The 144,179-nt window shown below is 38.0% G+C and overlaps 1 protein-coding gene and 3 long non-coding RNA genes across 11 annotated transcripts; 2 read left to right on the top strand and 2 right to left on the bottom strand.

Annotated features, from left to right (window-relative positions):
• Positions 1 to 22,919: 22,919 nt before the first annotated feature.
• On the bottom strand, positions 22,920 to 35,518 carry LOC128906408 (uncharacterized). Its single transcript, XR_008465159.1, has 4 exons — positions 34,294 to 35,518; positions 33,210 to 33,360; positions 31,551 to 31,653; positions 22,920 to 30,705 (listed from the first exon to the last, which is right to left on the bottom strand). It is a non-coding gene; the product is annotated as an uncharacterized LOC128906408 (long non-coding RNA).
• Positions 35,519 to 39,205: 3,687 nt separating this feature from the next.
• On the bottom strand, positions 39,206 to 47,129 carry LOC128906391 (uncharacterized). Of its 6 annotated transcripts, none has more exons than XR_008465153.1 (5): positions 47,000 to 47,092; positions 46,447 to 46,651; positions 45,534 to 46,031; positions 43,164 to 43,857; positions 39,206 to 41,026 (listed from the first exon to the last, which is right to left on the bottom strand). It is a non-coding gene; the product is annotated as an uncharacterized LOC128906391 (long non-coding RNA). The 6 variants fall into 6 exon arrangements; XR_008465151.1 differs by having other exon boundaries at positions 43,196 to 43,857; positions 47,000 to 47,090; XR_008465152.1 differs by having other exon boundaries at positions 40,940 to 42,279.
• On the top strand, positions 45,881 to 99,463 carry MDFIC (MyoD family inhibitor domain containing). Of its 3 annotated transcripts, none has more exons than XM_054193577.1 (5): positions 45,881 to 45,970; positions 48,139 to 48,295; positions 59,841 to 59,972; positions 82,716 to 82,991; positions 95,867 to 99,463. In XM_054193577.1, the coding sequence occupies exons 2-5, from the start codon at positions 48,205 to 48,207 to the stop codon at positions 96,112 to 96,114; spliced, it is 747 nt and encodes a 248-aa protein (XP_054049552.1). In that variant the 5' UTR covers positions 45,881 to 45,970; positions 48,139 to 48,204; the 3' UTR covers positions 96,115 to 99,463. The 3 variants fall into 3 exon arrangements, with proteins under 3 accessions (XP_054049552.1, XP_054049544.1, XP_054049563.1); XM_054193569.1 differs by lacking the exon at positions 45,881 to 45,970 and adding an exon at positions 46,730 to 47,275; XM_054193588.1 differs by lacking the exon at positions 45,881 to 45,970 and adding an exon at positions 47,524 to 47,655.
• A 4,638-nt stretch (positions 99,464 to 104,101) lies between these two features.
• On the top strand, positions 104,102 to 127,729 carry LOC128906403 (uncharacterized). The gene is made up of 6 exons (XR_008465158.1): positions 104,102 to 106,345; positions 109,594 to 109,781; positions 111,028 to 111,102; positions 118,358 to 118,432; positions 118,856 to 124,330; positions 124,951 to 127,729. It is a non-coding gene; the product is annotated as an uncharacterized LOC128906403 (long non-coding RNA).
• The last annotated feature ends 16,450 nt before the right edge of the window (positions 127,730 to 144,179 follow it).

A 144,179-nucleotide genomic window follows, 5' to 3' on the forward strand; every position in this document is an offset into this window, starting at 1 on the left:
TTAGATCTCCGTAAACAAAGTGCGAGGATTATAGCTAAAATGATGTGAAAGCCGGTAAAGCATGAGGTGCTCTTACACCAATTAGACTCATTCAGACCTGTGGAGAAAATAGGTAAAAATAGAAGGAGAATAAGGCAGTGCTACGTATACACAACGGTGGTATGAAGGTGTAAAAATGTGAGCTTTAGAGACAAGAATCTTTGGGTATTTTTACCTAAGACATTTGCACATGTTGGATATTTTCTGCTGGAATAAATTGCATCTTTTGCAGTGTCAGTAATTTTGGAAGCAGTCGTGTGAATTTTTGTACCATCTTGGGAAACACTGGATAGTTGTAGTACACAGAAATGTAGAGTGGAAGTTTTGTGGATTAATCAGCCACTATGTGATTTCCTGGGATCATCTGTGTGTGTTTACAGACAGAAAGGTAGGGACTGGGCTGATCTCAGTGACTTTGGGACATAAATTGGCCGTGAAACTGCCATGTCCTTTAAAAAGTTTTATTGTATTAAAATGTAATCTTTAAAGGGAAATAGCTAAACAGAAAAAAAAAGATAAATCAGTGTAATGTCATCTAATATGAATCACCACAGAGCTAGCTCTGAATAGGACCCAGAGTTTATAGACATTCAACAATGTTTGCGGACAAACCAAAGTGATCCTCAAAAAATGGCAAGTGTCCTATAATCTGATCCTGTTTTACTTACAGCTAAAAGGTCAGGTTTTTTTCTGTTTGGTGGTGCACAATAGTTACTCAAATATTTTTACTAGCTCTGAAACCTTTTGAGGAGAAAAATACAAACCCAACCATACTGAAAAGCATTTAAAAGTGTTCAAATATTGTTACTTATAAAATACAGTAGCCAAAACAGTTTTAAATTTTCTGCCATATTTCATAGCTTAATCAATGCTTTTATTGCTTAATAGAGCACTTTAAAAAAAAAAACAAACCACAACCAATCAAAAAATCCAGCCGACCAACAATAACATTACGGTAATAAAGACAAACCTTTGTGACATTATGTTAAATCCTAGAAATCTGAGGTTGGATCCAACCTTAAGTCACGGTATAAAAAAATCTGAAGATCCTGTACAAATCAACCACAACAGCAGACTGTAAAAATCACCGCTAAATCTGACGCAGTATGACAGCACTAGTGGTCTCGCTCACACTTCTGGTGCTTCACTTCTTCCTATGTGCTGCACCTGTGTTAGCAAGGAGGTTCTTTATGTAATCACATGAACACAGCTGGTGAATAGGACTGAGTTTGTTAACATCTGATTTAAAGTTAAGCCAGCTGCCTTTTCTCAGTTCCTCAGTCATCAGTGGAAAGGCCGGTAGAAAGGTGGGCTGACAGCAGCTTCCCCCGTTTAGGTGAGAGGAAACAGGTTAGGAGCGATTGTTGTCTTACCCTACAAGAAATACTGCCTGATAATCTCCAGGTGAGTTTACTGATGAGTCGTGTCTCAGTTAAAGTTTGTGATTTGTCATTTGCCTACGTGCTTTGAACATTGACATGAATGCTGCAAACAGAGTGGCAGAATACAAGCCAAATCCTCTGCAGCTCAAAGTAGTTGCTGTGATGTCCTACTGCTAATAACCATTAATTTTCTGACTCTACAGAGCTCGCACATGCGGAAATCCTCTAGATTTTCCTGACCCCTGGGACACTTAAGAACAGCAGCATTTTACTTAAATCTGTAACTGTTTGTGGTATATTGGCTTTAAGCACGGCAAGGACCGAGGTGATACTGCACATTCAAGAATAGAAATAGTCCAGATACAGAATTTGCCAGGCAGCCTCCTAGTTGCTCGCAGATGCAGCTGGTTTGGGTTGGAGGCTGCAGCTGAAAATGAAGTGTGGCTGGATGCAGCTTCTAAATATTGGGCCAGAACCCCAGCTGATGTATCCTGGCACAGCTCCGCTGAAGTAGTTGTGGAAGTTTATGCCAGTTAGGCTCTTGCTCAAGAGCTTTTCTGATGTGCTAACTTGGTGCTGTTGGCATTTGTCTTTATTGCTCTTCTGATCTAGATAAGATAACCCTGATTTCTTAAAAAGGCAACATTAGCCTTCCCAATGCAAGGGCTGTTTCTACGTGTGACAACATCAAAGTAAAAAAAAAAAAGTTGACAAAACAAAAATGCTACTTCAGTGTAGGAGAAATCTCTCACCGTCACTTTATGTTGAATTATCCATCTGTGTTGCAAAAAAAATAGTAGTGTTTGGATTAAGTAAAGTGTCATTTGTAGGGTGTATTTTGAAATACGGTGTATTTTGAAAGTGATGGACATCAACATTTCATCAGCTTTATATTACTGAAATATTTGGGGATTTCCTAATGACTGTTAATAGCCAATGAGTATAGATTCTTCACTACCTGCTGGTCAGTAGACTATTATGGAAATATGCTTCCATCTATTTTGGGAATATAGATCAAGTCAAAACTCTATTTCCTTGGTTACTCAGTATCAGGTATTTCTGATGAACAACTACTCAGGCTTCCTGATTCTAATAGTGCTTTGAAATGTGAAGATTTAATAATGCTTGTATATTATGCAGTATGCAAACTTCAATGTTATAAATTAAAAATTGAAACCATTTACATGTCTGCATGCTAACTGCTTGCCTTCTGTTCTATATTGCGTAAAACGTATCTTCTCAACACCTATTTCAGGTTGTTGGTATGAAAAGATTTAAAAACATTTTTTACTATGAAAACTAAAACACAGAGTGAAAATATTTGTTCTGAAGAACTGGAAATATCTGACAATTTGAATTCTATTTGGAATGACAGAGATTCAGCACTACGAAATAATCGTAGGATTAGTATTTGGCCTGTGACTATTCAGGCTATTGCTCAGACAAAATGCCAAAAACAAATGTGAAAGTTCTATGAAAAAACATGCAAGGCTGTGAAAGTCTAAGTACAGGGGACATATTCTTTAGTATCTATTCCCCATCTTTCTATGGTTTAATCAAATACCGTGGTAATAACTCTGATACTGTAAGACCTTTTACTAGCTTGCTCTGATGTTTTTCTGTCAAGGGCTAACTAATAGTTTTAGCTCTCCAAAGAACAACATAACAAAGATAAGGCAAATGCCAGGAAATGTATTCATTAAATAGTCAAGAGAATGCCAAGGACAAGCTCACTGTATAATGTGTTAGGAGAACATCAATATTTGAGAAAAGGAAGATGCTGCTTTGGTATAACATATTTGTGAAAACTGGAATAAGCATGTTTTAAGCAGGGCTTCTCTTTAATTATTGTCTGAGTTTCACATAAAGTCTGCTTCATCAACTGGATAAATATTTGACTGCTGTTCAGTAAATTGCATTAGTTTACTTTAACTGTATGCTCAGCCTTATTCAGGCATCCTACATTAGGCAATGTAGTGTGTAATGCATCTCTGCAGGTGACCAGAGCTATTCTCTGTATGAGGTAAATTAAAACTCATATTTTAAAAATTAAACATTCTTGCACTTCATGATTTCAATATTTAATTATAACCTGTGTCAGGGCCTAATCTCTGACTGAGTCAGGCATGAAATTAATCAAAAGCGAGGCAAAAGCTTAGCAGTTCTACTGCACTGTAAAAATAATTTTTTTCAGCAATTCTGTGATTCTTACAGAAGTTTTATGAGAGAGATGCTCGTGAGCATGTAGTTAGGGCAACAGTTAAAAGGTTAGTAAGTAGCCAAAATAATGATGATTTTTGCTGGTTGCCTTGAAAAAAAACCCGGCAGAACAGTTTACGCCTGAGATGTGAGCGCACTGAGGATGTTGTAACACTACAGATGTGATGAGGAAAGAAATCTTTGACTCTTTCTAAATCTATTTCAGGAAGAAAGCCCAACTACATTAACAAAGCACAGCTCTGTCACTCTCATGGAAGTCGCATCAGGCTGCTAATACAGGACTAGATTTTATGTGAAGTTAAGAATACTGCAGCTATAGAGAATACAACTATATTTTACTTTGCAAAGTCCTTGTGCAAATTAATTTGCTGTAAATGAACTATTTCTGGTTATACTTTTTTGACTGATGGAAAAAGCTGGTGCAGAGCAGTGAGTTTCTTTTTCACCGTGCATAATAACTTTATCTTTCCCCCCTTTTAATCCGCTCTTTTAAACTTCACAAGCTCAGCGCCAAACTTTGTAGCTGAGGAACAAAGGAAATGGTGAGGTGCTGAAAAAGGTTGAAAATAATTCCTGAAATTTCACAGAGTTCAGGCTTTTTCTGCAAGCTCATGAGATTGTGCTTCGGTTTTACATGAAAAACACAGATTCGGCTGAGTTTGGTTTATTTTGATGAATTTGTGTGTTTTTTGTGGCCTCAGCACTTCCTGAAACGAATCATCCATAAAAACAGGAAGTGCAGATGTGGCCCACAATAGTGGAAAAATTCCCAAACGGGCTTCTAAAAGCTGACTGAATTACTTTTAGGCATAACAATATGAAGTATATAAATATGTTTGAACATACAGCGTAACCGGTAACTTTCTCCCATCCTGGCACAAAGCTGACTGTCTTCTGAAGGCAGTCAGGTAGCAGGACCGGCAATTTTATTTAGCTCAGCTCTATATTCTGCTCAGACACAGGCTGCCTTTGTGGTTTTAGGCTAATCATGTGTAACCTCCCTAGTTTTACCTGTTTAAAACACCTCACATTGCTAACGATTTGTCTGAGAATTAGGAAGGTGTTTGGCATATGAAAAATTTCTTATTATTCCTGGAAGAAAGATTTGGAAGGCGGTAGCTGAGCACGAACTTAGCTGCTGGTTTGTTTATTTGGGAGAAGGAGCCATTCTAGCAGGCACAAGTCTTGAAGTGCCGCATTTTAAAAAGAAAAAAGTTTTTTGCAGAGTTTATTCCTATGAGCCAGCTGCCCAAGATGGCCAAGACCGAGTCTAGCCCTTGGTGATAATTCAAGAACCACCAACTTACACCCACTGTGTTCTTCTGTTAAGATTATCCCTTAGCCCTGGATTCACACTGAATCGCATCGCTGAGAATATTTTACACCCACTAAAGTACCTTGGCTGGTCGCAACTAGAAATCTACCTGGCTTCACCTAGCCAAGCTGGTGTTCTCAGGGAAACCTCTTGCTCCCCACACATACACGGTATGAGACAGCTGGAGTTGGTATTGTGCCACTATCATTGCTTTAAATGCAGGTAGGATCACTGCTTTCTTTCCCCCTTAAAATAAAGTAAGTAATTGCAGACTAAATCATTCCCTCCTCTATTCAATCCAGCTGTCCTTGGGAAGCCGAATCTTGTGGGGGCTGTGATGACTTACCAGGTGGGACTTCCCAGGCCGAGCTCTGCCTTGTTACCCGGGCTTAACTGAACCACACCACTTAAACAGAATTTGCGGTCATTAACATACCTTCTGGTGAATCTACCAATTATTTTAATGCCACGTACCCATCCTTTATAAGTAATTTAACTTTATGATAACATTTCAAAAATATACAGAAATACTGCATGAAAAACAATCTATGTGATCTAATGCACTGATAAAATAAATTATTACAAAGTATATTTGTTTTTAATAATGTTGGACAGCTTCCATTATGTGACTCAAATATTACATTTGGTCATTGAGTTGAGTCTGTTAAGAAAGGTTTAGCAGACTTTCTGACTATTTTTAGTAGACTGGAGTACAGTACAGAAATTCAGAAGCTTGTTTTTCAGTTGATTTAAGAACATTTTGGTCATGTTAATATACTTTTCTGATTTCCTTCAGGCTTTTTGGGGTTCTCTGAGATCTGGAGTTCCTTTTGTACTTTTCGGTTACAGGATAAAATCGGGTTTTTTTATAGGTTTCTAATGTGCAGTGAATGCAAATTATTTAAAGCAGTTTGGTAGGATTATATTAGCCAGCGTAACTGTTGCTGTCACTCAAGCCTCCCCAGGCTTCCCTCAGAGATGTCTCAGCTGTTGAACAAGCAGAGCCCACAAAAATTCTTCAAAATCAGAACAATGCATCTCATGCATGCTGCTCCCTTTTCCACGTAGGGGAGAAAGATTTACACCCAGGTCTCACCTCAGAGAAAAGATATTTCTCCAACACATTGAATAAAAAAGTCAGTTTAGAACAGGTCCAACTTTTAAGTGAACTCAAATAATTTATTCTTTTTAAAATAATGGATGTTATCATTTGTCTTTAACTTTTTTAGAGTTGAGTTGATATGCTGAAGAGTTATTGCAGAGTATGTGTGATTGCATTTTGTAAGCATTACACAATTAGATTTGTTAAAACATTTTTTCTCATTTAAAGTGATGTAGAATGCACTGTAATCAGAATGATAGCTGCTTTGCCTATAAAACAAGATTAATGACAACGAGGATATTTTTATACTTATGGTTATGCGGTAGTGGAAGCTAGATAAAAAAGTAACCATTGTCTTTTTTGTCCAATTCTAAAAGGATTTTCTTAGCAGCCTGAGGGTTATTTGGTGTAACACCCTATTTACTGAGAAACGTCAATAATTTCCCAATATTTTCCTTTCTAATAATGGCGTAAAACAATTACAGTTTTAGGAGTTCAATAGCCGTCACTGCTCTAGAGGTTTTCTAAATATTTTCATTATCTGATAGAAAATGGCTTTCTGCTCAGTATACCATACAAATCTGACCATGAAGTTACTTACTAGGGTAAGTGAAAGGTGTTGGTCTGTGCTTTTATTGCCCTATTTATGGAGTGATTGCTAAACCCAACAGTACCTTATAACCTCATGAATAAATCATGGAATCAGTCACTGTATTTATAAAAATGTCTGATACTTCTTTCCAGTTTCCAGCATTTGAACATCTTTGGGTGACTGAAATATATAATTACTAAATGGCGAGCAAATAAAGTTATCAGAGCTGGCTTTTGTGGCTCAAAATGCTTCTAAGTAAGGGCTCCCCTGAATTAAGGAACTTTAAATGGCAAAGCTAATCCATCGTGTCTACACGCAAAAACACACATTCATATTTTTGTGCCTGGAGTTTATGGAGAGGCAAAAATCTCACATTTGAAGGCAGCTGTGTCACAGCGCCGTGCCTCCTACCTAACCCTGCCCTTCCTGCACAGTCTTCTGGACCGGAGGACACGAAGCTCATAGCCATGAGCAGAGCCAGCAGGTCCCTAGGCCGACTGCTGGAGCAGCAAAGCGGTTCCACCATGGGACAGTGACAGCACTGCTGACTGCACTCCTGGTCCTGCTGCCGTCCCCCAGCTCCATCCCGCCCCGTGGAGTCAGGGGATGGGCGCCAGCAGGGACAGCAGTACGGCTGCGCTGAGTTCACGTTCCTCTTGCCCCGTTGAACCCTGGCTCCATCTGAGAGAGCAGTGAGTTCTTCTTGCTAACACATAAAGGCAGAATCAGAACCACGGCATAGGGGCTGGGAAATCTAATGGTGCTGCCAGATCCTGAAAGTTTTATCATGCTTCCCTCGACGCTTACCTGGATATTGCCAGCTATTTCCCACCGCATGGCTGAGTACTGCAAGAAAATGACTACAGCCACAGATCTCGTTAGATGCCATACAAACACAAAGCTGCATTAATGTCTCGTAGACCCACACGCTTGCTCTAAGCTGTTTTGTGCCTTTTATTTAGAACTCCATCATCCCTTTTTATGACTTTACTAATGTGCTCCAGACAACTGTCACAATGATTGACAATGTCTCAATTTTAAACAAACTGGCAGTACTCCCCGGGCTTCCCGTGTTACCTCTTCCAAAAAGACAGCCCCTGAACACCCAGTGGTCCTGGGGGTCTCACTGAGCCTGGGCTCGCTAGTGAGTCCTGCAGGCGGTTGGAAAGATGCTGGGAGCAGTGTCATTGGTACTCGCCCTTAGGCACTAATCAAATAACCGGTGGATCCTGTAGTAGGTACCACAAAGCCATGACCGAGGCTGTTCCTCTCCTTCACAGATTGCATACATGAGACACTGGGAGCCACCACTTATGCTGACTCTTTGACACCACAATGCAGAAATGTTGCTCCTGATTCAGCTCCTTCACACAGCTGGGCCAAAACCCTGTTAACTCTCTCGGGCCTAGTGGTAAGACCATAGTTTTGAATGCTGGTTTCATTTATTGAAAGCAAGTAAAAAAATCTTGTAACAGGGACTATGTCTCCATATTGCTTTTATTGCAAAAGATTCTAGCTGGTTAAATCTTTGTTATACCCGTGTGTGGTACATATTTGGCTGTAAATAGTCCAATAATGTAAATAGGGAAATGATAAATTAGTTTTCATTTCAATGCACCAAAAAGTAAGTTTAGATGATTTACCTTGAAGGAAGCGTAAACATTTCCATGCAAATTGGGTCAACCTGGGACTCATTTGAAAAGGATATCAGAACATTTATTTCTTTAAATGTCGAAGATATCTAACCTAACACAACGTAGATTCAGTGCTTCAGACAAGCACAGAGTGTTCCTTGGAGATCTTGTGAACAATTTCTCTCTATGTCTGATTTACCAAGTATAATTTCTTATCTATCTATCTCCAGCACTAGCTGCATTCTTTCACTCCTTGTGAAACACTTGCTCGGATCCTATTTTGAATTGTTTTACGTCTTCCATGCTATTTTGTTGTATATTTCAGGTGCCTGAAAGTAAATCACATCTTTTAATATATGAAAGGATGTGTCAATATAATTTTATATATATATAAAGTGCTAAAATTAGATACACAGATAGGTAACTGAAACGTGGACTTTCACATCATGATGTTTTTTGTGCACTGCTGGCGCATTTTCAGTCCTTTTCAGAAATGACCTTCTGCCTTTGGATACACTAGAGCAAAGTAAACCAGGTAGTAATTCAGTGAAAAGACCGTATTTTTAATCTTTTTCACCCTTCTACATTCTAGTATTAAATCTGTACACTCTAATATTAAATCTAATGACTGATTGTTTTTGGAAGCATTGGCAGCATTCATCTTCTACCTGCTGGTACCCTTTCAGTGACAATTTCTGTGCTGTGAGCATTTTTAAATAGTTCCTGATGCATGAGAACAGAACGGACTCAAAATGTGGACAGTTTAAAATGCATGACAAGGGAGTTGTCTTCATATGTAACATACACTTATCAAAACATCAGGAACATATAAAAGCCAATTCTTAAGTAACTGTAGTAATATATATAGATAAAAGTAAAATTTTCCGTGTAAATGAGGAAAACAAACCTACTGGTAGTCTCAAGTTTATTGTCAGATAACTGGAAATCCATTTTCATTTAGATTATTTCAATTACTTGTTAATATTCCATTAACATTTGGAGGGTAGAACCAGTATGAGGGGCAAATACATTTTTGCCAGGGTTCTTCATTATTACTGTCTTTCATCTCATGTAAAATATCTATTGACAAAGGGAAAGGCTGATTCAGAAACAGAGAATGGTTTGGACTGCATTTATCTTAAAAGACAGAGCCATTGGGTGACTATATCAAGCGAATATCAATCTTTGTTAGTAGTTTCATCCTATGGTAGTCTCCACATCATGTGGACAACCTATTACTGCTTTTTTTTGATTGCCACCTATATCGTCAGTGTCAGTGGAAAGATATTAAAATTAACTTAGGGACTAAACAATTTTGTCTCCAGTTTGTCTCCAGTTCAGATTTAAGGCATATTGGCAAGGTAAGGTGGGTGAACTCCCAGAGGCCAATAGACAGTATGTCTGTCACGTGGGGAAAAAAACCCTGGAAGATCTGGGTTTCAGAGCAGCATTTAAGCCAGTTTGGGGAAAGTTATGCATAGGATTGCAGTCTTTCTATTTCCATGAAAATACAGATCCATGATGAGGTTATTTTTCCTTCAGTGACACACTGACTTATTCTCATCTGTATGTCGATGTAGAGCTATGTGATTGCATTAGGCTATTAGGATTCCCCAAGACCTCCAAACCTTTCTGATGTTTCCAGACTTCTGGAATCTTGGATGAAGTAGGATGAATCCTGCCCAAGCAGAACTTATAGTGGGAAAATCATCAAGACCAGGGAAACTCAGACATACAGTAGCTTTATTAAAGGTGTTGGTTTTTCTTCAGAATGTTTCTGGTGAGAAACTCTGGTAAGAAAAAATGTAATATGTGATATTATGTCTGTGGAGAGCTCACATTGTTTCAAACCTGTATTATTTTAAAAAACAAATACCTCTCTATATCAAGTTAACCTGTGTTGCTTGTCTTTTAAACTTCTCTGTATTAGTCATAATTGAAAAATTGCTGTCTCTGAGTTTAACTTTTTTCATATTTATGGTCAATAGAAAGCCAAAAGCGTAGTTATTTTCCTAGTATGTCTTGTTACTCTACTCTGCTGTCAAGATTTATAATTCATATTCATTTTAAATAGCAAAAAATAAAGAATTATGCATTCATGTGACTGAAAGAACATTAAAACTTCCATTACCCGTGATTTCCAGCTAGGAGAGATGGCAATCTACAAAACAAAGTTACCATGATGTGGGACTTCATTTCACATATCTAGAACATTTAATGAATAGCTTAGTAGAGAAGTAGTTTTACATCTCTTTAGCTATGTCCTTTTGCAATGAATTTTGATTGATGTTTCTTTGGTGACTACAACAATAAAGTTTGAAAAAATTATTCTAAGGAATAGCCTGTAGTGTATATTTGGCTATGTTAATGCAGTGGCACTACAATAAACGAGAAGAATCAGGCTGCAAAACGTAAGTTAGCATGAAACAGTATTTAGAGTGTGCAGTGGTCAATCATACTTGCTTCAATATAACTTATATTTGGCCCATATTTATTTCACAATCTCTGTGAGTAACTTGCTTGTCATCTGCAAGTGGTGTCTGGGTTAGGGCAGTGATCCGCTGCTGATGGACCAGGCACGGCAGCTGCTGGGGTTGGTGTTGAAGCTGGAGCTGGTGGGTGCTGCCATGGTGGGGCAGCTGGGGTTGGTGTTGAAGCTGGAGCTGGTGGGTGCTGCCACCCCTCGGCACCGCGGGGCTCATGGATGCAACTGCAGCCACTCACTTACCATGGCAGCAGCTGCCTCCCTCTGCTGCATCATTGCTGGCAGTATTTTATGCCTTTTATTTTAGTCTAGCAAGTCAACAAAGACAGGCTTAGAGACTGGACAAAACCTGACTCTACACATAAGACATGTAAAGCAGAATTAGGCAGTCCTGTCGGTGGGCTCTGATTGGCTCCATCTATCAGCCAAATAGTAAGCAAGTAACATGCCGTGGGCAACGTTTTGCTGTTGGCTTTGGTTTTAGCTTTTTAATATATACTGGCATGAAGCACGCCAGAAGACCTTACAGGCTGCCAGACTGGGAGTTACTGATCTAATGGTTATAGCAGAAACTGCAGAAACAGGACATCTGGTGCTTCTTCCTACTATTTTCACTGGCTTTCTCTATGACCTTAAGTAGATCATTTCCCTCCTCTCTGTCTTAATTAACTCACCATCTATATTATAAAGGTATTAATTCCTACCCATCTTGGACTAAATATCAATTATTAGTATGCTCTGGCTTCATATGAATATGCATTTTATAAGTAAGGGATATTTCACAAATAAAATTACTTGAATGCCTTTCTTTTGTTTTGTGCTATGTCAGTTAGATGCTCTCTTCAAATCTGAACATGGTTGATTGTCTCCTATATCTTAAACGATTCTTCTGTCTGACTTAATCAAAAAGAGTTGTTTCAATGATGATTAGAACTCCTTCATTTGTCTCTAATACGGCTGTTTTTAAGATTGGAAAAGCTGTTAGTCCCTCTTCCGTGCAATCAAACAACCTTTATCTGCCATTTGGTATCACAAGTAGGAGTTTTCTTTATGCCCAGAATGCACCCAGATACTTTTGGTACACGAAAGGATATTTTATCCGTTTCCTCCATTTTCTCTGCTTCATTTTCACTGAATGAATGGGTGGGATATGCCCTTGTTCTCACAGAATGGGATGTTATAATGCCTGAACTTTATCCCTTGTATTTCCAAGTGATTGGATCATTTCTTCCGTTCTAGTAAAATTGGACAGTGTACTCAGGTTTTTGTAATACCATGTTGTAGACTGGCAAATAAACCACAGGATGCCGCCTTTTTTTTTTTTTTTTCCTATTTCAAAGTGACAAGATCATCAGAAACTCAGTAAAGAGACTTTGCAAGGGGGTTAAGAACATTTTTCAGACTGTTTCTTCAGGAAGATAAAAGTAACACCCATTTTTTTTCATTTGGCTGTGGGTGGCCAATTATGAAGACCTGTCTTTGGATGAAAGAAATAGGGAGCGTGAGGCACCTGCCTACTTGAATCCACTTCATACAGAAATATTTTGCGTTGTGTGGATCCTCAGCCAGCTAGCTGTTCGCTAGCTGTGCAAGTGTCCGAGTGTCCGCCAGTGAGCAGAGTGGGGTGCTGATGCTCCTGAGGCCAGGCATTTACCACCTGCCTAAATACCAATAAGATTCTCTAGCTCGAGTCCAAGACACAGGTTCAAACCTCAGAAGTGTTCTCAGACCTTACAGGAATTGGACACCATAGCAGAAAATAGCTGGAAAGAGACACTGGCTTGGCATGTGTCTCTATATACAGGGCAGGAGCTCCTTAAGATGCTGCAATTAGTGTAATTCGAAACAGGAATCTGAAGCCAAATCCCCCACATCTGATGTGGGAACGTCCTAATCACCACTGTTCTTGAAAAGGAGTTAGAGCTTCCTCAGTATTTCCCGTTAAGGCTATTAAATGCTGTATTAAATAACTAAATGTGAATTAGGAGAAAGGTTAAGGGGGGAGGAATCCCTGGGCACAGGGAACTTACATTCACATACCTGTTCCAAAGAATGCTTAATTATTTACATGAAATGCTGGTCACTTGGTAGAGAGAGTTTCACCTAATAACTGTCAGATAAACATACTGAAAGTAGGAAGACTGAGCAGGAGACAAATACATTACTGTTGTCCCTTCAGCCCCTGTGATATCGCATCTGCTTTTTCGGTAAGTAATTTCCTTTTGATAAAATAAATGGTGAAAAATAAGTCTTTTCATATTACCCATTTAAGCTGGAAATGATTTCTCCCCACCCCCTTTTTGAAACAAAGTAGAATGTCGTCCTGGTATTGCGTGGAGGGGCAGCAGGAGCTGTGATCTGGTAAACTAATTTCATTCCTGTAATTTAGATCTAGTTGCAACCCCTTATTGCGGAACCGGCACTCCCAGTGAGTAATCAGGGAAAGATGGTTTACCTTTGAGTTTATACCAGTACGGCTTAGGCTGAGTAAATGCTAGGTGTGCAGAGTATCATCTAATTGTCTAGTTTTCCCTACAGGGGTCTATCCCTGTTAGGCAAACGCTGTGCCAGCCCAGCAATGGCTTGAACCTAACCTGGGTAATAAGTGCACATGAAATTTAGTAGCTCAGCAGAACCCAAAGCTTTTGACAATCAAATGGTTAACCCTTTCACAGATCTGTTTCTTGGGAATTGAATAAATGAGGGTATTGTAATGTAAAGAACATTTGTTGGCTGAAGGCCACCATGAGGGAGATTAGTGGGGGGTATTAAAGATGAAATTATAAAGTCTCAGTGAAAGAGATTCAGTTGAATTCAATGATAAATGACAGTGAAAGGAAGAGAGGGATATTTCTGAGATGAGCTGTATTTCCCTAAAGAAAAATACTTGTGAGATCAGATTTTTAAAGAAGGAGTATTCTTTTTTTATTATTGAAAAGGTTAGATTATATCATTTTTGAGAGCTCTGTTCTACTGAATGTAATAAAAATTGACATGAAGTGTTTTAAGTTTGTTGATAATTCCATACTATTCTGACCCACTTTATCTGAATATCTTAAAATTCAATTTCACTTGTAGAAGGTATTCTCATATTATCCTGCTATATAGGCTACAAAAGGCTGGTAAATCCATAGATGTTCACGACCACTCATGCAGAAATGAAATATTTAACTACAAGGGTATCTTGTATTTCAGAAGTTATTTGCTGACACTTCATTCTCTGATCCTTGTAGTCCATACAAAATGATTTGCACATAGGAAATACAAGTAAATGCTTTACAAATTGACTTTTTGAATATTTTGTTACTACTGCTAATAGATTTTATTAAGTGCTTTCTGCTCAGAAATGTTTCAAATGTTGTGGTTTTTTATCATTTAAAAGCACATTGCATGTATTAATCCTCTTAAAGGATTCCTCGGTTTTCCTCAACAAAAACAATAAGAGGATAGGGGTGTACATTCTCATAACAAGACATATGAAAGCTGATGTGTATTAATTATGCTTATTAATTTAACTTTTGTTAAAAGAAAGATTAATTATAATGCTTTTATTACAGGAAAAAATCCTTACATGTTTTACCTAAGTCTAAACAGGTAGAAGTCACTGGGTTTTTTGCTTAGTTTGAGTGGTTATTAATATAGAAATCTAACTAATCTTCCTCCTTTAACATTTAGAACAAATTACAGTGCACATTTCATCGAGTAAAAATGCAGCCTCATGTCATTCTAAATCACATTAAGAATCAGTTGAAGTTGGGGAGGTGGATGTCGAACTGTCAGATTTTAGAAAGAGTGGAAAAACTTGAGATCAGATTTTCAGCCTACAAATTCAGATGGAAGAATTTAATCAGCCACTTTCCGTGTGCTTCACTGACTATCAGAAGTTCTGTCTGTCACATACAGATGTGGATGCGAATGTCTGATGTGTGTTTCCCAGCTCTACCTAATTGGATAACTACAGAACTGGTATTAGAATAGACAGTTAGTAGTCAGACTTGTAAACTGGACAACAGCCAAATTTGGAACAGGAAGCTATATATTTTCAGTGTACCTTCTCTGTCGATAAACAGGTAAAAAAATATTAGCACTGAATCAGCCTTTTCATGTTGGTTTTTGGGATACGGTTTCTATTATAGAGAATAGGTTTCTGTTGTTTGTTTGAAAGCATAACTCTTCAATTTCCATGTGTATTAAATAGCCCTTATTTTTAGCTCATGCACCCTGGAACGGAAGGAGAATAGAACGACCCTTTGCAAATGCTAAGAAATGCCTATGAAACATCTCGCCCCAAAGATTTCCATTCTTAGTCACATGCCCTGGTAACCCAAAGGGAATCCCAAAGTGTTACTAGCCACTGTCATGGATGGAAATGAGAACATTACAAATTTTACCATTGTAAAACATGTTCTGAACCTGCTTCTTATGCTATGCAAAGGCTGTTACTCCATCCAACTCAGCAAACAGACTGTCCTTTATTATGTGTGCAATAGCATTAGCATCACAGACAGTGTTCATTTTCTTGCCGTTCCCCACTACAGGACATGTAGAAAAAAGATTCATGATCGGAGCAGACACTGTTCAGCGGGATTCGAGCATTGACAGAGCAGGTTGAATAGTAACATACATTTCAAACATTATATTGTAAAATTCCTGTAACACATCTGGTCAGTGCTGTTGCTAGAAGTCGTAGCCTGACTCCACTGGGCACACCGTTTTGCCTCAGTTCAGTTACTTGCATTTAAATACAGCCTAGGCAGAATGGAAAGGCAATGAGATTTTTGAATAATTTGCTGGAGGGCTTAAAATATCTTAGTAGAACAAGATGACTATCTTAAAAAAAAAAAAATTCTCCTGGGTGGCACATTCATGGCTTCATGACTAATTTGAGATGGCATAATTTTAGAGATACTAAGAAATCCTATGACGAGGACAGAGCTGCCACATCCTAAGATTTCAACCTACTGTCGTAATGTGAGGGTATAAGGACTCTAGAAGGGGCACAATACTTGTCAATTAAATTAAAAGTGCCAGGATGGTTGTCCATGTTGTTGAGTTTCTGAAAGGGCAACGTGTCTTGTTTTGTTTCAGATGTTACCAAAATCCATACTTTCATCAACTAAGCTATGGAGTGTTTCAAATTCTCCATGGGGAGATACACTCTAAATCAAATTGTTAAGTAAAGCAGGAGATTAATTGGTTTCTGGTTCCTATTTGATTTTGGGTAGAATTCAAAGTTTTGGGTAGAATTTAAAGTTTTGGGTTATGTAACCTTAAACAGTTTGAAAACAAATTATTTGTGAGGATTTTATCTCTCTCAAGATGCGGTGCCAAAACTGCAATTGGAAGGATGTTTAAAGTAAAGTTTATTCATATGAGCAGGGGATCTGGTACTTGGTGTTCTCTGAAGTAGTTCTTCAAACTGGCTTGTTGCCTTCGTTTGAAATAGTCCAAACAGACCAGTTTACAGGAAACGGAGGAAGATCTTATTTAGGTTCCGAGGAAGGCAAACTGTAATGTGGAACAGCACTTTAAGGTATGATAGAAAACTGGTAGGATTTTTTTTGTTGTTTTATCTTTTTTTTTTTTTTAAGTATAGTATCACTCGTTGACCTCCTTATCTCTGTTTTGGAGGAAGTGCCTAAAGAATTTTTCTTTCAAGATCAAAAAAAAAAAAGATAGAGATGTCTAAGTTAGGTGAGGCCCTCAAGTTAATATACTTAAAGTGAATTTATTAAGGGTGGAGGGAGTAAGGGGGTTGTAGGCCCTCTCCCCACATTTAGTGCTCTTAGGTATGATGCGTACAGTGTGACGGCTGCTTTTCTGTGACGTCCCAGCACATTCCCTCCATCCACATACTCCTCCCTGTCAAGCACACTCTGCCTGCATCTTGAACATATTCACGCTTTACTAGTTATAAAACTAAATGAACAAAGAACGAGGCTTTTTAGGAATTTCCTGGAAATCCAAAGTGTTCTGGATTCTTAACTGTAATATCATTTGAGAGTAGGATGTGCCTTATTAAACTAATGATACTACAAAGCGTGTCTGAAATCTCGATATTGAGGCCTTCCAAGACGCAGCTATATTTATACTGCATAATAATAATGATTTAAAAAGAATATTCACCAGCATTGAAATGCTCCTTCTCTGGCAAACAAATCCCAGGTTTCTGATGGATTATTACTGCTGTTCTAGGGGCAAAACGGGTTGAATGTATTGAATGTATTCTTTTACTGTCTTACCAACCACCAGGACACAGCAATGCCAGATGGTTGGAGTTTATAGCCAGCACTTTATGTACATTAAAAAATATTTAATGACACTCTAATCAGGCTCAAGAGTAGCTTGGATTTAGAAATAATGTCTCAGCCACCAATCACCTGCAAACAATGAATAACCCCTGAGAGACTGCCAGAAAAAACAAGAGATTGTGTATACCTTCCTGGAATTATGAACAGATTTCTGACTTGATGGAAATTCAAGTAGTGTCGAAAGTTGTGGAGAGGAAAGGTGTAGAAGGGCCATATACATAATAACCCAGAAAGACAGCTATAATATTAGGACAGAAATGTTTAAGTTTAGCATGACAAGAAGTGTGAAGAAATCGAGTTGAAGTGTAGCTAGATATGCAGATAGTATCTCGTTGAAAATTTTCACCTTGTGCCTGGAAAAGGTCTTTAAAAAGTTTAAATAACAAGAAAATGACACAAATATTACAGTACTTGAGTCACGCCAGACTTGAAGATGACATTTTCATGTCTTCTGAAACCGTTAGAGATTTTGAAATTATAAGTAAAGAGCTGAGTGCAGAAAAATAAAGACAGTAGACTAAGGATAAGTATGTGGGATGTAAAAAATTAGGCAAAGTCAATTATTTTTAAAAAGTTGTTCATGTAAAACCTGTTTACACTCTAATAGAGAGAGCTCATCAATCATTAAAACTGCTTCACGCTTCCCAAAATAAGAGCCTGTTTTCATTACTTGTAATTTTGCCAAGCCTGAAACATCTGTTCTAAAATTTCCCATACAGACTGAATTTTTGGAAAATTTCAATCCCGATAGATAAGTTTCTTCCAAGAACAAGATTAGACTGAAAAATGTGATGACTCATCCAGGGCCACAATGGAAAATTGAAAGAGATGAACTAACCCTGCACCTTAGAAATTGTAGCATAGTGTCTCAGTCACGAGGTAGCTCTTCTTTACAAATCAACATGATATGTATGTTTCAAAATTCAATGTGATTTACTAAATATGTGTCCCTAGAGAGAAGTACTTGGCAAGGTTATTTTTTTATATTAACCCCTCCACACTTTCAACACGATAGTCACATAAAATTGCAAGAGCATAACTAAGTTGTTCTGGTATCTCTTGGCTGCAATGTGTTGCTAGTTATCAGGATGTGATAATGTGGATGCTAGAAAGGAGATAAGTGATCTTGAAGATTTTTTTCTTCACGTGTATCTCATTATTATTAATTACCATAAATGATACAAATGCATTTTTAGTTGTACAGTGTTGGGAAAACAGAAACTGTGTCAGAACATGATAGAGCTGCAGAATTACTATCAGGGAAGGTTTTATTTTTTCTCAAAGGAAAGTTAGTTACACCAAGAGATTTCAGTTCGGTTGTCAAAAGAGCCATCTACAGTTCTTTGTTAATAGAATTGGAGAGGAGCCTTATGTAAAACCCAAATTTAGCCCTCTCTATTAGGAGGAAACCTGGATCATGAGCCCGGCTTCACACTTTGGGCCCATTTCCATAAAATTCAGAGGGGTTTAGTTCAACACGTACTGTTTAAGATGCATGTAATTCAAATAGCCTTCTGTAGAGAATCTTCAGTGCATTCATCCTTCCACAAAGAAGTTCTCCATAAAAGCCCTTTCTTTCAAGCCTGATAGCTCCTGCACATGAATAACTTTCACCATAGGAACTCACTGAGGCAGCAAACCCTGAACTTAGTGTCTTTTCAGAAATAACAGGCTCCTGGAACAATATTCGCTTAGCTCCCTTCAGAAGCAATTAACTGCTTCAAGTACACCTGGAGCTTATTAAGTCTGGGAGAGGCCTTAAAGCTACAGTTCACATTTCACTTCAGTCTGGTAAGAAATCAAATAAAAGGGTGATTTTAAGAAGCTGGGTAATGCTTATTCCATACTTCTGGAAAGCAAAATATTCTATAGAAGGTGCTTGCTTCCTTTGGCAAGCCAAACCCTATTTCCAGCCTAGGAAGCTTCATATCGTATGAATATTTCATTTCCTTTCACTTTAACTGGAGAAAATGTACAGTAGGACATTTTAAAGGCTTTTCTCAGTTTCCAGCTGTGTGATCTACACGGCCATATAAAGATCTATGGCATCTGCTAAGACTGCCTGCTTTCAGAAGTGACATAGGTGTAGCTATAGTCACCAGCATGTCGGGACTCTGAGATGGTTGGTTACGGGACCACGGTATCAAGCCATTAAGTGATAATGGTACTTGATGACATACATTAATTGAAACCACCAAAGTAACGATGGCTGCGTTACTCTAAATATTCCCCTTTTGGCTTTGAGTCTATTCTCAGCACAAGGACGACTTGGAGAAAAATCAAATAAAATTATGTAGTAGCCTCTGTTTGGACAGTGCGTGTATACTCTCTGCTGTCCCTCAGCAATTTGTGTCCCTCAGACTATAACAGTTCACAAAGGGTGGTATTACCTGGATGTGAATTTCCTCTTCCCTTAGAAAGTGAATCAAACCAGAAAATTGGAGAAATGAAAAGCAATTAAAGAACATCTAGGGCTCTAGCTTTCTTTTAAAACTAGGATACGTTTTTGGCATGGTCCAAAGTCCTGGTGGTCAAAGAGGACAAGAAATGGCAGGACTAAGTACATCTGAGTATCTGGCATTGAACAGAAAGATTTCATACTCTGACCACATCATTGACATCCCTGTCACATTTGATCATGCTCTATGTAAAATGACAAAGATGTGGATGAGATAACCCTGAAATAAACTTTTTGCTCTCGTAAAACTGCATGGATCTGAGACAGCCAGAGTCAATGTAATTGGGATCTAGCAGAAAGGGTAAAATACTGATTTCTAATATGAAAGAACCAAGACTTAAACGTAAGCATAATGCATTTCAGAATGAATGTGCCAAATCAATGTGGTTGGATTTATTAGCTAATAGAAGCTGCAGACAGCAGATCAGCCCCTTCCTGGAAGATGGATGAGAACTGACCTGCATTTCACTCGTTTCATGGCTTGCCTTGCTACTGGCAAGGAGAGTTTATACCTGTTTAAAGGCTAGTGATTTTTTTGTTGGTGGTCTAAAGGCTCCACATAAGGTCCAGATGATGTTCTGGGAAGTGGAAAATAATGCAGGATTGAGGAGCCAAGGACACACAGACAAATATGAAATTTGGGTAGATAGTCTTTCATCTGGCATTCCCTAATATGCGAATCCTATCTAAAACACTGCCTATTCAACTTTAATGTTCTTCGAACATATTTTAAATAGGCACAGTATAAATGATATTCCCTTAAATTGGCACTTCTCCTGGGACTTGCATGCCTTAGAGCATTTTTAATAACTTACAGACATTATATGAATGCAATGGAAAACTGTCTATTGTTCTTCCTCTGGCCGAGGCGTGTTTACCTTAATAAGAGTACCAGGAAGTTTTGTGACTCTCTCTCCAAAAAGCAGCTCCATCAGGCTGAGAGCAGAAAGAAAGACTAGGCTGACCATGGCCTTTAATCCTAGGTAATCCATCAGTCTGGGCAAAGACATCACAATATACACATAAGTGTAGACTAAATGAAAATATCAACCTAACTCAAAGTGAGACATTCACCTGTGTTCCTATTATCAGTAACTCTTCCAAGGTTGGCGAGGGATTGTTCCATATGATTTCAGCACACTCAGGAGGAAACACAGAGTCAGTTTGGGAACACTGATGAGAGTGAGGACATGGGTCTTGAAGAAACCAATGTTAAAGTTGGGAGGTTATTCTCAGAGCATGACTGGTAGCTTGAAGAGTAGCATCAGTCTTGTATTTAAATGTTTTCTGTTCTCATCTGTTTATCTGGTGTTTTGAGAAGTAGCTGAGCACTGTCATACTGAAAGTGTCCTGCAAGCAATACTAAGATGACTCTTCAATTCACATCTTCTTATTACCTCAAAATGCCTATTGCATCCTGAATTTAGAAAGGATTTTTTTAGTTAACTTTTTTTAGGATTTAGTGGTGGTGGGTGTTGATTGCATTGATCCTTGTTACTATTTTTTCTTATTTCAGTTGAATCGGTTGTGGCATTATTGGTGGGCAACAGTCTGAGTGTTTTTTGTTTGGCTGTATAGCAGAGCACCAATTATAATTAGGTAAATCAAACCAAGTTAATAATAAAAAAAATAAAAATGGATAAGATTTTCAAGGTTTGTTTTTTTGTTTCTGATTTATTGGGTAGGTAGTTTTTGAGACTTACTGTAGTCTTTTAAAACTTCATTGTTACAACATACCAGGAATACAGTACAATACTTAAAAGTAGGATTGGAAAAGAAAAGCTATAAAAGAAAAACAATGCTATGTGAATAGCACAAGGGAAATAAGAGAAACTAGAAGAAAAATGTTTGAGAGGCCTGCAAATTCATTTCACTACAGCTTTGGGAAAAGTGAGATTCATGGGATTGGGATTTCGTATTTTACAATTGAGACAGAAAGTGAGATCCTACATATTTGACAGTTAACTTTATCAATTGTATTTATTTGCATTTATAACTTTGAATTGAACTTTTCCTTTTGGAAGTGTTCAACTACAGTAATTCCTAGAAAGAAGTTATGAAAGATCTTTATGTTCAGCTTTACCAATAAGTTTACATTTTCCACATAATATGTTTCTTTCTTTTTGTATTAGGTTTGCTGGAGTCCTTCTTCCCCACAGATTAGTTTATTTCTGTTTTTTAAAGAGACTTTAGCCGAAGAGAGGAAAGCAGTTTAGATCCAGTCTGTGCAAAAGCGGTTTCAGTAAGAAGCTATCTTCTTCTAGTTTGCATTTTTGTACTTATGCCAGAAGAAAAAGGATGTGGTGTTAGGCTTTGAAGATTATTACTTTCATTTTGTCTGCTTCGTGCAATGTTTTGTAGCTATCTTGAAAAATCATATACAAAATAAAATTGTTTTAGCACTTATTCTGGGTGTTGATTTTATATCTAAGAGTGTCTAGAAGACAGTCTTTCAGTACCAATGGATTTTTCACCAGTCTTAAGCTTTAATGCTTCCAGAAGATGCTCTCCAGATAAGTCTTCAGGCCCTCCTTCTGCAATTAAATCCACTTGGGCGAAATCATGCGAAGACACATTCACTTCAAATAACTTGCAGGTGACTAATGTTTTCAGGTCAAAATTTAGATCTTCAAAGCCATTTCTCTACTGCTGTTTTATGGGTCCAAGATGCTGTCTTGCTATACTTGACATGTTTCTGGATATCACAATCACAGTCCTGGTGGTGCCAAACAGGCCAATGGTTAAATACCTGAAGATTTCACAAATCTTTTTGCCTTTTACATCTAATCATGTAGATATCTTTAAATCATACTTACTGTATAATTCCTTGCATGAAAGGGACCTACAAAGAGTTTGGTTTTACTCCCCAGTTGCTCTAAGCACTGCACCACGGGGAATTTTCAACAACGACCTGAGAGACTGAGTCAGCCAGAGTTGGGACTTGAGCGTGGGTCTCCTGCAGTCCCAGTGAATGTTCCAGTTGGGTCTACTGGATGTAATACCTACACTCTCTATATTGTGTCGTGGTGAGTAACCTGTGTTAAGCTCCTGAAATCAGAAGAGAGTTCACATCTGAGAACCTCAGCAGGGGAAAGAGTCAATCAGTGCCCAGCCAGGAGACGAGTGACTGCCTGCCGGGGGGTGCTGATAGATATCCTTATTCGCATTTCCTACTTTGTGTCATTTCCCTGCCTTTGGTGGATGTTATTCTCCCAAGCCTATTTCTTCAGGAGCTTCAAGGCAGCGGAAGCCCATGTGCCTGTCGCAGGGTTACAGATTCCACCAAGCATCAGGGTAATTAGGTTCAACATTGCAACAATTTACTTTGAAGTCCATTACGTGGACGTAGGCTTGTTAGTTTATCTCTGAAGGCTGGAGAATGGAATACAGGGATAATTATCAAGAACGGTAAAAAAGACAGCCCCAACAAATAATGTCAGGAAAATTAGGAGGTCTCAAAATAAAAGAACTGACCTCGTAGTATATAAATAATGACAAACAGTGGGACAAAGGTTGCGCTTTTATTTTGAGAAATGAGACAAAGGACCTGACAATACCCACAGATAAATAGAAGCATAACATCCACAGCAACCCCAACTGTCAGAGGTCATTCTGGAGTCACATTTTACAAGTCACAGGCTTCAAGACTTCTTTGGTAATATTTCAGCAAATAAAACAAAACTGAACTTCCAAGATTTCTCACTAACCGTAGCAGCTATTCATCATTCTAAATCTCTACCGGCATTTTCAGAGCTTTTCTGTCACAGCCACCGGAGTGGCAGGAAATTCCTGTACGGAGCTTGTCTTTTCACCCAGCAGTTCCAATTACTTCGGTCCTTGACTGTCGCTTTGACAGCATCACTTCTGAGCCATCCAGCAGTGTGATAAAAATTAGGAAACAACAAAAACAATGCGTGGCTTTTGAATAGGCTATTTCCTAAAAAGTGTTTGAATACGTGTCAGTTAATTACCATGCTCCATGGTCATAAACCAGAGCGGATTTCACCATTTGTATTTCTTTCATCTGTAGTCAAGCGTTTCTTCTCTGAGACCTGTCACAATAACTGATACAGTTTCCCCGTGTCTTCATTGTGAGGCAGAGTTGGGTTTTTTAACTATTATTGGAATTATCCTATACTTTATAACGAGTATAAGTGGATTTTTTAAAATAACCAAGTGTGGTCAGAAATTCCTTGAGGTTTTCATAGACAACACTTTTGCATTTTAAACATGAAAAACTTGAGGTACATGCACAGAACTATTTTAAATTTATTAAAAAATTGAAGTAGAAAATAGTATCATTTTAATCAGAAAAATACTGTTGCTGTTTCAGCACACACTTGTCATTAATTAATAGTCAGTGCTTTGAGTATAGTCATAGCCTTGCTATTTGAAACAATTCCTTGGGAACAGGTTTTACAATAGTAAAATTTATTAACGTATTTGTGTCCACTGGGCTTGTAAAGACCAATTTCTGGGAGACTCTGAATAAAACCATGACAGTCCTGCTGAATTCTGTGAAGCCTTAAGACTGAGTTTCCCTTAGTTAAAAATCAAAATGTGTCAGAAATCTACTGACTCAGAATAAAATTGCAGGTTACATTTTCACCCTTGGGCTTAATCAAACATGTGGTGTAATATCAAATTTATTGTGTACTTTTGCTTTGAGCTTTGCTGACATTTCAATGCCATCAGCTGTAGAAATGTCGAAAAATGTGATTGTCTTTTTCTACATTTGGATATGGTGCCATAGTTCACCTGGGCTTTAACAAGTTTCAAGATATTGTCCATTTTTTAAGCTGATAGAAGCCATTTTAAAGATCATATTTGTGTATATAAAGAATCTCATATCGCTAAGGTTGTTATCATGAAAAACTACTGTACTACTTTTCACATGCTACTACATTATTGTTTTTAAAGGCCACAGTTATCGATTACCGTATTTGTGAATGCAAAGATTATGTGATGGAATATGATAAATATAAAAATATATAATAATTTTTGTGCTTTTTTCCCTTTCAGATATTCATAATTGTTATATTTTAGACACCAAAGTATATTTTTTACCTTAATAAAACAAATAAATAAACCTGCAAAAAATATATGCATTCAGTATCATATTGCAATTACACTTTGTTTTTCAAGCAAATAAAAAGCTGTCATGCAGCTAGGACACATGCATTATGCCCACGCATGTGTATAATGTATATTTTTTTCCTGTATTAGTTATGTTGTGAAAAATACTGTTCATCTATATTTGGAATGAGTGTTGAGTTTTCTGCTATTCATTTCTTATTTTATTCGATTTTGCGAAAAAAATCTCGAGTGCTTAGAAAAATATCTCCTTTCTTGCATTTGATACAAAAATAAAAAAGTAATTATTACTCCACAACATCCTTTCTTCAAGTATCTCAAAGCAACTCATATACGCTAGAAATGAATGTTTGCACACCCTGGTGAAGTAGGTATTATTACCGTATTTTGAAAGCACGAAAGGTGGGACATGGGAGGACTATATGGTTAGACCCACAGATCTAGGTGCCTAACTGCACCTGTATGCTGAAAGCCCTCTCAGCATGCTCACGTATGGAGCTTGTGGCAATAGCAGCTCTCCTATGTATGGCAAACCCTGCTTGTCCCAGCTGCCACTGGAATAGGGGACATAGGGATGGCAACTGCCTACCTTGGTGGCGTCTCTGGAGACCATTTGTCATGAAACCATTCCCTCATCTGCCACCTAATCAGGATGGTGGTTACAGTCTTTTTACTAGAAGTTTCCACCAGCTGAGTTACCTAGGCACCTGTTTTCAAGTATGTCCAGACGTGCTTGCCTCAATACCACTGACCTAGTAGACACCCATGTGCTGCAATATCACAACTGAAAAGATACGTTCAAGCACAACATTAATAAAGAACTGATGCCAAATTTGCTTAAGCTTGCACAGGATCTTATGCCGTAACTGAGAAAATGCAGCCCTACTGAAAGCTAGTGCTAAAACTTTAAAGCTGTGTTTTCTTCATGTTTTGTGGCTGATGCCCTTTAGGAAATCAAATTCTTTATTTCCTTTCCGTAACTATGAAGTCCATATGAATTGCTACTTATTCAGTGCCGTGTGAATATCAGTGATTACCTTTTAACATAAGTGCAGCTCAAAAGATTATTACACTCTGATTAGTGCTTGTTATTATTGTTTGTTTCTAGGCTCCTGTTTTTCTGTAGACCCTCATCTGCTGCCTATGGAGAATGCTAGATAGCATATGAAACAGAAATGAGCTTTAAGTGACATTCACACCTCCTAATCTGAGCTATTTGCAATTATTTTATAATCTTACAAGAGAAACATTAACAGCTGATTGAGAGTACAAATGCTGCAGGTAACAGCCACAAGGATAAGTCATGGAGAGCCTACTGTTGCAGGTCTGGCTGGGATCCTACAAATTATAAGCCAAATGTTAAACATGCTCCATGACTGACTACATTCTGAACTGCTCTTTGGCAATCCTAAATACAGAGTGACTTTGTAGCAGTGAGTATTGAAAGCTATCACATCATCCAAACTTCTGTGTTTGTGCTGCTTTTGGCTGGGATAGTTTTCTTCATAGTGACTAGTATGGGGCTACGTTTTGGATTTGTGCTGAAAGTAGTGTTGATAATACAGGGTTTTAGTTACTACTGAGCAGGGCTTACACACAGTCAAGGCCTTTTCTGCTCCTCACACCACCCCACCAGCGAGTAGGCTGGGGGTGCACAAGAAGCTTGGAGGGGGTACTTCTGGGACAGCTGATCCCAACTGACCAAAGGGATATTCCATACCATGGGACAGCATCCTCAGCATATAAAGTTGGGGAAAGAAGAAGGAAGGGGGAGACGTTCGGAGTTACAGTGTTTGTCTCCCCAAGTAATTGTTACACATGATGGAGCCCTGCTTTCCTGGAGATGGCTGAACATCTGCCTGACGATGGGAGGCAGTGAATGAATTCCATGTTTTGCTTTGCTTGCACTTGTGGCTTTTGCTTTACCTATGAAACTGTCTTTATCTCAACCCACGGGTTTTCTCACTTTTACTTTTACTCTTCTGATTCTCTCCCCCATCCCACCGGCAGGGAGTGAGCGAGCATCTGAGTGGTGCTTAGTTGCCAGCTGGGGTTAAACTATGATAATGTTCAAATTTTGTCTTACCTATTAGGCGAATGAAATTTACCACCCTGTGAAGTAGTGACCGTACTGAAACATCGCTTACTTTTCTGTGTAAAAATCAATTGCCATCTCTGTCACATTTAATGTCATTTTTGCCAGGATTATCCCAATTTTCTCTTGCTATTCAGTGTCGCCTGTCATATTTGATTTAATATTTTGGGCTTTTCCACATAGTCTAGTCTGTGGGAGTCAGTCCTAGTCCCATCTGTGGGGGTCAGAGGTCACTATACAGACTGTTCTAGGTTGGAGGATCATCTTGACATCTGGACTGCAGGTTGGCTGCCATCAGGTGCTCATGGAAGGCCCAATACAATAGTTGCCTCCCTAACATGCTGCCCTTTATTTCTTTTTAATAGCCATCTATTCTGCACCGTGGATGACCCATCACCTCAGCAGGTAGCTCTATGCAGGGGCCCTACCTGTCACTGCTCTTCACCACCACAATGACCTGACTGCCTGAGTATACTGTGGCAAGACAATGCAAATCAGAGAAAGGTGTCAAAAAGAAGTGAAGCTCTGTGAAAGAGAGGAATGTGTTGTCACGTGAGGCAACATCCCCATGCTTGCTGTGGGAGCAATCATCTGTTCTGCCTGGGACGGAGAACTGCACACTGGTGCTGACAATGGTCCTGAGCACAGCAACATGCATGGGACATTGTCCACCTGCCACTGGCTGGAGCTGATGTGAAGGTCAGTTGCACTGGGTCATGCTGGCTTTTGGCTATTGACATTCCCTATCTTTGGGTTGACCAAGACCAATGTTAAATTCCAGGATACTACCCTAATAGCCTTGTACTACAATCTACCACTATTTCTTTACTAGGAGCCTTTTCTAGATACATCAGGAGTTCATTTCATCTCCTCTTCATTAAAATAAAAGATGTCAATGTAAATGTTATTGCAAGCAGACCTATAGCAGTTTTCAGTTTTTTAATCTTGGTTTGCAATCAACACAAGAACCTTAGAATAACTGAGTGGCCATAATGTACTTAATTTCAAAATCATTGCCAGAAAAACACAGCCAAAAACCCCATTAATTTTGAAAAAAGGAACTACATCAGAATGAAGACACTTCTTAAAGAAGAAACTGAAAAGGACAGCCAAGAGGAGAAAATATGAATTAAGGAAAAACTTGCAAAATACATACAGAGAGATTTTTTTTTTTTTCAAACACGTGAAGAACAAAATGCTTACATGAAGGAAACAAGAGTTTGTAGAGACATCAGATAACCCAGGTATGCAAAAAAGATTTAGGGAAGATAAAGCTGAAACTACAAGTATTTTTTCTGTATCTGTGCTAACTGTGAAGAAACTTGGGTCCCATATAAGAAGCCCTTGAAAAACAGGTTCTGACATCAAAGCATCTGTTTCAACAAAAGAATTCATGGAAAGAAGTTACAAAATTAAAAGATAATTTAGCGTGTATGAAATAAAAAACTTTAGAGTAATTTAAGGTAGGAGGATGTGAGATTATTTACTACAGCATATAACCTTTTGCTTTAAACTGCTTTGATACCTAAGGACTGGTATGTAATGCTGATTTAAAAAAAAGAATTCCAAGGAAGATCAAGGAAATTATTTGTTCCCACTTGAACTGGGAAAATACAAACAGAAGAGAAGAATAGAATTGGTAGACATGTGAATAAATATAAGATACTTCGTGAGGGGAAGCCCTGTGGCTTTTGTAAAGCAAAGACACATCTAAAAAAATTGAGTGTTGCTCACTGGACGAGTCAGCAATCACATAGACAAGAGCAATCCAGCTGCCAAAGTTGTCATGCAATTCCAAAAGGCATTTTACAATGTTCCTTATGAGGGATTTGTAAAACGGACTACACTGCCATTAAGTGAGAGGGAATGTTTTTGAATGGATTAACAGCTGCTCAAAATGTAGAGAAAGAATAAGTTTATATAGCCAATTTTCTCAGTCAAGGGAGGCTACTAGAAGAGCCCAAAATTCTGTGCTAGACCTGTGCTCTTCAACATAGTAGAAAATGAGGTGGCAAGGTGGGTGAAAAGTGAGATGATAAAGTTTTGCTGGTATTACAAAGTTATATAGGACAAGGATGAGGACCAACTGAGAAAAGTTGTAGAACATAATACTTGGTAATAAAAAAGCAAGTGAAATGAAATGTAAATAAATGTTAAGTGACGTCCATGGGGAAAAATAACCTCAGCTTTAATTATATATAAATCTATGTTAACATACACAACCTGTCACTCAGGAATGAGATCTTCAAGTTATAAATAGTGGATAACTGTAGAGAAACAGTTCTATGAAAATGTCAGCTCAAAACAGAAGATACCATTTAGCCTCTCTGTAACTCCACGGTGTGCCCTCATCTCAAACACTGCATGTACATCTGGTTCACTCCTAACCACTTCTTCCCCAAGTCAGAAAGATACAGAAAGGTAACAAGGATGATCAAAAGTATGAAACAGTTTCAACATGATTTTTTTGTTAAACATATTAAGCCTCTTCATGCTAGGAAAAAAGACAAGTGAAGAGGGATGTAACAGCAGTTTATAAAATCATTGAGGTTATAGAAGGGTTAAAAAGGGAATGATTGTGCACTGTCACTTCTAGAGAGAAAAGGTAGCTATCAGATGAATTTACAATGTGGCATGTTCAAAACAAACGAAAAAAGAAATAACTCTTCATGTAATTAAGTTGCTACAGGAAATTTGTGGTCTTAAAAGTTGATAGAGGCTTGAAAAAGAATTGGGAAAAAAAAGCCATGAACTCCTCAAAAAGGCTACTGAATAAGAAGAATTACCTAGTTTAGCTAGTTCTCAACTGCAAATATGTCCTGGAAAAGTAGACTCAGGAAATATAATTGTTCTTGCATAGGCATGTGCTGCTGGCTAGCAGTCAGAGACAAGATAATGAGCTACTTTGAACTTGGTCTTACCTAGTACAGAGATGAGTGGTATATTCTCTACTTTTTTAAATTTCATTGAACAAACATTCTTTTTCTTGTATATCCCTATGAATAGAATTAACAAGCGCTTAATTCTTCTTCATGTTGTATTTGGTACGGTTTTCTTTGTAGACAAGTTTATTTAAGTTATTGCGATATGCAAATATACCTCAATTTTCATTCTATGGATGGAGCACAGGACACTGCTGCTGTAGCCACAAAAAATAGTGACATTTTGGTTTTGAGGGATGCATTATAAAAATACTATATTGCTACTAATAATTACCTTTTGTTGTGCTAAGTTCTTGCTTAAGAGTGCTCACATTTGAGGAAGCAGGGAATTCTAATCCTTTCTGGGTTTTAAGGACTCCACTAGCCCCACAAACTGGAATTCAACAATCAAGTGGAACATGATATATAGGTTGCACCTATGCAGCCAAGCTGATCATCCTTTGTTTTGCTTGAGTCAAGTTTGTCCGATTATCAGCTCTCCATATATGTTAATCTCCAACCTCAGCTACAAGCATTTTTTGGCAGAGAAGGCCAGGCGTCAACGAGAGAGAAGTTTATGCAAAGCTCAAGACCTGACCTGCCGTAAGGACATGGAAGCAGCCTGCACCGGCTTGGGCTGAGGGCCACAGAACATTTTCCACTGTGGATTGAAAAGACGAGCCAGTCCCTGAGACCCCTTCCTTTCTGCCCTGGTGTGGTCTCTGAGGAGGGAGTGACAGAGCAAGGAGGTTAAAGTCAACAGAGCCAAGCGGGCGCTTTCTCCTGAGCAGCGTGCTAACGGCGCCGTAACTGCCCTTTGCACTTGCACTGCTAAGATCTGTTTCCCAGCATATTTCCTATTTCACATGGCACGCAAATGAGTTAATCTTCACAGTGTTCCTATGCAGTAGGTAAATGTTGCCCTTAAATAAAAAAAACACCAACTTGTCAGGAGTGACAGGAAGGCTTCTGAAATTACCCTGCGGCTGGGCTCAGAACTCAGGAATTCTTTTCATTCCTGGTATTGCGTTGAGGTCATCTTGCTCTTTGATGTAGCCTAGAAATGAAATGAGCTATTAAATTCTGGATACACTTCCCCATTAAATTAGAAACATTTATAAGTCCAGCATTGCACATAAAACTTAGATAGCATTTCTCGTGATAAAAACATAACTAGATTTTGTTTCTCGTACATTCTGGATTGTGTGACCTGTGGTCTCTCTTTCTCTATTTGGCTTGTGGTTTGCTTCATTACGTAATTGTTAGATCTATTTAAAGGTCAGCCAAAGTAAAATTATATTTTGTTGGAGGTGAGATGTAAACAAGTGTTTCATCTTGCCCTGCCATTTTTCTTAGGCCTTCTGCAGAGCTGGGTTACAATCTGCCAGTATTCATAAAAGGAGACTATATTTTAGAATCTGTATTGTATTATTCATAAATATTTCAAGGTACCTGCAAACCTAGGTTAAGAGTTATCATGTCTCAGGAAGCTAAAAAGGGAGCTATTGTGCATTCATTGTATTCTCTACAACAAAACTCTGTTTGTGCTCAACTGGACACATATGAATATGTATTTACAAAGCTCACTTTCACCACTGCTTCTCCGTCTTAGCTTGAAAGTAACCAACTAAACTAAGAAAAGAAAGCAAGGAATGCTTGCAAACCAGGTTGCTCTATATCTAAAATCAAACCCCCAAATATAAATTATTGAATACTTTGTTTTAAGAACTTAAGCATTTGCTCACTGCATTTTTTACTTTAAACAGATGCTGTAGATACAGATGTAGTCTTTGTGCATTTACATAGGGCTGGTATTATTAAGAATATCCACATGAGAAAAGGTTATAAAGATGATCCCTGTAAGAAGGTGAATCAGATAGCATATATTGTAATATAGAGTACCTTTCGCTGTAGCTGACTGACACGTTTAGAAAAGCTGATACTTTGATGAGAAGATCAACTGCACAATATTCTCCCAGCATCTTCTCCAGAGTCTCAATGCAAACTAACATGAGGATGCAATGTATGTGTCAAGAGAAATAAACACACATTAAACCAGACATTCATTTTCCTCAAACTAAGCTCTGAAAGCATATGCAACAAAATACTGAGTAAAGGTAGAAATGCCAACTTTACGGCAACAGTCACATTTCAGATAAAGAAACGCTTTTATATGAAGTTGTATCCACAGTCCCTAGCATAAAATATTAATAGTTCCAGCTATACCACTTCATAACCGAGGAGGAAGTGTTCCTAGGAGAGAATAGCTTGATTTAAGAAAATCCTGCTGTTCAACAAGTATATAATGTTTGTAATTAAAAAGGTTTATCTGTTGGCTAATACATAAGAACATTGGTGATGTAAGTCTGATGATTTTATTCAGGTGTCGTGTGATCAGAGTTTAACATACAGCCTCATATAAAATTGCAAAGGACTACTGTTGAGCTCATATATTGAGGCATTAAATGACCTTATTTTTAATAACTTGATTAACCTAAAATGATCTTCCTGTTTTTCGTGTGAGGAGAACTCTAGTTAAATGTTGTATTCATTTGTCCTCTTTTCTTAAAATAGCCTGGGAGGAACTGAACGGCATTGTACTTCCTCTGTCTGTATGCTGGAGGTCAGGGGTTTTTGTTTCGCGGGGGGCACCTCTGCTTTACTCTGCCTCACCCCCCTATAACGTCCAGAAGAGGTGGCAAGCTGCTTCTGACAACGTGAGCCTCGCTACAGTCAATGTGAAAAGGGAGCTGGTTGTGGTCAGATGTGGGCAGCAAGTTGTCATTTAGAAAATAGTTCCCAACTAATGGATAAAGTATTTTTAAGCATGCTGGAATGGTTCCACAGCCAAGCTGTTATAAATGAATAGGTCTTTTGTTGTGAGCCTTGATCTCTTCCCTCCTTCCTCCCTTTCTCCCTCCCCCCCCCTTTGTCAGGATGAGTCAATATCTTTCTAATTGGGTGTCCTTTCTGGACTTTTTCTCCAGGTTTTAGGCATTAAGAAAGTTCAAATCCTTAAACACATAGCCCTGGTGCCCAGAAACCATTTTTCCCTTTAACGGATTTATTGCTTCAAGAGGTATTCATTTCAGAAGGCTCAACAGTATTGTTATGGGTTTTTTTGCCGCACACAGAAAATGTAAAAGGAACTCAGTTGTACTTCAGTGAAACGGCATTATCATCCCAAGAATGAACAAACTGATTTGTTATGTCCTTAACAAGAAGCCAGTCAACTTCTAAACAGTGTTGTGAGATTGTTCTGAAACCACGGCCCAGCGTGCTTTGAGAGATAACTACCCTGCTGTCTCGGTGGTAGCTCTTATTTTGTCATCACATCCTTTCTGCCTGCCTGAGGAAAGCGCAAGGGGGTAAAGCTGTCTCTGTCAATAATACCACAGGTGACACAGGCCAAACTTAATGCTGATAGTGGGGCAGGTAATGGTGCCTCCTAATGGAGCCTCCTGACACGGCCCTGTGGAAGATGATTGACAGGTGTATTTCCTGATATCCCAAATTCTTGAGATTTTTAACAAATAATTGTTGCTTGGGATTCATTGTTACCTGCTGTCCCAGGATCTCAGGTGAATATAACCTTCCCGGGAAGCAAATACTGCCATCCTTATTTCATAGTTAATAAAAAGAAGGCATGCAAAGATTGTTTTGCTTGTAGACACAGTGAAAGCTTGTGGTTTTAGTAGAGAGCTGAGGTTTCCTGATTAAAAAAAAAAAAAAAAAAAAAAGCAGTGGTAGATGCAGAAGAAACTCTGTGTAAAGAAACGCTGCTGGGACTCAGAATTCAGATGCACTGAGACCATGTGCAGTTTGACGCTTGAGTGATTTTTAGAGAAAAAAATGGAATCCCTCATCACATTAGAGTGAGATTTTATACATTTCTTTGTGAAGAACAGAATGTAATGATTGAACTGTATAAACCATTTATGCACAGGGACAGTCTCTTTTATGGACAAAGTCTGATAATCTGAGGTAAAGAAAAAGCAGCTCTTTGCAAGTTAGTATAAGACCTCATCACCTGTAGTTGTGAAGGAACTATTCCACACGTTTATTACTGACTTCTTGCATTTTTCCCTGAAATACCTGGTGTTGCCTGCTCTCTGAGACAGACTGCACTGGGAGAGTCTCTGGAGTGGCTCAACAGGGCAGTACCTCGGTTCTGCCCTCCCACTGCGTGAGACCATGTGTGTAAGGGAGTTACAGAGCATCTGTGAGCAAAGGGGAGCGAAAATCAGTGTCCCCCTGCAATGCTGCGTTCCCCTGCCTTCCTACCTCCTTCTGAAATTACCTAGGGTGAAGAAACTAGACATTGAAATTAGAAATCTAGCAATTGTAAATAAAAGTACTCATGGATTTTACAGTGCAGTAATAGTCCATTTCCAGTCCTTGCTAGGATGCTTTTAAAAAAGACTATTAGGTACCTTCAGAAATCTGGCTTTCATCCCTTTTATCTCTGTGAATCATTTTTACTGGATATGAAGTGAGAAAGTCAGAAAACTGAAGACTGAAAACTGTAGGGGCAAATGAGGCCTTCCTTTTCTCCATAACAGTCAGTGAGAAGGACAAACACTTTATGTTTCTTTTCCGACTAACAGTTAGGGAAGTGCCAGCTTGCCACTGCAAGGACTGGTACCTGCTTTCTGTGTAGTCTACTTGGACAGACTCTCCAAACCTGCCTGCCCGACTTTCCAGCATCTTCCTTCCACTTTTGTTCTTCATTTCCACTAAATAACAAGAGGGTTGAATTTTATACCACTTTAGACTGACGCATACGAGTCCAGAGGAATAAGACAAAGGAGAATGATGACCAGAAATGTCACTGGCTCTGCACAGATTGGCTGCCCCAGTACTGGAAGTCACCAGATTACAGCTTAATGTTCTTGCATTTAGTAGTTCAGCTGCAGAAGATGTTACCTTGTTTTTACATGAGGACTAGTGATGCCTTCTTTGTAAAAAAATAAAATAACAAACATTGCTATTTTGTGTATAGCAGACTACTGTATAGGATCTCTGGATGATTTGAGTCTCTTGGTATTCACTGTCTAAATAAATATGGAGTAAAAGGCCTGCATTGGCCTTTTACTTGTGACTCACTGCATTAACTAAAAACAAAAGTCAAAAAAATCCCCCAAATTCTCAACTACAGCTTCCTCTCCAAGCTCTTATGAGGGTTTTCCATTAAAGCCTCCCCCTTCTTAATTCTGTAGTGGCCTCTTCCTAAGGCGTCATTCCTTACTTCATTCATATTTTTGGAGGTATATATGAAACATGCCTGTTCCCATGAGACCTGAGGATTGCAGTCGCTTTGGACTTGTTTCCAACATGTGCTAACAGGCCAGTTTGGCAGATGATAATTGTTACTCATTTACAGTAGCAATATGAAAATGGGTCATAAATCCTAACTCAAATCATGTACGTTCGCACTTCAGCCTCAGCCCTCAGTTTCTACACAGGTAACTCCCTCATGCAATTATTTGTCCTTTACCCTGCTTTTAGGGAGAGGAACATATTCTTTCTGTATTCTATATATGCTTTACCTATAACTGCCCTTCATGGGACACGAGTCAGAGTTCTCAACTGCAGTTAAATCATAGAATTTCATACCTTCATTTACCTAGAAAAATCTGTCTTCTTAATGTTGTTTGTTAAATGTGCTTCTCTTACTGGCTGATGGGAAAAATGTTCATGTGTCTGGAATATTCCAGCAATAAATAGCTCTTGTGATTATCAAATGCCTTGGCTCCATTTCAGCATTTAATCACCCTCAAAAGCCATAAATTGCCTCATATACTCCTCCACTAAGAACATTGTCTCTTAATCAAACTGGATTAATAAGTTTAAGAGACATTACCCATTTATATGTGAATTTTGGTAGGTCATGAGAATAATGAGCCAGATGTACAAGAGATGTAAAGAGCAATATAAGTTGCAAGTCCATAACTTAAACCTTATACAACATGCAAAGAGCAGAAATATGTGATATTAGCAGAGAAAGCTACCCACAGGTTCATGGTCATTTACACTTGACATAATATACTTATTTACATTCAACATGAAGATGATGACCTGTTGGACATGGACCTGTTGGAGTGAGTTCAGAGGAGGGTCACAAAGATGATCAGGGGCCTGGAGTGCCTCTCCTTTGAATACAGGCTGGGAGAATTTGGGGTGTTCAGCCTGGAGAAGAGAAGGCTCCAGGGAGACCTTATAGCGGCCTTCCAGTACCTAAAGGGGACCTACAGGAGAGATGGAGTAGGACTCTTTGTCAGGGGGTGTAGTGATAGGATGAGGGATAACCGCTTTAAACTGCAAGAGGATAGATTTAGATTAGATATTAGGAAGAAATTTTTCACTGTGAGGGTGGTGAGACACTGGCACAGGTTGTCCAGGAGAGTTGTGGATGCCCATCCCTGGAAGTGTTCAAGGCCAGGCCGGATGGGGCTTTGAGCAACCTGATCTAGTGGGAGGTGTCCCTGCCCATGGCAGGGGGGTGGGAACTAGATGATCTTTAAGGTCCCTTCCAACCCGAACTGTTCTATGATTCTATGTTCACATTATTTGTCCCTAATAGGGTCAAAGACATGCTTAGACCTGTTGACGGGGGTAGTTTTTAGTACTGCCCGATACTCGGCACTGCCTGAATTTTAACTTGGAAAGGGTTTTTGTATCCCGATCCAGAGTGAAAGGTTTGCTCCAGAAACACTGCATGTATTGATTTTACGGTACTGTGAAAGAGACTGCTTAAATGGTTTCATTATTGCCATTTTTGAAGTTTAAATTTACATATCAATTACTGTATATATGCTATTTAACCATACTTAAAGAAAATAGCACAAATATGTGCTTATTCTAGGTGCTGCAAGAATCCTTGCTGATAGCTGTCCATAAACTTCTAGTGTACAACACACCTTACGGCTGCTCATTAACTGAACTAGAAATTAAAATTTTTAAATGCTTGCCTATCCCACAGTACTAAAACTCAACTACGTGGGCTAACACAAAGTACAACATGAGCAAACCCTGTCTGTGCATGGCAGCGAGGAGTGTGTGTGTGTTTGTGTTTTGAATCATAAAGTTGCAATGAAAATATTTTATAGCAGGATCCTCTCAGCCCCAGTTCAGGAGCTTCAGATCTGTAACACTGTGATGCAGGCTGTGCTAATCTAAATATAACACCGACTTGGTACAGTAGCGTGTGTCCACAATTGCAAACAAAAAAGTTAGGTTTTGCTAGGGGATTGCAGACGTAGCCTGTAGTTTGTAAAGATAAGTGAGATAGCATAAATTGAACAAATTTAAATCTTCTCATTTTGCGCAGAGTACAGCACAGGTGACAACAGTACAACTTTTCCAGTCTTAATAGAGTCACGTCCACTTTAATTGATCTACTTATATTATCAGTCTCCCAAATTGCACGCGGCAAGCAGGAAACTGATTCTTTCCCAACAGTGATATTTTATGAGATTGCCTGCAGACTTATAAATAGCCAGAATGTTTTAAAATGAAACCAAAATCCAAAGACCAAAAGGAAGACTTAAGTGGAAAGAACCTAGTCATAAATTGATGGAATTAAACATTCTTCATACATTAAAAAAGAAAATTGTAGTATTGATTAATGCGGTGAGCAGCACAACTCCATCCCATTGCTACCACATTATTGTCACTTCAACCTGAACTTGCAATTTTTACAAGTTTCAGCATTTATCTTTGGAATTGTCACCTGTCATGCTTAATGAAACTAAGTGACAACTGTATTTCTTTTAGTACATTAATATAATCAGGGTTTTTTAAAACCCTCTTCAGGGTTAAAATAAATCATAGAACTTCATTAACTATTGCAAGATAAGAAATCCAGCTTGCTGCTTTTTTTTCAAAAGTACTGTAGGTTTGCCTTACTGTTACTTTGTCTCCTTTAATAAATATTGATTAGGATTAAATACTTCGTAATATATCTTTTTCCATTCATGAGTTCTAGGCATCCACCTTCACAAATGAGGATAAATGTATAATCTCATGGTCTACTGTAGCATATCCTTTACGCATGCACATTGTGAGTGTAGTTAACTACGGGTGTCTAGACAGATACTTAGACAAACATTAATGTGTACGTACAGAAATCGGTTGTGTATTTCTAAAACCTTCACTTTATTTTACCGAATTCCCAGATTGTGTATTTCCCTGTAAACTGCAGACCAAATTAATGCAGTATTTTAGATTGCTATATCCATGGGTCAAGATTCTGATGCTGTTTGCAGCAATGTGAGGCCAAAGTCACTCCATTGTTCCGAAGTTCACTCATTTATGTTGAGAAAATGAGATCAAGTATCTTCTGCTTTATTTTAAAACGTATTATACTCTCTCCTTTGTCATGGGAGTTTGTTGGTACTATTCACCACTTCTCATTCCATAACAAATCCCATAAAGGAGAATTTAAAGTGTGACAAGATATTAGAGGCTGTGGATGTCATAAGAGAGTGTTCTTTTTTTGGTATTATAAAGGAAAAAATAGCACACCTTTGTATTTCTGCTTACCCTCGTGTTTTGTTTTTTCCCAGCTACAGTTTTATAAAAAGAAATTCAATGGCTGATAACTTACATGCTCCTCAAGATTTAGGGTTTCTTGTACTAATTCTTCATGTAAGGCACCAAGTTTTTACAGTATGACTTGCATAATTTTCACATTCTCACAGATTATCTAATGTCTTTTTTTTTAATTCTTAGCATATTTGATCCCATTACAATGGCAGACAGAAGGAGATACTTATTGAATACAGGCCTTCAGAGCTCCTTCACATAAATTTCCAGAAGTAAATTGTCTTTTTTTCCTCAAGAAAATAAGACATTGGTGATGCTATGGTGTTTTGAGAGAGCACCTCACTAACGCTTTTCTAAATTTCATATGATTCTTTTTCAGAATCACCCAAAAATGGTAACACAAGGAGGCAAGATACAATTCTGGTGAGAAGTACTTATTCTTTTGGGTGAAAAGTGTGGGGTGACCATAGGAGGAGCACTCCTAATCCCAGCCTCAGAACAGACTGATGCTGAGGTGGGGGAAAATGGAGTGGGCTGGAATGTCTCGTGTCCCCGCTGCAGTTTACAAATGCCTGAAAATAAAACGGCAGTAGCATTTGTGATACTCCTTTAATTTACTCCTTAATTATATTTATGGTGTAAACTAATTAAAAGTATACCTTTTACCCTAAAAACCAGGAGTCAAATCTTGAAGCCCACAATAAAATTGCGCTTGAAAGTTTAACTAGATTCTGGAGAGTATCGGATCAAGCTCAGGATTAGTTTACCACTATTACATCAAAAATCCGACTTTAAAAAAAAAAAAGTTATTTTACTAACATAACAAAATTAGGCAAAAATCAGGGAACTGGTCGGAAATCCAGGACTGGACTGCAACTGGACTGGAACACCGGACTGGAACACCAGAGATTCTACAGTGAAAACTCCAATGCCACAATTGCTTAAATTTTACTTGGCCGTAGGTCATGTTTATCAGAACTTTACTTTTATTATAATAAAGTACATTAAGCTGAAAATCCAAATAGTTTATTGAGTAGATGTAAAGCTCACTTTGGAAAATCACAGAAAAGTGTTTAACTTGGTTTTGTTGATCACTGATGATCAAGGTGATTGATTTACGGACAGCTGGCATTTATATCTTGAAACAATCTCTGACAGAGAGCGGCTAGTATGTTATAGTCATAAAATAATTGAGTACAAACTATCTTACTTTTATTTACAATCATAAAATAAAAGAAAACAGCTCAGACCTCAAAATAACTGCTTGTATAAGTTTACAGGAGCCTGTTTATAGCTCTTATAATGTAAAACAATGTTAAATAAATTTATACTTTAACATTATGACTTTTACAGCATTTTCATTAATACTTTAAAATGTTTGAAATAAACCACAGAAAAAGGAAAAGAGAAACGAAGGAATTTGTACAGTGTAATAGGCTTCCTCACTAAACTAAAATGTAACCATTTCTTTTAAAGGGAAAACACTAAAAATCCAGTGACTTTATGTCCACATACACACACACACACACTCTCTCTCTCTGATATGTGGCAGATATTACACACCGTAATGGGGAATATAATCGTGTCCATCATTCAGTGGGCAGGACTGCATCCCCCTGTATGTGATCCAAAAGTAGCTGCTATATGGGGGATCTTTTGAACCTAATTTTTGTGTTCTGATTTAATATTTTAGCTGAGGTATTATTATATTCATGAATAAATATTGGCTCTTGTACAGTTGGTAGTTTATACTTGCCATTAATTGCCAGAATACTTGCCTGTGTACTTTTTGGAGTCAATGTCTCTGTGGTGATATCAGACCTATAAAATACCTTTCAGTGCTGCTTATTAAAATAATACAACTGAAAGTATTTTAAAATTAATAGAATCATAGAATCATAGAATTGCTGAGGTTGGAATGGACCTTTAAGATCATCAAGTCCAACCTTTAACCTACCCTGACAAAAGCCACTTCTAAACCATGTCCCTAAGTGCCCTATCTACCTTTTTTTTAAACACCTCCAGGGATGGTGAATCCACCACCTCCCTGGGCAGCCTATTCCAATGTTTAATAACCCTTTCAGTGAAAAAATGTTTCCTAATATCCAATCTAAACCTCCCCTGACGTAACTTGAACCTGTTCCCTCTTGTCCTATCACTTGTCACCAGGGAGAAGAGGTCAGCCCCCATCTCTCTACAGCCTCCTGTCAGGTAGTTGTAGAGGGTGATGAGGTCTCCCCTCAGCCTCCTCTTCTCCAGGCTAAACAACCCCAGCTCCCTCAGTCGTTCTTCATAAGGTTTGTCCTCCAGACCCCTCACCAGCTTTGTAGCCCTTCTCTGGACACGCTCCAACACCTCAATGTCCCTCTTGTAGCGAGGGGCCCAAAACTGAACGCAGTACTCGAGGTGGGGCCTCACCAGTGCCGAGTACAGGGGGATGATCAATTCCCTAGTCCAGCTCACCACACTATTCCTGATACAGGCCAGGATGCTGTCGGCCTTCTTGGCCAGTATGATCACTATGCAGTCCTTGAAACGGTATAGATAATTTCCTCTTGTGTCTTTCTAGCTTTTCCAGCAAGTCTAAAGGATGAGGAAGGGAACTGAGCAAAAGCCAAGTTGGCCTTAGCTTTTCTTTTGCTTCCTGGGGAAAATCCCCACCCCAAGAGCATAGACACAGAATGATATCAGGCTGGACCCAAGATTTGCGTTACTTTCATTTCACAAAGCAAGAAACGGAGGCAGAAGACTATTTTCCTTTAATTTCCTGTTTTAGACAAGCAACGGTGCCTTTTTCCATTTTCACTTGCAGGAGTTGCCAGGATGCTCATCTGTCAATGTAGAAAAACAATAACTCTTTGATCCGAATGAAGTTTTGTAATGAAGTTATTTTGTAATTTTATTCCGTAATGTTGTTTTGTAATTTTAGTTCTGCCCAATCTAGAGAATTGTAAGCTACTGGCTGGCAAACCCCCCTGTTATTATAGGCAAATATACAAGCAAACCAAATTGTGATAGTTAAAAATACTAGTAGAACTGACTGAGGTTTATTTTTATGTTTGTTTTTCCTATGACCTGTATTTCACATGTAATATCCAAATGAGCATTTGATGCTAAGGTCTCAGTCCAGTCACTTATATGGATGCCAAGATGATAAAAATGAAAAATTGCCAATATTCATGCAATTAAGCAAAATATGGATTATAGTTTTCATATAGAACAAAGAGAGGAAAAAAAACCCTTATGAAAAATTTTACTTCAAGAAAACTATACTTCATAGAATTGTTGCAGTACTGGATTTTTTTATCTTTGTGAGTTGTAAAGATATGGGTGAGAAATGACTGTGCAATGTGGCACAGTTGTGAGTGAGAAGCATGAGAAAATAGCTTCTGCTTGTATGTATAGCAATGACTTTTTATCAAAGATTTGATTGTGCATTCAGTGTTATGGACTCATAATATGCAAATGCATTCTGCGGTTAATACACATTCACAGCATACATGTTAGTGGCTCCAAAGGTGCTGTTACAATATATGCTCTGAATACGTACTAGGAATAATACACAGTATGTAAGTAAGAGCATTCTATATTATGAAAATATAACACAGAATGTGCAATATTTTTAATACTCATTCATAGTGTACCCTCTGGCAGCTCAAAAGGAGAAACTCTACTGTGTATTATAAACTCATATTGAAGATGGGCAAAATTAACTAAATTTTTATAGATCTCTGGATGTGATACCATGGTCTCACATAGCGATATAGCATACAGTCTTCTGTTCCACTGCATTATTTATTCTATTTGTAAAATATGCTTTTAGTATTTTTCATTTAAATATTTTTCAGAAGGATCGACTAGGCATTCTTTTCATATGGAAATATTTTTATTTTTGTAGAATTCTAGATACGGATTTTTTGGAAACATCATTTGATATTGGCAATTAGTTTGATACTGCTGAGAAAAGGTAATGTAAATTTCATGAATACTCAAAATTGTAAGGAATGTGCATAAAATACTAATGTAGAATAATGCCAGATCCAGATACTGCTCGGGATGCAGAAGCAAAAGACGCCTTGTTAACCTGAAAAGCAACAGAAACATTTGGCTTAGGCTTTTTTTGCTTGCTATAAATACAGCCTCTAGGATTATTATGAGTAAGTGGTTCGGGTAAATTCATTAAGGTATTCTGAATGTACTAGGTCTCTATATAGTTCATGTTACAATATTCTGTGTTCAGTCAGCCACACTTTTTAACCAATATTCCCTTAAGCTTCCTGTCCCGATAACTCAAAAGATGCTGTTGTCTATTGTTTGTCTTTGTTGAGATGACCTTTAATGTCAAGACAAGTCCCAGATAATCTTGAATACACTAAAAAATCAGTACAGAGTTTGAAACATTCACTTTTGCTGAATTTCAAATTTCTTCTTCTGAAGTCCTAAATAAGTTCTTTTATTAGGGTGCAATATTAACTGCAAACTGAAAAGCTGAATAACTGAAGGGAATCAATGCAAATAAATTAACTGTTGCAATCCAGCACACCTAGTTGTAATTGAATGCTGAATATTTCTTCTTGACTTATTTGTAGGAATGTAATGAATTACTAGTTGACATTTTGTTGTGATGAAACGTCATTTTGCATGCCTCAATATATGATCTGTTACTTTTTCATGTGAGATCTATTACCTGCTTGAGTGAGCTACTTGCTTGAGCTTGCTAAGGAATAGCTGAAACTACCATAAACCATGCCATGTGATGTGTTTTGCCCGAAGTAGGATAAAGCTTGTTGAGCTGAATTCATTTTCATGCTACTCCTTGGACTTCATTGGAGTTACATCAGAAATAATTCATCTCAGAATGTTTTATTTTGTTTTACTTCATAATTTACCAATTCTAATGAAATCTTTGCCATCTGTGTTAGAAAATATTTTACAGAAACAAAATGTTTCTTATTCTACTATACTTACTATAAACAGAAGAATAAAATGGAGAAAAATACCTTTTCATATTATATTTAAATTCACGTTTACACTGAGTTTAATTCTCAATTGCCAGCTCGAGACAACAAAAAGCAGTCATTAAGCCTCATATTCCCTTTCTCCCCACTGTGGAGTCCATCCTGTGGCAGAAAAACATCAAACCTGGAGAAGAATCATTTACGGTAGAAAGGCTTCTTCTCGCTCCCAGGGTAATGTACAGCATTACTGGAACCAATTACTTCTCTAAAAGAGAATGCATTGCTTTATTCCATTTCTGGTTATGGAAGGAGTTAGATCTGCATGTCTCTAATTTCATTTTAGGCATCCTACTGTTTATTTGTTTCTATGTTTGCACTCTGTGGAGGTGGATTTCCTTGGACTAGAAGGGTTTGGTTGCCCTGTTAGGACCAGCTGGTGTCTAAGGCACCGTCACTCCCACAGCACTTCAGCGGTTGTGTTTTGCAGAGCACAAATCCCCATCTACCAAACAGCTGCATCCAGCTCTCTTCTGGCACCAGACAATTTACTTGGCTTTAAACAGTGTGTTTTGGAGAAGGGTAGTATACAAACTAGGCCGTGAACACCAGGAACCAAAAGTACTCCAAACCAGGCATGGTTGTGACCTTCAAATTCTCTTTTACTGTGCTTTTATGCATATACTGCACGTTTTTCTGCTTTTGGTCTAAATTAGAAAAAAACCCACAAAAACCAAAACCAATTTGTAAGCTTCACTTGTAATACTGTTATTTTATAATATATCTTATATAATATAATCTTTTAAGTATAGCAGTCTTCCCATTTCAGTGTTGCCACACTATAAAATATTTAGGATAGAGATCCTGCCATGATCCTAAAACTGAAAAGAGCTATGAAGTTTAGAGTAATACACATGTACTAAAAATGCATCTTACAAAGTTGAAAATCATGTTCTTAGACATGGCAGAAGAATAACTTGGACTCACAGGTACTAAGTTACAAGCAATTGATCACAAAAAGATTTACTAAATATTATTGTTCGTTTTTTATAAACATTTAAGTGATCCAGAGAAGGATGCAACTCCTTGGACTTCATTGGTGTTACATCCAAGAAGGATGTAAAATGCTTCCAGTTTCCTGTGTTCGTGCTCATGGAAGGAAGTCAGCATCAGTTAAAGAGTAGTCTTGAGGAAGGAAAGGTAAGTGTCAGGATGGGGAGGAAATTTGGGTACCTAGACCTGCATTTATCCATAAGTAATAGCTATTGATCACTTCACTGTGTAAGCAGTAATATTTTTAATAAAACATTTCTTATTTGAAGAGTTATGCACAGATTTTTCTACAGCATTGTTGAGATGAGCAACTCTACTATCCAAAACTTCCTCAACACAAGAAATTATCTGATATCCAAAAAAAATAAAACACTAGAAGTTTGCCTTGGAAAATTCAACTTAGGAATATAGCTCGAGTTTTTAATAATGTAAGTAAATAACCTTTGCATCAGTTAATTTTGGGATATTGTGGGCTTACTTTAAATAAACAATTTGTGTCTTTTCAAAACACTTTCGTTCCGTGACAAGTCTATTTTGGATGGAGGTACTATCTATTGTATGGCTTGTGCAGGGGCTCAGACTAGAAAATGGTGATGACCAATTTTGTCATGAAGACATACGATTATATTCTGCATTATTTTTTTTTGTATTTTTAATAGGACTGTTTTACAGAAACTTTTTAACAGGGAAAAAATGTGAAGTTTTGGGATGTTTTGGGTTTTTTTATGGGTTTTTGTTTTGCTTTGTTTTGTTGTTGTTGGTTTTCTTTCTTTCGGGAAATTTTTACCTGCCTATAAACTATATTTGTTGCCTATTTACAAGTGTTTTGAGCTTCTCTTCACATCCACCCCAAAATCCGCCACTAATGGTCTGAAAGACCTTACCTGAATTTTATGACCTAGCAATGGAAGAGTATATTGGAATACATATGTGCAACAGTCTGTAACTTGGTTGCTGTCGTAAGATACAACATATCTCATATTTGTAGGCTACTTGAAAGGTTGCTGATGTTTATGTCTGAACTGCCCACTCCCTGACAATTTTCAGTACAGTTTGAGATTGATACATGTTTTAAAGGAAAGCAATAAAACAATTATTTTAGATTAGTTGTGTTTTTGTTAGAATGATGTTGCCCCATCAGGAAGTGCTGTATGGTTAGCATACGCCAATGAACTTTGCCTATCTGTGGTATCTCATCGACAGTGACCACATCTGGACCCAGCTTTTTACAATCACCACAGTCTTTGGTATGTAATGTATTGTGTGTTGCACAATATTTTTAAAGTGCTATTTCAGTGAATTGTGCTTTTTGTATATTGAATTCTCTTACCTTTTTTTAAATCTGATTTGGGTTAGGGTTGTCTCCCACTGCATCAGTTGCAATACGGCAGTATCAGCTGAAGATCCTCTTCCACTCATTTAGTTGCTTTAAACTCTATGTAGGCTGCTACACAGTTGAACCTTAGCAGGGTGAGCTCATCCCATCATCTTTTTTAAGAAGATAAACTGAATGCCATGGAGTTTACCATGTGGGTTTCATAGATAAAGTGAAAAAAAAAAAAAGCCAAACACCAATGGATGGTATCTGCTCTTCATAGATATTTATTATCCAATGAAATATTTTGAAGGCAGGGTGTGGTTGGCTAAATTATTGCTCCTCCCACTGTTCTCTGCTGTGTTTCCAGTTTCAGAGGGAAAAACAGAAGCTTGTACGTTGAGTATGAGTCATAACCTCTCTTCTGCTGCTGACTCACTTGGGAGTTTGAGGTAAGTCACTCTACCTTATGTCTCAACGGCTCTGCCCCCAGGACAGCAAGGAGAGAAGGCACTGTGGAAAATTATGCAATGTTTTCGTAGATGAAACGTGTAGATATTCAGACCAATATCGTTATTATGCAATACGATATTAATTTTGTGTGCCCAAAATGGATTTTTTACATAGCTTCTATCCCACATAGCACATTCTTTTTCCATTTTGTCATGAAAATGTTTAAAGAAAGATTATGTTGTACCAAAGAACATGTTACTGAAATACTTAAAACTTACTGTGTTTCTCAGAGGAAAACATATGCATCTTAAATAGCATTTCTTATCAATTGAATCATGCTGTTCTCTTTTGCACCAATAATGGCCAGTAATAAAGCTATACAGTGGTGCAAAATTATTGATGACTTCTGAAATACGAGGAAGGCCCTCAAGTGTGTGGTGTCTCACACGGAAACGGTTCCTACTCAGGTACTTACACTCCATCCTGGTGGTTTGCAAGCATTGCAGGGAAATGCTAAACTTCAAGACGTGCACTTTTAATACCTGAGCGTATTCCTTACCACTTCTGATACCAAAATACATATCCACCGGTTATCTTCTCTTATGTTAGGATGTAGACAGTTTATAACTTGGCTGTTTTGGCTTACTACTTTTGATTCCCAAAAGATACCTGGTTGTACACTGCAATGAGACATACTGGTAAAATATATTTACTGAGCCATAACAAAAATTGTGCTTGTAAGTTTTAAGGAAACTACACTTTAAACATGAACAGACTCTGTTAGAGAATGGTGACGTTACTGTGATAGCGTAAGCAAGGCAAAGCATGTAGCTTATGGACACCAGCACAGACACGAGCAATAATTGCGGTACTCGATGGTGGGGGCTGACGACCAAATCAATCTGTGCCAGGGGAAAGAAACGTATTTCCCATCTAGAGACAGCACAGGTGACACCGCTCGGCGGGTGACAGCGGGGGGAAGCAGTTTGCTCTCGGGGCGTTTAACTTTGGAAAAACGCTTGTCCTACCCTTCCTGTTCCTTTGAGCGTTTTTGTACGCCGGCTCTGAAGTCCTTTTCGCGGAGACACCCGCGTGTGCGGGGTCGGGGGCTGGGCTGTGTTTGGGACCGCTCCCGGCCAGGGCTGAGGCCGCCGGCGCTGCACGTGCCGGCCTGCCCCGCGCCGCGCGCGCAACTGGTGGCCGGCGAACGGGCAACCGCGGCCGGCGACTCCCGAGCCAGCGGCTGCACCGCCGAAAGTGCCCCAGCGCCGCTGCCAAGCGCCACAGCTGCAAACCCTCTCCAGGCATGAAAGCCTCCCTTTCAGATTTATTTATTTTTTTTTTTTTTTTTTCCCTTCCCTATTTCTGCTTGACGGGTTTCGGGCTCCTGGGGGAATTTCCGTGGCTGGAGGCCCGGCTGGGGGCAGCGAGGCGCCCCGCCGGCCGCATCCCAGACCCGTCCCGTCCCGTCCCGTCCCATCGCATCCCATCGCATCCCATCGCATCCCATCCCATCCCATCCCATCCCATCCCATCCCATCCCATCCCACCCCATCCCAGCCGGCGGGCCCGTGGCTGGCGGGCGGCAGGACCTGCACAGGCGCCGCCGCCAGCCGGAGTGGGATGTTTCATTGTCCGGAAATGATGGAGAAGGAGTGACTGTGGCGGCGGGGGGACAGCGGGTGTGAGTGCCGCTCTGTGCGCGACCCTGCCCCGGGGGGGGGCATGTTTAGGGGTGTGCGTGTGGGGGGGTGGAAGGCCCGCGGGCGACGGAAGAGCCGGAGCGCGGAGCGGCGCGGAGGTTCCGCGGCGGGGGCGCGGAGGAGGGCCGGGCGCGGCGGCGGAGAGGGAGGAAATGCGGAGGTAGGGCGCGCCGCGCTGCCGGCCGCGGCGGACGGTCCCCCCCCGTCCTCCCCGCCCCGGTTCCCCCGGCCGCCCCCCGCCGCCGCCGCCGCCCCCCCCGGCTCCCGGCCCGCGGCCGCCCCCGCCCCGCGGCCACCGCCCCCCCCCCCCCCCCCCCCAAACCCTGCGCCGGCCCCGCGGGTGCGCGCCCGCCGCCAAGTTGCCGCCGCTTCGTTGCTGTCCCTCCTCAAGTCCCGCGCCCTCGAGCCGTGAGTTTTCTGCATAAAATACATTAACGAGCCCTTTCATTTGCTTGTTCCTTCAGGGTCGCGTGTTAGTTTTTGTTGGAGGGGGGTGCAGGCGCGTTATTACTCGGCGAGAGAGCTGGCAGATGTCCCAAGTGAGAGAACCTCTTCCTCCGGGGCCTGAAGGGCCAGAGCGAGCGCCGACTGAAAGCAGCTCTTTGATCTCCCTCCCTCGAGGTGAGTTGCTTTAAAGTTTCGCTGTAATTGTTGCGCCTTTTATTTGAATGATACGTTTACTGATTTGTTTTGTGGGTTTTAACCCCTCTTCTCTTTCCCCCTCCCCCCCCCCCCCCCCCCGCGACACCCCCCTCCCCTCTTTGGTGTAACTCTTTAACACTTCCACTTCCACCTCTTTATTGTTTTAACTAGAAATTCCTGTGTAGAAAATGCAAAAGAAAGAAGAAGAGAAAAAAAAAAGAAAAAAAAAGATGCACTGATGTCAGCACCGGTTCTCAGTACTTGAAAAACTGCAGTCATTCAGAGGCAGATGCTGCTCCTTAAAAATCACTTTCTTGTTTCTCAGCTTTGTGTTTGTGTTTAGAAGCTTTTTCCTGTAAAGCTCTCCTTCCAGGGCTTGCTGTAAATTGAGAAAGGTTGATCCAGGAGCGTTGGTCAGGTTGGAGGTCACTTTGCTGTTTTTTTTCTTAGATTACTCTGTGATGCTGCAGCTAAAACCAGTTTCTGAGAGTATTAACTTGTTTTGTACCAGCTGTTCAAAAGGTTATTTAAAAGTACATTAATCTTGAAGAGAAATTCTTTAAATTATTTTGTATTTACAGTTGGACAAAATACATTGATATTCTGTTCACCTTCATGGAGGGAAGTTAGACGAGATGTATTGCAGGTTATCCTCAAAATAGGGAAATAGTTTTGCGTCCTGAGTCCTGGTCTGTGAAGATGAGACTTAACTATTTTGTTTCGTTTACAGCTACAGCTTTGTTTTCCAGAATTCTGACAGGAGTTTAAAAAGTCTCTGAAGAACAGAAAAATAAGCTTGTTCAAAAACTGTAAACTTTATTCATAACTGGTTAACTGGAGCAGAGCCTGGTAACACAGTTGTGCAACTGTGGATTAAAGATGCAGTCTTGTTTTTGCAACTTGGAAAAATCAGTATCTATGTGAAATCAAAGTTGAAGTCTCATTTGAGAAACCAGAAAGTATCCATAGCTAAGTAAAAAATGTTCTGGCAGGGAGACATATTAAATTGGCTTATACTTATCTTATTGTTGGGTTGTTGTTTTTTTTTTATGTCCTAGAGAGTGACTCATAACTTCTAAACAGTAAAAATAATAATAAAAGATTAGATACAGAAGATCAAGCATGCAGAACTGAACTGTTAGAATCACGCTTTTGCCAGAAACATCAGTATCTGCGACACATGTTTATTTTCAATGTGTTGTTTTTAACTGTCATGTGATCAGGTGGCCACACTGGTTAAATTCTGCATGTAGGCCATACATCAAAGTTACTGAAGTTGTAATTCAGTGAACTAACTAGCCTGGAAAGTCGTCTCATTCTCACAGTGCCACTTTAAACTGAGTTTTCACTATGAAATAAAGTCTTATGTGATTCCATTTTGTAAGGTTTTCAATACATGCTCTGCATTTTATGAAAAGTAAGGAAACAAATACTGATCTTTCCATAGACGAGTTACGTGCAGAAAATCTGAATGACACAATTACAGCGCACAGCTGTTGAGGTGGAGGATTATAAAGTTACTTTCTTAGGGATCAGCAAGGTACAAACAAGTGTAATATATTGATTTAGGTTTGCTCACTGGCCACACCTTTCAAGGCACACACTCAGTTTTAAAGCATGTGTATAGTTCACAGAAAGACAAGGCTGGTTTTTTTTACAGAATTCTTTATTCAAATACATAATTTTTATTCTAATGAACTCAGATGTAAGGATAACTGTGGATATTTGTTGCTTTTTTTCTAGCCTAAGTCTGTTGGGGAAATGGGGGTGGAAAGAGGAAGAGGTGAGTTCATAACATTTCCAGTCTATATTCCAGCATTTCTGTTGTCAGCTTTGCAGTGTGTGGTTACAGGGTAAGGTAGTCCAGATATTCCAGGACTGAAGATCTGAGATAATATGTCTGGGACTTTCAGCACCCCCTACACTTGGTATACTACCCCCAGGACATCCAAAAGTACATGGACTTCAGTAGAATTTGACAATAATTTTAAAAGCTGTGGTTGAAATTCATATTATTTCTGGAAATAGACTAGAGGTATTTGGAATAATAATAATACTGCAATAATTTGAAATAATTATTACTTTGCTTAGAATCATCACATCATACTTATGTGATGACTCTGTATATTTACAGTGAGATACTTGACATCTGTGTCCACCTAGGAATAAAGGTTCCTTAATCAGAAAAAAATGGCTTGTATTGCATGTGTAATAAACTACTAAGTGCCTTCTAGTGAGAAGATTTTTTGATTGGTAACAGCAAACTTTAATATGTTTCCATATTTGTTTAACTGGTATAGATACCTGAGAAAATCCTGAGAACAAACTTCTGTTCTCTTCTGTAGTTCTGTGAGGTATCATCAAAAAATTCAGATCTTCAAAGTACTGCCTTTGCTGCTATCATATACATTCAGATGCTGAAGCTGAATTGTATTTTTCCATGAAAGGAAAAGAAACTTCAATTGAATTTTAAATATTCAGCAAATAGCTATCCCACAACCTAATTAAAAACCAGACAAAAGTAATAAAGCTTAGGCAGATTGCAGGGAGAGACATCAGTTGTGGAGATGGTGAAAACTGTGGGTTGGGACACAGTTCGGCCTACAGATGTGGCATGCACCGGCTTTCGCAACTTAAAAGAATTTGTGTGCGTTACTTTAACCAACATGCTCTCTCAACAAATCCCCTGTTACTGTTCTTCCTAGTTGGTTCATTTTTGAATTAATGCATAAATATTTGTGAGATTATTGGACTTTGCCCCTACACAATTAGCGTTCTATAGGAGAAAGCAAATGAAATCACAGCATCTTCTTTTGTGGCAATGTCAACACTCAGTTTCAGTCTTTAAACCATCATCTGTGCCAATGGAATCTGGTGCTCTAAGGTACAGACTGCAGGATGAAAGGTTTAACCTAATTTCTGCAAACATCTAGTTAATTTTTGCCACATCCTTCCAAAAGTGTAACTCTACTCGTGCACCCTTGTTCAAGATCCTGGTCAGGCTGCCTCTCTTCTCCTGTAGCTCCACAGGCCTTGGAATCAAGTTATGACTACACCTTTCTGTGTGCTTTGTAATGTAGTCAGTGACTAGTGTCATCTCTACACTCATACCACTTCAATTTGGCTATGATCAACTATTTTCTCCACTGGTAGGTGCCAAAATAATGTCCCTAAGCAAGGAATGTGACAATTAGTGAGCATTAGCCTCTCTGCTTTAAGGAAATTTTTTCATATGTTAGAGGTCATGTTGTGACTATTGCTTGGACTATGGTCCTATTTTTTTCATTAAATCCTCTGCATTGACTAACCAATGGAATGCAAGAGAGAAATTCGATGAACATGGAACTATAGTTAGAAAATGTAGGACTGTCATCTATAAAGTATTTGGAATGCTTTTACCTTTGCTTGTTGGTAACTAAATGTAACCTAGACCAACAAGTGAATAATATTTAGCAAGACAATAGATAAAATAATAATAAATAATAAGAAACCTATTATGAAATTGAGCCTGGTAATTGCACTTCAACTATAAGAACTTTCTACTAACTCTTTAGATGATGAAAATCCACTAGAATTTATTTTCTTTTAATAGGGTGGGAGATGAGGATGGAGAAGTCTAGTGGGATTATTAAGGGTCCAGTTCTATAAGCGACCCTTCTCTCTGGTGCAAATCATGTCACGGTTGCTGGATGGAGTTGCAGTTCTGATTTGGTGTCTGAAGAAACAATGTTCAGCAACTAATACTTCTATTCAGAAAAATACAAAAAGCACATGCTCCTTTTCAAGAATGTGATTTGAACCTCTTCATGTTTTCTGTGCTGAACTGTTTTCATGATGAGGACCACTAAGGGAACGTGCTGGCTGGATGAGATGGGGCGACAGATGATTTACTGCGGGGAATGTTTGGACATTCTTGAGGCAGCAACAATTGCTTTCACCATAATTATTGCACTTTACCAGCAGTGCCTCAGTGTTACGAGTAATAGATTTTTATTTTAACGGTTAACCAGTGCACTCAGATTGCTCAGACCTACCAAAGAGTTCCTCTATATTTGTGTTCCCACTTGCAGTCTGACAAGAGTTGAGTGAATCTGTATTAATTTGTTTCGTTGCTGTCTGTCAGTACTGAGGCATTTATTGAACATTACTGACTAAAATCCCTCAAACTTTTATATGTATCTAACACTAGTTTGTCATAAAAATATACTTCTGCTTTCAGTTTCACGTGCGTGCCGTTCCAGTACAGTGATTCATGTCCACATGGGTGTGATAGGCTTGTATTTCACAGAGCTGACTGTAAAGGTCTTGCATCAAATTTGAAATACTTTTGGTCCATCTCATAGGCTAATTTTATATCAGAATAATTCTTCTCAAATTCCATTCCAGGCCCTCAGAAGTTAGATTTCTCTTTGTTTTAAACACTTCTTTTTTCCTAATAAGTAGCATCCAGCAATGCTTATGCTGGTGTTCTCATTTGGATCAGCAATGCGGTTTTGAAGTGAATCTCCTGTTGGCCCCCTCTTTGGTTTGCATTGTGGAGTGATCCTGGGGAACGACCTGGGCTGGATTCCTTTTGGACAAAATAATCTAAAAGATGGGCTGCAGGAATGTGCCTAATGCACTCCAGCCACTAATGGGCCTTCAGTCTTTGAGATTAAATCTGAGAGCTAGTCCAAAGTAGAAAGCCCCTGGAACATGTGTAATATGGAATGTGCTCTTAAAATCAACTCTTTCACTGTACAGGCCCACTTTCATTGGTTCCTACTATTGCTAATACAGCCACAGCCACTGACTATTGCTTAGCACTTACGTGAAACTAGTTTTGTACACATGTGAAACATTGTTGGATGAATGACATAAATTTGTAACTAACCACATGACAATTAGTGGACAATAGGTGTGATTATTTGTGAAAAGAAATTTTCGCTTACGCATTTGAACTTTTAAATGATTTTAATAGTGCAGAATACCTATTTGCATGTTGCTATTAATTTTTAATTTATCACGACTGAAATTTGTCCAGGGCTGTCAAACTTGTAGTATATTCATAGCTGTTCCATAGCTTGCACCTGGAAAATTCTGTGTAAGAGCTTTCCAAGAAGTTCAGTTGAATTGCTCTAATTTTAAGAGACCTGAATTTTTCAGTGGCGTTTTTGAGGCCACTGAAAGTTGCAATGAGACTTTTAAGTGAAAGCTACTGAAATGAAATAAAAACAAATTATGTATTTTGTTTTTAAAACAATCCAACATCTAAATGGAGGCTTCAAACTCCATAATTTGCAGATTATGAATAGTAATTATATAGTACAACCAGTCATCAATGAAATTAGATTCTTTCAGGCAAATCATGAACTGGAATAGGTATTCTGTTACACAACTAGCACAGCTGAACTTTCTTGCTATGTGAAATGCCTAAAACTTTTAGGCATTTCATGACGTAGCTGGTGGGTGTTACAGTTAATGGTTGCATTGTGGAACCTGGTATTATCGCGGTTCCTTTGTGTTATTGTTGTGAACAGTGGAATTTTTGGTAGGAAATAGCATCCTCAGTGGTTCCTTGCCAGCGAGGATATTAATGAACAAAGGAAATGTTAGAAATGCAGTGTTTGCCACATGCTCTTCAATCCCTCCCTACCGCCGTAGGCTTGAGGCAGAGAACCATTTTGTTCTCTTTCTTTTTGGAAACATGCTTCAACTTTTTTGTTCCTCATAGACCTACTTTTGTAGTTGTTGTTTTGGTTTTTTTCTTCACTTTAATAATTACTCTCTTTGCTTCGAAGGACAAAATTCCATTTGGGATGGTTTGAATTTTGCACATGTATGTTTAAATCTGCGTCTGCTTGTTCAGGGATAACTTGGGCCTTCTGAGGATTCATGTTTTCATCCCACCAACTGGGTCAAGTTCAGGTGCTTAAGTGAACTTTGCCCTGTGTTCCTGTCATTCCTCGTCCCTTCAACAATAAAACTGTTGGAGTGTTCCCATCTTTGCATTTTTGGAGGTCGCAATGACTCCACTGTGCCAGCTCGTTCTGCTTATCCCTCTCTCCTTGGTGCACACAGGTTTCCAGAAGCCTTTCCCAGCAGTTGCTTTTGCTTAACTTGTTATTTGGTGCCATCCACCACTTTGTTGGTGAACAAAAAATGAATGTGCCATAGCAACAGAACCTTCTATTGTTGCAGCAATGGAATTTTTAACTCCTTTTACATCCACAGTATCCCTGTGTCAATAAACAAACTCTAAACCTGTTTCTCAAGTCCAGTTTGTTATATTGCTAGTCAAGCATTCTTAGAGTTCACATGCTTGGAAGAGATGGACGAATGAGTCGGTGTATAGGTTTATCTGTCATCTAATGAATAGAAGTCAGCCGCCAATCACACTCTGAGGACGTGCAACCCACTTAATGTGGGTACTTATTCCCTTTTTTTTTGCATATTCAGGGATTGAATATTACATATGTACTGATGCATTGAGGTATGGTGCCATGTTTGAACACAGTGAGACCTGTTTCTGTGTAAACTTAAAGAGACATAGTGGGGCATGAAGGGGCAGCAGAGTGTGAATGTACAAATGGACGAGCACTTGGAGATGAAAAGGTGGTTATTTGTCAAAGAGTTGAGCTCTATGGGATGTGTTCTGCAAATGTACATCCATTACCTATCTTTTTTGTGTATTTTCTACCAGTTTCGCTTATTACTGGGACCCCCACTCAATATGCTCTACATTATCATAGGGAAAGACAGAATAATTATAGCTCTGAAAAAAAGGATACTTCATTGGAAGTTCTAAGAAATTTTCAGGAATGAATTTGACCTATATCCCAGGAACTTTATAAAAGCATAGAGGACAGGATTGTAAGGGATCTGGAGAGATTGCCTTGTATACCCTTCTTAGCAATACATAAGCCTTTCCTGACAGTTCTGGCTGTTTGTCCAATTGCTTTTTGATAGGGCTATTGTAATAGTAGCCTTGTTGCTCACTCAGAGTGCTGCCACTATTCTGTTGGTGGAGTCTTGTAAAATATATTTGTCATGATACAAAGAAATATATGTAACCAGAGGCACATGCTCAGGACTAAAACAGGAGTTAAAAATCAATGTTACAATAGTCTCAATGGTGAAAACAAAGTTTCATTCTATGAAATACATGTATTGCTGTGTAATTTTAAAAATAAATATAACAAGGTTATGGTAAAATGAATGTATGTGTTATAAAAGTGATTTATATATACTTTAATAATTACAAATAACAAAAAATTAGGAGTTCACTTTGTTCACTTATTTCATGAAACATTAATTTTGAGATGCGATTAAAATTTTTTCACTAAGCAGCTTACCAGTTGTCTGTAATATAGATATGATTTGGGGTGTTAACCATCTCAATTCTATACTTTGCCAGCATGTTGTATCTCTTCCTTATTTAAACCTTAAACTTGCATTAATCTCTGCACAAGTAAAGTGTGTGCCCATGCTTACCTTCAGGATAAATCGCAGGGTGCTCTGTGTGGGTGTCACTCCTGCGGGGCTTTTGGTTAGAAGCTCTTCAGACCAGGGACTGCCATTCATTTAGGAGAGGTACGCAGCCACACAGGTTGCTGTGGTATGTAAAGAAGAATGTGTTGCTTTTCTGACGTGACTTAGAGTAACTTACAGTGGTTTTAAAGAGAGGTTGGATTTTTACTTCAACACTGCCAGACTCAGAACATAATGAGTCTTTTATTTCCATTATTTGAACTGTTAGGAAGAGCATCTCTTTTCATCTTGTCTGTCAGTTTTGGAGGTTAGTCACGTGAGAGTGGAAGGGTGTACTAGAGGAAGCAGAAGCTAAAATACTGAGGAAGCATTACATAAAAATTCTCAAGGTTAAGCTTGGTTAAAAGGGAGAAGTGTTATAAATTTATTTGGAGATGCATCTGGCCATGCCCGTCTACAGCCAGATCCAACCATTCATATTTGTGCCAGCTGCAGGCTTTATTAAAACTACTCTGCCACATGCATGGCACATCAGACAAGGTTATGGTCTTTGTGTGGATTCTTACTGGACCTGTAAATGTGGTATCTTTCAAAAACTACTCATCACTCTTCTTATGCACCTAACACAAAAATAATGGGATCAACAAACTACAGACTCAAGAGTGGTTTTTTGAGACTGTTTTCATGTGTGTTTGGTTGTAGTTGGTATGTTGTAGTTGCACCTCTAGAATTAAAAAAAAAAAAACAATAAAAAAAAGTTATGATCCCATCATCAGCTGTTTATTATAAGGGAATAACCAAGAAATTCCTTTGTACTAAAACTGAGACCTGATGCACATTCAAGAAAAAACAAATAAATCAATCAGGAAACCAGTGTTTGTCTATTTTTGGTGTTCTGATGCATCAGAAGTGATGTATGAAAAAATCTTAAATAAATGTAGCTTAAGGTCTACTTTTTCTAAAGCCACATAGTATTAAATCTGGCTGGGATGGAGTTAATTTTCTTCGTGGCAGCTCCCGTGTTTGGGATTTATGTTTTGGATACAGCAAGGTTGATGGCACACCAGTGGTTGAGCTCTTGCTGAGCAGTGCTTGCACAGCCCCAAGGTTTTCTCTTTTCCCACTCCGCTCCCCCAGCGAGGGGTGGGCAAGGGGTTGGGAGGATGCACAACCCAGACAGCTAGCCCAGGTTGACCAGAGGGGTATTCCACGCTATATAACATCATGCTCAGCAATAAAAACTGGGGGGAGGAGGTTTTGGGGTGAGGTAGCTATTGCTTGGAGACTTGTTTGGGCTGCTGGTGGGAGGTGGTAAGTGATTGCTTTTCCATCACGTGTTTTGTTTTTTCTTCCTCTTCTCTTCATTTATTAAAGGGTATCTCAATCCACTATTTTCCTTGCTTGTGCTCTTTATATTCTTTGCCCTTGTCCCGCTGGGGGTTGGGGAGGGAAGGAGCGGCCGTGTGGTCCTTGGCTGCTGCCCAGGGTCAGCCCACCACACCCGCGGAGCAGCATCTGCCAGGAGATCAGCTGCTGCGGTGGGTCATTCTGGAGTACAAAGTAAGATATCAAATAAGTGTTTAATGTCACTGGTGTAGGTTTCTGTTATGAACTTTCATGGGGAAGTCTTCGTATGAATTCAATAGATCAAAGAATGTGTACTCAATTAACGTTAATTGTTGTAAATTACCTATCAAAATTGTTTGGTGTTCAATTGCAACCTTGGTGGGTTGTTTTTTTTTTTGACTTTTTAATAGTGCCTTGTCTTTCTTGTTAACTCTTAATATTGTTTACATGCTTTTGACTGCTTGTTTACCATATCCAGCTAGAATAATAAAAGTAAACATGAAAAATACATATACTACCTATATAGTAAAAAAATTTTAAAAAGAGAGAAAAAGATACTGAACACAAAACAAGCAGAGGAATGAAAACTAAATCCCTATGAATTATGATGACTGGTTGTATTCTGCATTCCTTCAAATTTATTAAATAAAAATATAATCTAGAACACTGAGAGCCTCATAATATTAATGTTAATGTTTCCTTAGAGCCATTTATTGTTTACTACATGAAATAGTAGGGCTCTGCAAAGCTGTATCCTATACAAGAAAACTGTATACAGTAACTCTCTGGTTTTGTACTGGAGGGTAGATATTGTTGTAATCTTGTGGTGTTACTGCAGTGACGTAATTTAAGAGCAAAATCTCTTAAAATAGCTCATTGAAGCTTACTCTGCGTGGAAAGCAGAGTGTATAGTGCTTGCATTTCTTTTACAGTAGCTGTCTCCAGGACACTACTCATTTTCACTCAGACTATTTCAGGGTACTTTTCGAACACTTTTGAAACATATTTGCACCTAAATACCTCACTGGACAGGCACAATCATCGTACCTCAATACAGTCAGATTTGTATCTGGTAAATATCAGATAGAAATAGTTTGTATCTAGTGTCTGTCAAAGGGGTTGAAAAAATTGGGGTATTTTTTGGCTAGGATGAGTATCTAGATGAGATTAAGTCGTCAGGGCAAGATGCAAAACTCATTGAAGTCAATGTCTGTCTTCCCAGCCACTTCAGTAACCTTGCGCCCATCCCAGTGAAACGGTTCATCTCAGGATGGGCTTGAGGAAATATTGACAAGTTGTTGAAGAAATGGTGATGGGAGGGAGGTCTGAGAGAGACGTACCACAGAGGTGGCTGGGTCAGACATTTCAGAGGTGGAAATTAATAGAAGGGGAGCAGCAGTGCTTGAAGGCACATGCTGCTATACATACAATATGGCATATATTATTTTGAGTGATGTTCAATGCCTCAGTTTAATAGGGTGGATAACAAAGGCAGAAAGTTAGGATTTAAAATCAAACTGCCGTTGGTTACGTAAAGAAACTAACCTTTAATATGTCGTGGTAGCAATAAGTGGTTTTTCTGTGTCCCGGGATGGGAATCATTGCGTTACTAGAGGATACGGTATCATTACATTGTGATAAGTGGTTTATAAACACGTTCTCGTTTGAAACAAATGGAGCTAACAGACTTTTCAGAAGTTGCTTGTTTAGATTTACTGTAAATATTAAATGTTGTATGTATACTCAAAAAATACTCAAGACTGAAGATACTTAGCGTTTTACAGATCCCTCTAGTAAGTGATATAAACTGATAATCTATCACTGTGAATAATAAACAAAGTAATTCCAGATTTGGAAATGTTTCCTTGAAAGCCAGTAGGAAAAACCTGTAGCAATCAAGAACAGAAAGATTTTTGTACGTGAATTTGGCTATTAAAACATTAATGATGGCGAAAATGAAAGCTGTCACCTTGAGAAAATGCAGGTCTGCATCTGTTAACTGGCAAAGTCATCAAAACAAGATCTGCTATCTCGTGAAATAAGCTTAAGAACCCCTCAAATAACCTTAACATGGAAATTTCCCTGTGTCTTGTATATACTTGGAGAGAAGAAATAATTTTTCCTTTCATCATAGGCGAAACTTTTATTTAGGAATGGCTTTTAAAAGGTTACTTTTTTTTCAATGAAAAATAGGGAATTGTTTTATAGTGAATTTTCTGAATTTCTGTACTAATTAGTTTTGAAGTTTCAACAATATTTGTCTTTAATTATATGTTCAAAAGTAAATAATAGAGAACAGACATTTGTGGAATTTTTGTGGCTTTTATATGACAGAGACACATGTACGTGAGCAAAAAAAATTTTGTGTGACAAAGCGATTCAAATTTTTATCTGAAGATTTTGTGGAAGGTAACTAAATATAAACAAACTCAATTGTAACCTGTTGTTACAAAAGCTGCTGAGTGTTATTTTGCATGATTAAATACAATATGACAAAAAGATGCTTTTAAAGAGGAATTGTTTTGATCTGGACAAGAAAACAAATTGAAAATCAATTTTATTAGGAATTATTTCTAAGGAAACTACATGAGATGCTAAGACAAGTTATATTTTATGGCCTCTTGTTTTTAATTTTCAAAGATGAATTTTGCTCACATAGAGGAAAAATACCACAGAAACTAATATCTTGAAATTTCTTTTGACTTAGAAAAAAACGACCAAGAGAATACTGCAGCAGGAGATAAAGACATAAAACAGCCTTCCAGTAACCAAAGTACACAACCAGAGATACAAGACCAGTCTGTCTGGGGAAATCGCACTGATGGTGACCTCATCAGAAGTAAGTATTTCCAGAACAAATTGCTGCCATTTAGGCTTGCTTTTGCCGTGTAACGGGATACTGCCTGTTGACTCAGTTAAATGTGTGTCAAATGCAATTGTGTTGCAACCCTAATGCACGTCTACCGACTTTATTTCCCAGAATGACTGCTGTCCGCATGCATAAGCAACCAGTTCAAAGAAAGGTGTGATTTGAGTGGTGCAGTATAATATAGACCTCTACATTTTAAAACCTTAATGTTATATTCTTAGCATTCATAATGTGATCTGTATATTTAGTAGGCACATGGGCTGCAGTATGCAGCTGTGCTAGGTGTCATTGCCCTTAATTTCTCAGGCTGTACATTTAAGTGGCAGAGTTAAACTATGCTGAGAGCAGTTGCTTCCAGAGTGCTGGTCAGGTGTAAGTTTATAGAGTTTTTAGTCCTAAAGTAGTTACTCCTTTCAGAACTAGAAGAATACTGTAAGACAAGGTTTTAGACCTATGCTATGGAACTGTGGGGGTTTTTAATTAGTTTTTACAAGTCCACATTCCTAGTGTGTGTCTTGGACGCTTTAAAACATAAAAAGGTATGCAAGACTATTCTCATTTTTCTGCCTTGAACTGAAGATCATATGCTGTCCAAAAGATCATCCACAATTGCACCCTCCTGAGGCGAAAATATTTCTGTCAACTGCCAGAGCTAATACTGCTTTGAAATACTGTGAATGCTTGAACGTTAGTTGCTCAAGGGAGGGGCAGCATGAGAAACTGTTCCTTAATTATAGGGTGTATTCAGAAAGCAAATGGACTGAATGCTGAGTGGTGCTCCAGCTCTCTGAGATCGTTGTCTGACCGCACACTTCAGGGTCAGTCTGTCTTCACGCTGCACACGTACTACACTGTACACAGTGGTGTAAATTCATACTTCTGAACCTGCTGTTGTCATAACTGGTGATTTTCTTTAGAGTTATCTGGGGGTTTGGGCGGATTTTTTGGTTGTTGGGATTTTTTTTTATTTATTTTTTTTAATCTTATCTATCCAATCAGCTTCTGAACTTTGTCTTAGCATTTGAAGTTCTTTTCAAATCTTAGTTAATCCTTTTTTCTGAATAATGAATCCCAGCAAACACTTATACCCTTAATGTATTGAATAGTTATCTAGATCCTTTACAGGAAACTTGAATTTAGCATGTCAGATATATATCTCACAATTTAAAAATAATTCTGTCCTGCACAGCTTGAGAGTTTACTTAATCACAAAAGATTATTATTTTAGATCTAACTGTCCCTGGACAAGCAATTGCTTTGTGCTCGTGTTGAGGACATGGGAAGGTGCCTATGGCATCTGGTCCTTTTGGAATGGCTTCCTTCTCATTCCCTCTTCCTAGAGGCTGGGAATAAACCCAGATCCGTGGGAAAGCAGTTTTATTTCTTAGAAGTTAGCGGCATGCCTGAACTATGGAGGAAAAGAGCAAGGACAGTAGGGTGGTGCTGTGTTTCCTCAAACCGGTTCACCTCAAGGACGTACTGTAGTGGCTGCACTGGGAAGTGGGAGAGGAAAAGACAAATTTTTTCAATGTATAGTAGAAATTGCAGCAGATTGTGCAAGTCCCTGGTAAAGTCACTTGACGGTTATATGCAGTTATGTCTCTTGGATGTGAGGGTTTGCTGCTGCTGAATTAAAAAAAGTACCGGGAAAAAGGGCAAAAGTAGGATAAAATTTGTAGGTATAATGTACTGCTTAAGTGTGCTCCTCCTGGAGTCACTAGTAGTTTTACCTTTGTGAAAAGCAAGTTTAGGTGAAAGCTGGAAGTTTCTAAAACTCCTAGTCTTAGTAACTGAGTTTTGTGTAGTGGTGGCTGATGAGACATGTTTGAGTGGCTGCTATGATGCAATCCTCTCTTTGTTTCAAAGTCATGATTTTTTTTAACCTTTAAAGTCCTCTAGATGGAAGAAACAAAAATGATGAAATTAAAGCAGCTTCTTTTTCTGCTTCTTTTTGGGCTCTGGCTGTGAGTAGGAAAGGCTGTTCTGCTTAAATAAAATGAGGAACAGTGTTTGGCTCAATTACAAGTCCTTCTTGTAGTTTGCAGAAGTTTTACAACTTGATCTACTTAGTAACTCAAGTTTGAAAAATAGAAAAAGCAGAGCAAAGAGAAGCTTGTTTTTCACCAACATTAATTAGGTATTTCATCTTAAATAACAAGTATTGTAGCTCAGAATGGCTGTGATTCAACCAGATCTATTACCCCCCCAGAGTGAAGTTTGCAGAATATTGCATATTGAAGGAAGCTTGAGGTTAGAAATAAACAATGTTTTGATCGTTATGGTCTATTTTAAAACTGTTCCTTTAAATTGTTTTAGGGAGGGCATACTTTAGTTTTCTCAGGTATTAACAGCTATTCAGCACTATCCTAATGATTCAGTTTCTTTTTTTCCCCATGCAGATTGTTTTCCACCCCCACAGCTGATACATACTCCATTTGTGTTAGCCTTAGTTCTCACTTCATAAATGTTTCCAGCATTTAATTTCCAAGGTTTTCCTTGTTTGCAGCTGTTTTATCCCGCTGTTATATGGAAGTAGATTAATCAGTCAGTTTTATTGGCACACCAACAACAAAGTCCAGTGTTAGAAACTCTGTAATGACTTCATTATGTATGATTTCTCATTTGCACTTGTGAACTCAGTTTACCAGGCAACATCAATAAACTAAAATGCTGCCCCTGTTTTCCACAGTAAGATGTTTTCAGTTCACCTTGCCCTGCCCTTGCAGGCCTTTTCTCAAGCTCCCTTTTTTTAATCTCTAGATGTTATTTCCCCCAGATTAGCCCTTTCCCCACCTCCTTTGGAGCATCCCTTCTCCCCCTCGGGTAAATTCATACGTTCATAATATCCTGGGTAAATGGGTAATCTTACGGGAAGCTTCAACCAAAGAGTTAATCGCTTTTGAAGAGAGCTAGAGAGTCAAGAGGTTACGGTATACTGACATATAAACAGGGCAGAGCTAAATAAGAAGAAAATGGCTATATTGCCTTTTTGTATTAATTGTTAATGCACTTGCATAACCGTTACTGGAATACTGCGTTCAGTTGGAGAAGGGTCAGGGGAGAACCACAAATATCTCAGGAATGATTGGAGTAGTTGAAAACATGCCTTGTTGTGGAAAAACTCCTGGAGTTCAATCTGTTTAGTGTTAAGAAGGAGGATAAAGAGGGGCTTGCCGAGTCCCTAAGAAGCACGATACCACAACGAACAGAAATTTGGTAAGACAATCCTTCAACCGTAGCAGACAAAGGGAGAACTAGATGTAATGTCTGGAAGTTCAGTTAGACTAGAAATAAGGTGTACATTTTTCAACGGAGTATTTGAGAACAGGAAGAAGTGCCAAATATTTGGTGTTTTCAGGTGTGTTAAATTGGCTTTCCTCTTCACAAGGAGGCCATTGCTACCCACAGCCTCCATTTTAGAACCTGAGTAAGGGAGAGTCTCTTTTCCATAGTGGTTCCTCCAAACTGGGATAACCTTAGAATTTTCATCTCGGGTATTCTTCCAGGCAGTGTTGAAATCTATTCCTTTTCCTTATAAATGCACACATACTTTGCATTTTATTTCAGGCTTGTAGAGGTTCTGCTTTTCAAAAGATCTTAGCCTTAGAATAGCTGCATCTGCTTTTCCTTCTTCTTCAGCAGTGCATTTTAAATATCTGCAAACACCTTCTGCTTATCTTCATTGTATGATCTGTAATGGAGATGTTCCGCTTCTGTTATCACTCACCTTTAGCAAGTGAGGAAGAGTGGATGTTAAAACATGCAGCAGGGTAACCTATGGCTATAGGAACGAAGCCATAGGAGTTGTTGCTGCTCCACATTACCACAATGCCCTGCTTTGTTCTTTGGGAAAGGAGGGAGTTCCCCCTTTTTTTTTTTTTAAAAAAAAAAGGCTATAAAGGTGGATTTAAGGATATTTAGGCAGAATTTTTACAGAGGGTACTAGGTTATCATCAATGTGTGCTGTTATGTAGGGAAAGGAATGTTTAGGAGGGAAGAAAATGCCAATCTCGAACACTATTTGCTTGTGAGGATTTAATCTCCTTTCCAGTTCTCAAGCAGGACCTTAGCTAGGTGATATTTAAGAAAACAAAAAACATCTACCATAGATTCAAATTGTCATGAATAATTGATTAATAATAATCCAATTCTCAAGATTAAATACCTAAAATATGCCCATGTTTTACAGATAGAAAGGTCATCACTATCCATCATTTCCTAGCTTCAATTGCCTCTTTCTTCTCCATGAAACACCCTCCTGATAGGAGTGGTTCTTCACAGAAAGGGATGCTTCATTCAGCTCTGTGGGGATTAAACAATTTTACATGCTCTTGTGCCCACTGTTCTATTTACTACATTCTTCTTTATTACATTTTCTTTTATTGAAATATAAACCTAGATATTTTTATCTTTCTGTTTTCTGTGTTTTTATGTTGACATTTTTACTATACATGGCTATTTATTTAATTTTAATGTCTGGAGATTCCCTTTTCCTTCTGGCTAAGCGAGTGATTTCCGTAGTTTAAATTATGCAGTTTGGGACTTTTTTCGCCAATAAGAAGATAATCTGCTGTTAAAACTATTCTTTTTGTTTGATATTAATACAAATATCTTTTATTGGCAAATTTATGGTGCATAGTCATCTTACAATTAGTGTGATTTCAGATGACTGTGTTTATTCTGTCTAAAAAATAGTGCAAAGTTCTTGAGATTACTTAAATGGTTCTCTTCGAAGCTGGAAAGTATGACAGATACAGTATTCCTGCAGTGTAACTGAGTGTGTGAGTACAGAAATCATGCAGAATAGATTAATGGAAATTATTCAAAATATATTGCTGACTCTGAAAGGTGTATTCTTTTAGTTAAAGAAGCGATTTATGTACAATGTTCCAAATATACAGTGGTATAAAAAAGTCTGAGCCCATGAATGAAAAGAACTTCAATCAGTTCAATGTTTACATACAGAAATGCAGTATTTGATATTTAGATCCTTCCTTGAAAAAGATAAATCTCTGCAGAATCTGGCCAGTAGAAATAATGGAGGTGTGAAGGTCCTCCCTGAGAACTCCTCTCCCAGGGAGATTTTCTAATCCTCTCCCCAGCAGAGAACTATCCCGTGTTACTTCTCTTTCTCCCCCTGACCTGGCAGATCTCTTACCACTTCCATTCCAAAAGTCCTCAGAACCTCCTCTCATGCCTATTGAGGAGCCTGATGTATTTTTAATTTCTTCCCAACCAGCTCTAAGATAGCTGGCAACGCGTTAATTTTTAAAAATATTCTTTAAAAATACTGTGCATCAGCTAGTTCCCTTAGCACAACACAGGAGGTAAAATGTGATTTATTACTACAGTTTTGTACTGGTTTTGGCTGGGGAAGAGTTAATTTTTTTCATAGCTGCTTACCGGGGTTATACCACAGCAAGTTTTCAGCCACTAAATAGTGAAATATGACATTGATTATATAAACTGGAAGAAAGCTATCTGAGTATGTTGTACAGCATATTCGGAATATTCATGCCGCTCAAGATAAAGCATCTCATAAAAGTGGTAGTGAAAATTATGTTGTTTAACAAAATTTCGGAATTTAGATGGCTTCAAGGCAGGTCAGTGTGTTGTGCATCAGAAGTACTAGGGCCTGTGAAGGACCCATGGAATTTATTCCTACTGATGATGCACCAGTTGAAGCTGAGGAGAAGAATGAGTAGTAGTGCTCCTGAAGTAGGCTGAGCACATACAAATGAGAAATTGGAAGCCCGTGCTATCAAGAGACCAAACATTTTCAGTATTCCAAATAAATAATCGGAGTTTGCAGCTGGTGCACACATACGCAACTGGAGCTCATGTTTGCTACTGTTCACCTCAGTCTTGACGATTCAGCTGGGGTTGTTTAGATTTCCTTCCTCCTTTTTTTAATAGATGAAGATGATGAAGTCTTTCCAGTGTCTACCTGGAAGACTTCTGTGGAAAGTTAGGCCTTTTCTTCTCACCATTTTGATTTCCCCTGGGAATTTCTGGGATCAGCTGAGACATTTTTACATCCAGGGAATTTCACAGGTCATTGTTGCACAACCATAGGATTTTCATTTAATTTTCATTTCACCCTCTCCTGGGCAGAGAGGCATTTTCACAGCTAGCTGTATCCTTAACAGTTACAGTCTTCAGAGTTTAAGACTGGGTCTTCGGTGTTTACAGAAGTCACCTGTGGAAGGACCAGAGTGTCGCTGAAGTTAGTAGTCCCTTGCTTGTAAACAGTGCTGCTGTGGGGTGAAGATATTTGCTGCGTAGCCTCTCCCCTTTGACTCTAGGTTGAATGTTTTGAAGGAATGCAGTTCATGATGGACTGCAATAGGTGAGGAATTTGTATACTCTGTGGTGACTCCATGTGGAGAAATAAACTTCTTGCTGTTGTTGATCCATTTACAGAGCAGTAGTCAAACTTCAAAGAGAACCTTAAACTGCACCAGATGACCATAAGATAGATGCATGTATTCTGCATATCACTAGTAGCCAGAATGACCTGGAGCCTTTCATTTTCTGTTTTACCTTACTTCTGACTCACAGAACATCATCTGAATTTATGGTCTGAGGCTGGGGAAGTTTGGATGTCAGTAATCATCAGTACCAGACAAAGGTGAAATTCTTCAAGTAACGTAGAGATTACTGTGCTTGCTGTGTTTGAGCCTGAAGTAAATTGTATCTTAATTTCAGAATATATTCTGTTGTTGTATTGGTACTGTCTCAGAATTAATGTGCTGTTATGCCTAGATGGGAAAGAATATTTATATTATTTTCCTGATTAGTTCCTCCTATAGGGGGAAAAGTACAATATATTTGTAGTGGTTCCTTAAAGAGGGAGAGTAGTAAAACTCTGACTGTGTTCTACGTGAAATATTATACTACAAAACCAATGAGTCAGTGTGGTTTCAGTCTGCTATTTTCAGTACTAACGGTATTCAGTTAGCCATTTTTAGCAAAGAAAACACCAAATTACTAAGTGCATGAAAGTATCATCATGCAAGTTGTACTTTTAGGAACCTGTTTTCTGGCAAAAATGTGTTGAACTTAAACAATAGCAAAAATCCTGTAGTTTTTCTCTTTTTAAATTTTATATTTGCTGCCATGTATGTGGAACACTTGGAGTAAGTTTATACAACTGAAAAGTAGTACTTTATATTGTGTGTACATCGAAATAATTAAATTAATTCTTCAAAATGCAGTGAGACAAAATAGTTTTTAATCTTTTGCATTTTGTATTTAATGATAAAAAACTGAAAGATGAAGAGAGACTCATGGTCACAGCAGAAGGTTTAGCTAAGTAATTATGGTTAAACAGTTTTCTTCTTTAAATAGCTATAAAAAGGAAAAAAAGATCTGAATACTACTTACTTGTGCTGCATTCTGGTAATATCTGCAGTGTAAAAGTACCCAGAAGTACCTTTCCCTGGAGGTATTTTTGTAAAGGACAAGGAAAAACAGGAGCCTATGACCTATTTGCATGTTGTTGTGGTGGTAGTGGCTTTTTGTTTTTCCCTTTAAAAAAAAAATAAAATTCTTCATGATCCAAACCCAAAGGATGTCCTTGAAAAACATTCAAACGTCAAACAGGTGTGGTCACTCAAGCTATTTCTAATACTGGTTTTGTTACCTCATTATACTGGTGAGGTAGGCCTCCAGAAATATTGAGGCTTGATTTGAGAGAATGATGAATTATTTGCCACCTGAGCCTTCACTATTTTTAAATGAACTATAGTGTTCTGACATGTGAGAAACATGTTTTTGGATGCAAAGTGATCTTGAAATTTTGTGATCATGAAATGCAAACCCATAGCATTCAAACACAAGAGCTTTCAAATTCTGAGTTTTATGTCTTGACCCATGAAAATTAGAGGCTTAAATTTTGCTTTTAAACCTGCTTCCCTCAAATTCTATGCAGTATCTCAATTATCATGTTTTTACTTTCATCTGAAGCTATAAATATTATGACACTATTTTAAAGAAAACTGGAAGATTTAGCAATGCTAATGTTAATTACAGCAGAATTTCAACTAAAAGACTCTTTCCTGTTGCAGAGGTTCCTCAAGCTTAAGTGGCTTTTATTGATTTACAGCTCAGACTTAAGGTTGTATAATGTTTGCATAAAATGTTAAGAAGTTTGCTTTTGAGACAAGCCAAGTAGAGCAAACTGTTAGGCAAGCCTATAAAATATGTGGCCTACGAGTCAGATTTGACCTTCAGGGCAAGTTTTTGCCCCTGAGAGACAGCACAAGCCATTTGCCCGTTCCTCAGTGGAGCAGGAGCAAGCCTGCCTTCAAGTATGGGTAGCTCTGAAATACATCTTTCTCCAAAAATAAAACCTCTCAGCCTGTTAGGAAGCATGGACCTTTTCCCATCTCCTTTCTTTATTAGGACAGATGCGTATTTTAACTGCATTCTGTAAGTTGCAAGTTGAAATAAATTTCACATTTTAACAGAAAGGCAGTGAAAGATTATTACACTGACCAAAACTAGCCATAAGAGCACTGTCAAACCAAAGTGAACATCTTTTAGGTCTGTACAATTCAGAAATACAGAAGATTAGTGAACAATATTTCTTGCTTGAATTTCAAAATGAAGGACACTGGAAGTTTTGGTGAGAAGATTTGGGATCAGCCTGCCTGGAAAGCTTTGTCTCAGTGATCAAACTGAGTTTTCACAGAGGTCACGTAAAAAAATACTTGGATGGTGAGGCAGGATACAGAGCTAACTTTGGGTAATGCACATATAGTTGTCATATATATAGTTTTATTAAATGACACCGGCTCATCTAACAATTTAGTATTTCCTAGCTCACTTTGTAACTATGACTTTATAAAGTATTTCCCTACCTCAATATATATTCTTTGTACTGTGTGCTGACTTTTTAGTGATAATTGCCACTATCGTATTTATATAGTAAAATCAGTATTGAGAAATATTTTTATATGGGAATAGATCTTTCAGTGGGACTAAACACTAATCCCTCTATAAAGTATCTAGCAGTGTATGTTCATGCATCTGAAATAGTTACAAAGATCTTCTACATGTTTTGTAACAGTCTTCATCACAGCCATTCTGTAAACTGTTCTGTGCTCAAGACTTGGAAACTCGAAATTAGTGTGAGTTTTGTATTTACAACAAATAAGACAGTGTGTAACTTTGCAAAGGTATGGAAGGGAAAAAAAACAACGCACCATTTTAAAGGAGGAATTCTAATTAAAGTTATATTTTTTTCTCCCTCTTCTTGTTCCTTTCCTTTGATTGTTACTTCATCTACTTCTCTGTCCACTTGATTTTCTGTTTCCCATCTGTAGGGTAGTGTTATGCCTGAGGAATCTTTTCCCTACAATTTAATCAGCAAAGTCAATCATAATTCTAAATAAATCACCATTTGGTTTTGATCATTTGTGTATTACACAGCATCTTCTACTCTAGCTCCATGAGAAGAACAAGCTAACAGAGACCTCATTTGCTGTGCTATGCTCCCTCCTTGAACAACAGAAAATAACCTGGCAAAAGCTTTCTATCATTATCATGTCTGCATCCACACCAGGGCTTCTGCTGGGATAGCTGGAATAGGGCGAGAAGTTTAGGTCTCATTATCAATATTTTGTTGGATATTTGTGGAGGGCGTCCTTACAGAAAAGAAGAGAAGACTTGCACAGGAAAGGTTCCCGTAGAATAATCCACTTTCCTGTCAAAACTTAAACTCAGAGTTAGAAATCCATTTCACAATTACTATAATGCAATGGCCCTTCAAAGTTTTGATCATTAAAAAAAAAAATCCTTTAGTAATTATGGTAATTTTGAAAGAAAGTAAAGGGTATGGATTGGTGATATAGTAGAAAGAGAAGTGGTGGTTACTGTGGTGGATTCCAAGTTGGAAGAGTGCTGAAGGCTTGTTACTATTCTTATTAAATTGTTCTGCATCCTCTTTCCCATATTTATTTTATAAAGTAGAGAGAGAAAAGCCTAACCCATCCCTGTTATAGTTACTGTCTGTAAGCCATTTTTCCTTTTTCTGTTTGCATAATTTTCTCTATTCCCCACTTTTCCTCCTTTTGCTGTTTGTTTGAAGAGTTCTTTTTCCTGTAAGCAACGACAAGAAGGTTGTGTTTAGAGGCTGACTGGAAATGTTTTTAAATTGCTTCAGTATAAAGGTCTGTTCACTCCAGCTTCTGTGTGTTAACATCAACATTTAAGCTATGTTGTAAGTAGCAGTGAACCTTATTAGCATGAGTATTTTGACTATTGGAGAATTAACAGTAAATTAAGCATTTTTATGAAAAGATACTGTGCATTCAGGGAAAAAACCACAAACTAACTGTTAAATATTACAACACTCTATGAAAATTTCAGCTTCTGGAGTCATGTGATTATGTGAGATTTAAATTTTCATAAAATAAACAAAAAATTAACCTGGTCTTAGTCTGTAGCTACTGAAAAACCTGAAAGTTAAAGACTCAAAAATGAGAATGCCAATAAAAAGGACGTATTTAAAAATAAAATATTGATGATGATTGAGTAGTTTGGCTTGGCAGTACCTCACAGCACAGAAACAAGAAATTTTGTCTAAATTAGCTTACCACCAATTGAATATTAGGTGGTAGGGAGATGTTCTCATTGTGAGTTGGTAATTCCAGCAGTCTAAGAAAATGATATGACACAATAAAACGTAGCTAGTTATGCTGACGGAACAGTAAAGAAAAGGGTGCTGGAATTAACTCCAAGTGGCAGGGCTATGGCAGCAGTGCAAATAAAATGGCAGATGGCGTGAATCTTTAGTAGAGTGGATAAGGATGTATGAAAACCAGGGCAGCTCTGTCCTTTTGGCAGTTGTCTGAATGGTTTCCTAAGAGCTTTTCTGTTCGGGGCCAAGAAATGCGAGAAGGGAGGCTGAGCTCTTTCCCAAGCACGGCACAGCTGCACAGCACAAAGGGATGGAGGCAGCAGTTTGGCTCACCCACCGCCAGCCTGGTCGAGCTGCGGTGGCTTATGATGACAGGAATGTTTTTGTGGGGCTGGAGGCTTGTACAAGCGGCGAAGGAAGGTTGTTTGCGTGTGATGTAGTTGCTGTCCTTGCTATGAGACAAGGGTTCCTGCTGTACTTTGGGTCTTTTTGGGTAAGAGGAGGTTGCTGCCTCAGCTGTGACTTTTTATAGCTCTTCAATTGTAAAAGGACAAAAAAAAAATAATACATGTGACTGCAAATTCTAATGCTTTCACTTAAAATGCTGTTTCTTTTCTGTGAAATCCTTCAGCTTATCTGCAAAACCTTGTAACAAAATGTTTTTAAATGTAAAAATGGACACTTTTCAGTATTGTGAATAACGTTGGCACAGCACAGATTTCACTGCTGTAACTGCGCTCCATTAAAAAGAAAAATAATTGTGATTAGTGTACAGAAGAATTTTCTTTTCTCAGCAAATAAAGGGAAGCATGTCTTCTAAACAAGACAAAACATAAGGTTTTCAGAAAAAAAGATCCTTGTTGCAAGCACTGATTCAAAGCATGGGCCTCGTCCAAATTTAAATGCTACTTAGAAGTATTTTTAAACAAAAGGTGAACTAAATAAACTTCAGTGGGCCAAATTACAGTTTTATAAGTTGAAAGAAATATTTTTATTTTATTAATAGAGAATGAAAATGGTTCCATATGCAATGTTGAATGCTTTTAAACATGTCGAAATAAGAATACTCCCTTTCTGTATGTTAGAGATAAAACCCAGTATTCTGCTGCTATTCAGTCAGTTCTGCAGTATAAGGACTTGCAGGTGCTACTGGCCTCTATTACATTGAAATTGTTTGGGCACAATAATTTCATAGAGATTTATATCTTGTTTCATGAACAGAGTGGAGAATCAGAATTTTAGCTCAAGAAAAAACTTTTACAGGTAATTTCATCCCTTTAAAACAATTGACCTGTTTCTTCAGATAATCTGGTGCTTTCTCCTTTGCGTTAATGCATTTGTTTCTCTGAATTTTTGTGCTCGTAGCTCTTGGTCACTGACGTGACACTGTATTTTTCTAGCAGGACAGATTTGTAACTGCGTGGCTCAGATATCAGAGCTTTCTGGTGAATTGTTTGAGCAGCTTATGCTTTGCTTCCTCTCAGGAAACTAAGTGCATCGTTTTTACAGGAAGTTCAGTCTTCCCCAGGCACGGTCAGCAATCTGACTTTTGCACTGCTCTAAGGGATGTGGGTGTGAGCAGCAGGCAAAAACTCGTTTAGCATACTTTTTTTTTACTATATTGAATTCATGTAATGGAGGTAGTGTATGAAAGCTTGGCCAGGATGGGTGGGTTTGTCCAGCTGAGTCAGAAAGAGGACTTCCTAGATTATTTTGGTAGAATACAGTAAATAAGAAGTAAGTAAAAAACATTTTCCTCTGTGCTAAGTATTGATGACAATGATTACGTGTTAAGCACATTCAGCTTTGAATTGAACACACAAATCTCTTAGTTGATAAATTCTTACATTCTGAAATACAACATTGCCTTTCCCTTCAGGATATGAAACTACACTTTTAGTGTAAAACAGTGTTAATCTGCCCATGGGGTGGGGAAGGGAAGGGGCAGTTAGCTCTGATGCAGAGATGCAGCCTTTAGTCCACGGCTGCCTGCAGTTTTGAATCTAGGGAAGGAAAAAAGAGAATTTAGATTTTTCAAGGACTCTGATAAGAGGAGTTTTCAAGGTGTATTCTCTAGAATCTAATTTGTACGGCTTACACAGAAACGTTTTGGGTGAGATTGTGCCATATCTCTTCAAGGCACACCAAAACAGTTAATTCAAAAAAGGAAAAAGAGATGTCATTTCTGTGTCATCCCGATGCCAAGCTGGTGCATTAGTGGCATAAAGCAGGCCAAGAGACAGCTTTGGTTATGGCAGCTCTGCCTGGACTTTCTGTGTGTGACTCAAAATCCTTTGGTGGCCTGGGGTGCCTGGAGTGCTTTGGGATGGGGAAGCCCCACTCATCCAGCCCATGGGCATCGTGGCCAGGTGGGAACAGTGATTGGGAGCAATCTGGTCTAGTGGCAGGTGTCCCTACAAATGGCAGGGGGTTGGAACTAGATGATCTTTAAGGTTCCTTCCAACCCAAACCTTTCTATGATTCTATGGGCATAGCAGCCAGGTGGGATTGGTGATGGGGTCCTGCAGCCATCTCCTAGACCCTGCTTGCCATGAGGGAATTCCCATAGCTGAAGGACGTCTGTAGCAGAGACTAACTCAGTATGTTTAATGTTGTCCATGCAGATGCATATGGCTTCTCCTTCTCACACTTTGCTTTTTCAGGATTGGGAAACACATAGACACTTTCTGCACTCTTTGTTACGTTCCCACATCTTTTTTTTTCCTGCTGAAAAATCAATCTATCAACTATCCAGTCTGTAGTAATGACAGGCTGGGTCATGAAGAGTTATTGTTGTGGACCTCAAGTCCTCGCCCTGCTTTCTGACACAGAATTTCCATTTTCCATCATGCTGCTATTGCTGAATGTGGCTGATTTTTGGCCTGGGCTCCAGTAGCCTCTCTGACCTCAAGCAGAAGGGGAACTCTTGCTTCAACTCTAGATCACTGTTTAAGTATGATGTTTTTATCTTCGTTTTATTTCATTGCTTATCATCTAGTGATTTATCATTTAATTCTTTTCTTACTTGTAGAAGTTGTAGCAAATACTTCAGCTCTAGTGGGATTTTACTTGTGAATTTTTTTGTTTCTTCTTCCCTACTCTTCTCTGCCCTCACAGACTGAAGTGGCTCAGCTCACTATGTATTTTTTCCCTTTCTGTCTCCTTCCCCTCCAGTGCTGTCTTCTTCTGGGTGGTTGCTATCTGCTCTTTTTTCTTTTGATGTTTTTGCCCTACTATTGTTTTAATAATGTAAAATCCCAAGTTTTAGCCTGTTCCTCGTGGTTACTGCCCATTTGCTTCTCCTGTGCCATTTTCCTTGCAGCTGTGCTTTCTCGTTTCTTCCTTTGGTTTTGTGGTACTTGGTATCAGCTGATGACAAACTCAGCATCAGCCCTAGGTTGTTGGAAAGAATTGCAGAGAGAAAATAAGTGCAGCAAAGGGGTCAGAAGCTCAGATATCAATGTACACATTCCTATTTTTGTGCTGATAGTCTGTGTGTTATCCTGCTACCTTTCTACATTACCCCCTCTTTGTTGCTGTCCTGGTTTTACTCCTATTTTTTCTTTCTGCATCTTTTTAGTTTTGTTAATAGCAGCATTGGGTATTACTTAGAATTATAGAGATGGCAAAAGACAGGGCATTAAGAGGAGGATGTCAGATTCACACATTGGGTGGAGCACTTTTTCGGGTCTTCCGAAATTCTGTCACTTACTTGAGTGGAGGGCTAGAAATCAAGGGAGCAGTGAACATTAAGGGAATTGCTCATTTCAAGCATTTGCCTTCATGTTCTTTTTTAAACCAAGTACAGCCAGGTTTTGTGTGTATTTGTATAAGTTTAACTGAACGCTGTAATCTCATCGCCTGAAAACTCAGTGGAGAATAAACTTCACCTTTGAGTATTTTCTCACTCAAAGGCGAATGGCTAGTGCTGGGCTGAGAAGCTATTTGTCTCACCATCCCATGTTTTTTCTTGCAGTGAAGTTTAGTTTGTCCGTGGCTTTTGAGGAAGGGAGCGGGAGGTGGTGGAGCCCAGAGGACCTGTTTGTGCACTTGCCCAGGTTACGGCTGTTAATGACATTGAGGTTATCTCTCCTGTCTGGTACATCCTGCTGTGCCGCTTATGAGGCAATACCCAGCAAGCGATATCCTGTTGTTTGTAGCTTCTCTTTGATGTTTATTATTTGATTCGGGAACAAGTAACACAATGGTGAGGGGCATCAAAACTGTTCCAAATATTTGACTTAGTGCCTTGAGTTCCATGGGACACCAGTGTGTCTTTATGCAGTGGTATAACCATACGTTGTAACAGGTACTAATTGCATAGCTGCTGTAATTGTCATGCCAACAGCTTGGATTACTTTTTGAGTCTAGTGGTTAATTAACCTTCCTTTTAAAATTAAAGCTCCAGAAGCAAAGCATTCGGTTCCTTGGTGAGGTGGGATAGTATTAGGTTGGCACCCCTTTGTATCCTTTATGATTTTGGGGACTGTGTTCACGTTTACTAAATTACTGATTATTTGTGTTTCAGAAATAAATAACTTTCAGCACTATAGAAATTAATGTAGAAATTAACAAAAAGCCTAATTATCTGATTTTTAATTTTTGTATTATTTTGTTCTCTTACCCAATTTCTACAAGCCATTGTGCATTATAAAGATTTAACAATAACAACGACAACAACAGCAAAAAAAATCAAAAATATCATTATGCCTCTTCATAAGTTGCCTATGTAGAAAATAAAGAAATAAATAGGCATTTCACCTTAAATAAAAAAAATAATCACCTTCAGAAGTAATTGATAAATGTATGAAACACCATGAAATGTTGGAATGGTGACGACAAGTTAACATGCCACTGCACATGTCTGTGCGATGGTTGCCACTGCTCTAAGTAGTCGTAATGCTATGAAACATTAGAGCAAATAGACTGCAGTTCTTTTCCAGTCCTCTAGCAGCATGTACGGGGAGAAAAATGGATAGGCAAATGTTGCAAGTGGAGAGCTTGGAGTAAAATTTCCCACTTTTGAACACAGCTTTATATAGGAGTTTATTCCCCAGGTGTCTGAGTGCCTATTACCAACAATGTCCTGTCTTGTGTTTGGCTCTTCTCTTGGATTTTTCATGCTGAGCTATTGCTACTTGTTCTCAAGAAATGAAAAACTGTATGCTACAGTAGGAACTATGTGTCATTGATGTAGATGTGGCTTAACAATCATTGCGTTATGTGAATCATCTTTATTTGTATATCACATGTATTGTGATCTAGCAAGAATATTCAAATAGTCTTCAAAGTTTGTCATAGATGCCGTTATTTTCAGTCTCATGAAAAACATTGCTAATGATTGTAAGATTTGTGTATGATAAAGAAGGCGAATTTACTGATAATCTAATGGTAATTAGAAGACAAAAGGATATTTGGATTTTGATTTCATTGTTAAAAGACAGGTAATAAAAAATGTTAAGGATTTACTCATTTCAGCAATGATTGAAAATATACTGTTGCTGTCATTAAAAAAATCAGCATGCGTTTTTTCATTTTGAAAAATCATATCAGGAAAGAGGATTTGAAAATAGAGAAATTCACTCTACATTTTCCGTGGGAATACCTATCAACTTTGTAAACCTCTGGCTACCAGCCCTTTTCATGCTTCCCTGTGGTAACTGCTTCTTTCTCGGTATGTCAAAGACATCTTTATACAATTCCTGCAACCCTTCAAACAGCGTGTAAGGTCCTGCAGTGCTTCCAAAGGAAGGCACTGCAGGTGTCTTTGCACAGATTTAAGAGTACTCTTGGCACCTTCTCATGCACTTGTGTCGCCTTCTCAACCCATAAACACACACACAGACGTGCGTTTGCCATTCTTGTCAGCCCTTCACCGACTGAGAGCCGACGGGATAAAATGTCTTTTCCCTTTGTCCCCTGCCAGCCCCATTTCTGTTACACCTGGTGTTCCCTGGATGCGTTCTCAGACGTATTTTAACAAAGTGTTCTCAGTGTGGGTCCTGTAAAACTCGTACCAGCAATTTTACTACAGTATTTTCATTACAAAGGCCATCCTGTTTCATAATAATATATTGTATTCATTTTGAAGACGTCCTCATGTCTTAGAAGAAGCAATTCTAAAAAGGTGGTTGATGCTGTTAGTTGGTACTTTGTTTTCCTTGTAAAGTCAGCATGGTATAAAAAATTCAGTGTAAAAAATTGATTTTAAAAGATAGATTGTACCTTGATGGTACCTTGTTATTTAGTTAATGTATGCCTTCTGTGATATGGAAGCTGCAGTATATGCTATTTATGTCCTAGAAAATATTCAAAAATAATTGCTGACAAAAGCCACTTCACAGGTTGACTCAGAGGTACATCTTGTAATCTGAATGTTAATATTCTGGATAGCTAGGCAGAGAAAACTATTGATGTGGTTTGAAGATCCACATAGAGACTAGTCAGGATTTTAGTTAGAAAAGTGGGGAGGGAGAGAGATGGAGATATTTGAGTTCTCCCAGCTTGACTAAAATTTTATGCTTATCGAGCGTATGAATGCATACAATTTGTAATAGTTTTGAAAAGGTAAGACTTTTTGCTAGTCAGTTGGAAATGTTGCCTTTTATGTCTCAGGAATTTATGTCTTTTCCAGAAGCAATTTGGAATCACCTTAATTTTACTCTAGAATCCAGGCAGCCCCTGGTTTTATTGTGCAATCCATGACTATCTCTCATCTGCTTTATTTTTCCCCTCAAGCTTCGTGTTACGAAGAAGCGCTGATAAAATCCAGAGGCCCGATTCTTACCTCCCTTGCATGTGGTCTCTTCCGTGTGATCCATGAAGAGGGAGTAGGAGCAGCTACCACTGAGATCAAACAGTTTCCCCAGCTCAAACTAGCATGTAGATCTTGGCTTTCAGCATTAACGGACCCAAGCAGGACCTCTGTATTTCCTCAAAAGAGTTCATCCTCTCATGGTGGTTGCAGCTGTTTTGGGAGGCAGAGAAGTGTTGAGGGTATTTTCTAATGAAATGATACTTTGTATTTTCTCAATATTTGAAAATACCAAAGGTTACATTTTTCTACACCCGGGAGTCGTCCATTTTATTCCTCCCTAGTCCACCTGCAAAAATACTGTGCCTGATCTGATGTCATAAACTGTTGTGTCGTAAACAAAGAAAACCACCATTCTGACCTCTCTGGGTACGCAGTCAGATGACCCAGGCTGCAAACCGGAGGGTAGTTTTTCCATCGGTGGCATTGGCCAGCCTAGCAAACTCCACGGGCATCTCTATCAGCTGCCTCGGAATTGCTTTTGATGTGATTAGGCTACTAATTAGCTGTCTCAATTCTTCTCTCCCTCCTGATGTTTTCTTTTGATTCACTTTGACTCTGAGGAGTCTGTATTCCGTGTATGTTTGTTTTTGTGTTTTGTCTAAAATCCCTAATGATAGCTTAGACTGTCCTCTTTCGGTTGGGAGTTTCCCTGTGTTGACATATATTTTTCTGTTAAATGCATCCATCAGGATTTTTCTCCTAAGAATAGCTGTTATTTTGCAAGGTGTAAACAATGTATTGTCAGTGTGTATGTAGACGCGCATATTTCTTTAAGCTGTGCTAAGGATTTTACATTCTGAATGAGAAGGCGCATAGTTACTTCAAAAACATCAAAACCATAGTAAATGCTTAGTACTGGAATATTTATTCACCAGATAGTAACCTCACAATTAAATTATTATGTAAAGTCAGTTAAATAACAGCAGAAGTTATTGTATTAAGGCCCACTTTGCAAGGAAACCAATGACAAGGAAGCAGTGAAACACGCTAATAGATTATACTCTATAGCAATATATTGGCTTTTTATTGCTTTTCCACAGGCAGCAGATTCATGTATAGTTATTACTAGCTACATTATCTGCTAGTTTTCTATCAAAAAAGATTCAGTCTATTGAATCATTAATCCAATATTTATCATTCTTATTGAAAATCCACTAGTGTTAGCACTGTATAAAATATTGACTTAAATCTACTGCTTTTGCTAAAGATTAAAAACACATTAACCTAAAAAGCACAGTATTTCTTAGGACATTTGAAACTATTCATTGTGGATGTTTGAAATGACAATGTTTCTATGTTGTGCGAGGAATGATTTTTTAAAAAAAAAAAATCTTTAACGTATAGTAAGTGACCAGTGCCATCCTGATTTGAAGATGCTGAATGTTCATCCAACTCATATTTGAAATTTTGATGTGTATTGCATTAGTTACTGAATATCAAGAATAAAATTTTTGCTCATACATAAGAGTGTAAAATGGGATCTTTTGTAGCAGCACACGGCCTGTTTAGAATGATATAACAGGCGCTGAATGTTCACATATCAAACAAAATGCCATCTTTCTGTAGAAAAGAGGTGTCAAAAAGTTTCTTTGTACCTTTAACGCATGTGATTATGTAGTACAAAATGCAGAGTTTGTAAAATTTCTTGAATATACAGGCAAAAAATGAATAATTCAAAACAACTCATAAGTTCTACATTCTATTGTATCTTTTATAACGCAGGCAGAAGATAGCATTGTGTTCCCAGTAGAGCTGAATTTGCACAAGTTACACCTCTGAAAATGCCAGATGGTCTATGGTCTACTTTTGAGAGCTGTCACATATGTAAAGATTTGAAAAAAGAAAGACAGCTGAATGAGAGCAGTGGATCATTAAAGAGAGAGTGAGAGTCCCTGGGTATCACTGTGTTTTAAGAAGCATTGTGTCGTTCCCCATATTACACCTTTTTTTTTTTAAGATATACACAACCTTTAAAAAATAAGGTAAAAATATTTCTGTTTTAAACTGAGTGGTTGCAGCTTAATCTTGGAACTGTCAATTGCTTTTGTTCTTTATGCTAGAATGCGGTCATATGGTTCCTAATTGGTTTCAAGTGTGTTTTAACCATAAGATTCAAGTCTCCCTAGTGCAAAATTATCAATAAAGTTAAAATAAATTTAAATTGAGATAACTAATCCATTTGGGGTTTTATTCCATTTTGATTTGACCTGTGTATCACATGTGAATACTGTAAAGCCAGTCAGCTAAAAAGTTGTATGTAAATGCTAAAAGGCTGAAGTAAGAGTACTTTGGGAACATGATTATTAAAAAAAAAACAAAACCAAAAAACCCCTTTAACAAAACCCACCGCCTCCCCCCCCAAATAATTTAGTAAAAATAGTAAAGAAAGCAAACACAAATGACTGTTAAGATTCCCCAAGACTTCCCATTCACCCACAGCTTGACAGAAACAACCCTAACTTTGAAGGTGGAATTTTGGATAATTTGCCAAGTTACTGTATTGAAGCAAAGCACCAAAAATATGCAAACAATTGTGAGCTGCCACCACAAATTTAGCTGTCTTGGAAAAGGTCATAACTGTCAGTTTTAGAAACTTGTGTGTCCAGACATACAGAATTTTCAGTATAGTCTGTTGCTGTTATTTATTGAGGACAGTTAACCCCTCCCCAGTAATTCTAGGTTATTGGTGCAACTGCACCACTCCACATTTGGGAATTGTAGGCAGCAGTGCAGTGTGGAGAAATATTGTTAAATGGAATGTGAAAAGCACAATTTAATAGTACAATTTACATTTGAGCAGGATAATCAAAATAAAGCTACGGAAAGCTATAAGTATGAGCACTGAACTTTAGAGAGTAAAAATTTTGATTCCTATTGTTGATAAGGATTTTATTTTTGACTGTAGTTACATCTATACTGACAATTTTTAAAATAGAAGGATTTGATTAATTTTTTAACAAAATTTGTTTTGCACATATTCCAACACAAGGGGTTTCTGGTAGTATGATTTAAAGAACCCTGTTTCAGGTAGGAGAAAACTCCCTAAAAACTTGGTTTGGGGCTTTTATGATAGTCTGGAAATGTTAGCAGAATATATGCTACAAATGGAATTCCACAGTGCAGAAAGTGTCTTGCTTATACATATGCATAGGTTTTGGGAGCACTTGTGCAAAATTGAAAGGTGAAGGAGTTTCTGTATTGCCATCAAAAACTTTTTGGGCAACAGTTAGATGCTCAGGTGCCAGATAGCATTCGTACTCCTGCTCTGTTGCCTTGGAGGTTTGTTAGCAGCCACTGCTGGTAATGGAAAGGAGTAATCTTTGTCTACCCTGCAACATCTTTGGGGAGACTAAAGCATAAATGTTTCCCCCACCCCGCCCTTTCCCGCAACACAAAATTATCAGTTTTGTAAAGTAGGTTCAATCAGGGTTACTCTGACCTACATAGATGTGGGTAGTCTAGGGCATCTTCCTAAAATCTTAGTCGCAGTGACTAAAAAAATCAAATGGCAAGAAAAAATGAATCAGTTCATATTTTAACTGTTATGAAAAATATCTCTTTTTGCCTGTGAACGTGACCAGGAGTTAAAGTTTAAGATTTATCTGAAGTTTAATCGGGACAAGTTTATGATAGTTGGAGGACGCAATCTCAGAATATCAGTGCCCTTGATAAAAAGGAAGCACGGAGGGTTTGATAGGCAAATTCAGAACCGAGAGCCTTTTTAGAGACCGTGGGTCTGTGTGTCCCAGTAGTATTTGTCCGAAAGTTCGGTCACTTGTACCTGAGTTGATCAGTGGCAATGTTTCTTTTAGAGGAAGCCAACTATAATTATCTATACATATTGGTATCTTGGACACAGTGTAATCTACATATGAAGCAATGCTGTGAAATCATCGGAAAATGGATGTGAAAGTTCATTCTCTAAAAAGAGAATGCTGCAGCCCTGTTTTTCTTTACTGCTGGCACTGTCTAATCTCTCTTATGTTGAGTGTTCAGTAGCATCTGGGCTTTTTCCTTGATATTAGATTTATAAATTGTTGAAGATTGGACTGTCTGAAAACCTCTTTATGTCCAAGCCATGATACAGTAGTGTTCTGATTAGGAGAGGTGATTGGGCTGATGCTTTTTGATGATGAAATCTTGTTGTGTTACGATGTGTATAGTTTAATTAGTTTTCGAACAAAGTCTGCATTTTTTTTTCTGAATAAGGATCTTTAATTGGATACTACTTTTTTTTCTTACAAACCTTTACATAAAAAAAATCCGGCATATTTTCTTTTGTTTAGATACAGACTTTAAATACATAGGTAATGTATCTTCCATGTTATTAAAAATATGCTCCTTTATGATACAGTAGCTCAACAAAGAATGGTCAAGTTCCGTGCTCTCATTAGAATGTACTCTTGGAGTCTTAACCAGGCCCTGGTTAAGGCCTTGACAGGTTTGGTATTTTTTTTTCTTTGACCATATCAGTTTGTTGCCATTAAAGCCCCAACTGGCCCGTTACAGTCATTTTTCAAATTGTGATTCTGAATTGAGGAATATGGTCAGGGAGACTCTGGCTCGTGGTGTTTGAATGCACATTCCTTCTCATTAGTGGATCAGCTTCTCCACAAAATCAGATTTTGATTGGTTTTGTTCTTTCCAGCAATACACAATCTTTATGAATTTATGCTCAAACTGTTGTTAGTTACCTGGATACTCTTATTCTTCTCTAATATCCTGGTCTGTGGTGGTTCAATGTCGGGGGGGGGAGTCCTACCTTGTCACTCAGGTTATTTTCTGAAGACCGGCAGGTTGGCCAACCTGCAGCTTCACTTCTGTTACTGCAGTCTGTATCTTCTCTCCCGTACCTTTTTCTCTCCTTTTGCCTTTCCCCCCATTCTTCATTTGGCTCCCTTAACCCAAGTTTATCTCAGTTTTGCTACTTTTTCTCCCATTCCTGATTTTTTCCTTCTTTAAATTTCTTGCCTTATTCTTTCTGTCTAATTCACAGAGCATTGTGAACCTTTCCATGCAGTGATGAAGAGGGAATCTAAGCCTCATACAGACGTGAGGTGCTTTCTGAATACCTAATAATTATTTTTAATCTAGAGATATTTTTTGCATTCTTTTTTTGATGGGGGCATGTTACCTTTTCAGTCTATTCTTTGATCAATACAAGCAATGAAAGTTGCTTTCCCAGTCTAGCCCAAAATGTTCAGTTATCAATTTACAATTGAAATTAACTCTTTCTTTCTTTCATTTTAAGCACAACCTCAACGTTTGCCTCAGCCGAATACGTCAGCACTGGAAAGGGGTGAGGAAGAAAGTGGCAAAATCCAAAACGGCCATGCGGGTCTGAGTAATGGAAGTGGAATTCACAACGGGGTCAAGCACGTGCCTGCAGACAACAGAAAACTTTCAGCTCCTGTTTCAGAAAAAATGCACAGAAAAATTCAGTCTACCTTGTCCGTCAACAGCAACAGCAGCAAGAAGAGTAAAATAAGCTCTGTGTTTTCTCAAAAGCCAGGTACTTCACCTGAAGGTAAGCAGAAATTCTTATTAAAAAACCCCAAACTGAATAAAGACTAACCAAACCCCATTCTCACTATAATTACACAATCAACTGAAAATAATTGAAGAGCATGACTCATGCTCCAGAAGCAAATAGAAATCATTATGATAAAACACAAGTTACTTCCCCAAAGGAAAATATTAAGTATTTGAAGGAAATTGAAGCAACGGGAGATTTCTTGCTTTCAAACATTTGGCCAACATAGTCTGATAATGTTTTAGTCTCTCCAGTTAGCATCCTGAACGGATAGAAACGCCTGTCAACATTGTCACATACACACCAGAAAAACCGGTAAAGCACTATTTCAAAGCATAGGAAATACTTAAATCCAGTAATGGCAGGCTCCATGAGGGTCGAGTTTGCTGTTAAAATGTTCTCTTAGGAGACATTCTGACTAGTCATGAAGTCTGAACACTAGGTAATAAAATTTGGATCTCTGCTTCAGTGTTTAACATGCCTTATGCTATATTTGGGCTGTAAATAATTTGCATGAAAAAGCTTCATAATCCCTATGCACAGCTTAAATAAACGAAAGTAAATAATTTCCCTTATGTTTTAGCTGTGTGTGTATGTTTTCACTGCTTGCAATTACTCTAATGGTCCCAAAGTTCTCAAGCCTCTCCTCAATCCACTGCCTTCCCATTAGCACTAATGTACTCAACGGGCTTTGCTCCTGCCCGTTACAGAAGGGTGCAGAGGCTCTATAAATTTTTATCAGTTTGAGGCAAGCATAGATACGACTGGTTAAAAAAACTCTGGAGGGTGGGTACAGACACAGATTCTTAGAGAAATGGGAAATGGTACTCTTCAGTGAAATGGGGAGGATTCTCAGCCTAGATGAAAGGAAGAGGGATCAGAAGATCTGCACGTAGTGGCCTGAATGAAGCCTACTGATGTCAGGGGAGTGACTTCTCTTGACTTCAACTACTTCAATCAAACCTACTGAGAGAATCTGTGTAGTAATATCCTGAACGGCTTCTCTCGGACTGTGCCGTGGACTGCGCCTCCTTGCTGTGGTTTATTTTCATATTTGTCTTCAAGAACCTACTGTTATTTTTCTATTGCACTTTCAGTCCTCTAACATCTCTTTCCAAAATCACAACTTCGTACTTGTTATATTCCCCTTATCTCTTTCTTTTATGTGAAATCCAGTTCACCCTCCGGCCCAATATCAATCTATATCAATCTCTATCAGTATCTTCTATATCAAAAAACTGTAAGTCAAGAGACCTGGATCTGTTCTCATGACTAGTACAAAGTGCAGGCCTCTGAATTTAGCAAATTCAGCCTCTGAAAAAGAAATTACAGAGTTCTAAAGAGACAGTGCCTGACCTGCTCATGCCCTTATAAAATTATTTATACAAGCAATTCCTTTTTTTTTTTTCCTTCTAAAATTATATTGGAATAAATACCGTTAGTGCGGGTTTTGTTTGTTTTTAATAACCTTGGCAATGATTATGTCAAGTTACTGAATGATTGAGGAGAAAATTAATAAGATACCTTCAGACATAGCTGTAAATTCTAATGTCTGATTTTGATATCCAGCACATGCTTGTGTTAGTTGCCTGAAACTGCCAATATACAATTTTCTATATTCAGTCAGAAATGTTGATATTTTTAAAAGTATGTCTGATTAGAAGATAATTACATTGTGTTGTCACACTGTCTAACTAACGTACTTTCAAAGTACAGAAATACAGGGTAATCCTCACTGCCAATGTAGTTTCTTGAGTCACCTAATAGCTAAAATTAAATATATTCAAGTTATACCTCTAACCTTGCAATGTTCTCATTTTGAGTGTGGGAACTTGGCTATATGCTCTGAATAGCTTGACTCACACTGTTAATATATCCTGCTCTAAGTTTTCCGTTAACTAATCTGAGTGAAGCACAAGTTTTATTGTGCGATGATTAAAGTATATCTAGGGTATTTGTACAAACCTTCTGACAATTTCTTCAGCGTTTCAGTGATTTACCTTGTAGGGCTGCATGGGGGAACTGTAGGCTATAAGTAATTTTCTTATCAAGGTGTTATCTTGCAGGAAGTATCAATAGACAAGTAATTTGTTCTATCATCCATCATTTTTTTGATAAGATGCATAATCGGAGACTCTGGCAGTGGTCAGTTGAAATATCTAAAATAACACAAAGAAGAGATCCCTATTTAAGGAAAAAATGTTTATCCATAACTTAAAAATAATTATGTTCATGAATTTAGGAAATGTTAATCCCTTATGACTACTTCTGGAAGACTACACTTAAAAAACTTGGTCTAATTAGACAGGTTATTTGTTCAAAGGAGTTTAGTTGCATTTAAACCAGCAATATATGTACTTGATGAATACATCTCACTATAGAAAACCAGAAGAGTACACTAGAAAGTCCGGTGACTGAGGATCGCATAGACACTCTTTCAAACTGGTATACACAAATTAATTTGAACATAACATCTACAGATTCTTCGTATTGGGAATCATATTTTTGTGGGCAAAAAGATATTTTTGTGAGCAGTTGTGTCTTCTGATCCAATGAGACCTCTGTAGAAACTATTGAAAAGGTTTACAGGAAGATGGAAAAGATAGGAAACAATTGGAAATTATTTGCAATGTTGCTTAACTGCTTGGCTTTGCTTTAATTTGTACCATGTTAACCTCAAGCCATTGGTTACTGCTGAAGAGCTGCTGGGTTTGAGTTTGCTTGAAGATGTGCTTTTATCTTTGTGCACGTCCATACAGTACAATAATATAACTTGTATGCAGTTTCTTATGTAATCTTAAGCAGAAAGAGATAAACTATATTAATTTTTGTACTGTGAGCATTGAATAATCAATCACCCGAATTAACTCAGCTACTTCAATTTACTATAGTGTCCAGATAATTTTAGTAGAAAGAAATACAGGTAAACCTGAACGCTTTCAGATACTCCAGTTCACTTTAATTTTGCTATTCCTTATATATGACCTTGGAAAGTATAATCTGATTCATAGGTTTTTGCTTTTTAAAAAGAACACTGAAAATATATGCCATGCATTTTTACTTCATCTGCCTTGTGTTACACCTTGAGTGCTGTGCTCTATTGCCAATCAGAAGAATAACCGGTTTTGTTAAGTGAAACAAAGTATCTGGAGAAAAGAAATAGATTATGCCCTCAGAAGGAAGAAAAGTGAAAATTATGGTCATCCAGCTGAGGTTAGACTTTAGGAAAGAGAAAATATTTTTGACTTTTTCTTATTCCCTCCCAAAACCTGCTTTTTTCTTGTTCTTCTTAAAAGACAAGATGTGAATATTTCTGGAGCACTACACCTATTTGTAATGCAAAATAAGTCCATATCTGGTAGTTATTTTGCTCTAGAACATCTTATCTGTTGACAGAACAACCTGGTAGTGCTTGAAGTGGGGTAGAATCAAGGCTTGCCCCCTGTCCTGCGCAGGAGCGTATTTGGGCTTATCCTTATTTAAAAGGTTAGCAAATGCAGCATGCTGCATCATATACTGCAGACTTCAGTATATATCCCAGAAAGCCAAATGAAGTCTAGTGTTCCTGGGTAAATGATATCATATCCTCCCATGAAGAAGGTCACTACGGCTCCTGTTGGTCTCCAAAATACTAGACAGCCCTAATGCAAGCTACAAAGCCCCCCAGTCCTCCAACCCACAAAAATCCCCGCACCATAGTTAATAACCCTTTTATTAATTGTTCCAGCTGCAAACTCCACTTGTGCTGTAGATCACATCTTGTGAACTTTTGTAATTGAAGTTGCATTGGAAGTGCTTCAAATGTAACAGACATTTTGGTAGCAGTAGTAGAAAAGCTTTAAAATATGCCTTTTTGAATGAGCCTGTGGTGCATGGAGTCATGTCAGCATTCCAGAATATGCTGTTTAGAAACACTTTCACATCCAGTGAGGCTTAGGAGGGTGTGAGTGCGCTCACCAGCTCTCCTCTTCCTCTGCATCTATTATTAATCCATATTGTCCCTGAAGAAATCTTAGTCAGCTCTGTAACTTATACTACAAAAAACCAAAGGAATTACGAATAGTAGGAGTGCCTCTCTTAAAAAGCAGTTTTTAAACCCTGTTTCAGTTCTAAAGATTTTTAAAAGGGGATGGATAGGTTTCAGTGCATATTGGGAATAAAGATCGTTTTTTGTTCAAAGAAATTTTAATAATACTTTAAATTACTGACATCAGAAGTGTCAAAACTCTGGTCAGTAGACCACTAGCAAAGAGAATTGTCACTCTCTTGCACCTCTTATGCGGAGCGTAGAGAAACACCTTGGAAAGCTGAAAAAGCAATTGTAAATGAGTAAAAAGAAGGGAGTCTAGCTGCTGTGTTTGGAAGCGGTACCTGTCCAAAGCAACTTAAAGAGGGAAAGAGGTCTGAAGGAGACAGCAATGTGGCAGCTGAACAGTAAATCTAGATATTAGGAAATGAATTAAAACTGAATACATACATATGTGTTTCAGGAGGAGGAAAGGGAAGAGGAAACTGGGCAGTGGGAAGAAGAAACTGGGAAATTTCCCTTTTCCCAGAAACTGGGAAGAGGAATTTAATTAAGAGGGTGGAGGGGGCAAAATTAATTAGGCATTAATTATTTTGTAAAAACCAAACTAAGTTTTCCTACCAAAACCTTGTGAAGCTTGATGTCATGCATTTTTGTAATCAAAGCAATCGTTTATAAAAAGTTAATGATGGAGAGAAGGAATACAGATTTTAATTCCATTTTGAAAATGGAGCTCTCACTTCTGGTCAAGTTGCTGTGACCTCACAAGTTACTACATTTGTCAGGGTAGCTCCCACAACTCCAGTCACTTGTGATAATTTGAGTTTAGGGTGGTACTTTACATATTCAAAAGGCTGAGAGCATGCATAATTGCTGTATTCATCTGGAGATGGTAGCTTGTTAAATTATAGTGAGCAGATCATGAGCCACCTCTTATATGTATGGTGAGATCTTCACTTCATTCCTTCCCAGGCTCTCTAAACCAAAGAAGGCACCTTCTTTTCAAGGATTTTTTTCAAGACAGGTCTTAGGAAGTACAATAAGGCTAGATGCAGGAGGGACGTAGATAAAGAAAGCCTACAGCATGGGGGCAAGGCTCTGGGGAAGGACAGGCAATGTAGCCTTGCTGCCAGATTTAAGTTGCCACTCGTGCTTTTCCAGGAGCAAGGCCTGAAGCAACCTTCCTCAACCTTCTGCACTGTGTATCTTGTGCCACTGAGCTTAGAGATGTGGTGAACAATCTCACCCAACGTGTGGGGTTTTTTTAAAATCCATTGTTTAAAATTCAACATTTCAGGGTGCATTTGAACGAGACTTTTTTCCCCCTTCTTTTTAATATAATGCAACTTCATCTGTTCTAGATGTTGAATACAAGCATGGGGCTGGTGGCTACTATTTAACTCATGCTGCTGACTACATTAATTTATTAGAGTATCCCAAGTGATACTGATGGCTTAGCTGAAGACAAAGAAAGACCATGAAACAGCCTTTGTGTTAAGCCAGGGTCTTAAGAACAACTAGGTTCATACACATGGAAAGTAATGAGTAGTTCTCTTAGCAAGGTAGCAGACCTCTGAAGTAGGAGCATCTTAGGTTGGTTTATATAACTTTGTATAAACCGAAAAATAGTTTTCAGTCACCTTTACTTTCCTTTTGGACATACGATTTTGAATAAGATTTTATTTATTTATTTATTTATTCCTCTTGAGTGCCACAAGAGCAGCAGTAATTTTGCTTTTATATACTGTTCTGTTATTGGATTAGTATTATTTACTGAAATTCAGTATGAGTGCGCATTACACCATGAAGAGCCTAACGTTGCAGAAATATCTGCTGGCCATCTCTCTCTCTCTTTTTTTAAACATACATACACTTCTGAAATCTATCCCGTAGCATTAAATAGCATTTAGGCAGCTACTTAGTTAGTATCCTGCAAATCTCTCTACTTGGGCCAAAATTTCCCTTGTTACCTTTTAGAAATTGATTCAAAGTGGATTTCTGCCTGAGCACGAAGTGCTAAACAGAGGGTTTTCTGTTAGACAAGGTTGTATCAAAACGCAGTTGTCAATCAGGCAGTGGGGAAATAATATTAACATATGGTCAAACCTGTGATTTTTAAGAAGGTGGTTTTTTTTTTTAAGAAGAGTGGTTTGTTTTAAGCATGGTTTGTATTTTTGTTTGTATAGAAGTCTTGGGAGGTGATTTACATGTTGTGTGACAGGAGTGACTGGAAAACAGGGCCTGTAAAGAAAGAATGTCTTCCCACAGTATCCATTTTATAAGGTTATGGTCTAGCTAGTGCCTAACTAGTCTCAGTATTTGCAGTCATGAGTGATGGCAATGAAAGCTTCGTATTCTAAGGAAGCCTTAGATATTGTAAATTGGCATGTTTCTTAGTGTATCTGTATGTTTGAACTGGATCATTTTACTCCTGAGGTTATATCTGTATCGAAAGTTTAGAATACAAGCTTTGATGGAAGTTTCTATGCATTTTGCAGTGTAATTTGCCTGTTCAGGCAACATTTTAATTTTCTTGATCAATAGAGATGATTGTTTTCTATTTTGAAATGCTGAAATATCTCTTACGATATAGCGGCCTTCCGGTACCTAAAGGGGGCCTACAGGCAAGATGGGGAGGGGCTCTTCATCAGGGAGTGGAGCGGTAGGACAAGGAGTAACGGTTTTAAACTGAAAGATGGAAGATTTAGATTAGATATTAGGAAGAAATTCTTCACTGTGAGGGTGGCGAGGCACTGGAACAGGTTGCCCAGAGGAGCTGTGGATGCCCCATCCCTGGAAGTGTTCAAGGCCAGGCTGGATGGGGCTTTGAGCAGCCTGGTCTAGTGGGAGGTGTCCCTGCCCATGGCAGGGGGTTGGAACAGGGTGATCTTTAAGGTGCCTTCCAACCCAAACCATTCTATGATTCTATGGTTCTATGATTCTCTGATTTGTAACTGTATTTTCCCCTATCTAAATAAAAGTAGCTCTGTTATCTAGGGATAACTATACTCCATGCGACAGGTCAGTTTGTTCTTTCTGCATTTCTTATTTTTCCTTGAGCATTTTCCTCAGTGCAGGGAGTTTTCTGGAAAGGGATGGGTAGCAGGGGCTGCACACCAAGCTGTGTGTTGCGGGAGTGGTGGTGTGATGGAGTGGTGCTTGCTGCTGCCCCACCTCTGTGTAACACACACCTTTAAGAAACTTGTGCCGGGTGGTTTCTCTTCGTCTCTTTGCCTGCAGTGCCGCTTGGCTTGTGGCTTTTCTCCACCGTCGGCGCCACATCTTCATCCCCGCCGCCGCCAGCCGGCAGGATGCCTGTAGCACCTGCTGGGGCTTCTGTTCAGGGCTCTGCAGGGGCCCGGAGTAAACCCCTGCTGAGGACCTCGGCTGCCACTTTGATTGCGGTTTTGCCCTTTTTGATTCTCGCTGTGAGACAGCAGAGTGCCTGGAGATTTGTTTTGAGTTGTCTGAACTCAGTGAATATAGTTAGTAAGAAGACGACCAAGGTCGCCATCCTGTAAGTGAGCTTATTTACCGTTGCAGACATGAAAACCTTTTATCATATGTGACCTGCCTGCTTGGTATGAAAGCTTATTGGGTCAGTCTGTGACAGGTTAGTGTCAAACATTACAAAAGCAGCACAGATCAGCCTGCACGCATGTTTCTCTGTACATTTTTCAGTTTAACTTCTGCATCCCTTGTAGAGTTTCGATGGTCAATGGTTCTCTTAAAAGTCTAGTTCTTAGGCAGAGCTGCATCTTTTCATAAAAATGACGAGCAGGTGATAAAAGGGAAGTTGAAGTAAAAGGAATATGTATTTCGATGCTTAAAAGGAATTGGATATCAAGGTAATATCTGTAGGCAAAGATTTTAGAAACCAAAAGTGGTGTGCAAGTCCAAATGTTTAAAGTCATGGACAGAAGTTAAAGTTGGTTTATTGTTGATGTTGTTTCTTTTCCTTAAACGAGCATAGCTGTTACAACTGGGATAATGTAGAGAGTGGGGCCCTCTGGGCTTTGAATAACAGCGTGCAAACTGTTTTAATGGATTTTAGGCTGTTTCTTATCTGGATATTGTCTGAGGTAACACTTATAATCCAGTTACAGTAGACGTTACAGGTACTGTGTACACTCTTCGGTTAAATCAGCACAAAGTAGCTGGATGTGCATGTGTGATATAAGCCGCAAAAACTTGGATGACTTGGTTGGGTTTCTATTTGCCTTGGCATTGTTTAACAGTTTTGATGAAGTTCCCTAACAAATCTGTAACTTTTGGGGATGTGCCAAAGGACTAAGGAAACAGCTTTACTTACATCGGTATTTAAAAGTGCTGCATGGGGTGACCTTTTTAACTTCAGGTCTAACTTTCATCCCAGGCAAAATGAAAGGATAATTGAAGATAAATTTGAGTATCTGAAAGCTCATCTTTTTTCCCCAGATGTGAGTTGGTCTAATAAAATATATTATCACTGCCTACAGACCAAGCCTATCGTAATTCATCACAATGTGATATGGTGTTTTGATGAAATCATAAATGCATTTGATAAAGGAATTAGGGCAGAAGTACTGGTTTGGCTGGTTGGTTGTTTTTTTAAAAATAAAGCATACCTCTGTACAGTGTTTGACACTTCACATCTTTACTTTTGGATAGTGCCGGCCTGTTGTGCAGCATTTCTACATTAGTTAGAGAAAAGTGTAATAGAAGAACTGAAAAGCAATGGAAATTTGAGACTGGTGTGGTGTAGTGTGGAAGTCCTGAGGAAAAGCTTATCTTCATTAATGGTGGGCTTACGTAGTGAGACATAGACTAATTGCTTCTTTCTCTGTGAAAGTATGTAATGGAAACTTAAACCCCAAGAAACTTGGGAATTCACTATTTATTAACGGTACTGCATCATGAACATCAAGGCAGATGGAGTTTGGCCCTGGATAAAGGCACACACCAAATCCTTAAATTGCATTAGTATATCTAATGGGAAAAGAAGAAAGAGAAAACCTCCAATTCTCAAACAACAACAACAAAAAAGAACTTAAAGAAACAGATCATTTTAAGCTATCACATCTTTACATTAATACAGTGTCGTAACTGGTATCACTGTATCATTTCTTTATCAGAAAAGACTAAAATATATTCAAAGTTTCCAGAAAACATATTGTCAGACATTAAGATCATCAGATTTACTTTTTTTTTCCAAATTCTTCCCAAATGTATAAATCAAGTTTAGTTCCAGTTGGATTAATTCACTCACCTGCAAAAACTATTAGGATTTTGATGTGGTAAGGTCAAAGAGTGGAAGTTAAGTATAATCTTTATTCTCAACATGCTAAAATAGTATTGAAATTTGAAATAATTTGTAATTTAAAATAGTCTCTTTGGTTTTGGAAGCAGGAAAGAATTATTAGAGAATCTTGTGCAAGCAGTGAAGTATTTTTTAGTGGTGTCCAACATGGTAATGAAAAATCTGAAGTCATCTCTATTGGAGGGAACTTTATATAGCTTCTTCTTCATGGCTGGATTCCACCACCCTGCAACAGCAACCAAAGGAAGTGGGTTTTAGCTATATATAATTTTTTCTATGAAACTGACAGGTTGCTGTAGGAATATGGGTATTAGAGAAGGATGTGTGAGTTTTGGGTAGCATGTAGATTTGTTATTATTACAAAAAACAACTGTGACTGTACCTTTTCCTTTTCCTTATAATTACATCTGTAGATAAGAAGCTAAGGAGTCATACATGGAAGAAATTATTCTTCCACCCATTTTATTCAAATGTATTGCAGACCTTTAGAGTCATGGTTCTGAATTCAGCAAGTTAGGTAGGACTAGGTAACAGCATGCTTTGTCATGTGTTAAATAATTGCTACCTGGATAGCTATTAAAAGTCAATAACATGAAGAATATAAAAGCATGATTATTTCAGGTTTGTCCTTGAAATGTGGATTAAAGTTTATGTTCATTGTACGAATGAGTCATTGCAAGAATGAAGAGAGCAGTAAAGGGTATCTCCGCTTTGTGTTAAGTGTTTGTGTAGGTTAAGTAAAATTGTTATATAAAGATTTTCTGAATGGAAAATTAGTTTTGCCATCTGGGGAGAGGCAAACAAAAATAAACAGTAGGTAAAAAAATCCTTTTAGCGTTTCAATCAGTGAAGAAGAATTGGAAAGAAAGACCCTCCACAGAGTGTCCACTATAGCACTAATGGCCAAAATTTCTTCCTGTGTGTTGGACCATTTTTGATAGCATTTATCTTTGAAATACCTTTTTTTAAATCAACACAGTCTCTTCTTGGAAGTACTGATTTAGTGTTTTTTTAGATTACGAGGGAAAAATTCTTTTGTGGGTCCAGAAGGTGCTATCTGAGTGCAGTCCCTTTTGTTTAACCTATGAACTCTGTCTCTTGGCCATCAATAAATATGTATATTATAATTTATGTGAATGTTTATTTCTCTCCCTGCAATTGTACATATCCTTGCATGAAGCAGGCAAGATTTGTTTGGGCATCTTATTTGCAATACTGATACACGTGAAGATTTATTATGGTGTTTTGTTTAAAAATACATTTGTAGAACAAAATTTGTTGTGGTATTATCTTCTTTCAGCCGTGTTTTAAAGATGCAAAATAGTAAAAATCTCAGTTCCTCAAATATGAAGGCTTCTTAGAACTCTTGGCTTCTTTATCTTCTTTCTTCATATTAAAAGAAAATCTGAAAGGAGATTGTACCTGAACAAATTTAACAGCATCTCCATGACAACCAGCTAATTAATCGCTATCGGTCTGGCTTTGGTCCTCTTCAGTGAACTGATACTCCCCAGCTTTATTTCACATATCTTCTGGGTTTTCTATGAAGGTCATGTATTTAGCGACAGTATTTCTTCAGGAAAAGCAGCCTTTTAGTGCAAGCAATAACATTCTTTAAAAACAGCTCAATCTTACCTGTGATTTCCTCTCAGTTTTACTTCCTGCACAGTAGTAGGGAGTTTTTGAGGTTGGGTTTTTTTTTCCTTCTTGCTTTTCCTGATATTTCCATTTTTTCCTTTGGGCATAAGTGTTCATTATTTATATTACGACTGTGGCCATATTGCAGTACAGGTATTCCCAAGCTAAGTTTGGATCTAAGTAGTGTAGTAAGTAGGAGAAATCAATCCTCAGCAATGTGAGGTTTAGTGTGGCCTAAGAGATCAGGTACCTTGCTTCTTGGGACAGATTTTGCAAGTCTGAGCCTCTGTCACTGCATTGCTGTAAGTATTCATGGTTACTTGTGTAAAGTCGTCTGCACTATCCTGCTGTCAAAGTTCCTGCAACGTTAGAGGTACTTTGAATCAATCAAGGTATTTGCCATAGTTACTGCATCTGATCTAGTTAAAGATGTCCCTGCTTACTGCAGGGACGTTGGACTAGATGACCTTTAAATGTCCCTTCCAACCCAACACATTCTATGATTCTATGATTTTTGACATTATGAATATTTTTAGGAGGCCTGGCAATTGTATCACTGTTGCGAGTAATTGCAAGCTTTCCCCTGTGATAACAGTCTCTAGCCTGTGAACTGTAAGAACGTAGCATCTGTAGGTGGTGAGAACAAATGCCCATGTAGCTCAATATCCTGTATTTCCTACCTGTGATAGACTGAAGGGACAGGGAAAGGATGAGATGGTGCAGAGTATTTTCCCCAGAACATTTTCCCAATCTTCAACTGTCTGTGGCTAAAGGAGTTCAAGGCTTGAAAGCAGTAAAAAGAAGAATGAAAGCTGAGGCTAGGAAAAAGCAATAATTCTCTATCCTGAACATTTCTTGTATTTTTAAGTTTTCCCTTTGTTTCTGGATGACTGTTCACTGCCTCTTACAAATTAAATATGCTTTATGCATTTTACGTGCTTGCTATGGGAGGAGATTGAAAACGACTGAGTACATGCCTCGCTCCTGCAGTCTCCTTTTCACTGAGTCATGTTTAGTTCCAGTCTTTGTGTTTTCCTGTCATGTCTCATGGCTATATTAATTGTTTGAAGTTACTGCATGTATTTTCTCTTTGGGTGCCATATTTTTTGCAGAGTTTGTGGGACACCTCAATTACCTCATGTAATTTAGTAGTACTTATGAGATGGATATTGATGTTCAGGAGTAGGTATGAACTCTATTGAAGATTAAAGTAGTACATTAAAAGGATTACCAAGAGATTCATGTAGAAAAGCAATAGGAAAATCTGTATTTTGACTGAATCTTTTATATATTGTTGAAAATGCAGAAATACATATAATGTGCTGTTATGCTGGTTTTAAGGTGTGCATAAAACTATAAAGAAAGCAGAAATGTTGTGGCAGCTCCCTTATTTTTCTTCATAACTAGCAAGCCAACAAAACAGATTCAGAAGAGCAAGATGCACTGGGAGAGGCTGGAAATAGGTTTTGTTTCCTTCATAAGCTGATTTTCTTATTTTATTTTTTAATTTAAATCGCTTTATGGGCCTGCTGGAAGAAATTATGACTGAAGATAAAAGTTATAGATATTTTACATATAAATGACTGGAGAAATGGATCTAAGTGGATGTTTAGTACTTGGGATTTGCATGAAGTGAAGTGGGGAAAGGAAACTTGCACCAAAACCAATACTAAATTGGAGACAAGTTAGGCCGCAAAAGTGACCTTGAATGTGGAAAACGTTCCTTATGGTGTTAGCTTATGTCTATTCTGAACCACTGGCTTTTGGCTATTTATTTTGTATTGTGATATAATTGGATTTAAAATAACATACTAATGCTTTCTTCTTTTTTCTTTCCTTTTTTTTGTTTGTTTTTTTGTTTTGTTTGTTCATACATGGCATGCTACTGAACTGGTACGTATGAAGATTGCTGTGTTCACTGTATCCTGGCTTGCTTGTTCTGTGAATTTCTTACCCTCTGTAATATTGTTCTGGGACAAGCATCCTGTGGCATCTGCACATCGGAGGCCTGCTGCTGTTGCTGTGGGGACGAGATGGGGGATGACTGTAACTGCCCGTGTGACATGGACTGTGGCATAATGGACGCTTGCTGTGAATCTTCAGATTGCTTGGAGATCTGCATGGAATGCTGTGGGATCTGCTTCCCATCATGAAACATTTATCCCTTTTTATTTTATTCTCTATAAAACTGGAGAGCTTTTCTTTAAATACATTTGAAGAAAGACAAGGTAAGATTTTCACACAACCAACTGGTATTGCACTGTTAAATCCCTATCTATAAATACGTTTTTTTAAAAGCAATCCTCAAATATGTATTCTAACACAAATTGTATAGTTTTGTACGTGAAACTCAAGCTACATTCCAGCTTCCTTTTGGCTTTGCAAATGGAAGACTTTATTGAAACCGAATTATAGGTCTGGTACCACAGGCCGTATGAGGGCAAAATTGCCATTCGAATTGAGTGCCAGGTTTTGGTCAGAGAAGAGACTACAGGGCAAAACCTTAAGTATTTGCCTTTGCCAGCTTTAATGTTTAAACACTCAAATGCCTCCATGCATAACATGCCTTTACAGGCATTCTGAAAAGCAAAATGTCTTCATTTCAATCTCTTTGGGGTAAAAGCAACTTTGGTCTATTATTTTAAACTTAATTCAAAGTCAGCGTCAGGAGTCTACTCTTGGTTTTGCTACAGTGGTCACATTGGCAGTATTTCTTTTTTTCTGAATATCTCGTTGGTTTGGGAGAGATTCCTGGTATTTTCCATTGTCAGTATTGATACTATGGGAATATTAGGCAAACTAAAGTCAATGTAAGTTTTGCCATGGACTACAGTACCAAGATTTTGTTGTTATCAATCAAGCCAGAATAGAGAACTTACATTTTACTTCAGTACTAATACTACTTGAAATGCTTCTTTTTCGAAAGAGACTTTGGAAATCTATGTAGACATGAAATGTATCCTTAGACTAACAAACTAACCAATAGGCAAATCTTAAAAAATTGGCTATAAAAGGGAAATTATCAGAAATTAATTCAAGAATCTAAATCTTTACATTAGTGGCCTTGTCAGTGTTTGTGGTTTTACAGCCAGTATCACATAACTTAGTATTTATTTCTTCACTATGTGAGAAAGATCCGCAGAGGATGGCAGAATTTAAACAGGGTATAAACACGAAATTAAAACTGACTTCATGAAGGAATTCTGTCATTGAATGCAAAAAGCAAATGCAAAAATGTTTATTCTCAGATACGTTTTAAGTGTTATTTTTAAATAACTGCGTAAAAAAAGGACATTTTAAAAATGTATGATATCCTTTAAAAATAAAAGGAATGTGATTTAAAATGTTTGAAAAATACAGTTAGGATCTGGTGGGCAACTTTTTCCCTGTTACACCATTAAGTTTTTCCGTAATTGTGAAATGACTTTGGTCTGACACATAAAGAAGTTTATGGCATTCCCAGATTTAGGGAGTAAAGGTACCCATTTTCTTTAACATCTGCTAGTTTCTCTCCTCCATGTCTGTAGCTCATTAACTTTTCTGTGTGAACCACCTACACATCTCGATCTCACACACTTAAACTTTCCTATCTACGCTCCAGATTTCCCATTTGTAGATTGTTGGATCTCGTAAATTTAGGCCTTGTTACAAGAGTCATCGATAGCCAATAGTACATTTCTATTGAGTGAATTGACCATAAGTGTCTCTTTCCGCTGTAGTGAATTCAATTTATGCAAATGTGACAAGCTAAAGATCACAGGAATGTGAAGCTAAGTCAACAAATGGTCTGATATTAACCAAAGCTTCTCCCTGTGAACACTGACTAGTAGTGCCTACTACTGCAAGTTATCACTGAAGGTAACATAGCCAAATCCTCAACTATACTAGGGAGCTGGGAGGTGTTACGTTTTGCCTTAACGTCTGCAGTATTGTGGTATATTCTGATGCAGCGCAGATTTACTCAGAGGGTTTCTTATCTGGTTTTGATAGTTACTAGAACAATCGATTCTTATGGGTTTGGTTTTTTTCAATGTATTGGTCCAGATTCAGATCTGTGTTGCATAAACTAAGCGCGTTTCCATTAATGTCAGAATTTTCCATTGGTTTAGCTCCAGCTAGAGAGCACAAAGATATTATGGTAATAGGCAGGCTAATAAGGAATCATATAGTTAAATTGATAAATTCCCTGAGCTCAGAATCAGGCCCATGGGGCTCAATTATGACTCCTAAAAATCTGAACCACATTGGGAAAGGGGAAGAGGTGCCTTGGTTGAGTGGCAGCGCCTGGAGGCATTTTGCCTTTGTAAGGAATAATGCCTCTGGGGAAATTGGGGGCATCACAGTGAGCACTGGGACTAGATGCACCTTGGAAAAACTCTAGACAGTGCTTCGCCCATTGTTGGTCTATGGTTGAGACCGTGGTGGTGGGGACATGCTCTCTGGGGCTAGGCAGCACCATGAACTGTTCTTCCTCGTGTTCTGGCCACAGAGATGGGACTTGTGGCTGTTTCTTGTCTGGTTGTGCTTTTGGGGATGGACAAGAGGACTTTCAGTCTCCTGTCCTGCCCTGCTGGAGGAGTTCCAGTTTTGTGTTTGGAAAATTGCACATTAGCATATCAAGCTTTTAGCAAATACTGGATGTTAGTAAAAATCACTTTTACCACAGGACGAGATAATTTAAAAATAAAAGAAAATACCAACCTAGGGAGTCCTTTAGCTGCGTAAAAGTTTATTTATACTCAAGGGTTTGCTCTGCGCAAACCCTTGTTTCTACTTACAGAAACTCAGAGGTTTTCTTGATTTACTGAAATTATGAAAACCTGGGAACTGTATTTACTATTAAGCATTTACTTCCAGTACTGTTAAAATACAAATAATAATTACAAGAACTCTGTTCATGCGTACATGCGTATGTGTGCAGACTCTCTCACACACATGCACACACACAGACGTGCAGATATATTATTTCTATTCCCACTTCACTTGTGAAATACTAGAAAGTGAAAACAGTGTTTATTAACCCTCATAGCAATTAGTATCAAAGTATTACCGACAATTGAAGAGTAAAAAATTGTGTGATTTGTTTGACATTTAAATGTAATCTGCTACTGTTTGTCATAGAGATATTAGCACTTTTGTAAAATGTATCTTTGTAGCAGAGAATATTAGTATGTAGTTTAAGGAATTCCTTTCTATATTTATATTCTTAAATTCTGTTTTTTAATTTTCTCTCTATAGACAATCTTGTAAGCACCTTGTGTAATTAAAACAAGCAGAATTAGAAGGAGACAAATGTGAAAATATAGTTTAAATAAAATTAAAACATCAGAACTTAACTGTCTGTTTTATAATAGTTCTTGTGAACTTGTACAGTGTTTCAGTACAGTTCAGCTCTGCAAACTGTCCCATTTGAAAAAATGGTAACTTGCTGTTTGTATTTTATTATCAACTGGATGTGCTATTCTCAAACACTATTTTGAAATAAAGATCTTTATTTTGAAACTTTGGGATATCTTCTTCTTCTAGTCTTACCCTGTTAATCTTCTGACTGATAATTTCTTGTCTTATTTGTGATTTTTTTTCTGTTATAAGACTTCCTGGAGGCTTTGGCTTTTGGGTGCTTTGCACAGAAGGTGAGCCTGTAAAGGAGAGTCGTCTCCCAGGTGGAGCTAAACCAACTCAGGCACTGGAAGCTGTGCTAGCATGAATCTCCAACAGTAAAAAAAAGTTCATCATTAAAAGGGCAAATTCATTCCTTAGTGAAATTGTATTACTGAGGTGGAATTCCAGTAATGATTAAATTTGAACAAAATGAAAATTATTTTAATACATCTGCAGCAATAGTCTTCAGTTTACCAAAAGCAAGCTGAACAGAGTGCAGGCGATTCATAGTATTGCAGTAGACATGCTAAGGTCTAAGGGCCTACGCGGCCTAAGAAATGGAGGCTTACACACAGTACCACTATTTTAAAGTAAGGTATGTTTTTAAAATCAGTTTAAACACGGATAGAATAGACTGTTTCAACTGTGATTTAAGCAAAGATATTTTTTTTCGTGTTGTCTTAAGCTGAGTGTGAACATGCTGATGCTACTTTAAAGCTGCAGAAACTGCATATCTAGTCTTTTGCGTTAATTTTTCTATTTTTTTTCTATGTCTGTTTTATATTTATTGAATGTTATACCATGTCTGTGTATATTTGGGCCTTTAGAGGGTCTAAAAAAATTCCGATATGTCTCCTCTGGACATTACAGAGGTAAGATGTTAAAACTGACAGAAATTGTGCTTGAGTGTGTACAGTGAGGTCTTGCCATTGAGACAGCATGCCAAAATAACTGTTTGTGTGAGAACTGATAAAAGCATAGACAAATATCAGCATTTTAGACTTATTACAGGTGCTGTAGCCCGTATCCATAATACAAATTATTTCTAGAAAAAAATGGCTTCTGTGAAGGAGGATCATGAACATTTGGATTGAATAATGACTCTATTTCAGCCATAGTGCTCATGTTAAGAACCGTTTGTTGAGTTTGGTGAATCATTGTTTTTATGATCTTCTAAATTAGAAGCTTTTCTGAGCTGTTCACACAGTTTTTAAAATTTTAAAAATTGTTGTAATGATGGCAATATTTGATGTATGCTTTTGGAGAGCAATGCCAATTGTATTGATATATTTCCACAGTAAAGCTCCTTTTGTCAGCAGTCTTATGACTTTCTAAAAGGCAACAGATATACCATAGAATGAATCAAAGAATGAATCATCTATCTGAAATCTTGCTCTTGGCTCCAAAATTAAATTAAAGATCAGAGAAATATCTCTCTGGTACCCTCTCTGTCCCTCTTTCTGTCTATATGTGAGTGTGTACATCATGTGTTGGAAGAGTTCAGAAAGTGTTGGTGATAGTAGTAGCTGTAGAATCCTACAGGCATTAATCTTACTTTTTTCCTACCTTCTGGCCCTTCTGCCAGTTCTTATCACTTCCAAAGAGAGCAGGGGGACCTTAGCTCAATTGTAGCATCAGGATATTGAAAGAAGGTCAATAAAAATTATATCCTGCACCCATTTCCATGATGCACTTGTTCACTGTCCTCAGTATACTCAAATGTGAAGTTGATTGCTTGCACAAAATTCAGCCTCTTCATAAGCACTAGTTTATGCTATTTACCACTGATTTGGTGCTAGTGACATAAAAGGATGGCCTTTCTCTTTAGAAGTCTTTGATATGATGGGTTATTTCTACTATAGTTCAAAAGAGAGAAATTTCTCTGAGTTACCATTCTGCAAAACAGACAGATGTTGAGTTTGATTTGGTGATCTTAATCTCTATATGGTTTTTAGTTCACCTCACTTAAAACCGAATTTAGTAAAACACCACATACATTTCTGTTTGCCTCCTTTTTGTATGTACATCACAGCAATTGTTAGTACATTACCATTCAATACTCATAAAAACTGAATGTTAAATGAAAGATTGTATAATACCTTTTATACCTTTAATAGTATCTTACTAATTTTTATTCTGATCTGCATATGCTATTTTAACTGATGGAATACTCCACTATAATTGAGGCTCTTTATGTCATCTCAGTAGGGTATGTAATTGGTGCCCAAGCACTATACAATTCCTCTTCAATCAGTCGTGTAGGCTTCTGCAATTTGTCTCATCTCCAAGTTGCAGAAAGTGACCACACTGTGAATACGCTGTACTCCAACTTGTATGTGTTTCATATTACAGTCTTTTTCCACAGTGCCTACTTTGCTTTTTTAGCTTTATCACAAAGTGGTTTGTTTGGTTTTGTTTTTTCTTTTTTTTAATCTTTGCTATTCAAAGAGAACAGAAAGGGCTTTTATTATGGAGGTCTGGGACAAGACCAAGGTGTATGTTAAGTTATAAATTATTTCCTCGTCTTTTCTATGTTCACTGCTATATGCAACTCCTAGACAAATAGTCTTGTAAAAGTGATATCTTTGGAACTTTGGAATGTATCTAAGTAACTGTAGCTCAACAGTGTTTTATATCTGGATATATGAAGTTCAAAATACGTTGATTTTGTCTTGCTCGTTGAAGTAAAGAACTGAAAGTTCTGTTGAGATGGACTCTGCAGAGTCTTGCAAACTGGCAATCTTCAAAATAGTTCTCACAATAATAAGACCAGTACGTTATTTTAAAACTAATACCTTTTACAGTGGCATATATATGGTAGCTTTTAGATTCTGTGTTACTTTCAGTTACTGAAGACTAATAAGAACACGCTGGAGGAAAAAAATGTATTAAACGAATGGGTTCGCTTTTCTCCCTAGGAAATGCAACTCCATTTGTCTGTTTCTTCATGTGAGGAGGAGACACCTTGATTACATATTTAATGTAGACTAACAGCAGTGGTTTAGAATCCACAATAACTTCAAGGTCATTACAAGTAGTCTTTGAAGGATAAAGGGAAACACGGTGCAAGGATTCCGCTACTATTGGCAACTGCTGTCTCTGCATCACTAATCTGCTTTGCAACTATCAAGCTTTCATGGGGTTAAGTTTAAGAAAATTAAGGTATCCATGACTGAAATCTTCTATGCAGTCTTGCTTCTTCAGAAAGAATAATTAGCCATATTTACACAATTACATTTTAGTAAACTATTATGCCAGCTTAACTGTAACACATATTCTGGTAAAAGTACATTAAACAGCAATCCAAAAGCAATTTAGCTGCTGAAGGCATTATTTTCTATCTAATTATTCACAAATTAATGAATAAAATTAAATTCCAATCACTGAAAAAATGAAGCAATGGTGAGAATCAGAACTAACGATTAGTTAAAGCTATGCAATGCATAACAGAATTAAAGCTTTCTTTTATTCAAATTCAATGCTTAAAAAAGAACAAATCCATCATCTTGAAATTTGACTTGTAGCTTGACATTAAAAATAATATGAGTAGAATTTTCAGTGGGGTAAGCACAAAACTAGTTCAAGTAGTGTCACTCTCAATTAATGTACTCAGGTGGTGTGCCCATTAAAATTCCCACTTGTGGGTTCAGCTCTCTATGCAAATGGGGTCATTACCTGGAGAATTTAATTGGGTATGACACTGGGAGTAGGAATTTTCCTTTCAAAATAAACCTACTTGCACACATTTTCACTAGAAATTTGATTGTTACATATACTTCATATTGTTTGGCTCTATAAATATTTACCAAAATTGAGAATGTCTTCACTTATTTATTTTTTTACAGGTGATTCATAATTCATCAAAATGATTTTTAAATTGTTCCATGTATTGCATATGCAATTCTTGTTACAAAAACCTGTGGTGAAAATGTGGGGGGTTTTTGTGTTAAAATGATATTTTTACATTTTTCACATCTTTTTAAAGCTGATATTAATTTTTATAGCATCTGAAAGCAGAACTGTAATATTTTTGTAGTATAGGTACATGTAAATGAAAAAAGGCTGTATCATGCTGATTTGTATCACAAGTGTTTGGAAAGGACAAAAATATACTGTGTTTCTGTGTAATACTAACTTCCAACTTTTGCTGGAAATTACTGTGCAGAATCATTTGTATAAATAAGGCCAATGCTGAAAGGTATTAATTCTAAAATATGCACACAAATATTGTGGAAACACGGAAGTACATGGTTGGAAGGAACTTCTAGAGAACTTCTAGCTCAGCAGTCTAACCTTAAGTAGTGTCTAAAAACATGTTCTTGAAAACCTCTGATGAAGGGAATTTTGGACACTCTTGAGATAGTCGGCATTAGTGCTACAGGAGTCTTACAGATAGAAAGCTTTTTTCTAACATCACATTTAATCTTATTTTCATTTCTGCAAGTAAGACTGATGTATCCATGTTCTATTCCCAGTGGATGTGTAGAACAATCACCATTCTCTTGTCATAACCTTTCATATATTAACCTTTCATATAGTTTGTGTACTCCTGCCGAGTTTTCTCTTACCTAGTCCAAAGAAATCCAGTCCGGTTTCTTCAACCTGTCTTCTTCAGGATGACACTCATTTCAGGCTTTACAGACTGTATGAGCTATGCTTCTCATTTCAAAGTAGCACAAGGCTGAGGGAACAACATGCAAAGGGACTTTCTGTGCTAATGAGAAACGTAGTTGTCGGATGGTCTATTGAGGTAAGAAATCTATTCATGCCTGGATTTCTGTGGCAAGAAAGTTGGTGGTATTTCAGTTGCACCTTAACTTCTGTAAAGGAAACAATCCAATTAATCAACATTATTGTCTCCTGCATAAACACTTGAAAGATTTTCATGGGATTTGTAGAACGCATTTTAAAATTTCCAAGGTGGAGACCTGCAAGTGTTGTCTTAGCAACCAAAAAAAGAAAATGTATCTACCATGTCATTAAAGCTTATCTTCATTTGTTACTTCCGTATTTTTGCTCCATCTCAGCTTTCAGTTTCTTGCAACTTCTGCTCGGCACTGTGTTTTCTAATCCAGCGTCCTCTGTGTTTTCACTAAAGCTTTTTGTCCAGTTCTATTGGTTCTTGTTGCTTCTTTGATGCCTAATACATATTTATCTATGCACAGAACCCCCGCTACTGAAGAGTGGTGTTTTCCTTATTAAACTTATCTGCAACTTTGTCGTAGCCTTACAATACAGTATTAAGACCCTTCCAACCCTACCATTCTGTGAAGACCTTAGGCAAGAGTGCATTTTAACATAAGCAAACTGCATTTCTTTGAAATGACTGATTGAAAAGATTGATGCTACCTTACTACTCTTCGTGTTAAAAAATGATAATTAGAATTTGGGGAAAACCCATTTTATTCTCGGGGAAATTCATTGGAAGCTTGATCTGGATATAATGACGAATTAAATTATGGAATAAGTACTAGTGCATGTCAATATAGTTTTATGGCAAATACTTCTCGATTATTATTCACTAATGAGAACAAAAGTTTGGCTGATAAAAATAATTGTATAGCCATAATATCCTTGAGTTCTTCACACATTTTACTTAGGACTTATATGACATCCTGATTTGCAAGATTATACTTTAATATGTGCAGATGATGTAGACTGAAACTGAGTAACTGATAGGTCTCAAACAGTAGTTGTCAAATGAAATCATTGTTAAAAGGGTGATTTTAGAGGTACTATGGGAATTGCTACTGTGCCTGCCACTGTTCAACATTTTCATCAATGATCTGGAAGCATTTCTAGCAGAATTTTTAGATGAATCAATAGTTGCTGGAACAGTAAATTAAATACATACCTTGTTATAAGGTGCTTATTTAGAGCAATCTGGACCTGGTAGGATGGACGTATTCTGAGAAAATGTTTTTTCGTTCTATGAAAGGGAAAGGAAATATTTAGAATTTACTTCGTAAAAAAATAATTCATTTTAAATACTTTGAAAAGACTTGAGGATCACGATAAAGAAGGTACTGAATGATAGTTTTCAGTTGAAATGCTGTGGCCTTTCACTGTGACCTTTCAATTTTTAAATGGGTAATGCAGTGAGTGGAAGCAGGGAGGAGCGTGTACTTAGGAAACCAGTTTCAGAACGCTGCTTTCTGACCTTCATGTTTTGAAAATCAGAAACAGTCCAAAACAGAGCCAGAGAAATGACTTAGAGACATAAAATTGCTTTAAAAGGAGAGAATTGCAGAGCTTATTCTACACAGTTTATCCATCAGAAGGCTGAGATATGACTTCATCATATGACCTGGTATCTTCACAGGGAAAAACTACTGTGTTATGAAGCTTTTCGTGTTGTCCCAGAAAGAGCTAAAATCTAGAGCCAAACAAAAATTGGTGTCCAATTTCCTACCCGAATGTAACTGTGAAGACATTAATGAGCAGAACAAACTGCCAAATGCAGCATTTGATTACACACCTCTTGATAGTTTTAGCTCTCGACCGAATGTTTTTTGGAAAGATTCGCTTGCCTTTAAAAGGCTGTGTGCGTATATACATACATACATATATATAACATATATATAGAAAAAAATATATATAATCAATAAATGTTGAACTGGATGGAATTTTATTTCCTTTCATATTAGAGAGGTTAAATGAGATGGTGCAGTAATACCTCATGGATTTGTTGTCTAGCAGCAGTAATAGATTATTTTAATCATTTGAATGGGGTTTGTAGAATTCTTACTTTTGCCAAACATTAAAAAAGTGTAAAAGGAAATGTTTTTCCATAAAACTTTCATTGGCATAATATCTTTATATATTCTAGATGTATAAGAAAAGTAGCAGCATTCTGGGCTGTTTATCACCTGTGTTCAGAGAGATTATCTAATGAGGAAGTGACGTTTTCTGACCTGTGCGCTGCAAGAAAGATGAAGGCATCAGACAAAGCAGGGACAGGTCTTCAAGGTGGATTGCTCCTTGACTGTCTTCCCCCAACAGGTTCTACAACACCTCTGTGGGTTGGGGTTTGATTGGGTGGGGTTTTTTTCTTTCTTCCTTTCTTTCCTTACCCTTACCGGGGGGAGCATGAGAAGTACCAGTGTATGTGTTTAATCTATTGAAATGGACTTGAAATGGTGCTTCTTTTCTGCTAGCGCTGGATCTCCACAGCACAAAGATGTATGTCCTCTCTCATGGTAGCTGTCTGGGATAATGTGGCGGTCACAGATGTTTCCCATACCAACATTCAAATATGGTGAATGTAGGTTATAGTTCTGGGCTAATAATTCAAATAAAGATTAATTTCTATTGCAAAAATGTAAAACACATTAAATGTTAATTTCAAGGGCAAAGCTAAATTGAAGTCCCTAAGAAAATACTTTAAATTAGATGAATTACCTGTAGAACAAACATCATAGATAAAAAGTGAATTTACTTAATATAAAAAAGTTAATAAAATGGGCTGTGAAAGGAAGATGAGCAGCAGTGTTAAGATAAATAGTCCACTCACACTGAAATAAAGGATGAAAGTTCACCTTATTTTCCAAGTTTATGGAAAATTTACAAGACACAATGCATTCTGTTGTATTAAACCAAGGACCACTGGGATTTGTGTGTTGTGAGCTTTCAGTAGGCTCATCATAACCATTACAAATCTACCCTGAAATTTTAAAAGACCAAAAATACAGAACTAGAAGGTCCAGTTCCTCTGGGCTGGGGAAAAGAAATGGGTACTGGCCTTTTTTTTTTGTACTCTATTCTTCCACATGTTGCAATGCAGGAAATTATAGAGCAGGTGGAAAGGTCAGGCGTGTGTAGAGACTTTACTGCATATTTCACTTCCCTGCTCCTTAGTTAGAGGTTACTACGATGCTGTGTTACGTTGATTCAGCAATAGTTTTGCATTCCTCTACTCCAGAAGAAATTTAACTCACAAACGATACCATTAGGTTTATTTATTTATTTATTTCCCTCAGGCTACTTCTTTGCTTCTCTGGTGTTCTTGAGGGAGTCAAATGGTAAAATGAAAATTGACCCCTATGAAAAATCATAAGCAGTTTGTTAGACTATATTTTGAGACATATGGGGATTTCTCCAATGACAGAGACGAATTTTCCCCTTTTCTTAGCCTGGTTCCCAGAGAGAAAAGGGCTTAATAATCCACTGTGATGTATACGCTTGCATGCATGTTTGTCCATTTTCTTATTCCCTACTAGTAACTTTTAAGCCTGCTGGTCCCATTTATACCAAGTGAAAAACAAGAGCAATTAAAAAAACCCCAAACCCTAACAAATGGGAGTATGGGCCTATCCTTACCCCACCGAGGGGGCACTTTCTCAGCTCTTATAAGCAGCCAGAGAATCCACAGAAGGGAGACTTACTAAAAATGTTTAATTGTGGAAAAACCTACAGCTGAACTTCACATTTTATTAAATGGAAGAGAATCAAACTGAGACTGAAATCACCTGAATGAAAATTAATTCTGCTACTCATGGAACAAGTTGTTTTGCATGATTTAAGCTTGATTTCCATAAGTATGAATAGTTTAAATTGCTTTCAAAATAAATCCTACTTCTTTGTCTCCTGTTTTGTAATGTTTGCTTTCGGAAAAGTTACGGTATTCGCCTTTAATGATGCAGGGTTTTTGTTCCCACCAAATAGCTTTCTAAATCAGTTGTTCCAGGATAGCCTTCAGGAAGAAAACTAGAAAGGACTGAAAAAATAATTTGATAGTGGGTAAGAAAAAAAGTCTGAAGGGTTGAAAAAGAAACTCAAGACTGATTTTTAAAAATTGTAATTCCATATAAAACACTGAAGCAGCTTTTTTCAATAAAAATTTTCTAATAAAAAAAAATAATATACTGCTTAATTGTGCTCCCGGTTAGCATTAATAAAGTATTATATGTGTAATTTTTACAACTAGAAGTAGCACTGTGGTTGTCACATTTTACTGTACACATAGCTTGATTTTTGCAGCGTAGACATCTGCCAGAAACATTTCAGTTTAGCATGATGAATTTACTGTAACCCTGTCAAAAATCACGTAACGTTGCCAAAGTATTGCTTTGAATATAGGTTGAAAAACAGAAATAAGTGTGTTGAGGAAGGTTTTCAAATTCTCTCAGAATCCAGTCATTACTGGTGTTACGGCTGGGCACATAGGAACGCTGCTGCTCCACGGGGGATTCCCGGGAAGTGAACATTACCTACTTAATCAGGGTAGTGAAAAGCAAGATCCTGTTGACTGTAGGTACCCTGAGCAGGCTATCAGCACCCCAGCGAGGATGCTGGTGCACAAAGGGCAGGCAATTTGCACAAAAGTGTAAAGACTTTTTGAAGCCTTTTTGTTAAAATTAAAATGGGAAGGGCGCAATGTGTGATGTCTTCTGTGCTGACTGTATTTCAGATGCTTGATTTTTGACTGCTTATGTATGAAACACGGTATGCAGTTGGGTTAATATGCTAGTTGAAGCCTTGTGGTCTGAATTATTTGGGCCTAATTCTGAGCTCAGATAAACAATAGATGAGACAATCAGGGAAAGCACGTGCTGTCTGGCAGCTTAAGGGGAATTCTCTAGGATCCTGATATTTCAAGAAATAATGTATCAGGAAAGGTAAGTGCTCCTGCATCTTTGATAAAAGATTCTTCAGTGTAGTATGCGGTTTAAACAAATGTAGGATATCTCACTTTTTTCTCAGGTTAGATCTTTTTGTATTTTCAATAGAGGCCAAAGGTGTTCTAGCATGTTTCGAATAGAAGATAAGATAGGATTCTGGGACGTAACTGAACCACCACATTTGTATATTTTATAAAACTATTATTTATGAAAGGGAATTACAAATGTGCATCTGCATTTGCATAGGCCCACTGTCTGCCTACCTGTATGAATATTACCATAGCCCTCAGGTAAATCCTGGAATTAAGAGTATCGTATCAATACGTAGTCTTCTTTAGTGAACTTTTAAACCATAAACAACGGAACTGATTGCTCATATGTAGATACAATTAGTGTAAATGACTATTTCCTGACATTAATAGGCTAAACAACAGACATGCATTGTTTGTTCTATTATAATTTTCTATTGTTAAGCTGATTTCAAACAGTGCGCATAAAGGTCTGATGGCAGTGTAGCGGTCTGCTACGGCACGGGAACTTCTGCCTTCACTGATTTGTATGAAGAACTTTACCGTTTAAACCAATATTAAATGGAGGAATCTGCATCTCCCTCTTCCTTTCCCTTCTGAGAAATGCACCTCAGAGTGCTGGGACAGATGGTGTCAGGCAGTTTGTGAGCAAAAATACCCCAAACCAAAACGAAAACCAAAACAAACCCCACAAAATCTCCTGAGAGGTGCTAGCCTGGAAACCTGGAAACCATGCTGAAAAACAACCAAAGGAAGATTTCCTTTATTCCTTCAGAGAGCTTTGGTGAGGTATGTGGGAAAGCCCCTGTCCTGCGAAGTTTCCTTTCAATATCTACAATCACTGAATTTATCTGTATAAAATGTATTGCTATGTGACTGTTAATAGGGGTTACATGCACGTGAGCTCCTCTCTAACTAAATATTCTTGCTTGGAGTGCTTATGGCTCACATCCCACTCTGCCCTGCTCCTGTGAATAACCCAGTGTGCTGATGGAGTGACAAGACACCCTATTCTGCTACAGCTGAATTAGGGCCGATACACATGTTACGCGCAGTGCTGCCTGACAAATTGAATCAGCTACTCTAAGTGATTTTGCCTGTTTCAGAGTACTGGGAAACTCAAAGGGCATCAAGTCAAATTACACATTGATCGCAGTTTGCCCTGTAGCTTTTGCACACAGAAGGAATCCCATGCAACACTTAGAAGATTAGTGGAAGAGACTGCATCTGGGGAATATCACATGTAAGCATGTAGAAGTCGGACTTCTCTGGACGGTAGTAATGTCGCAAGTCTAGCCATCCAGGAAAGAGCAAAATTTATGTTGATGTGCACTTCCCAAATGAGGCAGTCATAGACTTCATCATCCCTCCTGTAGACCTTGTAATTCCCAATTTAGCCATACCATAATTCATGTTTGATTTGGGGTTATTTTTCGTTCTTCAAATAAACAAAATGTCAGAATATCACAAATTAGAGTGATTTGTTTTCTATAGAAATACAAATCCATATGTACTAATGTTTATGAACTGCTGTGTATTAGAATCACTGATCTGCTCCTGTGTGATCTCCAACTATCTAGAGTCTGGGTGACAGACCAGCAATTGGATGCCTGAAAACACAATTTCTGTGTTCAAGCTTTTCTTTGGAACCACAGAGGCTAAATGCTTCCTTAAAACACAGTAGCAAAAATAACTTAGAAAAAAGTCAAGAAAACAAAAATTCTCATATGAAGAGCTTATTGCAATAGCTGACATTTAAAAGACAATACAAAATACTGTTTGACTTAAATGATATGCCAGGCATGCACACAAAGGCTTATCTTTATTTCATTTGCAATGCTTGTGCTAGATGGGGCCTCCTCCTTCTCCTTGTTATACTGATGAGCAAATTTTGCACCGACAGCATACTTCTCAGAGCAGTGCCATAAGTATTACTAAAATAATTTAAATAAGCCTCTGCATACTGGATCTCAGTTTATTGATCAGGAATTTATCTAGAGCAGGATCAGCTTCAGCATGGATATCTGTGTTGCAGCTTTTCTGAATGATCTTCCAAGTCGTTTACTACACTAAGGGATCCTGAAGATTTCTAATTTCTGCCTGTTGCCAGGTAGGTTTCTTATTTGTTCTGTGTTTTCTTCCAGTTATTAAAAGCACTAACACCATTTTTCTAAATTTCATTTCTATTTCTAAGAAACCAGTCACTTGGTTTCTATTCTTGATGTTCTCTCTTAGTCATCGGCCTGGTAAACATACCAAGAAAAAACATGTTCTATCACTTCTGTTAACTGAGGTTGCCAGTCAACGAGAGGTGACAGCAAATGAAACGGAGAGATTTGTATTGTTGTGTATGTAAAAACTTAAGGGTTGTTTCCTGTCACATTCTGTGCTTTAATTCTTTCACCTAATGCTTACTTACTACTCAGTCATGATAAATATTTTGGGAAGAATGTGCTGCTCCAAACTCTTCCTAACACAATTTCTGTTTGTTTGCTTAGGCTGAAAGCTTTTTTGTTTGGCTGGTTGTTTCAGTGAATTCCTTCCTTAGAAAGAAATAAAATATGCATTTTTAATAGCTTTCTTCACCAGTTATGGAGGTGGTTTGGATTCAAGGACTGATAGTCTTTTGACTGGACTTAAAAATCTACTGCATCTGTTGTTTAAGGTCAAATGTCTCAATAAAGCCTTTCCATAGAAGCGACTTGTTAGCTTGTACTTTTATCAGGTCCCTTCTGCAACTTTTATTTCCCCAGCTTTCTTGATTTCAAAAATGACAATGATGGTATTTGAGTTTTCTGGGAATTTCTGCACTGCGATGCATGTTGTGAACAGAGATTTTTCCTAGTTCTGCTTCTGGGCTCCCTCTGATCTTTGTAATGTACAGTGCAGTGCTGTCTTCCCTAGGCACTTCTCTCATCATTTTCCTAACTTGTTCTTCTGTTCCTCGTACGGGGGTAGCTTGTGGAGCTGTGCAAGGGAATCATTCACAATACTAGCTAAACTGTGAGAAAAACCTTTCTAAGAAGGTTTTCCACAGAAATGAAGGATTTTGAACGTTTGTCGTTTTTAAGCTCAAAATAAGGAAAAAAGACGATCTCACAAGCCTCCAAAAAGCCTTCCACCTTGACCTGCCAAATCAACACATAAATACAAAAGTTTTATCCATTAAAAATGAAACTTTCTTCTGTAGGAACTGCTTTGCTTAGGACTGTATTAAAGGTCATAATGAGTAAACAAAGAGACTATTGGACCACAGCCAAGCGTTTGTTGATAAACATATAATTTAAAAACTTGAACACCTTTTCTTTCCTCCCCTCCCTGCACACACCAGCAGATCACCACCCTTCATACAACGCAAATCACAGCAGGAGTAAATTGCTGTTCTCCCTGGAACAAAAGACACTTAATTTTTGAATAAACATCCAATTGTTTGGGGTTTTTTTCCTCCATTTTTCAGTTTTTGGTACTGTATGAATTGCTGAATTCGATCCTCTTGTTGAAAAAGTTGTTTGGAGGTTTGGTCCCTGCTTCAGATCAGAGTTGTGGATGCTGGAGCTCCTGTGGGCCAGGCGACCTGTCTCCTCATGGGACTTACAGCGTGCGTCCTACCAACTGGCACCCAGAGAAAACCTACTGCTTCTTATCTTCTCCCACTTTGGTTTCCTTGGTACACATGCATGTAAATATTTGCTTTCTATGTTGTTTTGATTTCTTCTTGTAGCTACTTTGGGCTTGAGCCAGCGTTCACTAGCAAGGCAAGAAAGAGGTATTCAAAGAGATTATCAGAGAGATACTGTTTCATCTTGAAAAGTAACCAATGCTCATCCTGAAGTATTTGAATTGTGTGCTTGCAGACACAAAAGACTGTGTGCAGAAGCAGCTTATATTCCTCCATCTGTCTGCAGGTCTGTCTCCATAAGCTCGATCATAAAGTGATTATTCGCTTTGTTTTCTGTTTAATACCAGGTGGTAGTTGGTTACCATGAAATTAGTAGATCCTAGTACTGGACCTGCAACTTTGTTTTGCTGTTTATGTCCTATAGCTTTGTGTTTATATATTAGACTGTCTTAACTTGGCAGGATCAAATGGTCTGATACTTCTAGAAGCATTTTACCCTGCTACCTGGTGTTTTCTTATGTCTCAAGATGGAGATTTACATTATAGAAGTACTGTAAGAGGTAGCCAAACTAAATCCATCAAAAACTGAGAAATTCTCCTTTGATTTCACTGTTGATTTTAAAAAGAATATTAGTGCTATTTTGAAACTAGAGAAATTACATGACTCGTGGGGCAGCCATGTACACCTTTCCCCATCATATGAAAAGCGCGTTTTGCCCACAGACGGTTTAACACTGATTTTGGTTTTGCTTTTTCCAGTGTAACTTGGCTGTGCCTCTATCTTATTTGTCTGTCTTTATTTATTTTTCTTTCCCCTTTATCACACTGTGAAGTGTTTTTGGCCTGTCTTTTTCATGGCTGTTCATGACAGTCTCTTGTCTATTTGTACAGAGCTTCTGCCCTTTTTCTTTTCATCACAGCATGGCTGGGCAGCCAGTCTCACCAGCAGGAGTTAACTGGAACTTGGGTACTTTTCCAGTTGAAGGACAAAACTGTTCTTCCTGCAACCTGTATTTCAACAATGAGTAAAGAGAAGTTTTGTAGTCAACATTAAATAAAAACACATGGTTTCCTGCAGCTGGCGTCTTAATCTTGCATTAGGCTTCCCACAGCCTGTGCTGCAAGTGGCAGCTTTTAGAAGCGTGTGGTTTCGGCAGCTCTTGGTTTTGCAACTGCAAAACTCTCCTTTCAGTTAAACTTGAGTTTATGGCTGCCTGTCACAAAAACTACCAAAAGAGAAAGAGCTTTTGCAGCTTCTTGCTTTTGGAATTGCTGCTGGGAAATCAGCAGAGCCCAGTCCTGTTATTCTGTAGGAGGCTGCGGTTTCCGTACCAAAGGCAGAAAACCTCTCTAGACTGTATTCAGCAGCATTGCTCTCCATTTAATTAGACCTTCCATCCCTCTGTCCTTGGATATCTTCCTTTCTGGAATTAGCCAAGTTCTCTGACAGTGGAGTTATATAGCCTGTAAAAATTATGCTAATCTTGTTGTTTTAACAGCTGCATGTTTTGGTGTTCACTTCCTATGTTGTTCTTGTGGAAGGTGCCATAATCTTAAATCCTCATCTGAAAATGTTATGAGCCTGTCACTTTTTTTTCCTCTTGACTCACATTTCAAAGAGATCTGCTTCTTTTTATCATCCTGTCTGCCTTCCCATTACAATTTTACATTATGATATTGAACCAGGCTTTGATCGTTTTGTAGTTTGCGTAGGTCCTTGTGTAATATGTTCACTTGCTTGTCTAGTAGCATGTTCACTTGCTTGTCTAGAACGCTGCACGTCAGTGAGACAACCTGCACAAGCCTAATCTCATCTGCCTCGTTTTTTTGAATAGCTGGCATATTTTCTCTGATGTGCTATATAAATTGTCTGAGTGTTTGGCTGAGCCCTTTTTGATAATTAATATATTATTCACCAGGGATTTTTATGAAACCGTTTCCTCCAACTTTCTCTTCTTTCTTTTTCTGAATAATAAGAATTGCCTATGCACAGGGTACTGTCACTACATCTTCCCAGTTGCTCCCCACCCCCTACACTGACAGGATTTTACCACGATGAATAGAAAATCTGGTGTTTGTTCTGCTACTGATAGTTAGCATATGATAGTGAAAATTATTTTACTATTGTCAACAATATTAAACTCTCTTTAAGCACCTGTGTTAAGTTTCAGCATCCCTGTGCAATGACTGTTATAGATCTTTTGAAACAGAAAGTGTTCTTGTTATATTGGCAGATGTCAATTACACTTAAATTATAAATTTCATTAAAATAAAGCAAGCCAATGAGCGAGGAAAAAGTGTGAGTGTGAGTGGCAGAATCTGCTTCACTGTGTATATGGGCAAATGGCAAGGATTGTCTCTTCACTGCACCCATTAAACTGAGTTTTAAGGGTTGAAGACTGGTAAAGTTTATTTCTGATCACACAGACTGATGATTTTGAGACTTGTTTTTTTATTAGGAATACGTGTAAAGTGAATTTACATGTATTTGCATGGATATTCAGAAGGAATTTAAGACTAATATAAATAAGAAACATCGCAAGCTTTCAGGAAAATGTTATGTTATTTTTTTCTATTCTATTCTATTCTATTCTATTCTATTCTATTCTATTCTATTCTATTCTATTTTTCATTTTTATTTTCCTTTCTTTTTTGTTTTGTGGCATTGCTTTACAAAAGAAGGGGCAGGATTTCTGGTTGCTGTGTAATACTTGGGACTACTGATGGGAAACAGGGAACTGCCAACAAAGTTCCTGCAGGGAGAGGAAGGGGAAGGAAAGGGACCTAAACTTTCATTTTGGCAGCATTCTGCGTAGCCTGAAAGCCTCGGGGAAACTTCCAAGTGTTACGGTAGGTAGGCTACAATGTACTGATCCAGTCTGAAGATAACCAAAGCACAGCTGAGGGTGGGGAGTCTTGAAACTGATTAAAAGTAATCACAGCCCTGTGGCCTGAGGCATGCAGAAAACAGAACCATTAATGCTATCCGGGAATCCATATAATGTCCTACATAGCAATTGCCAGTAAAGAGAAGAATAAATTTCTCTAGCACTTCTTCTTGAAGCCAGGGAATTTCTTATTTCTGCCGGTGTGGCGAATAAGAGCGTTATCCTGAAGTGTCTCGAGTGTCAGCCCTGATGCTGGTGGGGAGGTGAGGTCTCTGCCGCACAGAATGGACTTGCTATATCCAAGGGGTGCCTTGACTTTTTGTGGTTCTTAATTTACAATCCAATTTATATCCGCCTTAATTCATAATCTAATAGAAGCTATACTGAGAGATACCAGCATCTTATTCTGTGCTCAATATATTGTAATATATAGAATAACAGTGGGAGGAAATTGCTGAAAAATAATTGCAATGAGATATTTCAATAATGGCTTGCACAGGACCTGCTGGGAATACCTCATATACTGTTGATTTCAGTAAGAATATTTACTGTAATAAACACAGTAGAGCTCTATTTTTAGTTTAATATAAAGATTTATGTAAAAAAAGATGAATTACATTACTCAGTTGTATCTCTTGAATTATCTTAACCATATGTGGTTGCTCTTAAAATTAACCAATTTATTATTTTCTAAAGACCAGCTGGGGAACTGTTTAATCTATAAAACTGAAAGCAATGTAATTACAAACAGAGGGGCAGAAGTAATATTATGTAGTCACAGTTTAGAAACTGAGCCTTGAGTATCTTAATATATGCCTGCATAAATGATTAGTATTAGTTTGCTTCCGCACTTATCTCAATGGGATGTTTTTGCCAGAGCACGTTTATTCCACCTGTTGGTAAACCAATAAACCACCTTGTTCTTATTTCTTCTGTGATTTTCTTCCTTGTCATTTGTACTAGTTTCAGCTTGTTTTAAATAATTTCTTTATTTACACGTATGCATAAAAATGGACCAAATAACAAAAGAAGCGGAGAGCATTTGGAATAGAATTTAAGAAATGTAATTATTAAAACAAAAGAAGGATGACATTTCAGGAATCTTAAAAGTACACATGTTTATGTATGCATTTACAATGATAAAGCTCAGTTAGTCCTTGTGAAAGATGTTTCGGCATGGCAAGATGTACACATGTACCCTCTGCATGGGTCTATGACTTTTGTTCTTGGTACACAAAGTATTATGTGCGATGCAACCATTGCTGCTGGGTCAAACTGATCTCTATCCATGCTGTATATAGTACCTACCCACGTATTTGTAAGGGTTAAAATTATAGAGAATGATATGTTTTTACCCTAAGTGACCACTGTTTTTAAAACCAATGGTCATAGTTTTAGAAATCAGGGTTTATTCATGCTTCTCAGCAGACATAAGTCTGTACAAGTGTCATGAATTGCTACTCTTTTGCATTATTTAGGGTAGCTCAGATAGGGGGCTTTGAACTAGAGCATTTTTTTCTCACGTTATTAAAAATACTGAATTCTCCGTATTTTTTCAGTGTCATACATTTTATAGTGCTTCCTTATTAATGCCTTTGTTTTAAAAATGGGGCAGAGAGACTCCTGATCTCAGCAAATATCTTAGTGAGTATACTTTTGCTTTGGGGCAAGCACAACTTAATATTCATAAATCTTGGAATGCAGAGGCGGAACATGAAGAGAATCAATGTAGATTCTCAAGCATTAGGTATTGGGGCTAAATATCTGATGTGAACAACTTATCAGAGGTTTGGCAACATTATTATAGTATCATGTAAGAGCCAAGCTATTTCTAAATTTCAAGAAACCACGGAAAGATCCCTAGTACTGGTTGACATTTCAATAAAATACGGCTAAGAAGAAAATACCTCATATAAAGAGATCTCAACAGACGAACATAAAATGAAACAATAAAGTAGAATCCAGTGCAATAAAATAAAAATAGGTCCTTGTAGTGATGCTTGAAATCTGAAAATCAATTAAAGCTAGTTTTTAAAATGACAAGCAAGTAGTTCATGTTACAAAAGACACAACAAATCATGTGTTGCATGGTGTATGTGTGGTTTAAAAAATATTTCTTTTTGATGGTTGAAAAAGTCTCAATAGATGCCTATTCCATGCACTGCTTCCTCCAGAGCCATATTAACAGTCATTGTCTCAATTTGTATCATAGATAAAAATTGAAAGGCAAGTATAGCAGAAAATAGTTAATAACAAATATACATCCTTCTAACTGGAGCTCAGAGTTGGGCTAAAGATGACCCAAGAGGGAAAAAGCATTCTGCCAACAGTTCTCTCTCTTCGATACTAAGAGGGGTCTGTGTTCGGCGCTGTGGATGATATGGACACAGGCTGGTACGGCGGTGGTGTGGGGCAGCCTGGACACCAAAGCCTGGTCTAGGATTATAGGGTTGCCTCGGCTGCTTCAGAGCCAGCGGGATTCTGGCTGGAAAAGGCCAGTCTCTGATTACACTTAAATGACTTTGGGAATGCGAGCTGGTTTTCAGTTCATGATACGTGTCTCCTTCTACGTTTGATTCAGAGGAGATATGTATTTCTTCCACGTCGTTTATGAGGCACCTGTCCTGCAAGCCTATATGCAGGCACAGAATCCTGCTTCTTTAGCACAGTTCATGCCTGGGAACTTCTACATTTAATGACCTATGACAACCAGGCATCTTTTTTCATTGGCATTTTAAAAAATTCTATTGAAGATGAACAAGAAGGAGCAGAATCCACCTTTCTCGGCTGTGCTGGTTTTGCATGTCTAGCTGCAATAAAAAGCATTAAATTTTTTTTTTTTCCTCTCCTTACTGAAGTCAGCAGATCCAGCTCAGAATGCTCAAAAGGACTGGCTCTGTGGAATAAAACCATGCTATTATTACTCAGACACGGTAACACTTCAGGGTGGGGGGGGGTGGAAAAAGACTTCTAAGAAGTGCAGGATTACTCTATTTTACCTGTGGCTCATTGATGTTAGCTAGTGTACAGTTTGTCAAATTCCTATTCTTTTGGTCATCACTAGTGATTTTTTTCTATAATATCTGGCTTTGGTTTCTTTTCCTTGTCCAGATATTTCATTTTTTAATTTATTTTAACTTTAGGAAATAATGTTTGAATACATTGATATCAAATAATGGATTTTTTTAATGATACCTGCTTCTCAGATGTTTATACTTTTAAGATGATAAACTCTAATTATTCCGGTGGAAGCTGGAAATCCCTCAAAATGTATAGGTGAAACATGACACTTAAATGTGTACAGAGAGCCATTTCAGAACTCTGGTAAAGATCTTTTTGTATTTATCTCAAAACAGGGAAGGCAAAACCTACAAAGTCTACATCCTCATCAGACCCAGCTAGTGATGCTAACTCTATGACGTCATCATGTGTTTGCAGCACTCTGGGAGTATGACTGTCCCAGACACTCCTAAAAATGAAAATGTCAATAGTTTACGGATGTATATTTTGGTTTTAAAAATATTGTCTACTGGAGTGATTACTATAAAATTTGTGAAGGAAGCTGTGCTTGAGTGACTGGTTGAGGACTTCTGCTTTGAACAATTTACTGATAACCGCGGTGAAATTTTGTGCTGTGTCTTTATGAAAGTGCAACTTTCAGCCCAGAGTGCAGGACTGAACAAATCTTTATACCAGCATTGCACCCTACTAAGTTTAAGCGTGGACACAGAAACTGAAAGCATTGCAGCTACTGTAGCATAGCAAATATTGCCTCTCAGCTAAGCAGTGGTCAGGGCCATAGGTGTGATCTTCATCCCACACCAGTTACACCTGAAATCCAGTCAGTGTTAATTCTATTACTTTTGACCATATACTATTTTGTAAGTGCTTTTAGGAGCAGGTATGACCTTTAAAGGCTGTCCCCACTTCCCTTTGAGCAATAATTATAGCTGAAATCCCTCCTGAATTGTATTCCTGCCCCTTCATTAGAGGCCAATCTGTCCCCATTTTTGGGCCCTCCAGCCGTATTTGCATACTACAGCAGATACCGGAACACATACTACTCTGCACGTGGAAGATTCCACAGGCATATTTTAAAGAGAGAACATACTAATTGTCAGTAAAATTGTCCTCAGTCTGTAATTTTTAAACATCAGTAAAGTAAGTATAAGCACATGAAAGTTCTGTGGAAGAAACAATTTGTTACTTTGTAAGACAAATTATGTGTAATTCCTATAAATGTATTTTGTATGACAACTGTGGGTAGAATCTCGCAAGAATTATGTGGAGGATAATTTAGAAAGAGTGTACGAGGAACATAGGCTAAAACTCTTTACATATCTACTGCTACCAAATGAAAGTACATATGACAGAAGACTAGTAAACTTCAGATTTCAGTTCAAGATGATGAACGCAGGCTTCCTGCTTTTTTCCAAGTAATTTGAACAGTGCTTGAGCTGTTTACTGGCAAATACTTATTAAAATAATTGTTGTTCATTGAATTTAACCTTTGCAAATCCAACAGAATTAATAGTTCGATAAACATGGTCACACCTCTCCAAACCTGTTAAATTTCCTTGAGAGAAAACCCCACAATTTTTACTAGCTCTAATTTTTTATGGCATTTTTTCAGAGCTTTACTTTCTTGTATACTGTCACAGGTTCTGAATTCATGCATTTTTATGTTTTTAGCAATATTCAGTAACAAATTTCTTATTAAAATGCGGCCTTCATAACTTCAGAAATACTTTAGGTATCCTCTGTAGGAGATGCAGGAAATTCCCTTGGTGGTTACATAAAGCAGAAGATGGGGAGCACCACGCAGTTCAAATCCATTTTCAGTAGCAGACAATCAGGCAATACCAATGTACGCCATAAAAGAGTTTACCGAAGTGGACAAATAAAAAAACCTAATCAGCATTGTAAATTACCTACATTGTTATTATTGGTCCTCTTTGGAAGCTTGTGTTGTCTATTCATGGGAGCACAATTTTACAAGGCGAAAACAGCGACTGCTTGGCTTAGCAGAAAAGCTCCACTGAATAAGAATGACTTGTAGGTTTGTATAAATAGGAATTAGAAGGCATTTTCAGTGAAACATTTGTATTTCTTAATGAAACTTATTTTTCTGATATTAGAAAAAAAAGTTTTATCACTATGTGGAAGTTTTTTACCATCCCTTCCATTTTTTGTTGTTGTTTACCTCCTTTGGTAACCACTAAATTTGTAACCACTAAATGGGTTACCAGACAAGGCAAAATGGCACAATGATGGGTAACAAATAAAGTAAGATAGTGTCCATGGATGTTTGACAAATTCGGTGTATGTCTTAGTATCGTTTTTTCTTTTATGTGCAATAAAATTTATTTTTTCTTCTAGAGGTTAGCAAGAAAAGCTATAAAATATTTCAACTTTCCAGACTGTAAGCTGTTCTACATAGCTTACATATCCAAAATGTGACCCTTTGGACCCTCAAATTTCCTAACAAAGATCTGATTTTACACTTGTTCAACCTGTCTTATAAACTTTGTAATGTATGCTTATCTCTTATCTAGTATTTTTTCCATTGTTAATTTGGAACTGTGAAGATTTTCTTTTCTCCGTTTTGAGTAACAGAGATTTGAACCGATCTGTGTTACGTGCGCTGTGAAAAACATTGTGATCTAGTAGACAAAAGACTTATATGCCTCATATTTCATGTACTTGGATTTTTACGTTATTTAAACTTTTGGAGTGTGTTAGTGTGGTCTGGCCTACCAGCAAAATTCAGAGCTTAATTATTTGGAGATAGGCTTTATGTAAGGGAAATTCCCTGGCATTTTAGTATCAGTAAGGTGGTATGCATGAGTTTATGAAAAACATGAATCTTATTCTCTGCAAAAAGTATTTTTGCCCTTAAATCCCCAGGGTGAATGTATGTTATTTAGCAGATATAGAGAAGTGTAGAAGACTCTCAGAACAGGAGCACTCAGACAAGTACTGTAACAAGGGAAGGTTTTGGTCTGGGAAGTGCAGGAGAAAATGAAGACCTGCCAGTCAACGCCGGACTGCCACCTGGTGCTCACAGGGGTAGGAGCTGCCTGCCTGGCATCCCTCACCTTCCAAATAAATTGAAGTCAGCAAGAGAACTTGCCCATTTACTTAATTGTTCATAACTTTAGGACTGTATGAACCGAATTATTACATTTTTTAGCAATGCAATAATGTAAAATGACAAATTTTGTTAAGATTTAATTGTATCTTTAAATTATTTAGAGGTCTTAACTGTTCATTAAAAATCACCTTCATAAAACATGTAATTGTGTTTTTATAGAAGAAAATATGTATATTCTGACTGTGGCAACACTGTAGAAGTTTAGCTAATTAACTGTTTCTGAAGAATTCTTATGAGGAAATATGTGTGCGCATGATTTTATTTGGCAAAAGTTGTTTCAAATTTCTACAAAAAGGATAACCTGATACACTAAATCCTGTATATTTTCAAGATGCTTCTTTGAGTCTGTCAGAATCCCATAGATTGAATGGATACATCAAATCTTACTCCTTTCACATAAACTTAGGTTCATAAACTCCGGTGAGGCAGCTGGGCTCCTTCTATGGTCTGCAGAAGCGGAGGGGCACTTTCAGAGGGCAATGCATCCTACCCGAGACTGGTCTCCTAAGACAGAAGAAAGATGAAATCAACTCTAGAAATGGCCATTTCTCCCCATTGACTATAGCCCTAGAAGTTGGATTAGACAAGTTAAGTTAATGAGAGGAATTTCACTTACATTTTCTTATTTGGGAAATTCTATTTTTTTGACATAAAGAGTATATCTCAGCTGTGAGCCATGACTGGCTGATGCCGCATATTAATTTTCAATAGATTTCCCTCCATGCTGTGAAATAATCATTTAATAAAGCTTTCAGGGGCAGTGTGAACCTTAGTAATATAGCTTTAATGGATCTGTTGCCTGGGAACTTAAATCAAGGCTTAGGCCCAATGCCAGTATTAAGGTAAAGACCCCCACAGGTGGCCTTGTCCCTTGTGTAGGTCTAAGACGATTTGAACCAGTTTTGGTAGCATTTTTCTTGGTGGGAATGTTGACAGCAGTGCTCAGTGCAGACCTCTGCCGGAGGAAAAAACATCCCAGTTTGGAAGAGATGTAAAAATGCCAAATGATAATATTTTCCACTGCTGAAATTCATCTTGTATGATCTGGTCCCAAACCTTAAACAAATTATGGAAGCATACTGTATTAATTTCTTGCAATCTTTTTAAAAGGATACGTTACTTTTTCAAACACTGTCACCGTTATGGTATGTACAATTTTTTATTTTTTTTAATCTACATATTGACAGTAAAATGTATCCAGAATTAGGTCATAATAGTTCACTCTTGAAAGAAAGGTTTGGTAACCACATAATGGGCAGAATGAATGGTTATTACAGTCTCTTTTGACAAAACATGACAGAGGCACATCAGGGTCGTCTCCTTCACCTTTAAGTAATCTTCTAGCTTGGCTTCTCTTTCTGCTTAATAATTTTGAAAATTTTGTACAATTATGTAGTACGTTTTAGCCCAGGAAATATCGAAGTGCTTTTGTAAGTTATGACCTTGGTACAGTTTTTAGCCAGGGAACCAGCCCTTGCTACCAAGAGGGCCTAGTGACAGTTACTCTGTTGGAGGTTTGGAGAATATAATGTGAAAACAGCTGTAGCACCACTTTTGGGAGTTGATATGTTGTTTTTTTCTCCTCTGTGCTTACCTGGTACTAAGACCTATGTTGGAGAGAACCTTCACTTCTCCATTTAGAGACAAGAAAAATAGTTGAATTTTTGGATTCCATGAACACCCGCAGTCCCTCTGTGATAAGATTATGTGCAGGGGCTGCAAACAGAGTAGAAAGATACATGGAAGAATTATTACATGCTTTCCAGCATTTCTGCAGTGGAAAGTGATAGCCAAAACGTTCATCACAAGTTCTTGATTAAATACGTTCCCTCATAATGAGGCTTTGAATCAGTGACTGGGTCCACTTCTGCTTAAAATATTTTGTATTGCAAGGTGGTAATTATATTTAAGGTCTTTAGGTAATATATAATTTAGTCATTAAGTTCTGTGTAGCATAACATAAATAGTAAAAATTGCATGTATGCTTTTAAGTTGGTTAAATTCTGACTGGATGAGACTTCATTCTTTATTATGTATAAGCAACATACATATGAAAGTACAAAAGCTTAGAAAAAAATGTTGCCATTGTTATTTTTAGTAGTACATTTTAAAATATTTGGACAAAACATTTCCGAGTCATATGCATCTACAATAACATTGGATTTGAGCAGCAGGTACACAAATAAAAGTTCATCACTGTGTCTAGAATGCCCAGCCTAAGACTAATACATAACTAACATAATTAGTCTTTTATTGTTCTTGTAGAAAACCAAATTCACTAGCAGTGGTTGGAAAAGTGTAAAATTTGGAAGCAGTTTCCAACAGGACAAATTTAGGATCTGATGATGACGTCTTGGAAGACTGTACAATTAGAGGATTAGAGGTGTAGGACTGTCCCATAGTTGACAGCCCATCAATTAGCAAATACTTTAATGACACTTCAATCAATGACAAATAAATTTTAAAAATCCCCATGACCAATCTTGGAAAGAAAAATGCTAATCTCAATCCTTGATTTCCCTTTTGGCAGCTTCTGCAAGTGAGCTGGAAAGTGTCTGTTAAAAGAGAATAGCTCAACTGAAACAAATTCCTCTTGCTTTTGTCTCCAAGTGAACCGCACTGTGAAAGGACATGAAATGTGAATGCACTGCCTAAGAGGTTTACAGTAAAAGATAAGGTACAGTCTGAGGGTAACTATTAACATCTCCATTGTACAGCAAATACTCAGAATGGTAAAAGGTTGTTGTTCAAGAAACAAGTAAAACAAAGCTTTAGTGTTCTTTAAAGGTCCTCTGTAGATATCTAAATTTTTCATGTGAATTTTCCTCGTAGCCTTGTTAAGAGCTGTTATTAGAGCTGCATGAAGAAACTGCTAGTTATTCAGGTGTATGAAGTTATATGCAACAAAAGTCTGTGAGAAGAGAGGGAAACGGCCTTATACTCACTAGTGATGATATTAATGAATATATTCTGATCTTAAGAATGCTGCTTTATAATTTAGCTGGAGAAATTTTCTTCTAAAATTTATGCTGATTTGTGTTCATGTATGGATCAAACTTTCAAATAAATGAGCTTTATGTAGTCAAATTTGTATGAAACGTTGTATGTTTACAGTTGTGCCTGTAATTATTCTACATGGGGGCCTGGGTAGGGGCTTACTCCAAAGTTCATGAAAGTTAATGGTAAAGTAACCCACATTGTTTTCAGTGGATGTTAGATCAGGCCTTACGTACCAACTGGAATTTGAACATACAAACATTGAGATAACTAATATTTCATTTGCTTTTATATATCTAGGCTCCTGGACCGGACTTCTGAAAACATTGAAAATGGGACTTTCTGAATACCTTTGTGTTCTGGCAGGCAAAAAGAAAGCTATATTGTGTATCCTAGTTAATCTCCTAAATGCTGACACCTCCTTTCTGGGTAAAGGATGAACTGAATCACCTCTCCAGACCTTTGCAGCAGTTTTCTATTCTTTTAATTACATAGATGTAAGAATAGCTGATTAGTGGTGTTGAAAAGATTTAAAACATACTTGCTGGCTTATGCTCGTGAAGTTTGATTCATTCATCTCTTTTTTACCTATTATGATGGCAAAATATCCCTAAATTCTTTCACTAAGATAGCAGTTTAAAGAAAAGAATGCAAAGTTCAAAAGTGTGTTTCTGCAGCAAATTTGTATGGCTACACTGTAATGTGCCACAAAGTATGATTACAGACGAAGTCCTTCTACTAGGAGAGTTTTAGGGTCACAGAGCAGACTTTGTTGCCATTTACACTGGACTGAATCCATTGACTTCAAAGGAGTTAATGTAAATTTAAAGTGCTGTACCTGAGATGTGAATACAGACCACAAGCTGACATTTCTTGAAACTCACACGTGATTTTGGTTAAATTAATTAGAACTGCAGGAATAAACCAAAAGGTACATATATAATTTTATTATTGACTTCACTGAACTGAACATGGAAATTGAACCAAAACCCTGTTCAGAACAAGCCTGTTGTGTTGTTTTCTTTTACAAAACATAAGTGTAGCTTTAACTGCTGAAATTTTGTGGGAGCTGCATAAAAGTACAGAGAATAAATGGGACTGAAAATTTCTGTTCCATCACTCTTCAGAAAATGGTGTGAAACTCCTGAAAGAGATCCAACAATCACTCTGTGAAATAGCATCAAGGTGTGGACAAAGAGAGCTCAGAAGAGATAGAAAATGTGACTTCCTAAGACAAGGGAAGGCTTTCTTTCCTTTCTTTTCTCTCCTTCCACTAGAACAGTGTGTGACTGAAGACCAGAGTTGGGATTGATCTTACCTAGTATTGGAGATCTATACCTGAATGAGTTACTCCAACATTTTTGGGAGTCCATGGAGAGAAATAGGTGCTTTTGGGTACCTATTTATCTCACCTGTTTTAGAGGAATTGTGGCTCAGAGGTGACTGCCACTCCGCTATAAAGATGGTCTTGGATCAGAGGAGTGTGAGAAGTTATATTTCAATGGCCAGCTGGATTTGTGACCTAAACCCGTTTCTTTATTCATGGAAGCAATCTGTTTTTTGTATTAAAACACAGCGTAAGAACCACGTGCCAGAAAGCTGGAATGCTGCCACTCTGGTTGTTTTAGCTTGGAGAATAGAAGAGTGGTAGGTCATCTTCCCTGTCTCTCTACTAATAAATGGGTAGCTGGATTGCCCTGCTACATTACATCTCCTGGGGATTTTCTTTAGTCAGATTAGCTAAGAAAGGCTATTATTGGATGTGTAATATCTTGATCCTGCAATCCCCCCTGGTGAAGGAGACTTGGAGCGCAACTCTTGGCAGACAGTATGGCAGGATTTCCAAATAAAAGTATTTCCATTTCTTACCTTTTGCTTCATATTTGAAATTTTCCATGGGAGAAATTTTCTGACTAATTCTGACCACAAATGTATTTCAATGCATTTTTTACAGTGTTTTACCTAGTATCCCCATCCCAAGGGGAAAAAAGGTATGTGTTGTAATCCAGTTCTAAATAACCATGATGGATGAAACTTCAAGCCTAATTCATACATTAAAAAATGATAAATTCAGCCAACATAAATGATTTTATTGTAAACATTGATTGTTTTGTACAAATGTTTTGTTCAAGAAAGGCAACTCATATAAATAAAACCGAATATACTTACTCAAAACTCTTTCAATGGAAAAAGCAAGGCATTGTTTAAATAACTTTATTTTCTCCTCGATAGACAAAGTTTTGACTTTTCATTGGAAAACCAGAATATTTTAATGAAAATTGTTCTCCCCAGGGATGAGAAACATTTCCAACTTGTATCTAAATTTCTATTTTCTAAAGAGCAGCCATTGTACAGCTTATAAGAAGTGACGAACAGTCTTCTTTTCTAACCCACTGCAGATTTCACTACTGGAAAAGTAAGTAGTTTATTAGATTAAATTCAGTTAGATTAATCAGGCTATTTTACAGTTAAAGCTGTAGAACACACCACAGATCTTAATTACCCCTACTGGTTATTACAGAATTATAACAAATTTGCAGGTTTTATTTCTCTCAGAAAGTCTGGTCTCCCTGCCTCTGTAGAGCAGCAGGATGTGAGTGGTACATACCCGCTCATGACTTTGGGTGACGCTCCTGGTTCCCGTTGTCTCCCTGCTACTGTTTGCTCTCATCTGCATTATTCCTGGCACTTCAGGATGTGTTTTGCCATAAACGCTTCACAGGCTGAAGGTCTTCAGAGGCCCTTAGTGTGCAAGTCAAAGGGTCTCTTTAGCACAGACACTGCACTTTCTGTACATCACTGAAGTGCCTCCTGTACCTTGGCAAAGAACAAGTGGGTGACGATAAAACCACAAATTTTGTTGGTCTCAGGAAGGAAACAGGCGGATCTATAGAACAAGAAAGAAGGACAGACTGGAAACATCCAAAAGGCGTGCTCCAAGATGTGCAGAGACCAATGAGAAGATAAGCATGGGTTTCACTTTCTTTTGGATCTGGCTCAGACAAATAGCATAAGATAAATGCTATGTAGTGCATGTTTTATTGTAATAAAGATGTATTTTAATATAGAGAACATAAAAGAAAAATGTGTGTCGTTGCCTGACTTTGCTACCGTGTTTTTTGCTTTGGAGAAAGTGCAAGTGCGCTATTGACTATTACTCTCATCCTTTAAAACTCAGATGATTTATAATCACTAATGCATATATATTTTAGGCAGAACTGAAGTACAAATCACACCTAGTTACATATGGAATCTAAAAAGCCCATGTAGTACTTTGCCCATGAGGGCAGGGTTTGTGGGAGTGTGGTAGCAAACACAATTGTTCAAAAAAGCCTTTGACTAAAAATGCTATAGATAATGCTTTAAATTTTTAAATAGTTTGGGTTTTTTTTCCTGTGATAGATCTATTCTTTTTGATGTTAGTGATAACACACATTCCATCGATTTGTCTCCCCAGTGACCTGCTGAAGTTTGGTGGTATATCTATTAAAATGTTGCTTAAAGTTCATCCACCTTGTTTTTTCTACACTAAGGTATCCCTTCACAAATTATCCCTTGTTGAGAGGCAGGGGAAAAAAAACCCACTGTGTATGTGAGGAATATTTTCCACTGGTCTTGAAAAAGCAGTTCAGGAATGTTCCATTTATTCTTCCAAAGCCAATGTTTACCTTTTTGAATAGTTTTGATTATTTTTCCCCCTCAACTCATAGTATTTTTCAAGTTTTGCTTATTGCTTTTAAAGTAATTCTGTACCTGCTTGTGTTAGATATTTATCACTTGCAGGGAAGGCGAGATTGAGACAAATCACTGGAAAACAGAGGAAAAATCAGAACCTTTGAAATATCTTTCACATTTTGCCACCATAGAATCTATCTTTTTGAAGGAATATGTATGGGAAAAATACACCTATGAAACGATATTATAGTTTTAAAAGTTAAAGTATTATGAACCAGTTTTTACTGAAATCAATTATATAGTTCTAAATAAATTTTTATAATAATCAAAGGAAAATATGTACAAACTTTGTTGCATTTTTATTGTATATTTAATTGTGCTGTAGTAGGCTGTAAATCTCCAAATCTCTTACAGTAAATATGTTCTAAAATTCAAAATACATACAATTTATTTCATTTTGCATTGGTTACTCTGAATACTCAACCACTTACTCTTACTGTGTAATATTCAGGCAGATTTTTGCACGCTGTACTTGGATTTATACAAGGTGAGCATATTTATCATATTGCAACAGAAAAATCCCATTGCACGTTAATAAACACTGGAAATATTTTAAAGATTCATTGCATGAAAAATGAATTTCCACTCTAATTTAGGCAATGAACACTTGCATTTTAAATGATATTTATATAGGTGTGAATAACTGTTCTATAAAATCTTTTTGTACTGCTGTATTGCAATAGAAAATATTATAAAGCTTTAGTGACAGACTTTGTATAGTGGATGTTTCTTAGAAATTATGATTATTAAGAAAAAAACCCCAAACATAAAATGCATACCTAAGAAACCTTTAGTGTTATGAGCACTGTAATAACTAAATTCTGGAAATTCAAAGTCTCAAACAGTTCCATAGCTCATCCTATTCAAACCTAATACAGCACAATGCAATTTTTACAGTGCCCTTTGTGCTAGTATCCTGGAGCACTTTAAAATGAATAAAGTTAAAATTAGCAATGTAGCACTCAATTTCCTAAAGGAGTTACTTTAGAAAAACTAAGTAAAATCAATGCCTTAAATGTTTGGATTTAAAACCCTGCCAATTGAAGCTCTTTTTATTTCAAGTAGCAAAGTATTCCAAATCTCCTGAACAAAATGTCTGAAGGCTCTATAGGTTTAGGATATCAAAAAAGTATTTAAGAATTATAAAACCATCATCTATCAATCTCTGAGTGCATACTGATAGGCATGGAAAGTAAATGTAATGGCTACGTAGAGCTATACAGCAGCCTCTGCATCAAATAATATGCTAGTCGTTTATTTGCATTTCTATAATGCATTTCACCTGAAGACCTCAAAGCGGTCCCTCTCCTTAATTCCAGCAGAACAATATAAACCACTTACTAAACAGAGCAGCGAACTGCAGTAGTGTGCTGAAAAAAGGGAGTTCTGTCTGAACAGCAGGAGAGGTGCAGCCCTCCAATAGACCATGGGGTCAATTGCACATCAGGTGGCATCACTTGTGTAATGGGGCTATTCGTAAGTGATTTTATTGAACTGTAGTTCTGAAGTTGATTACTGCAGGTCCTGTATTTACATATGCAACCATCATTTGCAAGAAATAGGGTTTTGTAGGAAGTCGACAACTGCAGGTGTAGCAGCAAGCAGTGTAGAAGCAATGGCTGTGTTCTCTTTCTTCTCTCTTGCAAAAGCACGTAAATATATACCAGAATCCCTAGATGGAAAAAAGGAAATCCATAAATAGTATGAGATACTGATAGGCAAGCAGAACTCTTGTTATTTCTGCTAACCAGCTTTGATCTAAAGATACAAATAACTTTGTCTTCAAACTCTGGATAGAGTCATGTTTTGAAAAACGGAAAAATAGTTCTAATTCATTTTGATAGTGTTTGGGAAACCTGAAACAGGAATATAAGGGTCACATGCACACGACAGGAACTTATAAGCAGCTCATGGTGCTCAGGATGAGGAACCTGGCCACGAGCGTGTTCTGGAAGCAGGGCTGTGGGTATTCTTAGTCTTGATCAAACACTGGCGGGCAGGAAAGTGAAGATCTGCAGTGGTGTCCATTAGCACAACTCATTCAGTGCCCTGTGCTGTAAGGCAACATGGGAACAAGATGCAGGGTGTGTAGTCACCTGCAACTTCTATTTGTGGCCACAGTCTGACTTATTTTTATAGCCACTTTTGAGTTTCCTTTCCCTTTTCTTCCCTATTGCTACAATTCAGCCTACGACAAACTACTGACCTCCTTCCTTGTCTAGCTGTCTCTAATTTCCATTGTGCCCCAGTTAGCTAGTCATTCACCACTAGGGCGGCCTGATCCAACAATGGACCTGCTTTGGGCACAAGGTTGGACTAGATTGTTTCTGGAGCTCCCTTCCAACCTCCGTGGTTCTGTCATTCTATAATTAATCCTGAGTTGGGTCACCTTTTTCTTTATATGATTTCTGCTTTAATTTAGTGTTGTAATTGAGGCCAAGGTGCTGCTTAGTTATCATTTAAAAGTCTTGCTGTCATTGCCCTCCATTTCTTTAAATAATCTGTTTCTGAACTCAGTGAGTAAATGAATGCTATTTGTATAAGCTTGCTGTTTTATGAGTGTATCCACATTTTTCTCTCTCTCTCTAATGATACCTACACTTGTCCATGATACTGTGAACTGCCAGAAAGACATTTGTGCTGGTGCTGCATCCAGCTGTGGCTAAGAAGGTTACAGGTTTTTTGAAAAACACTGTTTTCTGAAACCACTGAGACCAGGATTGGTTTGGGAATCTCTATAATCTGTAAAATCTTTCTCTGCTTCCTTTGAGAGAAGAAGGAAGATGCTGCTTTCACTGTGGGTCTTCCCCAAAATCACACCCTCCTCCTCCTCCTCCCTTTTTTTTTAATATCTTTCATGGTCTGACAAAGGCAGCCAATTGGCATTGGATGGATTTTGTATGGCAGTACAGGCACTGATTACACAAATAATCTGCGTTGTGAATGTGCTCTTAAATGCATATTCCTGTCTTCATAAAAAGCTTTTCTGCATTTGTTGGGTGATGAAAACCCACTAAAATCTTTTCAGTCTGAAAAGGGAGATGTGAAACCCTTTGCAGATGGATCTTTGCCAGGGAAGTGGCAGGAGGGCATGGGAGGGGAAAGAAGTGAGACAAAGACAAGCCAGGTGAGGTGTGGAGAAAGGAGTTGCCTTTGTAAGTTGGAAAGGAACGATGTGTCAGAACACGACAGGTGTCAGGAGGAATGACAAAATACATTGGCATTGGGAAAGTTATAGTTCCAGAAATTACCATCTACAGGTGTTTAGTGTAGCAAGAGACTGTGGATGAACTCTTGGGTTGTTGAAGTCCATAAAAGTCTTGCCACTTACTGCTGTGTGACTCAGGAGTTCCATACATTTCTGTGGCATGAGAAGGTGTTTGAAACTTGATGTCTTTTGTCATATTCTGAATGACCAGAAGAGAACCCAACGAAATACTTAGCAGAAAAGCAGCTACCTCCATGGAAAGCACAGGATTTTAAAGGCAGGCATTTATTAGCTGACACAACCAGAAAGAAGCAGAGGAAAAGTACAATACCCATCCTCCCTACCTCCCTTGTGCAGCTGGGCTCTACAGGAGGGTGGCTTGGAAAAGGAAGGAGCAAAGGTAGTCAAGGGTCTGTTACAAATGGAGTCTCTAATGAACATCTAGTTCCTCATCGCCAGCCTTCCCTCTCCAAGGGTGTTTTGATGTTGTTTTTTTTTTTAAAGTTTCTATATTAGGCTAAAGTAACACAAAAGTTAGCTTCTCAGTTTCTGCTACGTCTAGCAGAAGCAAACATATTAGCTTAACAAGAGAGTAAACATGGGCACTTTAAAACATTCATTCCAACTAGGGATTCCAAATCTTGTTTTAACATTTTAGGCTTTTTCCTATTCTGTATATCCATAGTGTGACATCTTTACAATGCAAACCCTCTGTCACCTCTTCCATACGATTAGTGTTTTAGATGATTTTCAGTGTCAGGTTGTGTGGGTTTTGGCTCATGAGAGGAGGCTGTTTAAACTTCTCTATATAGGCAATGATGCAGACTACTCACAGGAAAAAAGGATCGAGAGATGGAAAAAGTTATGACTATTTTCAGGCAAGTGGGCTTTCAAAACTGATGTATTTGCTGCCAGGAAGAATTTTCTGACATTATCACAAGGTCTTTTCTTCCTGATCCTGGGGTTTTCTTTGTTGATTGTTACTCTTTTGCACAGTTCACCCCTTTTTATGAACCATTCATAAAACAGCCATCAGGTTTGCGTGGCACACGCACAAATACTCCCATCCTTGGAAGGGGTGCCCATATCTCATCCCCCTCTCCCGAATATCCAGGTAATGCAGCCTGAAAATAAAGCTCCTAGTTAAGGGGAAAACTCAGTCATTACGCCTGCTGACTTTGATGGGATTTAAGACATGCTTAACGTTAAGTGTAGGCTTTACATTTTCTGGAGTGGAGAAGTCAAGGAAGAAAACGAAGAAAACATTTTCATGTTCTAAATGCCATAAACAACTGAACAACTGTTTTCCAAGAAACAAGGACTGGATAATTAATTCTTTGTCAAGCTTTTGTGTGCTTGCTAGGAATGAAGAGATTGAAAAACGATGGTAGAAAACTATGAAGTACTTGACAGATGCTTTTTAAGTGATAATAATAGCTACAGTAAGTGTAAGATGGTATATTGCTCAGAGACGTTTACTGAACTACCAGGTATTCATTTGGCTATAGGCAAACACAGATCAACGGCAACTGACTGAAAAGGAGTAGGGGTAATATTCTTTTTTCTCACCAGTTCTTCTAAAATAAATCTCTCTAAATTTGTGACACAGTCGGTCATGTGCATCATATTATGGCAAGTTACATCACATGATTTTATGTAGCCTGCTGGTAACGTCACTTTGCATTATACATTTAAAGAAATATCACTTCTTTTCACGTAGGGTGGAAGACAGTAATCAACTGACAAGTATTCTTCCGCTACCCATGAGAAGAAGCCAAGTATCACATCTAATACTTTCCACCCCCAACAAATAATTTTCTGTAAACGCGTGCGCATGACAGAATGCTAGCAGATAGCGGGTATTTCACAGCCGGTGACTCTCTTATTGTTTAACTGTGATGTCTGCATCTTATCACTCTGTGCAAATTATTTAGCAACTGCCATATTATTTATAGGTATGAATTGCACAAATTAATCTCATAAATAATTCATCTCTTGCTGTGAATTAACATTCTGCCACAGTTAAAAATCTATTTTTGCAAAGGAGTATCAATTGCTATGGGCACGTTGTGCTTGATTTTTCAAGCCAATGGATTTTGAAAAACATAGATTTCAGAGGAAAGAATGAGAAGTTGTTTTTTTTTTTCTTGAACTTTACACACACTCAGCAGAAGCTTTCAGGTTATGAAAAGTACTGCCATGGTCTTTAATAAGAATTATGTCATGTTCAGGCATTTACAGGAAGAGGAAAAATATTGGATCTCATCCTAACAGTATGGCAGTCTGTCACGATGTGACACCAGTTTGTAAACAAAAAACTAACTTACATGAATAACGATCCATTTTTATAACTGAAACCAGAAAATAATAACATTCTTTTTCTTTCCACAGTAAGACATAAGAATGTCATTGTGGACCTAACAGAAAGACAGTCGCAAGTTTGTTTGCTAGTAGACTCCTAGGGAGCTGAACACAAAAATCCAATAAATAATTAGCTCTCCTGTGACAGGCTTCTGAATTACTGTGATACATTAATTGGACAAAATTAGCATGAATTAAGGCAAATAAGTATAACATGTAATTTATTACTTACTAAGCATGGTGCTGCAGTGGAAGCCTCAGATTTCCCTTAAGATTGCTTTAACAGCTATAATGCATTCCTTAATTTACTCTGTGGAAAATCAATTTTTTCAGAGTTCATTAAGCACCAATATGTTACAATGCAACTCCCTAGAGCATAGAACCACAATACGTTATGCAAATTCATACCAGCGTGTTACCAATATGTAAATAGCAATAATACTATTGTCAGCTTCCTATTGATAGCCATGCTGAAAAGGATAATACTTAAAACTTCTTTAACTCTTTTGCCTTGTTTCTGATATTAATCAGTACTCCTTTTAAATGTCATTTCTTAGGAGAGCTGTTATTTTAAAAAATCTTTTTCCTTTATGGTTCATTAATGAGACTGTTCTGAAGTCTCTGTTTGCAAAGAAGTGGCACAGAAAGCTTTCTAACATGTTCATAAACATCAGCCTTTTCACGGTGAAAACTCAATATTTCCAGTAGATGCGTAAATGGACAATGCTGGCTGATAGTTACAGATATACCATACAAAAACCGAAAGAGAAGGCATTTCCAAACTGCAAGCCTTATGCATAAATTTATTTTAGCCTTTTTCTTCCCCTTCTTAGCACAAAAAAAAAAAAAATTAAAATAAAACGATACATTGCATTAATTCCAGCCAATCAAATGCGAGTCACAGGAACTAGCATTAAGAGAATGAAGTCCCAGACTGTTCGATATTCACCTAATCATTTGACAGACTCCAAAGCTATCACAATAACTGCCTCCGGAGCTCTTTGGGGAGACAGATGTCACCAGTGGAAGGATGATTTCCACGTCTTGGCACTCTGCAATTGTCAAACTGAGAGAAGGAGAAGGAGAGGAGGATTCTGCTAGCGAGGAAGCATCCTTTGTGGAAGGAGGAGGAGCTACGTCTCACTCCTGTCATTCTCCCTTTTATCAGATTTGTTTTGAATAAAACCTTTTCTGGCTAAATCGCACTCTGAGAAGCAAGGAATGGCATTGCCCTAAACTATAAATGCTTGCACTTTTGAGTCCACAATTTGGCCCTGATCTGTAACTATCATTAAAGGCAGCAGGTCAGAAAAGTTGGCTTGGAGGGTTTGGGCCTGTGAGGGCAGGATTTTTTTTGAATATACACAACTGGTTTATTATTCCTTTAAGTTATAGTGAGACTGGCAGAAGAGCAAGGCATTTGGTCATTATATTTTCATCCTCATATTAAGCAGCAGTTGAGGAACCTTTTGGGCATTTAACTATTGCAGAATTTAGCCCGCAGAAGGACATTTGTTTGAAGATTTGTTGTTGTTGTTGTTCAAGTTTAATAAAGCATAAAAGATTTCATTTGTTAGGGCATCCTTGTGTATGCAAACAGCGAAGTCTGTGTTGGACTTGTACGTCATTTTGTTTACCACAATGTTTGTAGAGTTTCTTACTATAAATGCAGGAAATACAGTGCTAGAGATAAGTAATATTGTGTAATAAGTGACCACTAATGCTCAGTGGTAAAACATATTCAGGACTTTACTCAGTCCAGTACTTTCTAGCCTCTGATTATGGCACTCCACACCTTGCAACTATGATCAAGATGGTGACTCCTGGTTTCCCAGCTCCCATCTGTTGAAGAGCACTATCAAAGTCTCCAGAAGACAGCTAAAGCAAAACCAATGCATCATAAATGTTACCAGTGTGTATAGGAAGTATAATACTCTGGAACCACTTTTACAATACATACATATTTGAAACTGAGCCTATGCTAGAGGTGGACTCAGTCTGCAAATTCAGATTCACTGCACACTTAAATCTCATCCCTTGACATCCTCAGCCCTTCAACATATTGCAGTGCCCGTACTTGATGCTATAGTTGTGTGCTGGCGGAGACTGGGTCTCTCTGGAGCCAAATCAGGTGCTTGCGAACTCTGACCCTTTAAGGATGAAAGGGATATGGAGTAATTGGAAAATATTTAACTTTTGTTTATGTTAATTGCAACTTCAAATAGGGAGCAGGGAACATTATTTGGCTCCATCTATGCAGGGGTTGTATACAACAGATATTTTGAACTCGTGTTTTCAAATTCCCCGTGATCATTTGCAATAGTATCATGTATCTTCCAGAAAATACACAACTTTATGTACCAAAGTGAGTGGGCATTTTTAAAACCAGATTAGTGGATTTGTATTTTCTATGGACCGTAAATAGCTTGCTTAAAACCAGTCCCTCAGAGACCCTTAAAGAATCTGTAATGGGAATGAAAGGTGAAAAAGCTGTGGAAATTCTATCATCCTTATTGCGCATGTAAACTGAGTACCAGAGAACACACGCAGAGAAATTCTGTGGTCCATATATGCCACATGGCGATATCGATTTCACTTGCTTTTCAACTAAGAAGTTGTACAATATTGCAAGACAGTGAAAAAAGAAGCTTGGTGAAGTAAAATCTGTGGTTAAGAAAGAATACAAGGAATGGATAGTTTTTTCTCATCTGAAAAAAAAAAATGCTTTTTTGCTGTTTGTTTTTTTTCTTTTTGTTGCTGCTGGGTTTTTTTGTTTTCCTATATGTTTTTTACTGGTTTGTTTGGGTTTTTTTGACAAGAGCCTGCTAAATGCACAGAGCACATTTATTTACGGATAGTGTGAGGAAGAGCAGCAGCTGCACCATTTGCTGGCTCTGAGTCAGACCAAGTTACAGTGACAGAAGTGGGAGAGTTTAAACCTCTGAGGGCTTCTCTTGCCTTGGTGTTGTACTCCACCACTTGTTTAATGTCTCCCGGAGGCCTGCCCTGACTCACTGTCGTGTGTTACGGAGTGGAGAGGTAATGTTTGTGACATCTTCCGATTGGGTTGGGAAGTTCGTTGTCTGAACACATTGCACAGGGGCAGCAGTGGCTCAAAAATAATGCATGTCAAGGATTATTATGGCTGCACAAGTTATGATTCTGTGCAAAGTGTTCCACATTTTACTTATAACGGCACTATTGGTGCTGGAAATCTTTCTGTCAAAACCATCTCTCTGACGTTGCAGTGTTTTCCTATTCTGTTCATTCCTCTCAACTACCTCCACATTCTTGTCTGGAATTGAGACTGAAGGCGTTTTTGTTGCTTTCCCATTGTTTATCAATTGAAAATCACAACAACAAAATAATGTACTGATAGCACACTGTAATTTTATGTAATTTTATACAATTTAAATACTTTTAGTTACAGAATACTATGAATTTGTAACACAATCAAATTATTTTTTTGGAATAACTTGTCCAAAACTCTAGGCATTAACATGGCGAGTGTTAGTTTCTATCATCACTTAAGTCTCAAAATATTAAAAAAATGCCAGTTTGGCTAATTTTCTAATCATATACATATTTCTTTCTGTCATTTTCATCTTGCAGAATATTGAAAGCTACAAGAATGGTCATTAATTGGGTAAAAGGAGGCTTCCAAAATGTTTCTATCTTTATCCACTGTATGTTCCATAAATAAATTTTTAAAAATCCTAAAAATGGCTAGGGAGTGGACTCTACCTATTTATCCATAGGTGGACTCGGCCTATCTCCATCTATCCACAGACCTCAAAGTTAGACTCTCAATTTTGTATTGTCATTTGACTTCAAGATCTTTGCCCTTTTGACTGCACAGTGGCCCAGCCTGGAAAGAAAGGTTAGAGAGCACCTTCTCACTAGCCTCTTCTGCTGTTGCAGTTAGCTCTAGTTTTATGGTAAGGCACTCTTGTTGGGTATGGCATTTTGGGCAACAAGTCTCCTTAAGCTGAGGAGAAACTGGAACACAGGTATCTCTTCTCTGAGTGCTCTGGTCAATAGAATATTTTGCAAAAGCCATGCTTAGTTATGCATCAGGCCTTAGGAGACAGCTCTGGAATGGGAGCCTGAAGGTAGAGCCATACCTGAGCTTTTGTGAGGGGCCGAAGTTCAGACACAGACCTGTTCCTGGCCAACTCTAGCCATCTTGGGTTTTTTTGATCTCTCTTCAAAGTAGCTTCACTCTGTCTGTTGACTCTAGAGCATGTTGGTGCCAGGGTAACACATTCCGGATCTCCTGACTGGGGTCACGTGCCTGCTTTTTGTAACACTTACTTTAAGTGGTGTAGTTTTACTGTTAAGTCATTGCCGTCTGGATAAATCCATCTCTTACTGGTTACATAGCAGCTCTGCCAAGAAACTACCAAAATACTTGCTTTTCACCTAATACTCATTTGTCACTTCTCTTGTCAAACCTAGATATTTAATAACTGGCTACAGTGATAGGAAACTTGACACAACTGTGCCAGGAATTTATTCAGTGTATGGCTCCATGTGGAAATCAAAAGCGGAGTATGGGGTGAAACACCCCTATTGTCTGTAGAAGGTCTGATTCTTTGCTCCCTGTTGGAATTACAGGTCATTATTTTCCTGCTTTCTTTTAGCATTGAGAGAATAGTGACACATACCTGAATTTATCCTTTAACTTTCAATCACATTCTCTCCAAATGTAACAATTCCCTTCTGGTCTTTGTTGTTACTAAAATTGCTATAATATGTCTGCCCATATGTGCGCCTTATGGTCCCTCACTTAACCTGCATCTCTAAAAATGGCTTACTAATATATGTTTGTGTTAAGAGATAAATGTCACTTCCATTCTTCTCAACAAAGTCAAAACCAGTGAGAGATAAGGCAAACAATTCAAATGCTACTGAACAGTGGGGGAAGTTGGCTACCCACGGGTATGGCAGGGTAATTATCTATCTGCCCACAATCTATCCGCAGCTGGAAATTGAGTTAATTTTATTTACTCTTCCAAAGAGAAATTGAAACTCCAAGAATAGAAGAATCTCATAAACCTCTCCAAATAATTAAAGTTAAGACCCTGCTTCAGAGTCCTCTCCCTTTATTATGCAGGATACTGTTCTGCCTCTAACTCATTCGGTCATGAGCATTTACATTTGCAAGAGAAATAACCTATGTCCAAAGGCATCAGTCCAGTGGCCCTCACTTCTCCGTGAAACCTGTCTTTTTCTTTGAGAACTCCACTGAAAGGTATTTTGATAGAGTTAAATAAGTGGGATAAAAAGATTAAAGAGGTCTTGTGCTGGTGGTTGTGTTTAGGGGAGTGTTCGCCTGGACTTTTAGAGTGGAAATATTTTTTTTTGACTCATTTCAGGTGCCTCATGGGAAGTGTCAAGTGCCATTCGATACACTCTAAGGTATTCTGCTTAACTTCACAAGGTTGTGAGTCTTCTGTGGGTCCTGTGTCATATGTGCACTCTATGTGTATGTCCCAGATATTCTAATGCATTGTCAGTATTTAGGGTACTGAAGTTGCCTTTAGTGTTTTGTTTCACTTGTCTCTGTTTTCTACCTTTGCACATTGAGAAGATGCATCAGATGAGTTAAGCAAAATTAAAGGATCTTCCTTATATGACTTTGTCATTCTAGCACATGTACTTGCCATTCTGTAAAATTCTCTAAGCTCCCTTTGACTCCATCCTCCAATATTTTCACATTTCCCTTAGGCCTATGTAATTCTGCTTCTATTCAGCTGTTGTCATTATCATCTATTTGGCCATTTTACCTGTTCTAGTGATGAATTCAGCTGTCTTGCCACGTTTGGTTGCTGTCATGGAGTAGTTTTGGGTAGGCAAAGCACTACCATCTCTGCATTTAGAGTGAGATACCTATCAGAAATCTCTACGTGGAAAGGCAGCTGGAAGTTGTTTCTGCACAAGCCTAACACTTGAACTTTGTGAATTTACATCTCTGCAAAAATCGTTACTGTTTTGATTTGCAGATGATTTCTATGTTTAAGAAAGAAAACAAGATGCAAAACATTGCTTAATCAGATCCAAACATATTTTAAATCTGTAAATCACACATCTGTGTTTCAATTTTGCTGTTAAACTTTTAATCATTGCAAGGACTTTGTTTCTGAACAAATTTCATTCTGTCCCTTGTTCCTGCCTTTGGCCAATCTCATTTTGGCATCTGTCCCTGTTCATAACCAATATTCCCCTTTGCCTGCCTGCCCTGCCCGGAGGCTGATAGGCAGATGGTGGCAAGCTCTAAGGAGGTAGGGAGAATGTTATCTGCTGCTATCAATCCATTTACTCTTTTGTCTTTCAGATCTTGTTCCCCTTGTCTCTACTGATCACCTTTGAGTCTTTCTGATGACTGCTTGTGCTCACGTTCCTTCTCTCAGATTGTAAACACTTCTGAGCAAGGATATTGGGTTTTGGTGTTCTGTGCTCCCCCTTTTAGGTACAACTCTAACATAGAAAATATCTGTAAGGCTGCCAAAAAGGTTTGCAAGTTCTGAATCTCAGATCCTTTCGTTCATTTTTTTTTAAATGGGGCATTTCTACTCCAAACAGAGTATCATTACAGAAGTCACTTTAATGCTTCGTAAAGCACAAATCCTCTTCTTTGCCTTCTCTGCATGGTCTCCAATATCAAACATTTCCTTTCTTGTATTTTTGTCCCCAAAAGGTCTTTAAGAATGAGACCTGTCTGGATCCCACATGAATTTCCTTTTTCAACACCCAGAGTTGGTTAATAATCTGGTCAAGTCTTTCTTTTGTGGCTACTGTTTATTTGCTCCCACATATTCTATATATTGATGGGAACCTCAATATAATTCAGGCTGTGCAGTGTCTGATTGTAACAGATTGGTTTTCACTCCCAGAAAGCAGCACATCAAAGCAGACTCAGATCAATAATACTTTCCCCTTCCTGTCTGTGGGTAGTGTTGCAGGTTTCTGTTCAACAGCCATGAGAAAATGCCTACAAAAATCCAGATAGTGATCACTAAGTAGCAAATACAGAATCAAACAACTGGCACAGTCCCTGGCACATGAAGTATCACTTGAAGTGCAAGTTGTTGGTTCTTAGTAAAAAGAAACTTGAAGTGTGTATTCTTAAGAGCTTTCTCTCCCCCCCCCCCTTCTCATTTCTTGCCTTTTACTTGGGCTCCTTCACACGGTGCTATTCTCCTTTTTTATACTGTAGCTCTGATAGTGAATGCTTCCAGTCCCAGCTCGTCGTCACAGGATGCAAACGTTAAATGAAAACTTTTTCAATTAAATTTTAGGTTGGTTGATCAGTCAGAAGTGGGAAATATTTAGGTGAAAGTAAGTAGTGGGTATCTGGATGGCAATTAGTCTCTACTTCCAATACCCTGAGGCAGGGACTCAAATATTTCACCTGTGGAGGAGGGGGTCAGGGCTTTTTCATCCATTCTTTTCTTTTCCTTTTAATTCCCTAACTCCCATAATCTGGCAACGTATTATGCAGCACAGACCAGGAAGGTGGGCTGCAGTAAATGCTGCTTTATGGATCAAGCAGTAGGAAGTGCTATACTCTTCCCCCCAGAGACTGAAAGCTTTACATCAATCAGCATACTGACAATGACTGCTTTTGAACTTACCTGTAGTATAGCAGTGTGGCAAATCATTATCCAGCATTCAATTTTTTTAAAGAACACACATAATTTGAACACTGAAGCACCATACGGCCATTTTGTCTGACTCGGAGCACCTTTTTGACTGATCGCCTCTCTCTGCCGCAGGGAGGAGACAGGATATATTCTTTGCCTTCTGAGTATGGTGCCCAAATAATCTCACATACTATAATGAAGTGTGTGAGATTTTGTGCCATCAACATTTGTGTAAATTTAAATTCAGCGTGAGACGTTCCAGTTCTCCTTAAGCATGAAACAGGGAAGTTGGGTACTCTGCACCAGGCAAACTCAACGGGGGGCTAACACAAAATGTGGTGCTGTGGTATGAATTCAGATACTAATCTTCTTTTGCTGGGGTGGATGTGATGGGATATGGTTTGGGAATGACGCAAGGGAACAGATATGGAACCTAGTGCTTATTAATCAGGAGTTTTCATACCACAGAACATAGTTAGTTGCAGGTCCAAGAATGTGCTCCGTCTGTGTCTGAACTCATTTCACTGCAGGATCAAGACTGTCATAAATAGGATCAATAGCAGAGAGAGCTCTGCTTAGCTTCAGGTTCTTCATGTGAAATAACTACCACATGGACTGAAAATAATGGCAAGAATCCAAAGGCAATTACACACTGTTCTGATTAGGGATAATCCAGCTTCAGTCCTCATAGCAAGCAGGCAGAGTTTCATCATCTTTGCAAGACAGTTGCTAGTTGCTATCTCTTGCTAGTTACCTGAATCTGTATTCTAGATAACGGGAGGGCTGGGAGTAATCACTCTTGGTCCTCTTCTGGCTCCCAGATGAAAAAAAAAAAAGGCTCTTAATTTTATATCTTCTTTTCAGGGATAGTGATTGCTTTTCCTCTTCTATTTTTGTTTTAAAGCATCTGTTAACGTAGGTCTATATTGTTAAATTTCTCTCTATTTCTCTACTTAATTCAGCACTCAGGTCCTGCTAAGTTTGGTTGTTCTTCTTAGCCATGTAGGTGGACTAAAATGTGAAGAGAGAAGAAATGATTAGATTTGGAAAATAGAAGACACCCTGGAAGCACATTTTTTTATTCATTTGCTTTATTTGTGGGTTTGGAGTTAATGGATTTTTCAAAGTATCTCACTTTCATAGTTCAGGACTATGCCTTTATGTTAGTATTTTGTGTATCTCTGATCTAAAGTTGTACTTTGAACACGCCATTATTTCCGAAACAGATCTTCTAGTGGCAAATTTTCTAGTGACAAATCTTTTAGTGGTCTGCATTGTTCTTTGAACTTCACCTAGGCAACTGTTCAGATCAAACTGCAAAGCCTACCTCATTGCTGATACTGGCCCCACTCATCCCATAATTGTTTCTTGGTTCTGCTAAAATAGGAAGGCCAAGGGGAAAAATGGGAAAGGAAGGAAAGAAAGGGTGAAATATTACAGGGCAGTGAGTTGTGAAATGTTTGTATCATAGAAGGTGCTTTCTGTAAGTTTTTGCATTGTACTTCAGTGCTATAGAAGTAATTGATAGAAAGAAAACTTCACAGGCTGAGATTTCCCCAATTCAGATGACGTGTCTGGAGGAACCAGTTCCATACAGTCCTGCAAACACCTGTAAAGGTCTACATCTCAGTGACCCTCCTTTTGACTGAGGACACCTGGAAATTACCCCCTTTGCAGCTGTCTGTCAACATTGTGCAATATTTCAGCCAGAAGAGATCATCTCAGGGTGACAATGGACACTGCCTATTTGAAGTCGTCTTCTACTGTCTTTTTTGAAGTTGGTGGTAGCATCGTCTGCCTAAGGATTGCAAGATTTTGCATTCCCAAAGTCTGTGAGCATTACTGAGTTTTAACTGTCTATATCACAATAAATCAAACATTTGATCAAATGTGAAGTGCCAGAAAATATCAGATATTTTTTCTATATATGATAGAACACTGTTGGTTGAAATGTAAAAGTTAGGTCTTACCTCTTTCTTGCGTTAGTGTTCTCACGTTAATGCTTTTTACGCCAGAGCTGAATGTGTACACAGCTGACATCAGTATGTATTCTCCTCTGTCTTTACATAGCAGAATAATGACAATGGTTTTATTTAGTGTTTTTCACTTTGTACACAGTGGTGCTGAAAAACTAAAATAACAGAAATTTGTTAACAAATGCCTTTCTGCCAAATGACAGACATGACTCTTCCTGCCCCATTTTGCTGGATAGAAATAATGGCAACTTTTTACAAGGCATGTGTGTTCTGTGTGTGTTTCTCTGTGGCTTAATGTTGTTTGGCTTCATTTGAATGTGCGAGCACTGAAGCTACAGGAAACAGAAGAAAGGCTACTCTGCCCTGGGCCTTCTTTCTTTTTAGTATAGATAGCAGGACATCTAATTGTTTCGTGAATGACCTCCAAGGTCTTTTGTGGAATGAGATTGTTGTCTTCTGTGTAGAGAAGAGCATCCACATTCTATTCAGTCATTGTAACTTAATTATAGGATGCATGTAATAATTTGGAGAGAGTCAGTGAATTTGCCTCTCATGCAAGTCATCATGAGACTCTGGGAAACAGATGCACATGTTCATTTATTG

Source organism: Rissa tridactyla, chromosome 1, assembly GCF_028500815.1.
Source record: "Rissa tridactyla isolate bRisTri1 chromosome 1, bRisTri1.patW.cur.20221130, whole genome shotgun sequence".
Lineage (NCBI taxonomy): Eukaryota > Metazoa > Chordata > Aves > Charadriiformes > Laridae > Rissa > Rissa tridactyla.

What these genes read in the sequence shown, in the direction of transcription:
- MDFIC (XM_054193569.1), top strand. Translation starts at nt 46,847, where the DNA reads ATGGTGGGGGCTGACGACCAAATCAATCTGTGCCAGGGGAAAGAAACG. An exon ending in CAGCTGCAAACCCTCTCCAG is followed by an intron (nt 47,276 to 48,138) that starts GCATGAAAGCCT and finishes TTGTTCCTTCAG; the next exon opens with GGTCGCGTGTTAGTTTTTGT. An exon ending in TGATGGTGACCTCATCAGAA is followed by an intron (nt 59,973 to 82,715) that starts GTAAGTATTTCC and finishes TTTCATTTTAAG; the next exon opens with CACAACCTCAACGTTTGCCT.